We start from the raw sequence: 144,179 nt of genomic DNA on the forward strand, positions 1-144,179 counted from the left end.
TTAGTCAGAGTGCTCCCTGGATTGTTGGAAAGCTCGTTGTATTGCAAATCTCATTGGGCAAGATGTATTTAGTTAAGTTGTTTGTCATTTCGCCTATGAGTAAATCTTTGGTTTGTCATGTCGTGGCTGGTGCTCAAACATTTCCTTTTTTTTTGCATCATATTAAACCTCATAAAAATATTGTACGCTGCCTGTTTGATCAGGTAATTCAGGCAATTCTTCTTCTTCTTCTTATTATTATTATTATTATTATTACTCAAAGTGAAACAAAACCATATTTCAAGAATTCAAACTGACATCCATGATCAGTCGGTCACTTCTCCACCTGTCAAACTGTAGTAGAACCTCTCATTTTGGACTCATGAATGTAATTGGTAAGGTTTTAAAAACGATTGCAACACTCCTAGTGGTCATAAAAGTCTAAAAACAAGATCAATGTACAGTAAAAACAATAAAACCGTTTTGACTTTAGTGACATATGACAAAGGCGTTGGGCCTGTTTTTGGAATCAGCGCCGTAAATCAGAATCAGAATCAGAATCATCTATATTTGCCAAGTATCTTGACGCCTCATGTGACATCATCCACAACAGTGGTCCAAACTCTGAAGTTTTGTGCAACTTGAGAGTCATACTTTTCTGCATTGTACTGTTCTGCCGTTATGTCTTTTCGCCGCACCTTCTCAGAGCAGGCAAAGACGGCTTGTCATAACCAGACAAAAAAAATGTCTGCACATCTATTCCCTGTGTTGCACTTGGCATCTTTACATTGCTTTCTCAGACAGACTCAATGTTTTGGCAGCAATGGTAGATGAGAAAGGAAATGAGGTGATCGGTTAGATCAATCTTACAGTAAAACCACTCAACCATTGCAGGGAAGCCATGTAGATTACATCTCCCACAGCCTCTCTGATCCTCCACACAGAGGATGTTTAATGGGCTGTTTGTCTTAGCTGGGGCTGTGGTCTCGCCCAAGCCGAGGTTACACTGAGGAGTATCATTAGCATCATATTTTCAATCAGGTGAACATCTTACGGAATCGAGATAGAGAAACAATTGACAAGCTCGCCTTCCCTTTTGATCACCTAACTGCTTAGTCGTTGCAGGGCTCGTTTGATTTAATTTGTATCAAACTGCAAATGCAGTTATTCATCAAACGTGAACTCCCCTGCATGCTTGTTTCCCCCCATTATGCCTATGCATTTACCTCTAACTATGATTTATCAGGATTGTCTGCTTGTTTGTTGCCATCAACAAGTGAGACAGCATGTACCGATCAGAGGGTCATCACCAGTCTTGATCTTTGACAGCATAACGAACAACAACACCATCGCAACAGTGAAAAAAAAAAAAAAAAAAAAACACGTCTTGAACAATCTGGACATCCATATTTCATGACACTGAAAAGACATTACAGGGTATGCCTGTATGTGTGCTGTTGACTTAAATAAATGTGCTCAATTAGTTCAGTTAGAAGTCAGTTAAGCCACTGCAAATAAACAGAATGCATCTCAACCAAAGCTGCAGTACATGCAGTATAAACATAGAGATCCTGGCATGTTTATGCTGATTGACATTCATAGTCACGAGGTATTCTTGCTAGGATCAACTATGTCAACTAATCCCATGTCCTGTGACCAATGTAATGCATTCTACAGAATAAGAAACCGCATAATGTGGTGCTATAGGAAAAGTCGGGGTCAATGAATTAAATGACAATCATCGACTCAGAGATATTTCTGTCTCCATTAAATCATTTATGAATGACTTTAGCTGGTGTTGCATTATATAGCTGAGAAATAGAAAACTTAGGATAGAAAAGTCAGGGAGCTGACAAGGCTATTACGATCAGGCCAAGAGGGCTTTCTGGCCATCCATCACCAAATTTCTTGGGAATAGTTGCAAAAGTTGACAAACCACCAACCTTTTGCCAATTACCATGAATGCATGCAAAGATGCATGGAATTCCATCCAGCCACAGACTGAATTATCATCAAGCAGCCAATTTCCATGCTGACTTTGCAAAGTCATGAATGTCATTATCACAAAGTGCTGTAACAGGAAATGGTCATGATCAGGTCGATTTAAAAAAAATCCAATTTACAACAGAAAACATTCTTTTATCCAGTCTCAATACTACTCATCCTGTTCAGGGTGGCGGGCCATTGGAACCTATCCCAGCTGACTTCGGGCAAAAGGCGGACTCCACCCTGAAGTGGTCGCCAGTCAGTGGCAGGGCACATATAGACACAGACAACCATTCACACCATCACTGAGTGAAAACTAACCCCATGCTACCAAAGTCAGGCGAATGTACCACTAAACCATTAGTGACTCTAATAAAAACATATATTATTAAACTAAAGATCATTAAAAACTAGCGAGAGCCACTCGCACACAATACAAAATATTTGTCACTTTTTCTTTTTTTTTTTTAAGCCCAGGGCTGTGTGCCTGCAGACACATGCAAGTGAATTGACGCTGTTTCGTGTCCTGTAATTGCTGTGCCTGCACCGCGGTGGCCGAGGACCCCACCCAATCAATCGAGAGGCGGGATCGGGCCCAGGAGTCCACCCGAGCGGCCCGGCGGACGGGACACGTCCCACACCGAGGGACCCATGGCGGTTTTTCACTTTATCAGTGGAATGATTAGTCCAGTGTGGAGTCACAGTAAACATCAATTTCGGAAAGCATTTCAACTCTGTGAAATATGTTTATTTTTATAATAGGAGATGGGCAGCACAGTAAGTTCAATATATTGTGGCACTGTTGCGTCTGTGTCAAAAAACAGGCACCGCAGACGTGATTATCTTACATTTGACTTGCCTGCAGTGTTGTGTGCAAGCAGTCAGGGAGCATATGTCTTGTGAGAATGATTGTGACCGGAGAGAACTTGATACTGGAAACATATTCAGTAACTTATGAAAGCAATGCATGATTAACTGAGATCCAAAGGCATAAGAGCCAATTATGTGTTGAGGGCGGGGTCACACATTTTGTTTACATAAGGTAAATTTTGCACGCTGGTCATCATTACTGCCTCTGCAGACCACGCTAGTGTCAATCGCAAATTTTGTGGTTAAGAACTAAATATGTGACAAAAACAACTTTTGTGATCAAGCGATTTACTAAAACATTTATAAAACATTGTTCACCCTTTGGCGGCATGGTGGGCGACTGGTTAGCACATCTGCTACAGTTCTGAGGACTGGGGTTCAATCCCTGGCCCTGCCTGTGTGGCGTTTGCATGTTCTCCCCGTGCCTGCGTGGCTTTTCTCCGGGTACTCCGGTTTCCTCCCACATCCCAAAAACATGTGTGGTAGGTTGATTGGCGTTTCAAAATTGCCCGAAGGTGTGAATGTGAGTGCGAATGGTTTGTCTATACGAAACTGTCCATTGGCGGGCGACCAGGCAAGGGTGTACCCTGCTTATCGCCCAAAGTCAGCTGAGAGAGGCCCCAGCTCACCTGTGATCCTGATGAGGACAAGCAGTATAGAAAATAGACGGATTATTTCACATTTACGGCCACTGCACTGCCCTGTGGCTGACAAAGATCCAATGAGCCGAAAGGTCACCATGAATATACAGTATTTATAAGAATTGTGAACATTGGCTGAAATAATTGGTATTCTTTGGACCGTATCACCACATCGAGACACGTGCACATATAGCCACCGAATGGTGCTCCAGCACCAGCCCTTTGGCCCTGGATGAAAAAAAGTGCCTTTTCCATTGTAGCCCATTTTTTCTTCATTCATCAGTTTGAAAACAATAACAATTACCTTCTCGGTCTCTGTTAATTGTGTTTTTTATATCTGACAAGCATTTAGTTGATTCCTTCTAAAAATTGTGCCCCCACTTATATGCAGTACACACATTCTGCCATTCACCTCTTTTGTTAAGTTTTGTTATTGACTGTGTTAACGGAAACAGAAATAAATGCATTAGTTAAATGTATGCTACTGTTTTTTTCTTAACTGTATGAATCCATCCATCCATTTTCTAGCCGCTTCTCCTCACTAGGGTCGCGGGCATGCTGGAGCCTATCCCAGCTGTCATAGGGCAGGAGGCGGGGTACACCCTGAACTGGTTGCCAGGCAATCGCAGGGCACATAGAAACAAACACCCATTTGCACTCACAGTCATGCCTACGGGCAATTTACAGTCTCCAATGAATGCATGTTTTTGGGATGTGCGAGGAAAGCAGAGTGCCCGGAGAAAACCCACGCAGGCACGGGGAGAACATGCAAACTCCACACAGGCGGGGCCGGGGATTGAACCCGGGTCCTCAGAACTGTGAGGACCTGGGCTCTAACCAGTTGGCCACCGTGCCGCCTAACTGTAGGACTATTTTTATTTATTTTATTTTTTTGCTTGAGTAAGTGGCCCCAAAAATGTTTGCGCATCTGCCTGACCACATCACATAGGGTTGTCTCAATCAGTCTGAGTCACAAAAGGAAATAATCTCCATTTGAATGTGTAGAAATTTTTGAAAAGTCATCAGGTGAGTTCAAAGTCAGATGCAAGCAGACTGCAAACACTCAAAAGATGACCCATCTCCCCAACTCAAATGTAAATGTGAGTCAAGCACATGATGCCATTAACACAGTTGCATTGCTATCCATTTTATTACTATTTTCTATAACGTTTACTCTTCATTTAACATAGCATGCATGCTTTTTGAATACGGAATGAAACTGGACTATCAAGGAAGACCCACACAAACACAGGAAGAGCACACAAACTCCACACCTTCGGTCTAACTCAGAACCTTTTGACTGTGAACCAGAAGTGGCAACCACATGTTTTACCGTGCTGCCGATGATAGTAGCCATTTTAAACCAATTTTCACATTAGCTAGATACTGCAGTCTTTTAAAAAAAAAATAATAATTTAACTAACTAAACCCAACCTGAAGATGGCAGCATTACACAATGTAATGTCTCAAACCAGTGTATTATACTTCCTGCTTTGTGAGCATGTCAGTCTGTTTCTCTGCAAACAGGCGGTGTGATTACACGTTTTCTGATGCCGCTTCACAAATATATTTCACAAAAAAATCCCAAAAATTAATTCGAGCCACTCACCCAGGCCTCTCAAATTGGTTGCCTACGTGAAATGGATTGGTTTGCCGTCAATTGAAATGCAAGCACACACAACTTTTCCTGAGAGAGCCTCTCTTGCCAGTGTGGTATTGTGCAACATCTGGCTCCTGCTGTGTATTGATCCTGGCTGAGGTCAGGACAAGGGGCGAGTGGAGGGGGTTGCAGTGTGAGTTAAGTGCACGTCTTTTTATAAGGACCTCCCGTTTGTCCCAGTGAGCAGTTACCGTCAAGTGGTGCTCTATTGCACAAGGAGAGTGAGTGTCCCTGAGGAGATCATCCAGCCAACACTGAATAATTCATTCAGTGCTTTGCCTCCTCAGAGCTGCAGGAGTCTGGGATGCTGAGGGCTTTTAAATCGCATGTGTACCTCCAAAGATCTTCATTTCCAATCTTTACTTCTTCTCAAATAACCTCTCTCATCGTTACTTGCGTCTTGGTATAGAAAATAATTAGTTTCCACCAATCATTTCCTTTGTTTCAAGAAATTGCCACTGACACACTGATCATACCCCGGATTTGATTTCTTAACACAGTAATATCCTGCTAACCTCTGTCAAGAATGGGGCTCTTAGCGGGAAACAGTTGTATCTGTTCACATCTCCTGTTTCTGAGCGGCATATCGTGTACCGGTGGAAGATGGTGCATTCGGATCATCATAACCTTCAAATATGCTTTTTCTTCCTTCACCATCCCATCATTGCCCCTTCCCACCCTTTCTGGATCTCTAATCTCCATTTTGCTCATGTTTCCTCTCTCCAAGATCCACCTTGCAAAGATGTAGTGGGAAATTAGATTGGAAATGTGACGAGGAGGACATTCAAACCATGCATGTAAAAACATCTATTTGAGCTAAAAACATCCAAGTAGCCAATAGATCTGTCAACAGGGTGAGAACAGCATGGATGCCTCTGGAGGGAATGATGATGAAGCTTTCCCTGTTCGGTTCATTGATAATGTATATAATATACAGTGGGAGGGAAAAGTAGGTGAACCTTTTGGAATTTCTTAAATTTCTCCACAAATTGGTCATAAAATGTCGCTTGATTTTCATCCAAAACACAAGAATGAACATACAGTCTGCTTAAACTAATATCACAATAACAATTATATGTTGTTCAAATTTTTCTTGAAAATAACATATCAGTCAATCTATATTTAAATAGCGTGTTTCATCCATGCAATGCAACCCAAAGTGATTTAGATTAATTCAAATGAATCTCCACAACCACTTGTCCACAGGGACAACGACACACACACACATACAGGTGAAAAGAACTTGTAATGATATGAAACATGCACGCTCAAACACATTGTAGTAAAAACATACCAAAATGACCTAAGAAACCTGAGGCAGGGCACGAAGCATCCAGTTGAGGAAACATCATCTCAAATAGCCGTCTGTACCAAGGCACTACCATAGGCCACGCACTACCAGCATGGAGCCCCCATTAGCTCTCTTGACACTTGCCACAGCATCTCAATCGGGTTGAGGTCAGGACCTTAACTGGGTTACTTCAAAACAGTATTTTCTGGATCATCCACCAAAACCCATCCTCTTTTGAGCTTCAACTGTTGGACAGATGGCCTCAAGTTCTTCCGCAAAATATCTTGATAAACCTTTGAATTCCTTTTTCAATTGATGATAGCAAGCTGTCCCGAGGTAGCTGAGGTAACAAGGCACACTCAAAGCATGATGTTCGCATCCACCCTGTTTCACAGTTAGGATAAAGTTTTGATATTTTTGTGCTGTGCTATTTTTCTTCCACACGTGGTGTTGTGTGTTCCTCTCAAACAATTCAACTTTGGTTTCATCTGTCTACAGAATATTGCTGATGGAAAATGTCACACCTCCAATTACCTTTTTCATGATTTAAATTCGGGTAGGTGGGTTTTGGATGCCCACCCAACCCCATTTGGATGCTTTTGGGGTGTCTCAGTCTACTTAACTTCAAAATCTATGTCAGATACCTTACAAGTAGCCAGACTCTAGCCAGACTCAAAGGCAGGAGAACAACTCTGGAAAATTAAAATTTTACTTTGACACTTTTACATGCTCTTGATATGTGAATTAATAACTCAAATAGATTATGCCATTAACACTAATCCTCCCAACCGACTCCCGGTGGCAACTCAAAACAAACAAAAAAGTCAAGGGACAATGTTACAGACATTCACTCAAGTTGAATGATTGCATTTCCAATGATCGTTCCCTGCCCCTTCTGTAATTAAAAGAAAAACGTCTCCTATAGACAGTATACTGATGACGTTATTCACTAATGTATCGATCGCTTGTTTAAAAAGCCAGGCCAACATCTAATTCAGCAAACTAATCTTGCTTTGCATTTTATCAAGTGAGTCAACAATGCACTTACTTGGCCAGTGTGGATGAAGAACCTTAATTCAGTGGCTCAACATGCTGCTGATACATGACATCACCCCTTGTGTGATCTATTTACATTTCAGACAGCATACGTAACTAAACCTTTTATGATGATGTCATCTAAATACAGGGCTAGTGCTCAGAAATTGTTTGGTTGCTCCCGTACACGGCCGGCCGGGCAGACCATCCCCCATCACTATAACTCTAATAAATGGGCTGGATATGGCAAGCAAATATGGGAAATTGAGGAGACTGGCAGGTGTTTGATTTTCTCTGAAGGGGACACACATACACCAGCCATTTTGTCCTCTAACCCTCTGAAAGACATGCCATAGTTTAAACTATAGATGATGAGACTTAGACAATGAGTCATTTTCAAGAGACATGCATATGGGCGACGACCTCTAATCCATCTGTTTAAGAGATTAATGACCTATCAGTCTCTTGATTGACACATGCAAAATGAGTCCCCTCTCGTTATGCCAATGGTCTCTCTGTCACCCTCTTGTTATTCCTCTGTAAGATGCCTCATTCTCTGTTGTGCCAGCCAAGGTCAGTGAGGAGATTCAGAAAAGAGATGGACAAGAGGTCTAAACAAATGCCTGTCCTTCCAGGACGATCTACTGGCAAGGTTTGTCTTGGGTAGGATGAGATGGAGAGGCGGAGCTCAAAGGTGGGAAGGTTGGTGTACTGAGTTGTAGGTAGCGGTGGGGGCGGCGGCCGAAAGGGAATGACGTGATTGCCTTCATCCCAGCCAATAAAACAGAGTGGCCGGTGAGATCTGAATCCGTACGTGCTGTCAAATTCAATAAGGTACAGCTTTAATGTTTTCTTTTAATCAACCAAATTGCATTACACACTGCCTTCTCTGTGAAGCAACCGTACTACAGAGCAGGGGGAGTGACAGGGATGCTTTGTGCTCGGGACGACAGTAGCGCCACTGTGGGTATTCCCAATATCAGGAGAAATTTCATAAATATCACATGCATGTTGGAGGTTACTCATTCCTTGGTTTCACATTTAAGTAAAAGAAAGCAGGCCAAGTGTAATTTCCGAGTCGGACCTGCAGGGATGAACGAGGTGTACAGGCAGACCACGTCCCCATGCTAATGAATGCTTGGAGAGCATTGTCTGCGATAGGCACTCTCAATTTCCATTCCTCCTTCCCTCCCTCCAGTAACTTTATCATCCTCATCATTCTGTCCTCCTCACCCTCTGATCTCACTCATGCCTGTTCCTCCTCCAAAGCCCAACATGACTCACACTTTCGTGAAGGTGCTCTTCTTAACACTTCCTCATCAAAAGCCCATTTTCTCCTCCAGGGCTGGAGAAAAGCACAGCACCCAGCCTAACGAAGGGAGCTTGAATAGCAACCTCATGTACTGTAGTAATCATCATCCTCATGTTCAGGAGCTTGCTGCCCCTGTCCACTGGACGGGGATTTTAATTCTGATTAGGGTTTTACTGTTGGATGTTTCATTCCACCTTGGATCAGGAACTGGTGTTGTGGCCCAGAGGATTACAGCCTGCTGTTGCTGCTGCCCGTTCATCCGTAGACATATGAAACTTCACAGAGAGTTGTAATCCACTGAAGAAGGGTGGCTTTACTGCTCAGCTGCCTCAGCCACAATTTTAAAGCCAGCTGACATTTAACATAATGATCAGTCAGAGTGGCCGAGTGTTTGCACACAGGAAAGTTTTCTCAGACACAATTAGACCACAGTCCTTCCATGGACTAAAAAGAAATCACAATACACAATGGCATTGTGACGTTTCTATCCATTAAATGGTAAACCGAGCAGAGTGACTGGAAGAAAAGCCTCAGTCCCAGCTGTGATATCATGGAGGTTTATCCACAAGGCTTGAAAAGGCGACCACAGTTCGTCAAGGATACAGGCTGCATTTCGGTTTTGGGTATCCGTCCTGGGATGAGTCATTTGTGGTATGCTATTAGACAGAGGGGTTGAGCAGGTTTTCCACTGCTAAAACGGCACTGCATTAACAGCAGCATCATTTCATCAAATATACTTTTTTGTTATGTTCCATTTCAGTTCCTCAAACAATGATCACCTGATCCAATTATACAGACAATATGCATATAACACTTTTCTTTTTCTAAAATACTGTGAGTCACTGGCCATGGTTTTGGTCAGTGTTATTCTAATGAGAGAGTGCCGACCGAGGCTGGCATTAGATGGTTATATGTTTGCACAGTGACTCATAAAATGTTAAAAAGCTGTGATCTGGAAAGATTGATGAAGCTCGACCCATTATATATGGGTTTCAATCACTTAGACTTTCGTTGACATGACAAATCTATGTTATTTGGGTTGTCACGTTGTCTCGCTTCCACGTTCGAAATTGGATTCTTTTAATGCTGTAATTACAAGATGAATGTTAACACGAAAGCTGAGAAGCTCAAATATGACTGGCAGATGTTAAAGGTTTCCCTTGTAATTCTGAAAAAAAAAAGTTTGTAATATTTTTAGGCTGGCACATCACCAGTAAGTAATACATATTTCTGCCAACATATCTTAACAACATTGCCTCAGCCATACAATGACATTTTCCATGCCCGCATGCTACTCTGGATTATAGACCCCACAGAAGCATGCAAACTAAATCTAAAACAACAAGTTCCATGGTTTGTTTTGAACTAGCCCCCGTGGTCCCTGATGGGCGTATGACTTCATCCACAAAGTCACTTTGACTCAGTGAATCAGGAGTTAGGTAACGGGATCAGGCTTCATTAGGTGACTTCAGCTGAGCTGGCAGGCGGCCAGGTGAGCTGGGTGCACAAATGGACATTGATTTTCCAATAAGGGCCCGAAGCTGTGAGCCAACAGGCTATGGTGATATCTTCTCTCACAGGGAAGGCCTTGGCTCCAATGATGGCACCCAACCACAGGCCACCACAATGGCCTTCACATCGTATCAAGCACAGCTAATCATGCCTTGCACCATGCTCCCCAAATGGTGATAATGAGTAGCCCTAGAGTGCAGTCAAAGCTTTAAAAGGTCAAAATCGTCCTTACTGCAGCCGTATTCCGTGAGTCTTGTGCTACACTGAGTTTACAAAATGGGTGAACGCCTCAGTGAGGTTACTGAGGCTGTATTCATACTTGCCTGTCAGGTAGGAGGTCATCCATATTTATCTGGCAAATTTCTTTGTTGTCCCTAACTGACCCAGGCCTGAAGGGGCCCTACATCGATAATGGTTTCCATCCATCAGGCCTCGCTGTGGCCTGCCCTATCAGTATTTCTGCAACGGCTAGCATCACTGGTAGCCTTCCTTCTGAGCCCCACAAGGGTATAAGGGTATCCTGCAGTGAAGGATGTTCAGCGCTAACCTGGACCTGACCTATTAGGTGAACCTCCAAAGAACACATTTTGTCAAACAGCCTTGATGAAACGAGGACAGCAGGAATAAAACTTGAGAAGCAAATTACATTAGACACCGTCCGCATAAAAACTAGCAATAAAAGGGAGGTTTTTATGAAACCGCCAAACCTCCTCTGCTAGGGAAAACTGTCTTAAAAGTCAGAGTTTGTAAAAAAAAAAAAAACAATATAGTGAGATGATATATTTTTTCTGAGGTCAAGTCATCCAACCATTTTATTTTTGTGAATTTGCCATTCATGCATTGATTAGAACAAATAATAAGAAGAATTTACTCACAAGTTATTCAGCGCTTTTTTTCTTCCACAAGTTATTATTTGGAGGACTATTTTTTACTTTTACTCGAGTCATATTAGTCTAAATTCACAGTTGTTACTTGAGTAAAATTTTTCTACCTACCACTGTTTTCTAGTAATTCACACTTTATTTATTGTATTTTCACAAGTTAGTTTTTAAATAAATTTTTAATGATTTGTTCTAACCCAGACACGAAGTGCACTGAAGCTGTTGAAGAAGTTGCTGTTTTTGTTTATTTTTATTAATTTTTGTATTTCCTAACAATACTTTTTTTGTACAACAAAATTGTTTGAAATTGTATATACACTAACATTTGTTGTGAAGTGATGATTCTGTATACTTCGTACAAAAAAAATTCCAGAACAGAAATACAACGAAGAGAAAAAATTGTGTAAATTCTGTACTTATGTTAAGGTCCTTCCGATTTACAAAATTATATTCTGATTTTAACAAATTAATAATGCAAAAGAAAAAAAACATAAAAACACAAAGTTCATGAAAATTCATTATGATTTAAACATTTGATGATGTATCCACCTGCGACTGACTGGCGACCAGTTCAGGGTGTAGTCCGCCTTTCGCCCGAAGTCAGCTGGGATAGGCTCCAGCGCCCCGCGACCCTAACCAGGATAAGCGGTATTGACAATGGATGGATGGATTGTTCAAAAGTATAGGTATTGGTATTGGTATCGACGATACTGGTCCTGTATTGACTTGGTATCGGATCAATACCAAATCTGGCAATATCACATATAATTATCACAAACTGGTGATACAGCATCAAACGAAAGTGGGAACTTTCGTTTGATGCTGGGGCTGCAGAGAACCTCGGGATCAACCTTCATACTTTGGTTTTAAGGGACGCCCACTCTATCACACAGAGCCAAACCACCCCCAGTGGACAACTTCAGACTGAACATGAGCATCATGCAAGATTAATTATACTATTCCTTTTAAATAGGAGGTGGATATAATCCATCAGAAATTTAAATGCTAAACCAGAGCGTTTTCCACATGAGTAGCACTTTAGAAGTTTTGGCGCCTGTATCCACAATTGTCTACTAATAAAACAGTTTGAATTCGATATCACCTGCAGGCTTTTGGAACCACTCATCAATCAAATCACTCACATTAATGCTCACACTGTCCAGATTCTAGCTTTATTGGAAACTGATTTGCTAAAATAAAGCTGAAGCCATTAATCTTGCTCTCCCCACCTGTCCCTTCCAATAAACTCACTCAAATAAGTAGTATCCCCTTTGCTTTGTAGAAGTGCATGATTGTGCAGACATTTATGGTAGTTTTGTGCTTTATTTAAATATTTTCTGTCAAAAAGGAAAAGTGAATGAAACTGCTGCCAACATTTGAAATGCAGACTAAAACCGCAGCGATAATCCATTTTACAACTTTCAATGGTAGCCTGAAGCTATGGGCTCAAAGAGCTTTTTTTGAGTATTGTTAGAAATGACTATACCATTTGAATAAAACTGCCTGGATCAGCTCACTAATATACAGAAGGAGATATATTTTTTAGTATTAGGGCCACACTCAGAAGAATATGTACTGTATATACACCCGCACGCACCCACACCCACATACACACATGCACGGACGCACGCATATACAGATGCGTCTGAAAGATTTTCTTTACTTCTCCCACATTTTCTTATGTTATAGCCTTATTCCAAATATATATATATATATATATATATATATATATATATATATATATATATATATATATATATATATATATATTTTAACTCATAATTCACGGTCGTCCTGGGAATGTCTTGGGCTCAGGATCCCCCTGAAAGAGCTGCAGGAAGTGGGTGGTCGGAGGGAAGTCTGGGCTTCTCTGCTTAGGTTGCTGCCCCCGCGACCCGAACCCTGATCCATAATTACATTTTTTTTCATTTTGAAAATGTATTCAAAATAAAGAAATCAGGCGGCACGGTGGGCGACTGGTTAGGACATCTGCCTCACAGTTCTGAGGACCGGGGTTCAAATCCCGGCCTCCCCTGTGTGGAGTTTGCATGTTCTCTCCGTGCCTGCGTGGATTTTCTCCGGGCACTCCGGTTTCCTCCCACATCCCAAAAACATGCATGGTAGGTTAATTGAAGACTCTAAATTGCCCGTAGGTGTGAATGTGAGTGCCAATGGTTGTTTGTCTCTATGAGCCCTGCGTTTGGCTGGCGACCAGTTCAGGGTGTACCCCGCCTCCTGCCCGCAGTTAGCTGGGATATGCTCCAGCCTGCCCGAGACCCTAGTGAGGATAAGCGGTACAGAAAATGGATGGATTGATAAAAAAATCACATGTGCATAAGTGTAATATTCACAGCATTTGCTCAATGGACCTTATGCACAGCAATGCATTAAAGTTTTTAGATGGAAGGGTCAGATGGCAAAACAGTTTCCACTGTTCAAATGTTACAAGCTACTGGGACGAGTTCTGACTGAAAAATAACCTCTGCAGTTAAATGTGTCCGAACCTCGGGTTCTGTAATAAGGCACAGTATATTCAACAGTTCAGTGCTGATCCTTTTCAAGGTTGAAATGGCATCAAAGCAGTGCAGTGCATAATCAACATTGTGTATAGTGGGGATGGGCACTGCTGACTTCAACTTGGGACGTTGTGAATCGATGGGCCAAATGCTTTGAAGACCTCCTCAATTCCACCAACATATCCTCCTATGAGGAAGCGGAGTCTGGGGACTCTGAGGTAGGCTCTCCTACCTGTCTTCAGACAATTTCTTTGACTTGATGTTTGGTTTGTGCTCTGACATGCGTTGCCAACTGTGGGACCTAAAAGACAGGTTTTTGCCTATCCAAAACATTTCCAATCCACTGACTTTACCACTAGTGGATTCAAATCTGGTTGTAAAAAAAACAAAAACAAAAATAAATCTCAAGAATGATCAGTGGAAACAGGATGTACCTGACCTTCATGGCAAAGGTTGTGAATACTTATGTAGATGAGATGTCGTAGTTTTTGATTTCTAATAGATTTGAAAAAAAAAAAGAAAATTCACATGGTCCTTATGAAAAAACTCATTTTCACTCCGGTTTCCTACCACATCCCAAAAACATGCACGGTAGGTTGATTGAAGACTCTAAATTGCCCATAGGTGTGCATATGTGCGCAAATGGTTGTTTGTTTATATGTGCCCTGCGATTGGCTGGCGACCAGTTCAGGGTGTACCCCGCTTCCCGCCCGAAGATAGCTGGGATAGGCTCCAGCAGAAAACCGGTACAGAAAATGGATGGATGGATGGATGGATAACTAAAAGGAACAATTCCAAACATACAGTATATCAGATGCCAGAAATTTTGCCAAATTTAGTTTCCAGAAAAATAATGAAATTCCATCTATTGGGACCTGGTATTTTTAAGGCTTTTTCTGTTTTGAGGGCAACATTAACCTTAAATTCGTATCTTTTGTAATCTTTCGAAATTGTAACTTAATGCTTGAAACAATTCCAATGTTTTTATCCTATATTATGAGTTTGTCCTCATACCATAGCTTTATTTCATCATGATTTTCTTTTCTTTTTTCAGATTTGTTCTTCCAAAATGTGTTTAGGTTTTAAAAGTTCAAATTAGAAAAAAAACATATTTCCACATATAGTTATCAGACTTTGATGAGGTCATCTTTTTTCAGTTGTTTCACTTTGCAACTTGGATGTGTAGAGTAGACCTCTCTTGCATCAGTCATTGTCAATTACTCAGCATTTACGTAACCAGGACCATTCACATCTATGTGACAAAGTACACATATCACATGCATTCAGCTCACATATTGTAAATGGATGGGCGGGAAATCACAACCTGCTAGATCCCACTGCAACTTTTCGCTTGGTATCTGTGTTAATATATTCTGATTGATTGGCTGGCGACCAGTTCAGGGTGTAGTCCGCCTTTCGCCCGAAGTCAGCTGGGATAGGCTCCAGCACGCCTGCGACCCTAGTGTGGATAAGCAGTACAGAAAATGGATGGATGGATGACAAAACAAATTTACTACGACTGTCTATAGTCTTGCAACAATTAAAGTATTGCCTTGGTTTTGTTCTCAGTTCTGGGCCAGAAGCACAACCATATTTGTCAGGTTGTCTTAGTGTTCATGGACCAAAGCTGACACAACCAATTGAAGGAAAGCAAAAGTGATCTCCAAAACAGAAGGAATAGAGGATTACAACAAGGGTTTGGGATAGTGGAGTATGGAGAATCATACTGTTGCCATTGTCGCTGAACTCATGATTTATTTTGTCAGCAGCAGTGGCCCTTTCATTCCGCAACCCAAAGAGTTATCCTGCTATGGCAGAAGCCTCATAAAAGAGACATGGAGAGGCTGTAGTTAAAAAAAGAAGCATTTGTGTGGTTTGAGGGCTGCTGACGTATTACACTCAACTGAAATATAACCTTCGAGGGTGAACGAGTGACGTGAAGGGGAGGAGAGATTTGACGTATGCTGAGGATGATCTATTAAAATGGTGAGTCACTCCAACATACTGCAGTTATTTTACATCAAAGCACAGTAGAGCATTGTATTGAGATGTTAGTGACCCAGAATACTGCCTGTTTTATTTTGCAAAGTATATCACTATTTAAAATTTTGCTGGACAATTAAACTTTAAACAAGTAGTAGTGGCTTCTGTTTGATTTATACCACAATGCTTATGTTAATGCCATCTTCATATACAAACAGTAACGGTCTGAAGTGCAGGTTTAAGTAGATTGCTGAGTAGTTTGGTGTTTTCTGTAAAATTACATTAATATACATACACTGAATGCCGTCAAATTCACAGAGTGACAGATCACACAAAGAGTTGGAATATACAACTCGCTAGCCAGACTAAGAATGTATCATTTCATTATCTTTAAGGACTTGCTTTCTTTAGAGTCGGTGGGCCACGGTTCGAATCCCGCTGCTGGCAAATATAAAAATGCTTCCTGGCTAGTGTGGAGGTGCCCTTGACCAAGGCACTGTCCCCACTCAGCTCAAGAAGTGCAACAGTGTTTGCACCCCTTTCAATCTGACATCTCTCCTTGCATGCCCGCATCTGTGTGATCTCATTCTCAGTGTGTTGTGCAATATATATATGCAGCAGATTGTAATTTGAATTTCTCCTTGAGAGAATACAATGTGTACAGAATAATAATGAAAGAAATACAATACAGTAACTCACTATGGGACATATTCATCAAAACTGCTTAAGCACATGCATGTAGGATTAAAAGACAAGTCTTAGAGTTTTTCAAAAGAAACAAAATACTTCAAGATGAGACCATCTCATTGAAGAGAAACAAGGGCAGGGCTCCCACTAATATAAAAAAAAAAAAGAAAAAAAGAAAAAAAAAAACATTCTATATAACGGTCAGTATCCCAGTCCGTCAAATGTGAAACCGGTCCACCGTGCAGCAACGGTTGGGGACCGCTGGTGTCGGGGCTTTTCATATTTAAAGTGTCCTTTTCAATGACATTTACACGCCTTCAAATGATTTCCAGACATCCTCTGTTGTCAATAAATCACACCTCTTTGGTGTATGAGGGGCCGTTAGGGACATTATTCAGGATTAGCTCTCACACTTACTATTCAAATGCTTTCACACACACACAAACTACTGAAAGGCTCTCATAATTCAAACACTGTCATACGCAGGAATCTTGCGCTCATAAGGACTACTCAAACACTCTCATTAACACTACTCAAACACTCTCATATGCACGAGTCTTGCGCTCATAAGGACTACTCAAACACTCTCATTAACACTACTCAAACACTCTCATTAACACTACTCAAATGCGTTCACGTGAGCACGTCCATCACATTCTCGCACACATCACTGGCATTCACGAGTTCATGTCAATCATGCTCACGCACATGTCGATTATGCTCACACGTGAATAGTGTAAATCTTTTATTAGCTAGTTAAATTCAAAAAGTGAAACTATTGAGATGAACTGCACACTCGCACTCAGAGTAAAGTATTTCATACTTAAAATATGTATTATTTTGATGATTATAGCACATAGCAAATAAAAAAAAATCCCCATATTGAGAAACTAAAATATAACGTAAAGCAAATTAATTCAAGCAATAAAGTGATTTTTAATGAAGAAATTAGGCGGGAATTTGCCCTCTGTAACGTACTTCATTGTTTAATCACTTTGAGTACTGAAGAAGGCGGCACGTTGGCCGACTGGTTAGAGCGTCTGCCTCACAGTTCTGAGGACTGGGGTTCAATCCCTGGCCCCGCCTGTGTGGAGTTTGCATGTTCTCCCCGTGCCTGCGTGGGTTTTCTCCGGGCACTCCGGTTTCCTGCCACATCCCCAAAACATGCATTCTAGGTTAATTGACAACTCTAAATTGCCCGTAGGTGTGAATGTGAGTGCGGATGGTTGTTTGTTTGTATGTGCCCTGCGATTGGCTGGCAACCAGTTCAGGGTGTACCCCGCCTCCTGCCCAAAGATAGCTGGGATAGGCTCCAGCACTCCCGCGACCCTTGTGAGGATAAGCAGCTCAGAAAATGGATGAATGGATGTGTGTAGTTTTGACTGCATATCTATGACACGAGTTTCACTGCGACAATTAAATTCCTTCATTCTCTTTGGCCACTTCATTAGGTATACCAGCGCAGGGGAGCTTAAATGCGACTATCCGGCCATCCTGCCTGCAATGAACCGTATACATTTCAGATTGTAACGCATTGAAACTTTGTCTTAAGTCCAGTAGTAAACACACGTCCACTGCGCTTTAGCCCGAAAGGTACATTTCAGCAGCATCCGCGTCTGATTAATGGCGTCTCACTCTTGATAGACGAGCCAGACAAGCCCTACGTCGTACACGAGACGGCTTCTGATTGGCCGACCAATCGTCATATCCTACAGCACTTACACATTAAAAGCAGTAATTTTAAATCAATGAGGAAAAGCGTTATTGTAACACAATAATCAACAAGTATACTACATATATACATTAATAATATATATGTATGTACTATACAGTATAATGCTATGTAACGCTACTGCTTAGGTTAGGGTTATTATTATACTTTATGGCTGTTGGTCAATGCCATATTTTCTTTTGAAACCACTTCCTTTTCAACTCATATAAATACACGGTCACATACACGTCAAACGTCTGCACACATACAGCTCAAATAAGCTCGGATAAACATGTCAAATCTAGTCACATACTATCCTCAAATCCATTCATAAAATATACTCAGATCCTTTCACATTTCCATCTCAAATGTTAGCATATTTATATAGTACAATTTAAACAAACACAAGGTTCCCAAAGTGCTGTACAATACAATACAAACACAGCAAAAAAATTCTAAAGGATAAAAACAATAAAATGAAATCAAATAAAATGAGATAAAAGATACATATAATGAAGTAGGTAAAATCAACATAAAATAAAATGCACTGCCAACACAACACATACACATCACATCAGACACACTAACTGTTAAAAGTTAAAAGCCAGGGTAAAAAGATGAGGCTTGTCTGATGTGGAGTGGCAAAACATTCCATAGTTTTGGAGCTGCATCAGCAAACGCTGGTTCACCTCTTAAGTTTAAGCCTGGCTCTGACCTCTGTCAGGAGCAGCTGGTCAGCTGACCTGAGAGAGCGGCGGGGAATGTAGGGGTGCAGCAGCTCAGAGCGGTACGATGGGGCAAGGCCATTCAAGGCTTTAAAAGCAAATGAAAGAATGGGGTGAGGCTAAAATGGGTGATATATTTATTGTCATTTGCACAGTAAAGACACAATGGTAGCACTACAAAGCAATGAAATTCTTACTTTGCTAGTCTCCCTCCACTTATACAAAGAATATAAAAGATAATAAAGAAACATTTTAATAATGAAAGCAAAGAAAAACATTAAAGGTGAAATACGTCATATTCAAAATGCTGGCAAGATTTGAACGTAGCCTCAATCCCCTCCCTCCGAGTCTCTGGCCGAAGCCACGCCCCTCATCGGCGTGTATGCAAGTCACCAGCTGGCTTTCCTGTGGTCACCTCATAGCAAGTTTGCCATTTTCAGCATGTCTCTTTTACCAGTAAGTAAAAAGTTGTGGCTTTGTAGTTAAAAACGTTCGTTTGATTGATAACCCGCTTATTAAGCAACAACTAGCTTTTATAAAAGGTATAAATAATACTCGACATTGGAGTAGAGGAAACGTCAGGTAAATTTATTATATCCTTTGTTGTAGAGAGTTCCCAAGAGGAGAGCACGGCTACTGGTGACCCCGGCCGACGACAACCCCTGGCCGAGTACATCTCTGAGTAGCAGATGAGGAGGTACGCTATGCACACTGTATAACAATCAAATGATTTCTACACACGCGTTTACACACAAATATGTTTTTAGAAACTGTAAATCACAGGTGAAAGGAAACTGTCTACTTCCATGATTCTTGCTAAAAATTGTCCCAAAGCTTCCAAATTCTCATATGTTAAAACCACACTAACTGAGCTGTCACAAAAGCATTTTTTGTTACCAAACCCATTTTTACAGTAACTTGATGACTAGTTAACAGAATAGTGACATCTGCTTTCAAAACGAGTTATCCATCAATTTGTTGTGTATGTACAGGTAATATGCGTCAAATAAATACTTATTTCCAGGCATAACCGCCATCTGAGGGAAATTGTAACTACAATGTGGCCTGTGAAAAAAAATTGTTTAACACCCCTGCGTGTAAGTGTACAACAATGAAAACATAAAAAAAAAATGCTACCGTAGTATATTTATTAATTTTTTATTGATGGGATGGGTAAGAGAGAAATACTTGTTTAAACGGCTTTTATATGTGGACATCAGAAAGAAGAGATGAAATATTTGTAACAATGGAAAGCCAATTTCACAAATACAAAATATAATCAGCATAATGTCTTGCTTTACAGGAGAGAGCTGACAGACTCAGTTTAGAGTAATCACATATTTTGATGAATAAATTTCAGTGAGGTGACCCCAGCTTCATGTATTGACATCTGGGAAAGCTCCTCCGACTCTTCAACGACCCTGTTTAACGGACTGGTGTCTGCCATAACTGCAGACACATTACAAACCTCATGGACACCATCTTGAAAGAGGGAGTTTTACGCAGAGCCAGACAAATGTGGAATGACATCCGGACAGCTGATGACCTTCGTGACTTCGAAGAGAACAACAGACAATTCCACCAAGGCCGCTTATTGCCAATATGTAATGTGGAAAATCTACAAGGACATTATATAGGATTCAGACAAAGCAGATAACAAGGAACCACATTTCATATTTTCAAAGCATTGCTGCAGTAGAAATTTGCAAGTTATATTACTTTATAATTATTTGCTGATCCATTTGAAACATCTTTGTTTTTAAATTACTTCCAGGAATGTCTGAGCCGGCACGGTAGACGATTGGTTAGCACATCTGCCTCACACTTCTGGGGACCAGGGTTCAAATCCCGGCTCCGCCTGTGTGGAGTTTGCATGTTCTCCCCGTTCCTCCGTGGGTTTTCTCCAGGCACTCCGATTTCCTCCCACATCCCAAAAACATGCGTGGTAGGTTGATTGAAGACTCTAAATTGCCCATAGATGTGAATGTGAGTGTGAATGGTTGTTTGTTTCTATGTGACCTGCGATTGGCTGGCGACCGGTTCAGAGTATACCTCGCCTCCCGCCCGAAGATTGCTAGGATAGGCTCCAGCAGTCCGCGACCCCATTGAGGATAAGCGGTAAAGAAAATGGGTGGATGGATGGAATGTCTGCCCATTTACCTCTGCTATTTTGAAATTGTACAATTGTTATAAATAAAGACCTGAAAATGAATGGTTCCCTCTTCACAATTGCCACTCAGAAATCAAAGTGTTACATTGTGTATCTCCTTCCAGTTCATAAATATCAGTGCCCTGTATAACGCTTGTTTTTATGGCATTGGCTCGTGTCATTGTAACCTTGATCGGGCAGTGTCCTTCAGAAAGAATCTCACATGTAAATAACTATTAAATGCATTTCACACACAACCCTAACTACTCATAACATTCTTTTTTTTTTTTTTTTTTTTTTACAGATTTTGACATATGTGTACAAGAAATCAAAATGACTACAAATAGACCTGAATCATTTAGAAATAGAAAACAATATATTTACTCAGTAATGTCCTGACTGAAGCATGGATGATTAGAATTACATTATATAAATTTGCACGTTATTATTTCTTGAGACACCCATAAGATTGATGGAAAACTCACCTTGGCCTCTGCTGAGCTGAGTTTGCAACACCTGAGTGAGAGAAAGGACAACGGTGTAGCAAGACTACTTAAAAATGTCAGTTCACATGCAGGACAAATTTATATTAATACTCACCATTGACCAGTCAGGGAGACTCTCTCCTGTAACAATTGTTGAAACAGCGTGACGCGGTGGTCTCAGGTAACGTTTTTTCAAAGGTGAGCTTGTTGAACCCTTTCATAACTACAAAACACACATGAAAACAATATAATCACTGAAGGGGAAGAAAATCTCTATTTTTTTTATATGTATTGAACATATACAGAAAAAAAAAATCAACACAAGATACTTGTGACCAATGGAAAAATTAAACAAAGCAACAACAATATATATATAAAATAATGATCAAAGGAATGTACAATGTATATGTTAAAAAGAGTAGGAAGAAGTAAAAAAAAAAAAAAACTATCAGGTCCTACCCCTAATTCTGCGAACATACCAGACTACTATAATAGTAATGATTTAGGAAGCTGATTGTATATATTACAGCTCTTTTTTATATTTGTTCTTGTTCTAGATTTCTTAAATATTCCTTTTTCTCTCAACATCCATCCATTTTCCTTACAGCTGATCCTCAGGCGTGCTGGAGCCTATCCCAAGTATTTTTGGGCGAGAGGAGGGGTACACCCTGAACTGGTCACCAGCCAATCACAGGGCACATATAAACAAATTTCCCCAGCAGTCTGTGTTTCTAATGCTATTGTTCACGGGATATGTGTCCTTTCCTTGCTTTCTAGTCTGAACATCATATGTAAATTTACATTACGATGGCGTTGAATCCTCATTTTAATAGACTGCCAGAGGACACTGAAACCCACTCATATTATCCGTTGTAGGGCACGGAGATGGATGATGACTCCCCTGGCAGCATAGCTCTTGAGTCATGTGAGATGATGCTGAGGCACAAATTGTGAGTAATTTGGGACTGATGAAATTGAATTCCTCCAACAGCATAGTGTGCTGCGTTAAGGGAACAGAGTAGCCATCAACTTCACGCCTCAAGGGCAATATAAAAAACATCTGTTTCAACATCTCTCACTTCCCATAGTTATGTTCTTGGGTGGACTCTGGCATTGTGACCTTCACAGTCTTTGTTCTTACGCAGCGATCAGTCTACGATCAACCCTCTGTTGCTTCTGGGGGGGAATTCATTTTTGGGGGTTTGCTGTTGTTCTGCGAGGGCTGTTGATACTTTTCCCTTTGAATGACAGATAGTTATACATTAAACAAGTATACAGTATGTTACTGTAACTCTTGGTCGGGTTTTCTTGTTTCTGTTTTCAGATAAGCAGAATGTGTTTCTTCTTTTCGCACATTGTTCTTCTCTCAACACCCTCTGTTGTTGCTGGTCTCTCTTTTTGACGAAGTGTTGCACAAAAGCCACAAGTCATTGTAGCTCAAAAACAGTGGTCTTAATCAAAGATCATATCTAACAGAGAGACAGTAGCAAAAATTCAAGTCTTGCAACCAAAGGCGGGCTGTAAAAGTCATGAAGCAGTGTCAGACATTTTGAGAAACAAGCTCACGGTCCGTCTTATCCCTGCTGCTTTGATGGCGGACAGTAAACCAACCAATAGGAAGACATTAAATTACATGAATTATCACAGCGCGTAGGTGTGGGTATACTTATTGTCCCTCCACTCGGCACCTGTACATTGGGGTTCACCCCGGTGGACGAGAGGCTAGCCTCCTTCTGCCTTCGGGTGGGGGGATGGGTCCTGACTGTTATTTGTGCCTATGCACCAAACAGCAGTTCAGAGTACCCACCCTTTTTAGAGTCCTTAGAGGGGGTGCTGGAAAGCGCTCCCGCTGGGGACTCCATCGTTCTGCTGGGGGACTTCAATGCTCATGTGGGCAATGACAGAGAGAGCTGGAAGGGCGTGATTGGGAGGAGCGGCCCGCTCGATCAGAACCCGAGTGGTGTTCTGTTATTAGACTTCTGTGCTTATCATGGATTGTCCATAAAGAACACCATGTTCAAGCATAAGGGTGTCCACATGTGCACTTAGCACCAGGACACCCTAGGTCGCCGTTCGATGATCGACTTTGTGGTCGTTTCATCGGACTTGCGGCCGCATGTCTTGGACACTCGAGTGAAGAGAGTGGCGTAGCTCTCGACTGATCACAACCTGGTGGTGAGTTGGCTCCGATGGTGGGGGAAGATGCTGGTCTGACCTGGCAGGCCCAAACATATTGTGAGGGTCTGCTGGGAACGTCTGACAGAATCCCCTGTCAGAAGAAGTTTCAAGGCACAACTTCACCCACGTCTCGGGGGTGGCGGGGTACATTGAGTCCAAGTGGACCATGTTCCACGCCTCTATTGCCGATATGGCCAACCAGAGATGTCGCCATAAGGTGCCTGTCGTGGCGGCAATCCCCGAACCTGTTGGTGGACACTAGTGGTGAGGGATGCCGTCAAGCTGAAGAAGGAGCAGCTGATGGGTACCGGCTGGCCAAGCGGAATACAGCTTTGATGGTCGCTGAGGAGTTTGGTTAGGCCGTGAAGAACAACTTCCGGACGGCTTTTAAGAAATTCTGGTTCACCATCCGGCGTCTCAGGAGCGGGAAGTAGTGCACCATCAACACTGTCTATAGTGGGGATGGGGTGCTGCTGACCTTGACTCGGGACGTTGTGAGTCGGTGGGGAGAATACTTCGAAGACCTCCTCAATTCCACCGACATGCCTTACCTTGAGGAAGCAGAGTCTGCAGTCTCTGAGGCGGGCGCTCCTATCTCTGGGGTTTAGGTCACCGAGGTGGTTAAAAAGCTCCTCGGTGGCAAGGCCCCAGGTGTGGATAAGATTCGCCCGGAGTTCCTAAAGGCTCTGGATGTTGTAGAGCTGTCCTGGTTGACCCGCCTCTGCAACATCGCGTGCACTTCTGGGACAGTGCCTCTTGATTGGCAGACTTGGGGGGTTGTCCTCCTCTTTAAGAAGGGGTACTGGAGGGTGTGTTCCAACTACAGGGGGCTCACACTCCTCAGCCTCCCTGGTAAGGTCTATTCAGGGGTGCTGGAGAGGAGGGTCCATTGGGAAGTCGAATCTCAGATTCAGGAGGAGCAGTGTGGTTTTTCGTTCTGGCTGATGAACAGTGGACCAGCACTTCACCCTCGTCAGGGTGCTTGGGAGTTTGCACAACCAGGCTACATGTGTTTTGTGGACTTGGAGAAGGCGTTTGACCGTGTCTCTCGTGGAGTCCTGTGGAGGGTGTTGCGGGAATATGGGATACCGAACCCCTGATACAGGCTGTTCAGTCCCTGTACGACCAGTTTGGTGCGCGTAGCCGGCAGTAAGTCGAACTTTCCAGTGAGGGTTGGACTCCGCCAAGGCTGCCCTTTGTCACAGATTCTGTTCATAATTTTTATGGACAGAATTTCTAGGCACAGCCGAGGCGTAGAGGGTGTCCAGTTTGGTGGCCTCAGTATTGCATCTTTGCTTTTGCAGATGGTGTGGTTCTGTTGGCTTCATCAGGCCGTGCTCTCCAACTCTCATTGGAGCAGTTTGCAACCGAGTGTGAAGCGGCTGGGGTGAGAATCCGCCCCTCTAAATCTGAGATCATGCTTCTGACCATATATCTGTTTCTATTGTGTTATCCGACAGAACATTATTTATTTATCCCCAGTGACATAAAGTGGCTCTAGGAACGTGGAATCTCACCTTTTTGGGAGGGAAAGAGCCTGAGTTGGTGTACGAGGATGAGAAGTCCAGACTAGCTACAGTCAGGTTCACCTCCATACACATCTTGGGCTCTGGTACCCGGGTCCATATGTGCACTTAGCACCAGGACACCCTAGAGCCTAGCCATAGATCGATGATCGACTTTTTGGTCATGTCATCAGCTGCATGTCTTGGACACTTGAGTGAAGAGAGGGGTGAAGCTGTCAACCTATCACCACCTGTTTGGTGTTGGGAAAGATGACAGTCCGATCAGGCAGACCCAAATGTATTGTGAGGGTCTGCTGGGCATGTCTGGGAGAGTCCCCCATCAGGAGGAAGCAGTTTTCAACTCATACCTCCAGAATAACTTTGACCACATCCCATGTGAAGGGGGTGGACATTGAGTATGACTGGGCAATGTTCCATGACTTCATTGTTGAGGCGGCCGACCGGAGCTATAGCCAGAAGGTGCTTGGTGCCTTTCGTGATGGCAATCCCTAAAGTCAGTAGTGGATACCAGCAGTGAGGGATGTCGTCAAGCTGAAGAAGGGGTTCTATCGGGCCTTTTTTGCCTGTGGGAATCTGGAGACAACTGATGGTTACCGGCAGGCCAAGCGTAATGCAGCTTTAGTTGTTGCTGATGCAAAAACTTGGGCATGAGAGGAGTTCGGGGAAACCAGCATGCCCGCGACCCTAGTGAGGATAAGCGATCCAGAAAATGGAATGATGGATAATGCAAAAGTTACTCCAACCAAATTATAATGTTTTAATTTTTCTTTGAATGCAACCCCTTGTTCAATATTCAATTGATAAAAGTCATAGGGTTAGTCAAGATGTCTGTCGATATTTATATTCATTTTGCACCAAAGATTTTACCACAGACAAACAGAAAAGTAAAGACCACATGAAATGCCAAAAAATATCTGACCTAATTTAATCCTTGGTTAGAACGTGAGATGCTGTGTTCAAGGCAAGAGTTCAAAGGGCCTGAACCAATAAAAGGCAATGGGCCATGTCCATATTTGCTGGATTGTTGTGGAATAAAAAGTGCTTGGCAGAGATTGCGGTCCCATATGAGCAAAGGTTTGCGCTGGAGGCCTGTCTTCTGAGTTTTAACTGGAAGCCATGGGAGCAGGCTACGACAGAAAAACAGGTCAATGCTGACTGCTAATGCCACAATTGGATGGTTTGTGGTTTGACCATTTGGAAGACTGAACAGAATAACATTTTACTGGGGTTCATAAACCTCTCATGGATGTTTAAATGGCTCCTCCATAAATCTGAATGTGTTGAAAGCAGGATATTAAAGTCAAAGCTACAGGAATAACAAAATGTAACTGAGTTTTAGATGAGTCTCCAGCACACGCCTGAGAGTTACACTATATCTCTGGTATTTTAAAGACAATATTACAAGCCAATAATAATTGATGATTATTAACTGACCACTTATATGAGACATGGTTTGAAAATGAAACATAGACGATGGTAGAACAATTGTTACTCGTCAGTTATTTTAGAACTATTAAATTGTTATGAAAAGCTATGATGAAGATGAAAGAAATTACCTAAGGAACTGCACAGAAATGACTGAAATGAAGATCACGCATCAGGTAGACCAGATTACATGCAAATAATGCACATGTATGCGTGTGTATATATGTACAGGGTGTCCTCGCGTGCTACACAAGAAAGCATGGCCAATTCCTGCCATATACTTTCTGTTTTTCATTTGATTGTCTTATATTTATGGCTTAAAGGTGTTTTTCATATTAATATTTGCTGTAATTATGACATTACCACTGTGTTCGCGTAGGTTAGTGATAGACTACAACGCGTTCCGACTTATGTAAAAATTGGGGTTTCATCGCCACCATAAAACGGAATTCCAGCGTAAACCAAGGACCCCCAATATATATTGTACATACGACATCAGACCAATATGACGATGCTTAGTAAGAGTAATGAGGCACAAAATAACACAAAAGCACACAATTAAAATAGGTTTATAAAATTGGCAGAGAAAAAAATATACTTATTAAAAAACAAGTTGGCAGCACGGTGACCGTCTGGTTAGAGCGTCTGCCTCACAGTTCTGAGGACCTGGGTTCAATCCCTGGCCCCGCCTGTGCGGAGTTTGCATGTTCTCCCCGTGCCTGCGTGGGTTTTCTCCGGGCACTCCAGTTTCCTCCCGCATCCCGAAAACATGCATGGTAGGTTAATTGAAGACTCTAAATGGCCCGTTGTTGTGAATGTGAGTGCGGATGGTTGTTTGTTTATGTGTGCCCTGCGATTGGCTGGCAACCAGTTCAGGGTGTACCCCGCCTCCTGCCCAAAGATAGCTGGGATAGGCTCCAGCACGCCCGTGACCCTTGTCAGGAGAAGTGGCTCAGAAAATGGATGGATGGATAAAAAACAAGTTCAATTAAACGATGTTTTTGTGTGACTAGCCTCCCACAAAATTATTGCTTCTTTACTGTGTTGTGATGTGCCTTATTGAGCAAACAAAGTGTTTCGGCACCAGGTCCTCGGAAAGGTGGACTCCAAGGTACTTGTAGCTGGAGACCACTTTCACTGCTGCTCCTTCGATGTGCAGTGGGGGTGTTGGGTGTCCTTCCTGAAGTCCACGAACATCTCCTTGGTCTTCTTCAAATTGATGCAAGATTGTTATGTTTGCACCAGTCCACCACATGTTCTATCTTGTCTCTATACTTATACTCTATACCACCACCCTCTTGTTAAATTATGAGTTTACTGTGATCACTCACTTTTAAAAATCGTAGTTTAATTTCACTGGTCACACCTAGGCCCGATTACTGCCAAATTATTAAAAAAAGAAATCACTGGTGCTCGTCAGAAAGAAAAAAAAAAAGTGAAGTAGGCTACATGATCTAAAAGAGAAATATACATGCAAAGAAATTCAAGAGCAAGTGAGAAAGTGATTGAAATCCTTAGGGATTCCAGTGAACCATGGTCAGAGCCATTATCCACAAATGGAGAAAACTGGGAACTCCCCACGAGTGGTCAGCCAACCAAAATTACAGCAAAAGTCTCATCCAGGAGGTCACAAAAGGACCCAGAATGATATCAAGTCCAGCCTCAGTTCAGGTGAGAGTTCATGATTCAACCATAAGAAAGACACTGAAAATAGCACTCTTTCAACCCTTTTCCAGAAATATTCTGTGGGATGACAAAACAAAAGTTAATCTGTTATATTTGGTGTAAAAAAAAACACAGCGGTTGATAAAAAGAACAACATTCCAACAGTCAAACAAGATGGAGGCAGTGTGATGTGTCTGGGGCTGGATTCAGGACCTGGATGAGATGCTTTGATTAATGAAACAATGATTTTACTGTCTACCAAAAAGTCTTGCAGGCAAACGTCCGGCCAACATTTTGTGCCATCAAAGTCAAGTACGTTTGGTTATACAGCAGGACAATAACCAGAAACATACAGAACCATCATTGATAGTTGATTGTTTAAACCATTGTTGATAGTTTAAATGTGTGGAGAAGTTAATATTCTTTAAAAAAATAACAGCTGTGGTGAAAAACTTAATGTTCTCTTACAATGAAAGAAACCATAAACAAAGAATAATTTGAAAGCAGTCACATTTATTTGGTCCGTTGTAAAATATAAAAGTCAAAGCTTTACAAGACCCAGGATTTGGCTAATTATTGAAGCATTACAACTCATCAAAAAGCACACATTTTCAGTTTTATCTTGTACCTGCAGGAAAACAGAACTAGTGTTAAAGCTTTAAGAATGATTTTCACATGATATGCACCAGCTCAAGCCTGAACAACATATTGCAACGTATTCCAGGTCATTCCATTTATTTTACCCTGGCCCTAACCATAGACCAGTCCCTTGGCGTGGAGGAATATCATCCTTATTTTTTTACACTAGACTTGACCCCCTGCTTTAAAAGTTACACAAACAAACATGCACATGTGGAATTTAGTCTCATGGCGGTTGGGAAGATGATTCTCAACAAATGTGGTTAGCTCCAGAATGAGAGCCCTGCTGTTACCAATAACCCAGAATCATCTGCCAAAACTCATCAGATATTATGACCATCTCCATTGTACTTTATAGGTCCATTAGTTGGACCCCAGCAAGACAACAGCTTAAAAGGCACCCCCAACCCCCTTCGTACCGATTGTCATCAGATGTTCATTTCCCTTTAGGACAGAAAGAAAGATGATCAAGGGCGGACCCCTTTAAAGAAAAAATTATGTATTTTATTATATGCAATGGGACAAATGAATGATTCAAGTTCCCACAAAGCAGTCACAACCCATAAAAAAAGGGAATTTTTGCATAAACAAATACAGACAACAAGGACAGAAAAAACACATACAAACATACACACAGATACAGGAATGATTTTTCAAAGATGCATTTGGTGACTCTGAATATCAATAGGAACTATCTTTGTATTTTATACAAATATGATTTGTTTGATTGATTACTAAGGACCGATTTTAAATGACGCAACATCATAGTCCTCGGTAATCATTTCCATGTCACTAAGCTTTATTAGCACACCTTCTAATGCGATGTAACATTTGAAAACCTGAAGAAGAGAAGAGTTTTGGGATGTTGTTTTTTTAACTACGAAAAATAAGACTTTAGGACACAAAATAGAAGACTGCAAACAAGAGAGATTGACAAAATTTTTAATCTCAAATTAGTGCACCTGACAAACCAAAGGTACATATTCTTTGCTTTTGTTTATGCAATTTAATGTAATGTTTATCACGCTATTTTTTGGTTGGGATACTTGAGCGTAAGATGCGTAAAGAAATAGAGTTGAAGTGTTATCTTAGATTAGTGCTCAAGGTAATTTGTATTAATGTCGTAAGGATTCTTTGAGTTTATTAAACTTTAACTGATCTGAATACTTTCCGTACCCACTGTAATTAAACAATAATAAACAAAAAATAATTTAAGATGCAATCTAAGATGATTCAGCGGTAAAATATACGCATTTATCATTGATTCAGGATGATTCCTCATAATGGAGATGATCATAATATATTCAGGAGAAAGGGCAGTGAAAATATTATTTTTTTTAAAAAAAGTGATGTCGTGTGCACTTTATCCCGGGTTTGAGTAAATCCAGACAGACCAGGAAAATCAAGCGGGGAAGACCCACTTACCCACTTACTTTTTCCACTTTAAAACTGCTTTGTTCATCAACATGTATGATGGAAGTTTTTCTACCAGAAATAATTACTCTAGTTTTGATACAACAGTTGAATAAATTGCAAGCAAAAAAACTTACTTTTACATAGAAAAAAAAAAGAAATTTTATGAAGAAAACATTCTTACCACAGCACAATCAGATCCTCTTCTTCATGGCTCAGATGAAATGGGAGAGGCTTGAAAAGATTGTGATCACAGGACCACAAATGTGTTCTGTTGGCTAGATACAGTGGGTGTCTCACATTACCCGATGTCTCACATAGCCCCGTTCTGCCAATTCGCTCTCCCGTTTAATCGGCCTTCTCCCCATCGATTTAAATGATGTTAACCTCCACATAACTCCAGTTATATTTTTGTAGACATTATTTTCCTTATTCAATAATCGACACACCTGTGATGTATCATATTTAAGAGCATATTTAATGGTCTATGCTTTTTGCTGTTAAGATATAGTGTACAATGGGTGTAAAGGTCCCGTATTTTGCCAAACCAACGTTTTTCTAGTATTCGGGATGTTATATTGTCTCTATGGTGCCTCAGTACACATGTGAAATATGAATTAAAATCGTCCAAGCATTCCTTAGTCATACATGTTTTTCTGCCGAGAGGCCTAAAATCAAGTCATTCGAATTTCTCAGGCTTAACTACGTCACTAGCGAAGATCTCCGCCTACCCTTTCGGCTCCCAAGCAAGCATGCTCTCACAAGTGGGTCGTCTACACGGAGGCAACCAATCAGAGGGAAGGGGGCGGTCTTAGACAAATATGGTTGAAGCAGATACAAAATTAGGTCAAACAGCGCCTTCATCATCAAAACTATCCACAAAACCATGGAGATTCCCAACACCTTGGGCAGGCTTCTGTTTGAGCCTTCTCCTCTGCATTTAACAGGCTTTGGTCAAATGACCAACTCCTACATCTAGGAAGCAGTTGCAGAGGTTCTTGGGGTTCGCCAACTTCTATCGACGATTCATAGCAACCTCTAAAGAGCATGACTGAAGCACTGTCACCATTTCCCATGACAGCAATGAAAGTTCAGAAAAGTCTGTATGGTCAATCAAATGTTTTGTTCATTCATATCAAATAATGATTATATCGACATTACAATAAAATATCTAGATGCTCTCCCCCATACTCTTAAACACATTCCAGATGAACCCAAATAATAAATGAAACGCCATGAGCCACTGAAACACACACCAAGACTATGAGCCAATGAAAAGCTTCAAAACATTTTGAAGGAACGAAGCGCGAAGCAAAACAGCTCATCATCGGTCATGTGACACTGGTGTTTTGAAACAAACTCCGACACAGCGTTTCGAATCACTCCGCTTCAGGAAGAGTGACACAAGCTCCAAAGCCTCGGTATCATTTCCCCATCACTAGGTTTCCTTAAGTACTTCTGTGATTTTGTGTGTCCGTTTTGTAACGTATATTCAGTTTAGCAGAAGTACTTAAATTTAGTGTTTAAGTACATCTCTGATTTTTGAGTTTGGGGTTTTTGGTCAAATAAAACTTGTTAACTGTTTCAAACTTTACCTGATGCATGGTGGTCCGTTTACTGGCCTAAGGCCAATCATGACAATCCAGCCTCACACCCACCACACCCCACACCCGTCACTGGCAGCGCACATTTGTAGTGATTTGTAGGCTAAATATATAGAGCATTGCTTATGTTTTACATGAAATGGTTAAACAGTGTAGAATCATCAGAAATTTTTTTTCCCCCTGTGGCCAAATGCATTTGACAAAATTACACCCTTATTATTAAACTTTGACTGCGTAGTAACCATGAGCCAGCTAGTGTAATTAAATAAATACTGCCCAAACTAAAACAGACTCGACAAAATCTGTAAATTTTAACTAAATCGACGAAGGAATGACAAAAACAAGTCATGCTCTGTTTAGCCTATTTTTATACATCACCCTTGAGGTGCTAAAAGACTTCTGCAAAGGAAACATCAGTGGTTCTTCAATTTAACTAGTCTGTGGAACCTCTCTGATGCTCGATCCACAATTGACGGGTCGTAAAATTATATATTTGGATGACTACTTTGTACTTTCATTTGAGTCATACTTTTCTAAAGCAACACTACTCTAACATGAACACAACTTTTGGCTACTCTACCCATCTCTGACTCTTCTAGAAAGGCTAATTTGTCTGGCTGAAAGAGGAGAAAAATGGACTTTGTCGTACCAAAGCAAAACCAATGATTAAATCACACTAACTGCAACACTGATTTTTCAGGGCGTTCAAAGTGAAGTTGCGAGCGGCATGGGAGCGATGGATGACAGATGACGAACACAGCTTTACTAAAACTTGGAGGCAGCACTGGGCGAGTTACACCACAATTTGTGAATGGATTGTGGATTGATCAAAAAATAACGTGAGTACATTGTTAAATACTTCAATAAAGTACAACCGAACTCAGTTTTGGTCCCGCTTTTTAAAAACATAGTTTTAGCGTGCATGCATGCTACCGTATGTTTTAAGCTAGCGTATGTTTTACCATGCCTGCGCCCAGACATACGGTGCGTGTAAATACAGAAATAGACCCCGTAACTGAGACTGCGCCTTTTAATACGGTGCGCCTTATGGTCGGGAAAATACGGTACACTAAAATTTGTGTGTATGTGGTAGCATGATAGAAAATTAACATCTTTAATTGAATGTTGTTTTTTAAGTTGTCTGTGTCATTGAAAAAAAACATTGCAAGTGTTTGTATTTGATTACATATGATTTATTGTGATTAATAGCAAAGTGTCTAATAAGATTTTTTTTTTTAAATTGAGTCCTGGCACAAAATTTTTTAGTCAAAGTTAAATGACTCAGAATAAACACAATTGCCTGCATTAAAATTCTAATCCAAACTCAAGACACACCCATTCTTGACATCCTATTATCTCTAACTTTTTTTCCCATATCATTTGCCATGTTAATTGATGTTTTATGTTTTGTTATTTCGACTGTATTTATTTTAACTGTTTGTGCGGTGCGTTGAAAGGCACCTGTCAGTAAATGTATCATTATTATTATTATTATTATTATACTTAGGTCTGATTTGTGTTAAGAGTAGATTTGTCCCAATTATAGGGTCCGAAACCAGTCGGGGCCGACAATCTTTCATTTTCTCTTACGTTTTGTTACTTTTACTGTATTTCTTTTAACTGTTTGTACTTTGAGTGGCTTAAAAGGCGGATATAGATACAAATTAAATATTATTATTATTAAAATGATGATTTGGTTCACTGTTAATTCCACTCAGATTTTCACTTAGTAATTTTTTTAATTGGTTCACATCCCTAGTTAGTATTTTAGATGGACGGACGGAGGAAAAACAAAACCAAGGCTCAATACAAAAAGCAGTGAGTCAGGTGAGTCGCATGAGATTTTGCAGGGCCTAATTGTGCAATCTTATACTTACCATAAGTGTGTACTGCAAGTACTGATAAACAACAAGGTTGCACCACAATTAATAATTAAAAAACTGACTTGTTTGCCTTCTTCCATTGTTTATTCTTTTTTTCCTGCACTAATTGAATCATTGGGGATGAGATTTTCTTTTGTTTGTTACTCTCTCTAGCACACTAAAGTTCAGCACTGTGCATGTGCTAACGAATTATTAATCATTTAAATGTTCCAAATAAAACCGCGTGACCTTGACACTGTTTTAACAAATCCGTCCATCCTCAAGTTGACTGCTGACTTAGATAATAACTGCAGGAGATGGCTTCAATCTGAACCTGGAAATCATAATACATTTAAATTTTATTTTGAAATAAATTTTGCCTCAGTGTTCAGCCAAGATCAATGGTCATGAGTTCACGTAAGTGAAAACAATGATGAAATGTTTTTTGTACTGATATTCAATAGCAGCTAAGGTATTTTTAGAACAGTCCAAATCAATGTAAAACCAATGGTGAATCAACATTGTCATCACTGTCATCATTATGGCTAAATCACTCAGTCAATCCAACCGTTTAGTGACATATAACAAGCTGTTATAGATAGAATTAGCCAAACATATACAAAGCTTGTGTGAAAAAACCTTTGTTCCAGCATTAAAATAACAACTGCATATGATACAGAGAAGAACTAATGATTACTGTATGTTGGTTATAGATGTAAGATTGCTGATGAGAGATAGGGTAGTTTACTGTTTTCTAGGGTTTTTAAATGTCACAAATCCAATAATTTTATTTTTAGACACTATCAGTTCCCTACTTTATTTTAACCTACAGACATTCGTTCACTACGCATCCTAAAACCTTTGCCCACCCTCAGTAGACCACAACTTCCTAACATAGGACCCCTGGTGCTTAACAGGCCCCTCAGACCAGAACGCTTCAGGAGAGTTCTGTTTGGTGAGTCAGAATGTGTTTAGATGAGGCAGGCACTAAAAGAGGTCAAACATCTGAAGCACTTCTTGCCACTTCACTTCTTATTCACCTAGTACGTGATGTCATAAAGTTCTTTTCAGATGCAATGTGTCCTCAAAGTGCCTTAGTTATATATTCTGGACACTTTTCAAGAACTGTGGTTTGTCAGATCACATCAAAGGTGTGTTTTGAATCTTCTCCTGTCAACTTGAGAGAAGACAACAAAGACCTTGAAAGTGTTTTACTAATCAAATGGTGTTGCTCAGTGTTATCGGTCCATCCATGATCATCCATCCAATTTTCTATACCGCTTTTCCTCAGTGTCGTGGGTGAACTGGACCCCATCTCAGCTGACGTTGGACAAAAGGTGGGGTAAACCCAGGACTGGTCGCCACCTGCCACTCACACGCGTGTCCAGACCTATGGACTATTAGGAATCTTCAATTAACAGCACAAATAAATGGACTCAAATACATAACACAAGTCACAGCAGATCCAAATCAAAGTCCTCACAAAGGGTAAATAAGATGCTGAAAGCTTGCACAGTATGATGACATCACACGAGACGATCAACTCCCAAAGATACAACGTTTGGGGCCTTTGAAGTTCAAAGTAGCACTGATTAAATTTTTTGGGGGACTGCAGTTGGACATGTAAATTTCAGGTTATGTTCACGGACCCTACCTGAATGGCAACATGTCTCTTTATTCAACTTAGGTCTTCAAACATTGACTGGTGAAATAACAATCACCTCATAGCTGCAGCATGATCATAGTGTTCTAAAACATTTGCAAATTGACTGTCAAGCCTCAAGTGTTGAAAGGTACTCCTTTCAAGATCATTTGAGGTCAACGGTGTACTTTCGTTTTTTTGTCAGTCAGTCAAGCACTTAGGAGATAAAACACACTGGTCTCACAGTTGGAACCCATGACTGAATCTGTTACATATCAAATTCCATTCTGAGGAAGTAACAATACAATATATTGTCCCCAGGGAGGCTTGGCGTTGTAGATACAAACAAATCAGCATTTCAAATCCTAACAATTCCTGTCTTGAGCGAAAGGATTTAGACAAGGAAAGGACATCTTTGAGTTGCTCATGCAACACAAAAATTGTTGCAAGCAGTTCACTGTGTCCCAACTCCCAGAAATTTGCTGTACTTCTCAACCATGTGGATTAACTTTGCGTTTGCTTCCCCCACATTATAGTAGAGGTGCAATTTAAAAAATAAATTTAAAAAAATCAGCATGACATTATTTTCTGCATTCCTAACAAATCTACAGTTGAGAGATTGCATGGCTTTGCACACAATGCAAAAACATTGCCACTGCTGATGGAGGCTGACTGTGACGCAGTTAGGATGAAAGATAACATGATCTCAAACTGTTCTGCAACGGAGGTGCATAAATACCTTTCGATACACCACTAATATTTTGAAATTCCTGACATCATAGGGCCTAAAGACGACACCATGGGCTGTTCATCAGTCAGAGCTAGATATTAAAGTTAGGTTGGTGAACCATGACACTGCTTATTGCCTTTACTTTCGAGTCATTCATCCATCCATCCATTTTCTGAGCCGCTTATCCTCACAAGGGTCACGGGAGTGCTGCTCGCAGCTACTTTCGGGCAGGAGGCAGGGTACACCCTGAACTGGTTGCCAGCCAATCGCAGGGCACATATACAACCCCAATTCCAATGAAGTTGGGACGTTGTGTTAAAGATAAAAAAAAACAATACAATGATTTGCAAATAATGTTCAAACTATATTTAATTGGCGGCACGGTGGGCGACTGGTTAGAGCGTCAGCCTCACAGTTCTGAGGTGCGGGGTTCAATCTCCGTCCCCGCCTGTGTGGAGTTTGCATGTTCTCCCCGTGCCTGCGTGGGTTTTCTCCGGGCACTCCGGTTTCCTCCCACATCCCAAAAACATGCATTAATTGGAGACTCTAAATTGCCCATAGGCATGACTGTGAGTGCGAATGGTTGTTTGTTCCTATGTGCCCTGCGATTGGCTGGCAACCAGTTCAGGGTGTACCCCGCCTCCTGCCCGATGACAGCTGGGATAGGCTCCAGCACTCCCGCGACCCTAGTGAGGAGAAGCGGCTCAGAAAATGGATGGATGGATGGATATATTTAATTGAATACACTACAAAGACAAGATATTTAATGTTCAAACTGATAAACTTGATTGTTTTCAGCAAATAATCATTAACTTAGAATTTTATGGCTGCAACACGTTCCAAAAAAGTTGGGACAGGGTCATGTTTACCATTGTGTTACATCACCTTTTCTTAACAACATTCAATAAACGTTTGGGAACTGAGGACACTAATTGTTGAAGCTTTGTAGGTGGAATTCTTTCCCATTCTTGCTTGATGTACAGCTTCAGCGGTTCAAGAGTCCAGGGTCTCCGTTGTCGTATTTTACGATTCATAATGCGCCACACATTTTCAATGGGAGACAGGTCTGGAATGCAGGCAGGCCAGTCTAGTACCCGCACTCTTTTACTACGAAGCCATGCTGTTGTAACACGTGCAGAATGTGGTTTGGCATTGTCTTACTGAAAAAGTAGGGGCGTCCTTGAAAAAGACGTTGCTTGGATGGCAGCGTATGTTTCTCCAAAACCTGTATGTACCTTTCAGCATTAATGGTGCCTTCACAGATGTGTAAGTTACCCATGCCATTGGCACCAACACAGCCCCATACCATCACAGATGCTGGCTTTTGAACTTTGCATCCATAACAGTCCAGATGGTTCTTTTCTTCTTTGGCTCGGAGGACACGACGTCCACAATTTCCAAAAACAATTTGAAATGTGGACACGTCAGACCACAGAACACTTTTCCACTTTGCATCAGTCCATCTTAGATTAGCTCGGGCCCAGAGAAGCCGGTGGCGTTTCTGGGTGTTGTTGATAAATGGTTTTGCTTTGCATAGTAGAGTTTCAAGTTGCACTTATGGATGTAGCGCCGAACTGTATTTACTGATATTTGTTTTATGAAGTGTTCCTGAGCCCATGTGGTGATATCTTTTACACATTGATGTCGTTTTTTGATGCAGTGCCACCTGAGGGATTGAAGGTCATGGGCATTCTGTGTCGTTTTTCGGCCTTGCCGCTTACATGCAGTGATTTCTCCAGATTCTCTGAACCTTTTGATGATATTATGGACCGTAGATGATGAAATCCCTAAATTCCTTGCAATTGTACATTGAGGAACATTGTCTTTTAAACTGTTCGACTAAGTTCTCACACATTTGTTCACAAAGAGGTGAACCTCGCCCCATCTTTGCTTGTGAATGACTGAGCAATTCAGGGAAGCTCCTTTTATGCCCAATCATGGCACCCACCTGTTCCCAATTATCCTGTTCACCTGCGCAATGTTCCAAACAGGTGTTTGATGAGGATTCCTCAACTTTCTCAGTCTTTTTTGCCACCTGTCCCAGCTTTTTTGGAACGTGTTGCAGCCATAACATTCTCAGTGAATGATTATTTGCTAAAAACAATCAAGTCTATCAGTTTGAACATTAAATATCTTGTCTTTGTAGTGTATTCAATTAAATATTGGTTGAACATTTTATTGATGTTTAACACAACGTCCCAACTTGATTGGAATTGGGGTTGTAAATATTGGACTGAATTTATGTCTCTTCCTGTCCAGAGGATCCTTTCCTAAAATGACGTCACTGGTGGTAAAGTAAAACTGTGCATGTAATGAAATTGAGTGTGTCATCAAGGGGTGTTATTTATTCGAACGACACAGAACTAAAGTGCCATTGATATATCTGACAGTTTGAATGATGGTGGTGTCTGTGGGATTGCGTCTGCTGGACGGAGCTGAGCTCATTAATCTCGGCTCACTCATGAGAGGAAAAAGGCAAGAAAATATCAGTCAGCTCATTTGACTCTGTACCAGTCAGTCCAACCCATTGCCCTCTCTTTCAGGGGTTTTGGCAATGAAGTGTATCAAACTCAGCTGTTTTAATGTCTGTCTGTCAAAGCCAATTTACAGAGCAATGCTCCACCAGATGGCACTTTCTTTGTCTCTTTTTTCTTTTTCTCTCTTTTTTTCAAATATATATTTTATATTCGCTACAAAGCAGCAATTTAGTTTAGACAAGTCATTTGTATAGCCCTTAATATCAAGAGAGTCTCAAAGGGCTTCACAGGCCCACAGTTAACAAAGATCGGCGATATCCCCTAATAAACCTACAACAGGGCAATGAAAAACTCAAAACCCCATTTGGGGGAAAAAGAAACCTTGCAAAAGGACCACAGATGGAGGGATCCCCTTTCCAGGAAAACTAGGCTGCAATGGATGCTGAGTAGACAACATTCATCACATAGTATACAATGTGAATGTACAATGTTAAAACAGCATAAGAGTCCATTTAATGAGCTGAAGCGTCACAGGTAAACCCCTCGGGGAAAATGGTCCTTCCTCAGAATTCTCCATAGCAATGCCTCCGGGGAAGTAGTCTACCTCAGATATTGCCCCGGTTGGTTGGTGCAGAATTCCATCGAGCAACAGCCTCAAATTCGATCATCGCCACCTAGCCCACTCTCCAAACAGGAGAGGGGAGAAGTGAGGAGGAGTGAGGAGAAGCTGCAGTAAAACAGGCCAAAATCCAGATGTGAGGGGGTAAGGCAAAGCAAGAGGCAATCTGCATACTAAGTGTGGTTTAACTAAATGTAAGAGTGTAAAAATAAATATTAAGTCGAGATTTAAACTTTTCTAAAGAGGTAGCGGCTCTAATTTCCACGGGAAGGGAATTTCAGAGCATTGGAGCCTGAATAGACAATGCTCTAGAACAGGGGTGTCAAACTCAAATTCACGGTGGGCCAAAACAGAAAAATTGGGACGTCGCTGGGCCAAACTCAATATTTAATAAAAAATCACTGCGATGTGCATGTTTCCCTTTTCTGCAGAAATGTAGCGTTAAAGTTTATCATATGACAACAAACTTACATTTTTCTTAAACACTGAATCTAGAATAAACAAACTTTAATATTATAAACACGAGAAATCAAATGTGTGACAAAAGACATCAGTGGTATTTGTTTTTTGTATTTAAATAGATAACATGAATTCTTCTCTCTATCTTCGATTTATCTATCTCCAACGACCTTACTTTTTTATGTAAATCCTTTTTCAAAGGCCAACAACAAAACAACCCAACAAAATAAGAATGTTCTTCAATACAAATCCAAACCTCAAACAATTAACAGTCCCTGCCTAGGAGTTGATAAAGGGCATTAAAAAAAACAATTCAATTATGTTATATTCTTTGCTACAGCCACGTTGCTCCTAACACGAAAAACAGGTCAGTCTTTTACTTTAGTGAACAGATAATCTGCCTCCCACCTGTCTTGGAAGTTAACTGTTTTCCATCTTTCATTTGGCCATTTTTTAGAAGGGGAAGTGTAAATTTGCTCGAGGAGACTGGTAGTATAGTTGCTAACCACTGCAACAGAAAGGGAAGGTGTTTTTGCCAGTCTAGACTGATGGGCCAACACACTAGCAAAACATTTTGCGATTTTTAATATTAGTGGTGCATGTGCTGTATATAGTGGCGGGCCAGCTCTAATACACATTTTATATGTTCTTGCGGGCCAAATAGAATTACATCGTGGGCCAAATTTAGCCCCCAGGCCTGAGTTTTTACATATATGCTCGAGAACCTGCGGACTTCTTTTTAACTCATGGAGTCACCAAAAGACGAGGATGTTGCAAGATGGTCAGTATGGGGCTAATATGATTAAATTTTCTCATCTTTGTCAAAAGTCTTGTTGGAGCATTTTGTACGAACTGCAGGCTTTTTCATACAGGACATGGGAAGACCAGAGAGCAGCACGTCACAATTGTCAAGGCGAGATGTAACAAATGCATGGTCTCTGTGCACTAGCAGATAGAATGGGCAGTATTTGATATTTGTAGCGATATTGTGGGGATGACAAAATGCAGTTCGAGTAACATTCTTGAGTGGAGTCAAATACAATACTTTTTGCTGAGTAACTTGGTAATGGTACGTTTATCTAAACTCAGAGTGGTGTCCTTGAACAAGCCTGTGTCTGGGAGGGCCAATAATCAACAGGGGGTTAAGAATCAAGAGTTAAGAAGGAAAAAGTTACAGAACATCCATTGTTTATTCTCAACGAGGCACGCTTCCAGATTGCAGGAATCACGGTTCTCAAGGTATTTATAGTTGGGTATTGCCGGCATAACAGTGAAAGCTAATGTCACATTTGTGAATGCTATCAGCATACTATCGAGAAGTCGAATCTCAGATTCAGGAGGACCAGTGTGGTTTTTGTCGTGGCAATGGAACAGTGGACCAGCTCTCCATCCTCGGGAGGGTCAAAGCCCCTGTACAACTACTGTCAGAGTTTGGTTCACATTGCCGGCAGTAAGTCGGATTTGACTCAAACAAGGCTGCCCTTTGTTCCCGATTCTGTTTATAACTTTTATGCACAGAATTTCTAGGTGCAGCCGAGGCCTATAGGGGGTCCGGTTTGGTGGCCTCAGTATTGTATCTCTGGTTTTTGGAGATGATGTGGTTCGGTTAGGAGCTGGAGCAGTTCGCAAGTGTGAAGCAGTTGGGCTGAAAATCCGCAACTCCAAATGTGAGACCACGGTCCTCAGTCAGAGAAGGGTGGAGTGCCCTCTCCAGGTCGGGGATGAGATCTTGCCCAAGTAGAAGAGTTCAAGTATCTTGGGGTCTTGTTCACGAGTGAGAGAAGAATGGAACGGGAGCTCGACAGGTGGACCGGTGCAGCATCTGCAGTGATGCAGACTTTGTATCGGTCCGTTGTGGTGAAGAAGGAGCTTAACCGAAAGGCGAAGCTCTCAATTTACTGGTCAATCTATGTTCCTACCCTCACCTACGGTTACTAGCTGTGGGTCGTGACCGAAAGAACAAGATCCCGGATACAAGCGGCCGATATGAGTTTCCTCCGAAAGATGTCCGGGCTCTCCGTTAGAGATAGGGTGAGAAGCTCAGAGTAGAGCCACTGCTCCTCCACATATGCCAGATGTGGTGGCTCGGGCATCTGATTATGATGCCTCCTGGACGCCTCCCTGTTGAGGTGTTCCAGGCAGGTCCCACCAGGAGGAGACCCCAGGGACGACCCAGGATACGCTGGAGAGATTCTGTCTCCCGGCTGGCCTCATTCAGAACCTGTATAATAAGAGCGAGTGAGATTGAGAGCAAATAAACTTTGACAAAAAAGGAACGTGGGGTGAAAGAAACAGTGTGGTTCACTGAATGAACATTGTGCAAGTTTCGCTTTATGGTTCATGTAGGGGCAAGGCAGGCATCTCAATTGGTTAACTGTACTGTATAGTTTTATACGGGGAAATGTAATTTACATGAGAACAAATGCATAGCTGATGAAACCAAAATGCTGAGTATTTGCTCATTTACATCCTGACTGAACATACACTGTGTTATGTATGGTTCTAATAACATTTGGATTTCAAGCGTACTCAGGAATGCATGATTGAAATTGCTTACCCAGGATTTTCACTGGAAGACTGGTTTCAATACTTTAATCAGAGACTCTATGTGGTTTACACAAAATACTTATAAGTTAAAAATGTAAGCTTTCAAACTCCAAGCAATATTTGAATGTAGCCTTATTTTAGTCCCCGGCCCCACCACCTCACATCTCTCCAGGAAGGCACAGGTTCGTTGCGCTTGCCTATCCGCCTCAGAACACACCTCGGTTGGCTGTGTGAGCACCTTGACGGGGTCGCTAGAATTGCCATGGAGAGGGACCGCTGCGTCTCACTTACCTGGGTCGGCCGGGAGTGTGCAATGTTACACGAAATGTTACCGGTTTGATGTATTCTTTGGAATGTACATTCATTCATTCATTTTCCGTACCGCTTATCCTCACTAAGGACACGGGCATGCTGGAGCCTATCCCAGCTATCTTCCGGCGAGAGGTGGGGTACATGCTTAACTGGTCGCCAGCCAATCACAGGGTACATACAAACAAACAACCATTCACACTCACAGTCAGACCTATGGGCAATTTAGAGTCTTCAATGAACCTTCCATGCATGTTTTTGGGATGTGGGAGGAAACCGGAGTACCCGGAGAAAACCCACGCAGGCACAGGGAGAACTCCACACAGGTAAGGCCGGATTTGAACCCGGGTCCTCAGAACTGTGAGGCAGATGTGCTAACCAGTCGCCCACCGTTCCCCTGGAATGTACAGTCAATTAAAAGTATAAATATATAAACTTACCTGACAACTCTGTGAGAATGGTAAAGTGACATTCGCAGTGGTTTTCCAAACTCAGCCATGCAGTTATCTCCACGTGCAGGACACACACAACTGTTATATATATCTATAACATATATATTTACCCTTGATTTGAAGTCGAGAGCTTTCCAATTCCTTCTTTTTACCTTTTGTTGATAAACAGGGTTAAACAAACCAGCCAAGGAACTACAACTCATTTTGCGTGGAGCTGCTGTGTCCCCCTGCAATGATCGTGAGCATGAGGTGCGCGTGAGCAAAAGATTGACAGACTATTTGGTCACGCCTCGTCACGACACTCTTTGACTGGCTATTCTTATACTACTGTGTCCAGTTGTAAAATAATAATTAAAATTAAATTAGAGGCATTAGATGGGGTCAGAGATGGGAGATTTTCATTTTAATAATATTCTACTGTCAGTTATTACAGACACTTTAAGTGTACAGTATGACAATATTTTTTTTTTTTTTTTTTAAACAAACATTTTTTAAAAATCTGCCAACTGACTCATTTATCAGTTTATATACTGTATGAGTTACTGTATGTTCCCATCACTTGTGAGGGGATGTTTAAAAATTGTTGCTAATCTTTCTTAACAGGGGAATAGTGAATGTTTTAATCACTTCAGATAATTTCAGAGAAGTATGGGTCATGGCTAGATGAAGGTGAAGACAATATTGAAAAGCTAGAAAACCAGTTTGCTGCTCACGACTCTGCGTCAGTCTAGCAGGGATTACACTCGCTAACCAATTACAAGTGACCATTCCCCTCAACCAGAAGACAATAAAGGACTGGCTGAGGACTTGAACACCGACTGCAGATTTGTATAGGACACTTTCACAGTGTTTTTATGTCCTAAAAGTATATTTTGTCACAATGACTGTCTGTTGTCGTACTAGAGTGGCTCCAACTACCGGAGACAAATTACTTGTGTGTTTTTGACATACTTGTCAAATAAAGATGATTCTGATTGTCCATGTCTTGCAGAAAGGTTTAATTCCTCCTCATCTATGTTATCATGTTAAATTACTCGTTATCATTGGTTACTTTAATATTCTCACCTGTAGTATTAAAGCTGGAGGGCAGAAGTGTTGGCAAGTAGCTAAAATGTCAGGGAGAAAGAGGCAATGAAACATAGCGTAACGTGAGACACACCCTGTATTTAGCCAACGGAACACATTTGCAGTCATGTGACCACAATCTTTTCAAGCCCCTCCCATTTCACCTTAGTCCTGAAGATGTTTTCTTCACAAAAATGTTTTTGGGATGCATTTTCTTGTTTTCAAATTAATGAACTGCTGTATCAACGCTAATTTATTGTGGTAGAAAGACTTTCATCACACATGTTGATGAATGATTAAGTTTTAAAGTGGATAAAGTAAGTGGGTCAGTTTAACTCAGGCTGGTTACATTACCCACTTGATTTCCCTGGCCTGTCTAGATTTACCTGCAACTTGGGGAAAAGTGAGACACAAGTTCACTTTTATAAAAAATAAATAAATAAATGAATAAATCTGAGATTTTCATTACCCTTTGTCCTGAATACATTCTGATCATTTCCATTATGAGGAAACATCCTGAATTAATGAGAAATGTGTACATTTTACTGCTTCCTCATCTTAGCTTGCTTATGATGGAGCATACAGTGGCTGAAATAAGTATTTAACACGCCACCATTTTTCTCACTAAATATACTTCCAAAGGTGCCATTGACCTGACAATTTCGTCAGATGTTGGCAACAACCCAAGTAATCCATACATACAAAGAAAGTAGAACAAATAAGATCACAGATTACACTGTGTGTAATAATGTAAAATGACACAGTGAAAAAGTATTGAACACGTCACCTGGTATTTATTTAATACTTTGTACAAAAGCCTTTGTTTGGAATGACAGCTTCAAGACGCCCCCTGTATGGAGAAACTAGTCGCATGCATGTGCTCTGGCACATTTGCCCATTCATCCTTCCTTCAATAACATGAAGTTTACCAGTACCATTTGTTGTAAGCAACCCCACACCATCTTGTTCCCACCTCCGAACTTCACTGTTTGTATGGTGTTTTTGGGGTGATGTGCAGTGCCGTTTCTCCTCCAAACGTGATGTGCATTATAGCATCCAAACAGTTCAATATTGCTCTCATCCAACCAGACTATATTCTCCCAGTATTTAACGGTCCAAATATTGTTCAGCAAACTTTAAACAAGCTTTGAGATGCTTTTTTTTTCCCAGTAATGGGGTCTTGTGTGGTGAACATGCATACAGGCCATGGCAGTGCAGTACATTACTCACTGTTTTCCTTGTGACAACAGTACCTGCTAATTCCAGGTCTTTTTTAAGCTCTCCACAGGTGGTCCTTGGCTCTTGGACAACTCTTCTGATTATCCTTTGCACTCCTCTGTCAGAAATCTTGTGAGGAGCACCTGCTTGAGGCAAATTTATGGTGGTATGATTGGCTTTCCGCTTATGTATTATGGCCCCAACCGTGCTCATTGGAACGTTCAGAAGCTTAGATATGAGCCTGTAACCAATTCCATTATTCTGTTTAGCAACAATTAGTTTGCAATGGTCTTGAGACAGCTCCCTGCTCTTATCCACCATGAGATGTGTCACACCTTGGCAATGAGACCCTTTTGTAGGCCATCAATTCGGACTGAACCAGCTGATATTCAGCTCGATTGCTGTGTGATTATTGATAGATTTTAGGGGTAGTCTTGGCTTTCCATGCCTTTATGCACCTCCCTTTCTTCATGTGTGCAATACTTTTTCCCCTGTGTCATTTCACATTTTTACACAACTTAATTTATGAGCTCATTTGTTCGACTTTCTTTGTATGTATGGATTACTTGGGTTGTTCCCAACATCTGGTGAAATGTTCATGTCAATGGCACCTTTGGAAGTATATTTAGTGAGAAAAATTATGATGTGTTAAATACTTATTTCAGCCGCTGAATGTAAAAATGTCTCACTTTACCCCAGTCTCCCCTACATTTGAGCAGAGGTTGCAGCAGTGGCACTTGAGTCAAACAGCTACAAGAAAGTCTGAATGTCATCGGGTCAAGGTTGACAAGGATGCTACAAGCCCTGAAGCAGGTCTGATGAGGACTTTCAGTTAACTTACACAGGCAGGGAAATGATAAAAGTTGGGACACCTTAATTATGCGCTCTACAGAATAGGATCGTTGCAACATGGTTTCTGAAGAGAGTAAACAAAGGAAACAGGGGGCTTGCAGAGGAAGACCATAGAGGTCAAGGGGGCTTGCTACATTGTGGGTGCTGTTTCAGTGTCATGGGTGAGCAAATGACAGAATGAAAATGACCATGGCAGAGTGTGCAACAATGAACTGAGGAGCAGATAAGTACTTCAAATTCCACTTACACACAGTACTTGGATGAATGGTCTTGGCTGCAGTCTACGTCTGATAGTGTGGTGTGTGGTTAATCAAAATCCTGAGAAGGAAGTGTTCACACACCAGTGAATATGCAATGTAAAAGAATCTTATTGCATTGTTTCCAGTTGCAATAAGATGATTGCATGGAAGTATGAAGGCGTAAATATATCAGTATATGAGATGTCGCCAAGAAAACCCCAAACCTTCTCTACGTCCTCATGGTCCCATAGTCAGTTGAATCCCTCTCAAGGTATAAAATATCCCTCTGTGGTTGCGATTAACATTCACCCAGGAAGCTCAATCAGTAGTCAATTCTAGTTTTTCCCTCCTTTTATAATTAGGGTCCAGGCAGTGTGGGATAAGGCCGAGCATTTTGGCTGAGAAGACCCTCGGAGATGGGAATTTGTGGTTTGCAAAGTCTTGGCTGCAGGGAAGAGCTGTATTTCAAAGCCAGCAACTTGCCTTTCTCAGATGTGAATCATGTCCTACACAGTGACAAAGTTCTCAGACAAGATGAGAACTCTGAGGAGCTCACATATGCATTACCAAGGATTCTGTCAGAAAGCCATGAGTTGAGAAGGCAGCGCAACAACTACAAAAGGGCTCACATTTCCACTTGCTAGCTTCTAGAAAAAGACCGCAGCCTTCTGGAGGCTCCTGGACAGCAGGCCAAGTAGTACAAGCTCCGCCTGAAGTCAGTTGCTTTAATTCCATAGTCTTTACATTGTTGAAACAGTCAAGCACCGAATGGCATGCACCCCCACCAAGCTCAAGCTGACACAAAGGCATGCCTGCATATTCTTTACACCCTCATAATAAACCTATAATCCCTACACGTAGTGGTTTGGTTACTCTTGATTTCAGTGAAAATGTGTTTCTTAATGTCAAATGGTTTGCATTCATATTCATTCAAAGATAGGTTAAATAATAAATAAGGTAACCAAACGAAACACCTTATATGAAATTTGATACTGTAGCACAATTTCAACCCTCACTCTAAATGCAATGCACAATAATGGCCATATTGTTGATCCTAATTATTTCTGTATTTTTATTATGCTTGTACTGGGTTACATTCAATGCAGTTTTATGTTCTCCCCATGTTCATGTGCGTTTCCTCCGGGTATCCCATTTGCTCCTACTTTTCAAAAACATGCATGATAGGTTATTTGAAGACTCTGAATTGTTCTTAGGTGTGAATGTGAGTGTGAACGGTTGTTTATTAACCGTTGTGTCCTGTGATTGACTGGTGACCAATCTAGGACCTGAAGTCAGCTAGGATAGGCTCCAGCACCCCCGCTACACAAATGAGTAAAAGCGGTATAGAAAATGAAAAGATTAATGCAGTTGCAAAATAGTCTTAATTACAATGTTCATACTGACCATAGTGTAACATGTACGTGCATTATTTGTCTCATGGTTTCCCAAACTCTTTCCCCTCAGACCCAAATATGCAAAATATATGAATATAATGATTCATAAGTAACACAACAAGCATGAATAAGCTATTGGCCATGAAAATGTGCACCTGCTTTACATTCAACATGGGCGTTTCCAGCCATATTTTGGGGGCCCTGAAGCACCCCTAAAAAGAAACCCAGCACCCCTAAAATTTGAGAGATGCCCCCCAATGTTTTTTTTTTTTTTTTTTGACTGTTCTTTTTAAATAACCTAGAAAAGTGTAACACCACATTAGCCTATTTGGTTGCAACCTAATAGTATAACAACAAAAGCAGACCCCCACCCACTGTCCTCCATTTCCATTGCCTCAAAAATCGTTTATGCCACCAATAGTACCTGGTTTAAACCAGCATATGTTGCACATTTATTAACTTCAATCACTTAATACCAACACATCATTACCAATCCTCCTCTTTTTTGTAGTTGTTTTTGCTGCATTTAATCGTAGGTCACTGTTTGTGGTGTTAAGTGGAAGTTAGCAGACTTTTTTTTCTATCTAGGAGATCATTCACATGGTCAGACAGTACCACTGTCCTGATTGAATTGGATTGAGAGAAGTTAGATGTGGTATCATGTACATGTGATATGAAAGCCACTAATGAGTAGCTCACCGACAGGCAAAGGCGTTTCGTGCCCATTTTTGGAGGTGCTGAAGCATCTCTAGAATGAATCCCAGCACCCCTGACATTCAGTAAAAGATCTTACAACATTTTACGTGGTGACCCAATCAAAAAATGACTCGTTTTGGATACTGACCCCAAGATTTGGAAATGCTGCTCTAATGAATTAATGATGGCACGATATGAAAACTCGAACTACTTAAGGTTTCACAAGCTATCCTTACAGTATGATAAATGAGAGTATCAAAATCCAAAGTGATTTATCCAGTAGTTACAGATGCGTTTTAAAACTAAATATTGTTTTTATGGACAAAGTTACCACTAAGCCTCTGAGATGAATCTTCTGCAAAATATAAACCTCTATACCATGATACACCAGTAGACAAATTCAGCAGGTTTATGGTACATCAGCAGATCACGTTTTTAAAGTATTAAACCACGTGACAATCTGGCGTTTGTAAGAGTGGATGCACAAGATAATCTTTATGTCACATGTATTAATCATGCTCATAAAAGCATGACCCTGACCATGCATCTTGTATATTGCCTTTACAAGATGGAGAGGGAAGAAGAATCTATCCCGGTTGATGCAGGCTCCAACTTAACTACTTGCCTGTCAGTCAAAGAGCGGCACTATTATTTCAAGCATAATACTGCGCTCTCTCAGCAACCAGGACTTGAAGTTTGTTTTTTTCCCTTCTGTTTGCAAGATTATTGTCAAGTAACATTGTGTGCACCTTTAGGTCACCATCGTCACCTTTGGTACTGTTAAAAGGACAGCTATTGAAAGTGTGCGCTTATTATCCTAGAGCTCATCAGGTAACCTGGTCAGCAAAGAGTGGCAGAGTACAAGCTTACCGTCTGCGGGGACAAATCTCTTTGGGAATCCAGGATTATAAGGAGCACTAACACTGAATCCCTTTCATACAATAAGATGAGCCATTGGTTTATGGTGCTTAACACATTCACTGCCATTGACAGCTTTAGAAGTCAAATATCCATGTTAACTGGGAAGGCTGGCAGTGAATGAGTTAAAAAGCTCGTTCTCCTTGACCTCCTCTAACCTTCGGTGGAGACAATAAAAGGATGCATTGGTTTATTCACACTCTACAATCTCCCACAGCAGGGGCAAACCTGATTTTCTTTACTCAAACAGAAAATTGTTTGGACAGAACACAGTAAAGCAAAAGAATGATGGCCCAGAGTTTATTGATAAATGATGAGGAACCCACTATTTTTGTTCAGAGCAGAAGACAAGCTGGCCGACGCAATCCATGGACTCCAAGGTTTAAAGCAAGACAGCAACAGCCCACTTCCAGGTGAAATCTGTACTATCACTAAATTCTCTCTTAAGTTTCACCTGCAATCATTAGTTCTCCATTCAGACTACAGATGGCACTATTGCCTCAGTATGTTTTTCGTGTCTCACTCATTGTGACCCAATCTGCAAATTCTCTGTGAAATAATATTTGACTAGGTCAGCACAGTGGACAATTGGTCAGCAAATTTGCTTCACATAACTTAGGTTCTGAGTTTAAATTAGGCTTCAGTCTGTGCGGAATTTCCATCTTCTCCCTGTGCTTGAGTGAGTTTTCTCTGGATAGTTCGGCTTCCTCCCACATTCCAGAAACATACACGCATTGTTTGTTGAAGAATCTAAATTGTTCTTCAGTTTGAATGTGAATGGTTGTCTTTATGTGCCCTGCAATTGTCTGGTGAACAGTCTAGGCTGTACCCGGCCTCTCGCCCTGAGTCAGCTGGGTCAGGCTCCAATCAGGTGCCATCAGTGATAATAAACTGTATAGAAAATGGATGGCTTAAAATAGTATATGTTCAAACATGCCAAAGACCTAATAGCAATGAAGCCTGACAAAATGTATAGATCCGCATTACACCAGAACTTGTATTGGTAAAGCAAAGCAAAGCAAAGCAAAGCAAATTTATTTACCGTATTTTCACGACCATAGGGCTCACTTAAAAGTCTTACATTTTCTCCAAAATGGACGGGGCGGGGCGCCTTATAATGCAGCGCGCCTTATGTCTGCACCGAGTTCGCAACAATTTATTTTTTATTTTATTTTTTTTAGGATTTCTTGCCGACATGCTGCTTACGTAAAGGAAAAGCGGACGTGGCTGAGGACAGGGGAACGACACTAAAGCCACGCCCCCAGTAGGAATATAGCACTGTTTTTTTTTTTTTTTTTTTTTACCGCTTTAATGACTCAGAGCATTTCCGGGGTGTGCATTGTGCAAAACAACATCGGTTTGGCTAAGGACCCCCGAGCAGCCGCGAGAGAATTCAAGATCAACGAATCCATGGTTCGCAAGTGGAGGAAGCAGGAAAACGAGCTTCGCCAAGTCAAGAAGACGAAGCTGAGTTTTCGCAGAAAAAAAAAGAAAACGCGGAAACAAGGCGAGGTGGCCCGAGTTGGAAGACCAACTGGAGCAATGGATTAATGAGCAAAGAATAACTCTGGGCTTGCCATCATTCCGGGAGGCTTGACGAACCGCTGGACATCGGTGTAAACAGGGCGTTCAAAGTGAAGTTGCGAGCAGCGTGGAAGCGATGGATGACATATGGCGAACACAGCGTTACTAAGACTAGCAGGCAGCGCCGGGCGAGTTACACCACAATTTGTGAATGGATTGTGGATGCTGGGCTAACGTGTCTGCTTGCACTGTTGTTCGAGACTCGAACCTGCCGTGTTTGATGGAGAACTTGCCCAGCTGTGCATTTCGGGTACAGAACATGAGGACTTTGATGGATTTGTGGATGAGGATTGATCAGCAAATAATGTGAGTACATTGTTAAATACTTCAATAAAGTACAACCAAACTCAGTTTTGCTCCCACTGCCTTTTTAAAAACTTTGTTTTAGCATGCATGCATGCTACCGTATGTTTTAAGCTAGCGTATGTTTTACCATGCCTGCGCCCAATAATACGGTACGCCTTATGTATGTGTTAAATACAGAAATAGACCCCATAGCTGAGAATGCGCCTTTTAATACGGTGCGCCCTCTGGTCGTGAAAATACGGTATATAGCGCATTTCATACAAAAGGTAACTCAATGTGCTTTACATGATTAAAAGCATTTAAAAACAAAGGAAAAAAAGCAGCTTATAAACATTTAAAACAAAGAGGGGAACAAAATAAAATAAAGTAAAAATACAATTAAAACAGTGTAAGAAACATCATTTTAAAGTGGAAATGCTCTCGAAAGCATGGGGGGGGGGGAAGAAGAGTTTTTAACCTGGACTTAAAAACATGCACACTTGGGGCTGACGTCACTTCTGTTGGAAACTTATTCCATTTGTGTGCAGCATAATAGCTAAAGGCTGCTTCACCATGTTTGCGTTGGACTCTGAGCTCCACTATTTGACCTGAGTCTGCCGATCTCAGAGCCCTACTGGGTTTATATTCCATTAGCATTTCATTCATCTATTCAGGGCCGAAAACAGTTTAGTGATTTATAGACCAGTAGCAGAACTTTAAAATATATTCTAAAGCTGACTGTCATTATGTCATGATTTATTACCCAGTGACCTGATATTGAAAAGAGGTAGTCTCGCGGAGATAACTGGAGACAATGGTTTGATAGATTCATATTTTATCCTCACTAAGTTTGTAGTTCTACTTTTTTTGTGCCATATTTCCTTGACCAACTTTCTGTCCCTTTTAATTACAGGGATCAAAAATGCCTGATCTCCATAGGGGTCTGACTTACTCTGGAAAAGACCCCACAGATAGTCAGATTCGCAGATAAGGTTCTTCATGGGTGGAGGAGGGTCCCTTTGCATCTTAGTGGACGGTGGTTTCAGGAGAGGGGGGATGGGAGGAAGATCTTGGCGTGGTGTGCCTTGGATTCCAATATTGACAATAGTCTTCATCCTGTCCGTCACACCTAGGAGAGAATTTAGGCTAGTAGAGAGTGAGATTTGCGTTGGGCTTTGCTCCAATGTGGCAGGGAGGGGTGTGGGCGATTCAACGTCCTGGCTCATCTCATTTGTCATTCACTCCTCCGATTGTTTAGATGACCCTGATGAATCAGTCTGCGCCTCGTGTCGCCTTATCTCATGTTCCTCCGATTGTTTGGGAAAAACTGCATCTTTTTGTCCACCAGCCTTGTCACCAAGGCCAGCGTTTTCTTTTTGGGCCGCTGAATGACGTACACAGTAAAATATGTTGGCAGCCAATAACTTAACCCCATGTCTATTTAGACAGAAACTGTCTGCCTTGTAAAGACGTCTGCGCTCCCCAAAAAATGTCAATGAAACTCACGGTTAAGTGCTGTACACACTTCTTTGAGCCACCTATTTAATTGACTGAGCCTAGAGGAACATCTCCAAATCATACAAATGGGAGAGGCCCACTAATAAAAACCTCAGCATCCAAACATTGCACTTTTGTTAGGAGATCAATGAAATGCTTCAGTACCTCTGATTACTGAAGATCCAGGGCCCCTGTGTGTATGATGACAGATTTCACAGTCGGGTGCTGATTAGTGCTCTCCAGGACTTTTTTTAAGAGATCTCAGACACAATGTCATTGGCAAAACACAGTACTTTGGTGTTCTTCTCACTGCAAAAACGTTCACATCCTTGACAGCTCCATCACCAACTATTGTTTGGGGAGCCATTTTTTTCTTGTATGATTTAGTTTCATACCTTTCAGGGGTGGTGGGGATGAGCATTCGTGGCCAGGGTCTTGTAAAAGTGGCTCAAATCTATTTGTAAGTCTGTTGTCAATGTTTTGCATTGACTCACGTCTTTTTCTTGCCCTTCGCTGGAGCGACCCTCCACGGCCGCTCACTCGCGTTGAAGCAACCCGCAATGCAGGCCAGCCGGATTCCTCAGTAATCTGCTGGTGTTGTGTCCTCCCCTTTTAGATGCTGTCCCATATCTTTGGGCTTTGCTCCCAGTATATTCCATGGAGAATTGCTGGATGGTCCACAGTCCACATCAGTCTTCTTTGTTGAGATAAGTGGCTGTCTGTCAGCAGACTTCTGCTCACCATTTTGAGACGTCGGTAGAGAGGTTTCATTCCCCGATTACCCATTTACATCCACATACACTACAAAATGGTGGAATTTCGTTTCCAGGATTGAAATCCTCTGCAGCAGTCCGTGATAGTCCTCAGTGGAAAAGGAGGCATCTTGATTGCTGGTCTTGTTGCTAATAGCAGGCTTGTGCTAATTACCAGGCCATGCTCAAGTAATGGTGAGAGGGTATCGGAAAATATTGGAATATAGCAACAACTGACTATTTGCAAAAAAAAGACAGTCCCACAGGTTTGAAAATATCCAGGAGTCGCTGCTTGTAATTTTTTTTTTTTATCGAAGAAAAACAAGCTTATCAGCCAGAAAAAATTTAAACAGAAGCGAAGCAAGCAGAGCGAACAAAAAAAGCGTCTGCACTGTACGAGAGAGAGTAAAAGTGACAAGAATTAAGATCTTATAGTTCCATTTTTATAGACGACTGTGTGTAAAATGCTGCACCTAAAAACATTGTGAATGTTCCCAGAATGTTTTTGTTCTGCTTTCCAATTCACTGCAGACTGTTCTCTGCAGTATTCCAAATAAAATGACAGAGACATTATTCAGTGTGTTGAAGTTGATGCAGCTGCTGCTTCGGACAATTGAAAGGAATAATTTTGGAATAATCTAATCACACAATGTTCCCAATCCCGCTCCAGGATAGGTTAAATTAGGTATTAGGTATAATATTATATTAGGTATAATTAGGTATCAATAACCCTCACCCTTGTAAAATATTTTAATAAAATGAATTGTACCAAAACCCACAATAACTAAAACATCCAAAGAAAATTTTATCAGTTTTAACTTTTATTGAGACATTTTGCTTGATTTCGCGAAAAGGCAAATTTTCTTAGATATCAATCAGTGCAGACAGGTCTTTACACTGTCTCGATTAATAGCATCTACTGTACATCTTACCCCCTTTCTTGTGTACATTGTTGCAGCCTTTTAGCTAAGGACAACTGAATGTTAACTATATTAAAGCAAGTTAGACGACTTGGAAATGGTGCCACAGTATACCAGATGGGAGGACAAATGAAAGGATTCATTTCAATTCAGGATTCAAAGGTTCATTTGAAAGGAAGCAACACTCTGCCATTGTCCATATCAATGTCAGCCAATTACCAGACTCAAATTTGAAAGGGCACAAAACAAAACAAACCTATGTTAGATTAAGTTTCACTTCACGCCATAGGGCTATTTGAGCTGCCATATGGCTCCAAGAGTGTGTGGTCATCAACAGGAAGAAGGTCTTGGCGGAGGATGTCTACGACATGGTTATCTGCATCGATTCCAACATCTCTTCCACTGCCTTTACAGAGCACTTGTTCTCCTTGGACCCACGACCAGCCATCTGCATATGTCAGAAGAAGGAGAAAAGCAGAGAAAGAGGATATCCGTTCAAGTCTCTCTAGAAGTGAAAAGAACCAAGGGCCTACACCTGATTATGACCATGAGCACAACCACGGATGCACGCACAAATATCTTAACACAACAGATACATCCCTGTTTTACTTTTAACGATATGTCCCCATTTTACTTTTTACATTTTGAAACGCAATCATGTAAAATGATACAAATACTCTGATCAGAAACTGTTGCATAAATGTCACTTTATTTTTGTTCTGCGTGTGAGCTCCCAGGCAGGATGAGTCCTCTTCCGAGGCCTCCAGTATTAGAACACAATTTATTTCTGCGCTCACTGCGAAGGGCTTTACAGGAAATGCTGCGGATTATAATCCAAAACACATACATAATCACTCATCCATAGACATACTGTACATGAGCACACTTTTTTCAACCCAATTAAACTTGTCCTGTTGACTGGGGCATATCCTCAAAGAATCGCAAACGATTCAGTCAACATTCTTAACCTTAGGCCATCCGTAACCCAGGGACAGAGCAAAAGGGTCAGGCCAATTAAATGAAGTTTCCTCACCATTTGAAGGTTGCAATGCGATGAATGTTCCATTTGATGCATTTTTTGCTCATTTTCTATCCTTTGGGACCCAAAAAGCAATTAATGACATTATCAGCTCACATGCTAAATTAACATTGTTAACTTTCAAACTAGTGTTTTGGCATAGCCATTACTTTTCAACCACAGGCACATGCTTATGTATATACAGTCCTCTCCAAAAGTATTGGAATGTCAAGGTTAATTCTTGACCTTCAGAACTGTGAGATGTGCTAACCAGTCGGCAACCATTCGACGACTGTGTGTCTGTATATATACACTCACGCACACACAAAATATAAAATTATACTGTGCATTATTTGTTTATATATTTAATTCAAGGACAGGCCCCTTGGGATGCGGCATCTTATTTTCAAGGGGGTCCTTTAAAAGATACATATAACTAATATACAACATATTAATGAAAGGTCAATCAAAATCCCTCAAGATGGCGGCGCGTGCAGCGTCTCTACTTCCTGCACGAGCTGAGAAGAACCAGAGCCCCGACCCCCATCATGTGCTCGTCATACAGAGGGACCATAGAGAGCATCCTGACCAACTGCATCACTGTGTGGTACGGAGACTGCACCGCATCCTGCCGCAAGACTCTCCACCGCATAGTGAGGGGTACTGAGAAGATCATCGGAACCCCTCCCTGCAGGACATTTACAGAACCCGCCTCACCCGCAAAGCCCTCCGCATAGCGGGGGATGCCACCAATCCATCATACAGTCTCTTCAGTCTGCTGCCATCAGGGAGGAGACTGCGGAGTCTGCAGGCCAGGACTAGCCGACTCAAAGACAGTTTTATTTATCAGGCTGTCAGGAATCTGAACTCTCTGCCCGCTCCGCCCCCTCTACCTCTTCTGTCCTCTGCCCACCAGAACTCTGAACTCTTGACGCCCCACAAACACACACATCAATACACACAGACACACACACACACCAGACTCAGGGTCGCACCAGCCACTTTCGCAGCATTGCGGTTTTGTCATCGAATTTATGTCTTACTTGCCTTGGTTCGATGACCTCGACTATGTTGCATACGTCACCTGATCTTTGATATTTGCACATTCAATAAATAATTATTATACTGTATACAGGAAGTCCTCGATTTACGAACGAGTTCCGTCCCTACGCTGGCGACGTAACACGATTTTCCGCATAAGTCGCATATTGAAGAATTGACAATAAAAGCACCTTAAAAATCCTAATACAAATACTAATTCACACACACACACACGAACACACACACGCTACGCCCTGAAGCTGAGCCTCCCACCAACCAGCCAATATTTAATAATATGCATGTACATATACTCTACATATATATAGTATATGTATATGTATTAACAAATAATATACATTATTATGTATATATAATATACATAGCAGTCACAACATCAAGGGCCAATATTTTAATAAATTTGTAACTGTTTTATTCTGTTTTATTCTTGGAAGCGTTATTGCAATGCCTTGATTTTAGTGAGGTTAGTACATTGTCACAGCCAAAAATAAGAATCATCTTTATTTGCCAAGTATGTCCAAAAAACACACAAGGAATTTGTCTCCGGTGGTATCATGAATGTACGGAGTCAGTACAGGTTCCGACCGGGTCACCACAACTTGGCTCATGGTGGCCCCATCAGTTGTGTACCTAAAAAGGCTTAATGTTGGACCCTGTCTGAGATGGGATGACGCAAACTTAACGTGTGTGTTGGTCTGACGTGTCCACATTTCAAATTGTTTTGGGAAATCATGGACGACATGTCCTCCCGGCCAGAGAAGGACCACACAGATTGTTATCAGCACAAAGTTCAAAAGCCAGCAATAGTAATGGTATGGGGATATGTTAGTAGGCATGGGTAACTTGGACATCTGAAGGCACCATCAATGCTTAATGGTACATACATATTTTGGAGCAACATATGCTGCCATCCAAGCAATGTCTATTTCAGGCACATCCCCGCTGATTTCGGCAAGACAATGCCAAGCCACTGGCATGTGTTACAACACCGTGTGTCGTAGTAAAACTGTGTGAGTACTACACTTGCCTGCCAGCAGTTCGGACCGGTCTGTCATTTGAAATGTGTGGCGCATTATGAAGCGCAAAATCCAACAAGACACCGGACTGTTGAGCAATGAAGTTGTATATTAAGCAAAAATGGGAAAGAATATGACTTACAAAGCTTCAATACTTAGTGTCCTCAGTTCCCGAATGGTTATTGAGTGTTGTTATAAGGAAAGGTAATGCAACACAGTGGTAAACATGCCCCCGGTCCCAGCTTTTTTGGAATATGTTGCAGGTATCAAATTCATGAGTGAATATTTGCAAAAAAACAACGTTTATTAGTTTGAACATTAAAATATTGTCTTTGAAATGTATTCAGTTGAACATAGGTTGAAAAGGATTTGCTAAATATTCAGGTTTTATTTATATTTTATACAACGTCCAACTTCACTGGAATTGGTGTTTTTATTTTGAGAGAGAAAAACGTTGTTCTCTTTATGCAGAAAACAAGGACCAAAAATGTACTGAACTGTGGCCCAAAAAACGAGGTACGGACGGTACCATGGTTTACCTGTACCTTAGCACATCTATTGGTTACCATTCATGTTATCTATCTCTTCAATTTGTTATCCATTTTCCTCTTGCTGCCGCATCCAGGGACGTTAGCTACAGATCCCTGGCCCTTTAACTTCTGAATAATATGCATCCTGTCATCACAGGAACATACACTGCTTGGAGATATTCTTAAAGCCTTTACCTGGAACAAGTTAGCCTATAGTTTTCTTTCTAATCTCCCGAGACAACTCTCTCCTTCACTTTCAATGGTCCATATCAGTGTAGTACACGCCATGTCACCAAACAGCCCAGTGACTACTTGTCACCCTTTGAATAGGTAGACTGACTGATGAAGTTTAAATATGCTAATTAAACGACACCTTAATTTAACATGATCCTCAGGTGAAAATATTTTCAATCTTGTCCAGGGTTACGAATCTTTTTTTTCCATTTCTGTTACACTGGCTTGATCTTTTTAAAATGTTTCTGTTGAGCCACAATTCAAAAGCAATGTCTGATTTTAACTGGTAATTTTCAGTAAATTTTCATTTATTGTTAGTGTACTTTTGTCAGTCAAGTTATTTTAGTGACCTTTGTGGGGGTTTATTTCATTCACAGGGGGGTACCAACAATTTTGTCCACGTGTGAAAATACATATACTACCAGTCAAAGGTTTGAACACACTTTCTAGTGATACTACAATGAGAAACTGTGTCCAAATCTTTGACTGTTAGTGTATATTAGAAAATATGAATAATTAGTCATTCAAATTTATTATGACAAATTATACAATACAATACAATTATGCATTTCCATTAAAAGCACAATGCTCCCTTTCATTATTTAATTTCATCACTGTCTGTGATCTTTAAAGGGAACACATTAAGAAAACTGACCTTATAACTGCTTGTATACAAATAGTTGGCTCTCTGGAGTGCCTGCCAAACCACACAGTGTGAAATTACACAAGTAAATCTTTTGTTTTCCTAAAATGTCTGTGAGCGAGCTGTTCTGAATTTTGTCACATTCTGACATGTGGCTAATTTACATAATACCACCCCCACAGTCTTTCTTAAATTGTGAAAAAATACGTCTCCTTTAAGCAGCTTCCTCAAATGACTGGACACCTGTAAGTACCCAGTTTTGTTTTTTTTTGCCACACCATTCAGAAAATAGGGCTCATATGTGACCAAATTAGTCAGAGTCCTGTCGTCAAAAAAAAATTTTTTTAAAAAATACAAGAAAATTCATATGCTAGATTTCCAGCACCACGACTGAGTACTAAGCCATAGCTCTGCGCAGATTGATCATACTTTATGCGTCCCTGCTAAATTTTTGTGCGTCTCAGACGCGCCGGTAAAGTCAGACGCTGGAATTTTTTTCCGAATATCCGGCACAATCAGCATTACGGCCATGACGAGTCAACCTTCAGCGATATCCGTAACAAAATACGGAGGTTCTGTAACATTTGACAGCTCTGCATCCACCTATTCGTGGGCCACACTAAGTGAAGGTAGGGGCCGCATGCCTCGAGCTTCCCACACTTGGCCTACATGGTTTTCATTTATTTAAGCCCTCACTTGTGCTCCAGCATTAGAAAACAGGAACTGTTACCGAATTAACAATTTCCATGTCCTAAGGTTTTTTTCCCCTCTCTCTTTTGCAAAACTTCATCATAAACAGAAAAATTGGCTAAGGTGTACATGTGGCTCCAATATTTCCAAGTGTGACTCATTCAGCTAGATTTAGGGTGAACTATAATGATCACTGCATTTCATCGCCTTGCTGCGTATCCGCCATTACTCCGGATCTGAGTCAATTATCTCCTCAGCCTAAGGTGTGGCCACTATTATCAAACAGGCAAAATAGACAAGACAGCCCTGCCTTCAGAAACATTTAGAGCTTCTTATTATAGAATCATGACGCAGTAGGAGTTCATGGTCCGTGACAGAGGACCTAATAAGAGAATTTTGAATTTTGGAGCAGTAGAGCAAGAAGACAGGCCATATGGGGCTACTTTTAATGGCCCTGCACCTACAGCCCACGTGTCTCCAGGTCTTTAACATGTCAACTGACCCCATCGCGATGACTTTTTTCTTTTTTTTCTTTTGCTTTTAATTAACAGGCCACAGCCAACTTGACCTCTTGGTGACATCTGCTCCCACTCGCACTCACCTGCCCACCGTTTTCTCACACTGAGGTATGACAATCACCAGGTACCGAGGCCTAATACATATGGATGACTGACACGAGAAACACTTTAAAGGACCCATAAATCAGCAAGCACAAACCCACAGCAGCCTGCACCTATCTAAAAGAGGCCCACACAGTAACTACCATTAAAGAGCTCTACAGTCCATTTACGGGAGGTGAGGAGGAAAAAAATAAAAATAAAGGCAACCCTTACACCTTGTCAATTAACTTGTTTCAAACAGCCATGAAATGACACATCCTAAACTAAAACTACACAGAGCATATTGAGTGTACATAATGTACATACACATAATCACAGCTGCACTGATACTGTACAAGTCCAAATATTACAGAGCAAAAGTTAAAAAAAAAGAAATAAATAATAAAATTTAAAAAAAAAAAAAACATTTCCCACAAGGACAGAAGTACAGCAGCAAAACAACTTCTAATCATGTTCCTTCAAGAACCCAAAAAGCAAGTTTTAACAAAGAGACCACCACCTTTAAGAGGAGCTCAATTATTTTTACCTGTTATCAGAAGAACTCAAGTATAAGGGAGAATGAGTGAATACAATTGTAAACTCCTAAAAAGACACTATTACAGTCTATCGTTTCCTGAAATTTATTGCATCATTATGGCCCTATTCTGTTTTAAATCATTTTGGATGGGTGCAAAACTGCAGGCAACCAAGCAGATTTGGCGAACCAAATAAACTATTCTAATTGTGTTCATCTGCAATCAATTATCCAGAAGGAAATCTCTCTCCACTTGCTAACTATTCAATAGAAAATTACATAGCAGTCAGCCAGCAAAAACGAGGAAGAGGATGAAGTCAAATGTGCATACTTTGCAGAATATAACCCAACGATGGTAGATACTAGATGAGGACAGAGTTGATGTTTTACAAGTTGAGATTCATCGGCCGTCCCAAAGCCTTTGTCTACATACTTGTGACTGATGAAACGGTAATGGTGATATAAATTTGGAATGTAAATACTACGATTTTGAAATGTAATCATCTTTACTACAGCGATTACCGTCAATGCATCAATCGACTTTCTGTTAAAACAGGTCATGCTGGAACTACACAAGGTTTAAAAGACTTTGATAACTAAGCTCCTCTATCAATTTGGATGTGAGAAAAAGCCTTAGCAAGTATTGAGGTTTTTAAATGTTACCATGTTTACAACAAATGAGGCCTGAAAAAACAAAATACACAAAGGTCAATCATAGCGTCCCAAATCATGGGCCTCTTCTGAGAATGTTCATAATTTAGTAGCAACGTAACCAGGGGCCGCTATCTTTGTGGAATTTTCTTAAAAAAGGAATGAGCACTTCAAACGCCTAGTATCTAGTATGACCAATGCTACTGTCCAGACTGCTCTACTCACATATAATGTTCCATTTGTGCTATTTAAGTCAAGTTATTTGAGCATGTAACGCCATTTGAAACGTCACGGTAATTTTGACGCGTTGACTTGAAAAACCCCTCTGAATTTTGGCTCATAGTGTGTTATTGGTGGATATTTTTCACTGAAATTTGTCAGCCATTCAGAGAAGCGGTTCCCCTAGTAACAGAAAAAATTAAACAGTCGAGCAAATATGTTGAGAAGAAATGAAGTTATACTGTACTGTTTCTTGACCAGATTTTCAATGAACGAAATCACACAAAAACATTAACCAAAAAGTTTTTTTTTTTCCTGACACAAAAAAAAAAACTAAATTTCTCAGGAATCTGTCATCCCATTTTTTTAAATTTTGGTGCAAGGTACTCCGATTGAAGTGGCCATTTCAACCATACTCAGCATTTTGACAGGCTGTCATTTTTGGGAAATCTCCTATGTTGCTAAACTCAGGCACCAGATGGTGGTGAGATAAATTTGTAAATGCTGGTGCATTGTGTGAAAATAGCTTGTGAAATCAAATAAACAACTCAAAACATATGATTAGTGGTGATCCTGTAACAAGTAAAATAACGCTTTCATGACCAGAGAGCAGAACAGAAAATATCTCAAAAGGACAAGAGTTTTGAATAATAATGCAAGTACTGCAAATAATCTTGATGTCACTGACCTTATAAGCTCTATTTATTTGATTGGCAGCCCAGGCAGCATACTTTATGTTGTCCTTTTTCATCTTGGCACTAACCTTCGGGCTAGCAGCTATGTGACTTGCAGACTAGATAGAAGAAAAAGCACAGGTGAGAACAAGGGGTGTGGTATGAAAACTTGGCCAAAGGTAAAGCAAATGGCAAGGCAATACAATGGTGAGCGTTAAAACGCTTCAGATGTACAATATCAATTCATAGGGGTTTCATTTCTCCAGCACCAGTTCTTAAAAGAAATTAAATTCTATGCAAAATATCTTGCCACACAATATATTAAGCAACATGTGACTCAGTCTCTGCATGAGCTGATGGGTCCCTTTCAAACCAAAAGTGCCATGTCTTTTCCATGTTCCTGCCATCACTTCCACACAGCACACCAAGAGTGCTTACCCAGTCTGCAGTTGAAAGCCTTCCCAACCAGAATGCTAAAATCTTAACGACACACCAATCTACTTGGCCTTTTTTTTTTCATGAAATGGTTTGGCTTCAGTACTTCTTTATTCCTCTTTTTTTTTAACTCAGAAACCTCAATTTCGATTATCTCAACCCAGACAGGCTATCCCTGTATGACAAAGTGCACTATTATGGTGGGGATTCCCCCACACATGTTGTAAATAACTGAGTTGCAGCCCAACTGTGGTCAGTTCTACCAGTTTGTCTGTGGGATTGTCAAAGTTGGTGCAAGCTGGTGAAAATTCCCTGCACTTTCGCTGACCCTTTTGCACCTGTCAAGATGTGGACCAGCAAAACTAGATGACAAAACACACTGAAACCAAGCTGCAGATAATAAAGTATAAAATCTCACCTAAAGTACTCAGTTAAGACTAAGTGTTGCCGGATGACTTGTCAGGAAATCATAGAAGGTCTGCTTTGTCTCCAAGCAAATATAAATATTAAAAGGAAGAAAATGTCTCCATTCAGCCCAACTCTGTTCCTCATACTTGTTACCGAGCCTTCTGAGGAGTTTCAGAAGTATGCTGTTTTAAATTGTTTGGATTATATGAAGAATGCCAGTGCTGCACAAGGAAAACAGAAGGGCTTTCTGTGTTAGACCTGTTTCCCCAATGCACCTTTAATTCCAAGAACTCCTTCGTTTGTGTTCTTATGTCAGGTCTCACTTTCAGATGATACATTGGCTAGCGCAAACAACATCCGGTTTAAACTAATGAAATTACGAGTGGGCTGTTCGGCAAAAACTACAATCAAAGTGGCACCTGGTTGGATCGGTTATTCAGGGATTTCTGCTCTCTCTTTAAGTCCATGACAACTTTATTTATTTAAGTCATCATCATAAAAAGTTCCAGACAAGGGGATATTATTACTTAAAGCGCTCCAGTGGGGAAGACTTTCCAATTGCTTTCGTTCACCATCTGAGTCAGCAATGAGCTGACCCAGTCTGAGAGTTCCTACTCCCCCCTAAAAAGCTAACCACATACACTGGACACATTAACTTGCATGGTACTTAGCACACCTAGTGGCCAGCCTCAACATTGACAAACCACAAGGCTCCAAAAGTGTCTTATTTTTTCTCTTTCTTTCTTGTTTCTGATCCCAATTTCTCCACATGCAAAGCCTTACTCACCATATACAGACCAAACAATGCTCTCATGTTTCTGTTGTTCAGCCTCAAAGCTTGGGCAAAATACTTTCTGGACAGCTCCAGGTTTTCCAGGCCTCCCTGCGTGTACTTCACCTAGGAGGAATCGTAGGTCGCAATTATAAGAAATGGGAGTATGACACCATGTAAAGCCAATATTCTCTGATGTGACGTTAAAAGTGTTTGTTTCCTTGGTATTGGTAAGGAGTTTTTATTCAAAGAGGGTTAATGTTTAATTCCACAGTTCACCTCTATGCTTGATGACAGATGTCAAGACTGTTACCTACCTCAGCGTACTGCTCACAATACAAGTGATTGTGAGGATTGGTCATCATCAGCTCCTCAAGACAAAATGCAGCTTTTCCATAGCTGTGAAAGAGAAGGAAAACAGACAATTGATACAGCTGCAGATGTGGCATTTCTAAGGTTTCTGAATCATGAAGGAACAATATATTAACAAGTACAACTGAAATAAAAACTATGACCAAGGTAATCTTTACACACAAAGGATTTATGCGAATGTTACAGTCATGTACTTACAAGAAACAAATTTACAAGATTACATAAATTCACCACAAATGTGATGATAGTCCTGGAAGAACACAGAGGCTTAAATCCTGTCAATTTGTTTTGTCTGTAATGTGTCGTTAACTACTTTACTGAGGTGACTACAGTACCAGCTGGCACACACAGCCAATACTCAAGATGGTATCACTTCTCACCAGCAGACTGCAGTGTTAACCTTGCAACAATGCTACTCCCTACTTTTAAAATGCATGTTGTTGTTTTTTTTTTTCATATGTATAGACATACATATATACATATGTATATATATACACATTTGTATATATATATACGTATATATATACATACACATATACATATGTGTGTGTATATATATATATATATATATATATATATATACACACACATATGTATACATATGTATACATGTGTATATACACATACGTGTATATATATATATATATATACATATACATGTGTATATACATATACATGTGTATATACATATATATATACATATGTATATGTGTATACATATGTATACATATATATACATATGTATACATATATATACATATGTATACATATATATACATATGTATACATATATATACGTGTATATATATATATATATATATATATATATACATATGTATATGTGTATACATATACATATGTATACATATATATACATATGTATATGTGTATACATATACATATGTATATGTGTATACATATGTATACATATATATACATACATATACATGTGTATATACATATATATATATATATATATATATATACATATATATATACATATATATACACATATATATATACACATATATATATATACATATATATACATATATATATATATACATATATATACACACTACATGTGGATAGATAATATATATACACACTACATGTGGATAGATAATGGCTGAAGATGATGATATATAAACACACACACACACACAGGCCAAGTACTGCAATTTCTCGTGTATAATGCGCACCCATGCATAATACACACCCCCAAAGTTGACCTCAAAATTCTGGAAAAGCCTTCTGCCCATGTATAATACATTTTTCTAATGCATTATTTTGTTTCGACCTATATGATCAAAACATTAAGTATTATCTGTATTTTGTTAGGGTTTTTTTCAAAGAATTATTCTTAAGTTAAGCTCTTTATTTGAACATGTAATACTTTCCTTTTATTTACTTGCTCTTATTTTGGAATTCACAGCCCTACTTTTATTTAGTAAATGAGAACACACACAGTTCCATTTCCCAGGCAAAATTTATAAGATGGGTACAATTCTTTAAAGAAAACATGAAGGGCCAAGCGAAACATTTCATTATATTTTAATGGGATTCAAATGAAACTGTCAAGCATTTCAGACAAGCATTATCATTTAACAAAACATTATAACCATAAAGAAATTAACGATGGTTGTTGTTCACTCATCAGTCACATTTAAAAGAAAAAAAACAAAGTTACACAAATTCTGCCATTGTTTGCAAATTTATGAGCACAACTGTACACATATGCAGTCATACGTACCCCTGTCATATTGGAATGAAAGTGTATGCTACACCTTTTTTATAACCTCTAGGTGTCGGTGTCATATTACAATGAAAGCGTACACCTCTCTCATAACCTCTAGGTGGCAATGGCATATTGGAATGAAAGTGTACAGCTTTTTCATAACCTCTAGATGGTAGCATACATTTATAAAAAAAAAAAAATCCCATTTTCCCCTGTATCTATGTATAATGCGCAATATTTACTTTTGACAATTTCTGGAGAAACAAAATGTGAATTACACACGAGAAATTACGGTATGTTACAAGGAATTTGCATCCGCTTGATGGAACCACTCTAGTATGACAACGACACTCAAAATGAAAGCCTCTGGTGTAAAAAGAATGTGATAAGAGACATCCCTAATAATAAATTATCATTACTGCAAAATATCCTATTATGCTAATGCTTTACATTATAGTGTAAAATAAATTATAGATTATACCACCTACCTTCAACTGCCACAACAGCTATTTAAAGCCTGCCATAGTAACTGGCTGAAAGATAAACAGCATAGGAGGCAAAGGAAGGTGGGGACAGAGAATGAAAGAAATAAACAGTGGGAGGGGGTTGCACAAAAAGGGAGATCAGAGGGCTCAGAAAGTTGGGGCTGCTTACAATTACCACTTCCTCTCCATAAAGTCTTTCAGATGTGCTTGTGCAGTTGCCCTGGATTGCAACAGAGTCTGGTCCAATAGACCCAAAAAGAGTCTTGTAAATGGGCCAGACTCTTACCTCTTTGTTTCTCTCTAAGCCATCCAACATCACCACACTACTCTCCATGGCTGCTCTGAAGCTCACACAATACCAGTTTTTGAGCAAGTCAGTAGCTACAATATGAGCGATACAGTACAATTATTGTTTTGGGGAGTTATAACAACTGCATGTTTTAACATTTTCATTCTTAGATTGTGCAGTATGTGTTTGGGGTAAAAAAACAAACAAACAAACAAACAACTGTTTCATAATGCTCTTTGTAATACTAACACAAACTATAAAACTGTGTAAACGTTGTTGATTCCATTAAATATATTTGAAGGACAGTGTTGATGAAGTTAAAATTCACCTGCTTTGCTGTTCTCAACTGAGTATACACCTTATAAGATTTGTTAGAAAACCTTAGGGTTCCTTTCATACCATATATTTTCATACTATAAAATACTCCAGAAATACTAACAATTTCATTTAATTTTGCAAAGTTTGAAAAATTTGTACACAATAATATCTCTGTCTAGCAAAGCTAAAATGTATTTGAGAATCATTATTTAAAAGTGAAAAGTGTTCAATAAATGGATAAAAAACATTGTTTTCAAATTGGATGTCATCACTTATGTTGAGCCCTTCAACATTGAAAATGGCACAGAACAAAAAACTGCTTTGGTTATTTGTTGCGGTAGGAAAGTTTTTCTCCTCATTACATCGCCATTAGACTTAGAATTACACTTCTTCTGGCTCGGGAAAATGAAAGTGCCACCATCTTTTCCTGAGAATTTCAAAGCAAGTGCTCGCTCTTTCTGTCCTTCTGGAAAAAAGTGATGATAATGCCATGCTGTCCGGAAGAGGAGGAGGGGAAATAGGTTGTTTTCAAATTCACAATAAAGAAAATTAAAAAGAAATTAACACGCCTGGAGATAGGGGTGGGAGTGAAATTAGAAGTGTTTGGATAAACTGGGAGATAATCCGCTCAGCCATGGATTTCCTCTGGCTACTACAGCAATAAAGCCTCACCTACCAAAGCATGAAATATCCAATAAGTAGGCATCCTACCATGCTGTGCATTCCTTCTGCCACTACCTTCATACCAGAGCAACCAAGCTACCATTAAACCAGCGCATACACACAAACACAGTCAAACCACAGATTAAACATCAAGGCGACACAAAAATAGCTCTTGTGCTCTCTAGCGCCACCCTAGTGGGTCCTTGAAGCTTTTTAAAAAATGTATGACAATGGAAAGAGATGGGGGAGAAAAATATATTTTTTGTTTTAATATGGTTTCTGTAGGACAAACATGACACAAACATTAACGTTTTCTAATGCTGTAACAATGTGTGAAATATTAAATTTCAACATTTCTGTCAACGAAGGTGTTTGTCACAGCCTGCGACGCGCGCTTCTTTAAGCCCGGCGTGGCAGGTGGCTATCGCAAACAAACCGGCGGGTGTGTGATGGGCCATGGATCGCAAAGGGAAAAAGAGAATGATAGCTGAGGATAGCCAGAAAGCCCAGCTTGCCCAAAGCCACAGATGGAGCGAAATTGAAAGCCTCGCAACACCTGAGAAACTTGTGTTTGAAACACGGAATGCTCTTCCTGACAGTTATAGGAACATGAAGAAATTAGCATTTGGAGTATTATCCATCTTTGGATCAACATACCTGCACGAGCAGATATTCTCAAACACAAACTACATTAAATCCAAATACTGCAACCGCCTCACAGATGAGAGCTTGCAGTCATGTGTCAAGATTGAAGTTACATCTTACATGCCCAATGTTGAGAAGGTGTCCAGTGATGTCCGAAAACAGAAGTCACATAAAACAGGTAAGAACACAAGTCTGTCATAGGCACATATTTAGCAAATAAGTGTCTGTTTTTATAAAGTGGTTTCTGATTTTTGTCAGTATATATTTGGAATGACGCATAGGAATATTATCGTGTTTTGTTTCTCAGGTCCGAGGATGGGTGCGTTTGTGCGTGCTTTTTACCATGCACTGACTTACTTAGCATTTGTAGAAAATAGATTTTACACCGATTTTATCGGCCTGATCCATATCGGCCGATAATTAGCATTTCATGCTGATCGGCTTTAATGTCATAATTCTCAAGATCCGATCAATGCTCCGCAAAAGACATCTGCTCCGCGTCGCCATCGTGCACAGTATATTTGAATCCAAAAGGTAGTTTATTTTTAGCCCTGTCGCGTGTTTTTTGAAGTAGTACTGTAAATATCTGACGGCCAATGAAGTTATTTATTTAAAAAAAAAAACTGTCAGCGGTGTGGGACAGACAACACATAATCCCCGGATCAGACTATAAGACAAATTTGCTCTTTCGCGATTGCACTATGTCAGACTACTGTAATAAAATTGTGTATTCAGACACCACTGCATCCCGTTTTTACGATCACTGGGCTTTATCTTGTCAACTCAAATGCGACCGGATACACTCGTTACCGTAGCGACAACAAGTCAACAACTTTTAATACGATACGGCTCGCCAAGCAGGCAACCTAACGTTATGTAGCTTGGCAAGCTTTTGGTAGCACGAACGGTTGTGCGTAAACATGCCGCCGTTCTGTCGAATCATGCTCTAAAGTTTTGGTGTGGGTGAAGTCATTTAATTAAAATAAAGTCATTTAATTACAGTAAGTTAGCACCCATTATTTCTGTCATCTTGTAATGTTGGTTTGACCTGACTGATTAGAATACATGGTCTGTGAGCAGTGTTTTCCAACCTTTATGGAGCCAAGGAACATATTTGACAATTTAAAAATTTCACGGCACACCAACAAACAAAAATGTCACGAAATGTGGATACATTAATTACTGTATTTACTTCCTGCCATCTAATAGAAGACCATTTATTTGTGTCTGTCACTATGTCTCACTGGCATAAATAGAGGAACAAAGATACATTATTTATTGTAAATATAATTTTCTGAGCAATGAAGTACACAAGTATATACAGTAAATGAACAGGTCATTTAAATAGACACATTCCTCCATATTGTGATCGAATCGGTGAACGGTTATCGTTTTTTTAAACTCGCTGATCTGTGATTGGCCCCAAAAATCCTGATTGTGTAAAGCCTAGTAGAAAACTAAAGAGAAGAGGATAATGCATAGAAATTGAACTTAAACTGTATTATTTTAATTTTATATACTTTACCTTTTCAAAAGGCTGCTGTTTTATTATCTAAGCAGGCTGCGTTTTAATTGCAAGCTGTGATTTATCACTTGTGCAATTGTAGCCTATTCATTTATGTCTGTTGCCGCCATTAGGGGGGAAAGAGAAGAGAATTGTGCATTATTTTATTTTCCAGTGGTACGGTGGACGACTGCTTAGAGCGTCCGCCTCAGTTCTGAGGACCTATATATTACATATATATTATAATTGCATCAATGCAATGAAACATAACATCAATAATGGAAGTTAAACTTAAAACACCATTGTACAGCAGAGTAGTTACATGGTGCGTCATTCTCTCCAGGATGCACTCCAGGAAAAATAAACATTTAATCATGAATGCTCATTATGTTATTTGGATAGTTGGCTAATATAGACACAGTATGTGTTGCCTTCATTATAAGGCTTTTAATTTTTTGCGGCTCCAGCCAGATTTGTTTTTTTGGTCCAATATGGCTCAACATTTTGGGTTACCGACCCCTGGTCTAGCAACTCACCTTGGTAACAAAGATGTCAGTAAGGAGGAAGAAAGTATTTCTGCTCATGTGTAGGTGGTGACTTAAAAGTGAAATCCTACTAAATGTATAGGCGATAAACATGGACAGAGCTGCATTCACACCTCTGGCTGAGAAAGCCTCACAACCTTCCAATGTGTTCATCCAAGTGCCCTCCGAGGTTCAAGATCAGGCATCCATATTGTGAGTTCAAATTGAAGTGAAATGTATTCCATAGTGTGTCTCAACTACTGGTATTTCCTCTTTTATCCCTAAGGTGCTATACAATAATGTGCAAGTCTTACTCCACCACAAGCTTTGTTGTTTTAATAAAAACCCGTTTGAATTGACTTTTTCACAGCAATAATTTCTCCAGAGTAACATAGTCAGTAGTAGTACAGCGATGCTGGTTTTTGAAGGCCATTTACACACAGTCCAGAGCCGAATAATGAGTTTAAGAATTCGGACAAAATGAATCTGTGTGCATCAGACTTGGTTGTTTATTGTAGAGCATTAGCTCAAAACATTATCACCGTTATCCAGGGTTGTATGTAATCAGTGACGGCTAATCAATAGCGAGGGTACCACCCCACCACGCAGGGTGGTCACCACATTACTTTCCTTAAAGACAAAAAATAAAACAAAAATATTTCTAAAAATATTACTACTTCTAAGTGAATGATAGAGAGAGTATGATGAGTAAAGTTGTTTGAGTTATCTCTGCTCTTCTGATTTTGTGATGTACCTCCACTCTGTTGTGCACAAATCTTTACTTATTGTTAAAAGATAGACATGCGGGAGGTGGTCAGGCGTACCCTTCCTCGATGTACCGGCACAGCAACTCCGTACACCAGTTGACTAATATGCATGTGATACGATGTTCATTCAATAATAAGTTCCATAGACACGCTATAGCCTTCAATTGCTTGTGCTGGGACCACTAATAACAACACAGGTTGTATTAAGATATCAACTCACAGGTTCTTAGACAGGTGTTTAGACACTATAAAAGCATCCCACCGTACCATTCATAAGTAGTGCTGCCTTGCTCATTTCCCAAATCCTGTCCTGCCCTTTTCTGTCATCTCTAATCTTGTCCTATTGGTTAGTTGTTGCATGTCCTCACCAGGTGTCTGTCCTCCCCCCACACCATCCAAAAAAAACCACAATTTGACTTTGTAACATTACTTGTAGTCAAATATCTAGACTGTCAAAATATTGTTCTGCTGTGGTTCACACCCCGATTCCCCTTGTCCGTTCTGCCTGATGTTTATCGAAAATGCAGCCGGACAGAGGGGGGACACAGGAGAGCAGATACTTTTAATACTAGTGTTCTGCTGTATCGATATTGCCAGTGGTTTGAAAAATAGTGCAAATAGCATGGGGTGAGAGTAGGCCTCCTTGTCTAGTTCCTCTTTGTAAAGTGAAACTTTGTGATGTGACCCCATTTGTGGTGACAAATCAATGTTCGCATTGATCAATATGTGCGCATCAATATTCACTCTTTCTGTTGGAATTGTTTTACGTTTTACGTCTCATCGTACCTCTAGAATTTTGAAGGTGGGTTTGCTAACATTGGTTGCGAGCTTGCTAGCATGGTGACCTGGTGTTGTCCGTTACTGCCGATTGTCCATTACATTAAAGCACTTTTGCTTTGTGGCCATATGCAACCATAGTATTGTCTTCTTCTTTTCCTTTCAGCTTGTCCCATTAGGGGGTCGCCACAGCATGTCATCCTTTTCCATGTAAGCCTATCTCCTGCATCCTCCTCTCTCACACCAACTGTACAGTACAAAATTATTGTTTTGTACTTTTTTCGTGGCCTAAAACGGCCACTACAGTACAAAGTTATTGTAAATAAATATAAAAACGCTTGAAAATGTCAGAACATTTGAAAATGTTATCCAAACTCACCATGCTGGTGTGCTTGATTGTGATATTGTTGACATACTCATAGGCGAGTCAAGGTGTCTCGCTTTCATGAGCTGCGAGGAATTAGTGTGCTTATCATGGCTGCCAAGTCAATGCATGGCCTGGAATGGTTGCCACATTAAACATGGCCTCCAGATGTCAATGTAATGCCTTTGATGGAATGTCGGCAGATTCAACAAGGCCAACACGTAGGCACAAGAGACAAGTTTGTTGGTTGGATCCAGTCATACTGTATAGGCCTCTTTATACTCCTGCACCATCACGTGACTGACACATTGGGCAGCGCGGCCCGGCCCGGCCCCTATGCGACACTTGACACGCACACGGCACAAATTGTCGACGTGCGCAGAATACTGGAGATCATCCATCGTGATTGGTCCGTTTTAGTCACATGCCGTGTTTGACGTACTCTGCTACTCAGCTGCACATACCACCTCCGCTGCCACTTTCTTGATCGATTTTGCAATATAATTGAACACATCATCTGGTCATCTAGTTCCATTTGTTCTAGCAGGCACTGTTCCAAGGTCACCATTGTTGTTGCTTCGTTCCCTGTTCCGGAAAGTAAAAATGGCTACTGGAATTGGCCATAAAATGCAGAGGAAACTCCAGCCTGTGGTGTCCTAGCCAATACCAGCCGTAGCAACACCCCCAACTTGGAGGAGAACTGCAGCAAATTTTGAAAACAGCGCATGTGGGTTGCGCTCGAGTATAAAGCCAAACTGCGGAAGCATTGCCGCAGTGACATCAGCACGGTCGCCACCCACGCAAGTATAAAGAAGTCTTATATCTGTGACCCGTGAAATACGCGTGTCCCAGTCTATGCCTATATTGCACCACAGCGCCAGTATACAACAGTGGCCAATTCTGGAACTAAGACTTTGTCAACAAAGTGACAACTGGAAACTATTTTAGGACACGTACTGTCCAGACTTCCAATAGCTGTTAAAATTGTGTGTGTGTGTGTGTCCCGATCATCGAGCATATAGGGCTGTGGTGAAAAAGCTTGTTTTCGCTTTCCAATTGAACCACGAATATTCGTGCACACACAAAAACAATAAATAGCACTGTGCTCTACACTACCGTTTAAACTGGTCACTCTGGTGCGACGAACTTTTTCAGTTGGTCGCACCAGCACATGTTTTGGTCGCACCCTTCTTTGGGGAGTCACAGCATGACCATGCATTACATATAAAACAAACATATTGGAGAAATTCTATTTGAGATCATGCCTAAATAAGTTTTATTTGAATGTGTGTATGAACTGTAGTTTAAACAATAACAACAACAACAACATTTACATAAAAATAATTATGTTAACTGTATATGTAATTCACATTTATTAAATATTATTAGGATTTCCCTACGGTGCATACAACACAAACATTTTTATATATGACAAAACGCTGCAATTGGTTTTTGTTTCTTATTTTTTTATGAACAATAGAACAGGCACCGCGCGGCAACCTGATCTTCGAACCCTAGCCACTGGCCGGATGCTGTAAAAAAATAGGTGCTGGCTCAAAGTTTAAAAAGAAAAGATTTAACTATTTCCATGGATATTTAGAATTTATTTTAATTCAGCTAATGTTGAGTATAAGACCTATCTAGCTATGTTGAGATAAATATACAAATAGTGTAAATTGCTACTTAATTTTAAGTTTTTTAAGCAAACATGTTTTACAGTGTGGTGAGACTCATGACGCGGTGCGGTGACGGTGTGTACAATTTCAACTGGGCTCGTAAGGCCTGAATTGTGTGCTCCCAGCGCTTGTCAGCCTTACAAACGTAACAACATACCATGTAGCTTATACAGGTAGTGTTTTACAAGAGAAGCAGATAGCGTGATTTTAATGTTGGCTTGTCAGCTTCGTCACCATTGCCGAGTTGGAGATCCAACTTCAGCGAGAGGGGGGGGGGGGATTACAAAGTGGAGGGGATGGATCGATGTCATTATGAGCGGGTACCAGTGCTATCTGCGCCCTTGTCAGCGGCACATCCTCGCTCGACGATGGAGGGGACCCTCCGCAAGCACGTATTTTCTCCAGCTCGCGACCACTTCGCCACGCAAGGCTTGCTCTCGTCATAGTGAGGGGGACGGGCGCACGCACATGGCATTCATAATAAAGGAGACGCCGCTCTATCTATCTTTAGAAAGGAGAGCGTGCAGGTGGAGGAGACTGACTAAAGCAGTGAACAAGACGGCGACTTTCAACCACCATGTCTTTATATAGCGAGACTGTGTTAAGAGAGCATTAAAACATCCATCCATCCATCCATTTTCTGAGCCGCTTCTCCTCACTAAGGTCACGGGCGTGCTGGAGCCTATCCATGCACTCAAGAAAGTGAAATCAAATGAAATCTTTACTCACACTCACTGAAAATAGGGTGACCCTACTTTAGTGGCATAATGCTAATGTACTTACTCATGTTCATTTATGTAGAGTTCTGACAACTCATGCCATGCTTCTTGGTCACCAACAAATCTGTGAACACAAACTGACCACTGAAAAAAATGATGAATAAGACATGCAAATTAATCTAGCCAAAACTAGCTATGTTTATATGGACGGATATACAGAAATATTAAGCAAAGTAAGGCAATCTTCAATAAGACACATTACTTTCCTTCTAATCAGGATAGCATCAGATTATTGAAACGTGCATAGGTATTAAACATGTATAAATCTTCCATCCATCCATCCATTTTCTGAGCCGCTTCTCCTCACTAGGGTCGCGGGCGTGCTGGAGCCTATCCCAGCTGTCATCGGGCAGGAGGCGGGGTACACCCTGAACTGGTTGCCAGCCAATCGCAGGGCACATAGAAACAAACAACCATTCGCACTCACAGTCATGCCTATGGGCAATTTAGAGTCTCCAATTAATGCATGTTTTTGGGAAGTGGGAGGAAACCGGAGTGCCCGGAGAAAACCCACGCAGGCACGGGGAGAACATGCAAACTCCACACAGGTGGGGCCGGGGATTGAACCCGGGTCCTCAGAACTGTGAGGCTGACGCTCTAACCAGTCGGCCACCGTGCCGCCTGTATAAATTTTCCCCACTACATAATATATCCATTTACCTTTAATATCCACCCAACTACCCATGTTTTTTTCTTGCAACAGGGACTGTATTTGTAAAATTGATATTTTTTTTCTTTTTAATAGACAAGATATATATAGCACATACACTAAAGATGCATATTAGAAATGGCAGTCTTTCAATTGTCGAATGAGGTGAGAGGGACTTACTGCTCTAAATATTCATTGAGCTCCCGGATGGCTTCAGGGCTCTTTCCCTGGGCCTTCAATATCGAGATCTTGCGTTTTCTTGCAGCCTGAAGAGTAGAAAGTAAACACGATTTGAAAAATGGACTCAAGAGTGTTTGTCTGAGGGAATGTGACTGAGTGACTGATTGTATGAGTATGAGAACTTATTTGCCTAAACACGAGCAATTTGGTATATTATAACAACATAGCCATGAAGATAAATGGGAGAAGCCATAAACAATAGATTAGCATTGTAAAGTGTATTTATTGCAATAATGGAGGCTTTAAATGAAGAAGGCAACGAAGACATTAAGGGAGATAGTGCCAATGTCCAATAAATGAGCTCACAGGCTAAGATAAAAGCGGTGAGTCATCATAGAACCATTAGAGGAAAATGGCGCACTGCCCTGAACCTGGAAAGCTGGACTTCCTGCGGGCGCAGCATCCATCTTGGACTCTACTTGTTCCATTTACATGATCTGAAAAATGTTTTCCGCATTGTTTTGATGCTGAATTGACCTAGAGGTGGATTACATTATCAATCTGAATTATGAATTATTACTTCCACTGCTTTGACTTTTCCACCGTTTACCCGCTTTACCCTCCTGCTCATGGTAGTGAGTGAAAAACTTAACAATATGCTGCTGTTCCATTGAAAGTGCACTGCCCTGCCACAGCTTACTTTATATTGGCACTTGATTGAGTGGGGCTTCTTCTCCTTCACTCATTATCAAAGCCATTGGGAGCAATGTAAGAGTTATGTCAAATGGGCTATAAATTTGAGCCTTCTTCTAACATACCATCAAAAATAATCCACTTATTAAGTCACGTTAGTTGGTAATGCAATGGAGACTTTTGTAATTAATGCAACTCCACTGGACACAGTAGCAATGGTGTAAGTATACAGTTTGTTCCATTACCACTGTGATATTCTCACACAAATTCTTCATGAACATTTAATGTCCATGTACAAGTGCTGTTCAGTGTTAAGATGGCAATGGCTTTTAAAATCTTCAATTTTGTGACATGTTTTGACATCATAGATCGGCTCCGCAAAAGACATTTACTCTGCGTCGCCATCGTGTACAGTATATTTGAATTCAGAAGCTAGTTTATTTTTAGCTTTGTTGCCTGTCTTTTGATGTAGTACTGTAAATACCTTACAACCAATAAAGTTATTTAAAAAAAAAAAAAAAAAAAATGTCGGCGGTGTAAAGACAACATGTAATGCCTGGATCAGACTACAAGACAAATTTGGTCTTTCACGATTACACTATGTCAGACTACTGCAATAAAATCTTGTATTCCGATACCACCGCATCCTGTCTTTTACAATCACTGGGCTTTATCTTGCAAACTCAAACGCGACTGGATATACTCGTTACCATGGCGACGATATTGCGACGTATGTATTATTAAAAAAAAAACAAAAAAAACGTATTGCTCCCCGGCTCGGCGCCTGTACGTTGGGGTTCACCCCGATGGACGAGAGGGTAGCCCCTCTCCGCCTTCTGACTGTTGTTTGTGCCTATGCACCAAACAGCAGTTCAGAGTACCCACCCTTTTTGGAGTCCTTGGATGGGGTGCTGGAGAGCGCACTGGCTGGGGACTCCATCGTTCTGCTGGGGGACTTCAATGCTCACGTGGGCAATGACAGTGAGACCTGGAAGGACGTGATTGGGAGGAACGGCACACCCGATCAGAACCCGAGCGGTGTTCTGTTATTGGACTGTGCTCATCACGGCTTGTCCATAACGAACACCATGTTCAAGCATAAGGGTGTCCACACGTGCACTTGGCACCAGGACACCCTAGGTCGCAGTTCGATGATCGACTTTGTGGTCATGTCATCGGACTTGCGGCCGCATGTCTTGGACACTCGGGTGAAGAGAGGGGGGGAGCTGTCAACTGATCACCACCTGGTGGTGAGTTGGCTCCGATGGTGGGGGACCTGATGGGTACCGGCTGGCCAAGCGGAATGCAGCTTTGGTGGTCGCTGAAGCAAAAACTCGGGCATGGCCGGAGTTCGGTGAGGCCATGGAGAAAGACTTTAGGACGGCTTCGAGGAAATTCTGGTCCACCATCCGGGGTCTCAGGAGGGGGAAACAGTGCACCATCTACACTGTGTATAGTGGGGATAGGGGGCTGCTGACCTCGACTCGGGACGTTGTGAGCCGGTGGGGAGAATACTTCGAAGACCTCCTCAATTTCACCGATATGCCTTCCTATGAGGGAGCAGTGTCTGGGTTCTCTGAGGCGGGCTCTCCTATCTCTGGGGTTGAGGTCACCGAGGTGGTTAAAAAGCTCCTCGGTGGCAGGGCCTCGGGGGTGGATGAGATTCACCCGGAGTTCCTCAAGGCTCTGGATGTTGTAAGGCTGTCCTGGTTAACACGCCTCTGCAACATCGCGTGGACATCGGGCACAGTGCCTCTGACTAGGGTGGTGGTCCCCATTTTTAAGAAGGGGTACCGGAGGGTGTGTTCCAACTACAGGGGGATCACACTCCTCAGCCTCCCTGGTAAGGTCTATTCAGGGGTGCTGGAGAGGAGGGTCCGTCGGGAAGTTGAATCTCAGATTCAGGAGGAGCAGTGTGGTTTTCGTCCTGGCTGTGGAACAGTGGACCAGCTCTACACTCTTGGATGGGTCCTCGAGGTGCATAGGAGTTTGCCCAACCAGTCTGCATGTGTTTTGTGTACTTGGAGAAGGCGTTCGACCGTGTCCCTCGGGGGGTCCTATGGGGGGTGCTTCGGGAGTATGGGGTACCGAACCCCCTGATACGGGCTGTTTGGTCCCTGTACGACGGGAGTAAGAGTTTCGTCCGGATATCCGGCAGTAGGTCGGACTCGTTTCCGGTGATGGTTGGACTCCGCCAAGGCTGCCCTTTGTCACCAATTCTGTTCATAACTTTTATGGACAGAATTTGTAAGCGCAGCCGAGGCGTAGAGGGGGTCTGGTTTGGTGGCCTCAGTATTGCATCTCTGCTTTTTGCAGATGATGTGGTTCTGTTGGCTTCATCAAACCGTGACCTCCAACTCTCACTGGAGCAGTTCGCAGCTGAGTGTGAAGCGGCTGGGATGAGAATCAGCACCTCCAAATTTGAGACTATGGTCCTCAGTCGGAAAAGGGTGGCGTGCCCTCTCCAGCTCGGGGATGAGATCCTGCCCCAAGTGGAGGAGTTCAAGTATCTAGGGGTCTTGTTCACAAGTGAGGGAAGAATGGAACGGGAGATGGACAGGCGGATCGGTGCAGCATCTGCAGTGATGCAGACTTTGTAATCGATCCATTTTGGTAAAGAAAGAGTTAAGCCGGAGGGCGAAGCGCTCGATTTACGGGTCGATCTATGTTCCTACCCTCACCTATGGTCACGAGCTGTGGGTCGTGACAGAAAGAACAAGATCCCGGATACAAGCGGCCGAAATGAGTTTCCTCCGCAAGGTGTCCGGGTCTCCCTTAGAGATAGGCCGAGAAGCTCGGTCATCCGGGAGGATCTCAGAGTAGAGCCGCTGCTCCTCCACATCGAGAGGAGCCAGATGAGGTGGGTGGGGCATCTGATTCGGATGCCTCCCGGACACCTCCCTGGTGAGGTGTTCCAGGCACGTTTCACCGGGAGGAGACTCCAGGGACGACCCAGGACACGCTGGAGAGACGACGTCCTTCGGCTGGCCTGGGAACGCATCGGGATCCCCCTGGAAGAGCTGGATGAAGTGACTGGGGAGAGGGAAGTCTGGGCGTCCCTGCTGAGGTTGCTGCCCCCGCGACCCAACCTCGGATAAGCGGTAGAAAATGGATGGATGGATGGATAATACGCTTGAGTATGACGCGCACCCCCAAAACTAAAAATAAATAAATAAATCAGGAAAACTATTCTTCCTATGTATAATGCGCACCCATGACCTCCCATCTATTTATATATTTATGTGCAATAAATGTTAGTGGCGATCCTCTCCTAATTTGTTTTTCTAATCAATTCTGATCAGTAATATTATTCACACTGAGGTTTACCTGTTCTAAAATAATGTAGTTAATATTGTGGTACACCCTAGTGTTTAGTTTTAATACTGCGGCTTTTTGGAAGTATTTTCTCCATCCCACGTGACCATTGGCACGTCAGCCGTATTGCACAAAACTAGAGATGCCTGGATAACACATTTTCTCCCGGTTCAAGACAATAAAAATCACTAAACAAAAGCTGCATAGGGGGAATAAATACACGTGAGCTCGATTAACATTCACATTTCAACAACTATTTATGGGATTAGGGGACTAACTGACTTAAAACAGTATTTTAACAACTATATGGCTCAGGTGCCAATGGCCACATGGGAGGTGGAAAATACCTCCATAAAGCCGCAGTGTTAAAACTAAAACAGAGTGTATCAGAGCATAAATACTTAAAACACAATATAGGAGAAGATGAGTTATAGCATTTTAAATATGTGCCTAAATATAATGAAAACTTATAAATCACAAGATTTAAAACAGATTTATGGCTGTACTGTAACACATCTATTCATGGATATCGTTTTACTGTGAAGAAATTTTCAAACTTTTACTATATTCCAGATTACACACTATTGATTTTTATATACACATATACACACATATATATATACATATCTAGATTTTTTTCCCGTGACAAAAATCTTCAAAAGTCAATAGTGCGTAATGCGCCTTATACACGAAACACGACAACAGTTATACAGTAAACAGTCCAGTTCAGTCAAACTGAAAAACACTGTAAATTAAAACCACAAATTGTCGAATTAATACCGGTACCTCTCTGATAGCATGATTCTAAAGGAGGGCCCATAGGGGTCGGGTGCAGTGTGAGCTGGGCGGTGGCCGAAGGCAGGGACCTTGGCGATCTGATCCCCGGCTGGAGAAGTTGGCTCAAGGGATGTGGAATGTCACCTCTCTGGCAGGGAAGGAGCCCGAGCTGGTGTGTGAAGTCGAGAAGTTCCGACTAGATAGTTGGGCTCGCCTCCACACACGGCTTGAGCTCTGGTACCAGTCCTCTTGAGAGGGGTTGGACTCTTTTCCACTCTGGAGTTGCCCATGGTGAGAGGCATCGCGCAGGTGTGGCTATACTTACTGCCCGGCTCCGCACCTGTACTTTGGTGTTAACCCCGGTGGACGAGAGGGTAGCCTCCCTATGCCTTCGGGTGGGAGGACAGGTCCTGACTGTTATTTGTGCCTATGCACCAAACAGCAGTTCAGAGTATCCACCCTTTTTGGAGTCCTTAGAGGGGGTGCTGGAGAGCGCTCCCGCTGGAGACTCCATCGTTCTGCTGGGGGACTTCAATGCTCACGTGGGCAATGATAGCGAGACCTGGAAGGGCGTGATTTGGAGGAACCACCACCCCGATCAGAACCAGAGTGGTGTTCTATTATTGGACTTCTGTACTCACCACGGACTGTCCATAACAAACACCATGTTCAAGCATAAGGGTGTTCACTTGCTGTATTTTTCAATATCATTTTTGACATTCCTGTGCTGGATCACTTGGTGGCGCGCTAAAATTACATAGCCGAAATGATGTATCTTACCTATGAATGGGCAGGCCCATATCTGGACAGTGCGCAGGTCGACTGAGCCATTGAGAAAGGAGAAAGCATGCAGGTTTGTAAAGAGGAGGTGGCCAGACAAGCATTTTGCCTCAGTCATATTGAAGTGAGGAAGGCTTTGTTGCAATGCTGAATTCAAGCGTTAGGGGGCGCCAGAAGTCGCAGACTATGACTTTAAGCTTAAATTGATTTATTTTGGAATAATATCGTATACCGTTTCAAATTATATTTATTTCCAAATTTTAGTCTGTTCAATAAATGTTTATCCTCGTCGGCCCCTAACCTAAGGTGTGGTTTGAGGGTTTTGAGCCCTGTCGATTGAGTTTGACACCCCTGATTTAGAGTCTTTGTTTTAGAAATATGGGAAGAAGCCAGAGTACCCATAGAAAATCCATACAAGCACAGCTGGAAAAAGCAAACTTTACACAGAAAGGATGAAGTATGGGTCAGACGTGCTAAAAACTCAGCCGCTGTGTTGCAGTTGACTTTACTATTCAAAGAAAATGATATAGACAAAATGTTACATAAACCTTATAACTGGTATATCGTTACAACTTGTTTTGTTATATGCAAATCTTAAATTTACAGGAAACCAGCCGGGTCCACGACCCCATCCTGCATGCTTTCCTCCTGTCCAGTCCTGTACTAGATTGTCCAGTCTTTCCCTCACAGGGTGTAGCACTACTGACCCAAACAACACTCGAATCCAATGTGTCATTGTACTAGGTATACAATGCTTTACTTTCCTCATCTTGTTTCCAGCTAGTGCTTTGTCTTTTGTTGACTTCTTTTCCGATATTATTTAGTTACATTTTACCTCTCTCCTTTTTTTTTTGTCACTCCCCTTAAAAAAAACTTTGTTCTGATCTACTGAATGACTGTAATTCTCAATAAATATCAATCAGATTTCAAAGAAATCACAGTGCCATCTTAAACAGTCCACTGTGACACTGTACAGATCCTCCTTTCTGCTTGACCTAACAGCCGAAGAGGAAAAACAAAAAACAACCAAAAAAATTCAGGAAGAAGGGCAATTCCTTTTAAGAAGTGTATTTACCTTTGCATACAAGAGTTTTGCCAGATTGTTGCTATGGGCAATGGAAGATAAAAAGCAATGGAATGTATCAGATTTTTTTTTTTTTTTTTTTTTTTAATTTGGATACCGTCATGGTAAAAAGAAAGAAAAACCTTGAGCAATTTTTGTTGATTCAACAATTTTGGCTAATGGGTACCACATCTACTCCACAGCCTATAATTACAACAGCTCACTTTCCAATCTCTGCTTTGCATGCTGGCATGCTTAGCAAGTCTTCCTTGTGGTCACCAATTTTCCGTCATTTCTCAGACTCATCCCCAGCTGACTCCTGAACCTGCAGGAGAAATTGCTTGGCCCAAGATAGTTGACTAAATGATGAAGCTAATCTCTGCAACACACTCCATCACTACACCACTAACAAAGGGAAAGGAAAGGGAAAGGTCTATGATTAACACCCCACGAACAGAGGACCAATGGTCTGTTTTGTTCCATCACAACCCCAGTACTCATTAGAGTGGTACTAGCGTCGAACAAAATAGATGACCATTTCCTTTAGCAAACGTGCCGAGAAGCCCCCAAATTTCTTGTCACTCTCCTTCCCAGCATAACCAGTACATAATGTAAATACAACTGTTGTTGAGGTTTGTCCCTGTACTTTTTGGCAAAGAGCAGCCTGGCCTTCCTCTTCTTCTTGCTAATGAGTGGTTTGCATCTTCCAGTGAAGTCTAAGGGATTGTCTGCAGACCTCCGAGACCTGATTGTGTCAAGGCAGAAATCTGGGGAAGGATACAAAAGAATTTCAGCAGCACTGAAGGTCCCCAAAAGCACTGTGGCACTCAAAAAGCAGTCGATTGTTCGCAAAAGGAAGACGTTTGGAACCACCAGGACCCTTCCTAGATCTGACCGTCCGACCAAGCTGAGTAACTGAGGAAGAAGGGCCTTGGTCAGAGAGGTGAACAAGAACCCGATGGTCACTAAAGCGGAGCTCCAGTGTTCCTTTGCAGAGATAGGAGAACCACCCAGAAGGTCAACCATTGCTAACCCATTCCACCAGTCTGGCCTTTATGGTTGAGTGGCCAGACGGAAGCCACTTCTCACCTTAAGAATTCTCAGACCTGCAGAAACAAAATTCGCTGGTTTGATGAAAGCAAAATAGAACATTTCGGCCTGAATTGTAAGCGTCATATCTGGAGAAGAAGAGGCACTGCTCATCACCTGGCTAACAACATCCCTACTGTGAAGCATGTTGGTGGCAGCATCATGCTGTGGAGCTGTTTTTCTGCTGCAGGAACTGGGCAAGTAGCCCGCATAGCGGGTAAGATGACAACTGCCAAATATAGAGAAATTCTTCAAGAGAACTTGCTCCAGAGTGCTCTGGAACTTTGACTAGGGCGTTGATTCACCTTCCAACACGACAATCAGAATCAGAATCATCTTTATTTGCGAAGTATGTCCAGAAAACACACAAGGGATTTGTCTCCGGTAGTTGGAGCCGCTCTAGTACGACAACAGACAGTCAATTGACAGAACACTTTTGAGACATAAAGACATTGACACAAAAACAAAAAAACAAAAAAAAAAGTCACTGAGCAGTAAAGGGTTGCTAGTTATCTGGTAATGGCGGTACATTTTTTTTTGACAATTGTGCAAAAAGATGCAGCGTCCTCTAGCACTTAGAGCAGTTCGAATGACTAATATTGCAATAGTCCGGTGCAATGACCATTGTGCAAAGGGCGCCGAGACTTCAAGGAGTGTATGCGGTTTAAAGTGACGAGTAGTGCGATATATATATATATATATATATATATATATATATATATACGTATATACACATATATATATATATATATATATACATATATACACATATATATATACATATACACACATATATATATACATATACACACATATATATACATATATATATATATATATATATACATACATGTATGTGTGTATATACATATACACATATATATGTATATGTGTATATACATATATATATATATATATATATATATAATATATATACACATACATATACACATATATACATATATATATATATATATATATATATATATACATACATACATATACATATATATTTATATATGTACATACATACATACACACACACACAGAAATATATATATATATATATATATATATATATATATATATATATATATAAAAAATATATAAAACTTCCAAATATAAATACATTTAAAATAAAAAAATTAAAAAAAGACAGCGTTGACCATTAAAGTAATTGTTAACCATTTCATCACCTTAATCCTGACTAGTTGATTAACCTTGGCTGCCCTGTTGTGCAGATGTGCAATGTGATGTCCTGTTTTGTGTGCATGCATGTGACGTCATAGACTTGTTCAGTCCACAGTAGAAGTTGCATTGGTTTTTGTAACATGAACGACTACATACAATGATTTGATTTAACAAAAAAACCAAATTGGGCATTATGCCCTGCAGCGTGAATGTAGCCTTAGTCCACCAGTGATTGGTTTTGTCTTCAGGGCATTCCAAATGGTTGTGCTGGCTATGGTCAATGTTTGTACAATGGCTGACTGGTTTTCCATCTTCTATTACCTTCAAGATTGATTTTCCCCCCACCATAGACAACTCTCTGATTTTCACGTTGGTTACACCTCGAAGTGGTATCAATGTAAACCCACTTCTAAAACTGAGCAAAGACATGCAGCAGTATTTATTGTTTGGATATCCAATGTAATTGGACACACACTGGCAACTAAAGACACCCATCAGTCACATGTTCAAATGAGAAAATGGGTGGGCTCAAACAATGGGTGCTTTCTTCTAAGTTGTGTATCAGATATCAATGAAATGCCTCTAAATAAAAGCTGAAATGTAGAACTCATCTCATTCATGCTTTTATGTCAAACTACTGTCAAACTATGACTACTGAAATAATGATGATCTCATCCCAATTTACTTAAATTTACTTCCTCAGTGTGAAATCTGGGCCGGTTTAATTGAACACAAAGGTATTGTACATGCAGGAAGCCAGGACTTGTTCTGTTACAGAAATGGCAACAGGTTGAAACACAGGTTTATTGTACCTTCTGCCATCTAATTCAATAGCATTTAATTGTTCTGCCTGTCACTATATGTTGCTGGCATAGATAGATGCGGAAAAGTATATTTAAAATGAATAAACTATAATTTTCTGACAAATTAAGTGAAATTGGATTCATTTTCTGCAGCACCGCTGATGATCTCTCGTAGAATACTAGGTTGCCATGGCACCCTGGTTGGCAATCAATGTCTTACCGTATTTGTGGGGTCATCTTGAAGAATAGCATCATAGTGCTTGTTGGCCTCATCGTACCTTCAGAAAAAGAGAAAAAAAAAATCTCAGTTTTCACACAATCCACTTTCAATCTTATAAAATTAGATGGTGTGGGAATCAAACAGTTTGGGAGAATCAAGTTTCTGTATACAGCATGCATGTTTCTATGATTACAGTAAGGTTATACAGTAATCAGTGGTGATCTTAAGGATGAAATAAACACTCATTTAAGTGTAGGTTGCTGGTTACACAGTCAACCTTGTGAGAGTCTAGTATCACTTCACAATGAGTCAAGAAATCCATGCAAAGAAAGCCCTCTGTTTTGAAAATTCTATTTGTTTAATTGTACCCAGGTTGATTCACCTTTAAACAAGATCATATTGCTCCATGAAAAATGTGCTTAGATTTGCAGCCAAGTTGTTGATTTGGCTGTCTGTGTCTTGACCAATAACAAGACACTACATGTGAACTTGGTCACCCAAAACTGATGGTTTAAGCGAACATGATTATGTAAGAGCCAAGTTTTTAAATGCCAAATTATACAGTAGAGAAATACAGTAAATAAACTAACATAAGATGGCATGTGCACTATACCTGTCATATTCCATCAGGTACATAACAATCTTGTCAATTTGTATTTTTTTTTTTGTATTCAAAACTGAAACACTAATATTTTAGGTGTCAAAGGCAGTGAGTGTCCAGTCACAGTGTCCCAGTGCACACACTGCAACACTTAAGAATATTTCAGATGGGTCAGTGACGCAAGCCACTCATTTGGTGGTGGTGGTTGGATGGTGGGGTGGGGGGACATATGGGTTGGAATTACTGTTTGAACCTTAAGTGTACCCTTTTTTTCTACCAATTAACTAGTGTGTTTAGGTTACTTAATCTGACAAAAGACTAAAGTAAAAAAAATTTTTTTTTCGTAAATTTTTTTGATTTGTAAATAAAATAAACCACTGAATGAAGGGAAAACACGTGAAGTGACGTAAGTACTTACAGGGCCAAGACACACTGATTTGTACCAGGACCAAAACCGGACAGGAAAGACAAAAACAGAGATTGAGGGACCCCGAGAATAACAGTGGGATCTGACCACTTCCTTCCCGGGAATCCCGAACTCCGACTCAAGGGCTATACAGGGCTACCCAGCGAAAAAGCTTTCTGCACGTTACCCAATTCAGTAAATGAATGCTGGGTGATCCAACATAAATACACCCAACCCTCAAGCCTTTCGGTGCATATACACACACACACACACACACACTCAGACTATTGCTTTGCAATTTTTAAATGGGTTCTGATTTCAAGCCTCCCTAAGTACAATTCACAAAAGCGATGTTTTTGCCCCCTCTTCCGCTCTTCCATGCTTACCTTTCCAAAGCTTCCAGTCTCATGCCCGATAATCGCTTCACTCTGTGGCTATCTGGAAACTGCTTCCTCAGTTCCTGTAGACAGGTCTGCAAGGATGTGGGCAGATGAGAGACACCAATTATAGTTGGCTGCATCTACTAAACTATTTTATGCTCCATTCGCATGCACAAAAGAAAAAATTGCAATTTTGATATTTTGGCCTACTTTGCTTTCACAAGACACTGTCCAACCCAAACTACCCCAAATATATAATTGGGTTTATGTTTTACCCTGGTTGCCCACATGGGTGAGCTTGTTGTCCCTGGTAACTGCTTAATCTGTAAAAAATCTTAACAGGGTTTGTGCAGGAAGACTTTTGAAGATCTTTTTAAGATCATTCTGAATGAAATTTAAGCGCTACATTAGAACATTAAAACTAAAACGCAGTCAGGAAATTACATACAAAGTACATTTATTCTAACTGTATGCAGTATTCAATTAGGTTATGCATACCTTGAACTACTGAAGAAGAAGACATCTTGCTGTGAGGTTGCAAAAGTAAGACAAGCTTGTCCTAAATGAGTCATCGACCATTTACGGTTTGTTCGCTGGGAATAATTTGGTTCTGTCACCGTTATTTGTTGCTGTGATTCATTATTGTGTTTTTTCATTTGCTGTTGTGATTACCGTAGTTATTTGTTGTTGTGTTTCTTCCTTTGCTGTGATTAGTTATTTGCTTTTGTGTTTTTTGATTTGCTGTGTTTAGTTATTTGTTATTAGTTGTTGTGTTTTTTTTTTATTTGCTGTTGTGATTATTAGTTATTTGTCGTGATTAGTCATTTGCTGTTGTGTTTTTTTATCGCTGTTGTGTTTTTTCATTTGCTGTTGTGATTACCGTAGTTATTTGTTGTTGTGTTTCTTCATTTGCTGTGATTAGTTATTTGCTGTTGTGCTTTTTGATTTGCTGCTGTGTTTAGTTATTTGTTGCTGTGATTAGTTATTTGCTTTTGTGTTTTTTGATTTGCTGTGTTTAGTTATTTGTTATTAGTTATTTGTTGTTGTGTTTTTTTTATTTGCTGTTGTGTTTATTTGTCGTGATTAGTTATTTGCTGTTGTGTTTTTTGATTCGCTGTTGTGTTTAGTTTTTTGTCCTGATTTGTTATTTGCTGTGCTTTTTATTTGCTGTTGTGTTTAGTTATTTGTCATAGAGATTAGTTATTTGTTGTTGTGTTTTTTTAATTTGCTCTAGTGTTTAGTTATTTCTCGTTGTGATTAGTTATTTGCTGTTGTGTTTTGCACTTCTGGGCCACCGTAGAAAACTAATTCTGCTAACAGAGTTCCGCCTTTTCTAAAAGATGAGTCTTTTGTTGGCTGGGACGGAAAAATAAAACATAAAAACGCAATGTCGGAAGGACGAGAATCTGTAGTGGTGTGCATATTGTTTTCGATCTATCATTGACCATAGACATTTTTGTAGACATTTCAAAGCTTCTACGATCCTGTCTGATCATTGAACTCACGGACTTCCTCCTCCCACAACCGTGGCGTTTGCCGGCGGACGAGGTTGCCTCCATGCTAGCTGTCCGCAGTCTAGTATACCAACGTGTTGCTAGCCTGCGTGCTGATAATAGTCCCATACATTGCTGCTATGATACTGAAATGCCTGCCGATCATTGTGATGATCGTGATGACGTGCTAAAGAAGACAAATAAGACCACCTTCGAGATGACATATGCAGAGTTGGCACTGGGTCATTGAAACCTCTTAGCAAATGTGGCTAAACGATATAAAAATCTCCTCGCCACACTTGTGTGTAGTTAGCCACAACATAGCATGTTTATGTGGCTAAACCTTTAGCCACAATTACCCAGTCCTTGTCACTGGGAGGGAAACAGATAAGCCTTAACGATGTGGGCAAAATTAAAACTACCTAGTCATCAATCAAGCATATGGCTGAACGGTATGGGCAAAAAAAAATCTTAACTGCGAGTTTTTTGCTTTGTTTCTTTTAAATTTTTAGCATGTGATCTTTCAGGAGGAAGTTTGTTATCTTATCTTAGCATTATTCACTAAACAATAAATGATTCTATAGTAGGACCAACACAACACTGGATATAGCCAACAAATAACTCTTTCCTGTAGGCCAGGCCTAAATGTTATGATGAATTGAGAAGAGGAACAAATCTTTATTTTACTATTGAATTTAAAAAAGAAAAATGTTCCATCACAGTAGAATATTGACTTATTGATCTAACTGTAAAAATTTATTATTGTATAATAATGCTCGTCAGTAGCACTGCTGTCAGTGTCAGCCGAGTATAGAGATAAAGTGGAGAGAGATGAGTGATGCTTTTCATCAGCAAGATGTGCGTTTTAAAGCGGCTCAAATAGTAAACTATATTAAATGTTAATGATCTCCATCCATACATTTTCTGAGCCGCTTCTCCTCACTAGGGTCGCGGGCTTGCTGGAGCCTATCCCAGCTGTCATCGGCAGGAGGCGGGGTACACCCTGAATTGGTTGCCAGCCAATTGCAGGGCACATAGAAACAAACAACCATTCGCACTCACAGTCATGCCTACGGGCAATTTAAAGTCTCCAATTAATGCATGTTTTTGGGATGTGGGAGGAAACCGGCGTGCCTGGAGAAAACCCACGCAGTCGCGGGGAGAACATGCAAACTCCACATAGGCGGGGCCAAGAATTGAACCCGGGTCCTCAGAACTGTGAGGCTGACGCTCTAACCAGTCGTCCACCGTGCCACCATGTTCATGTTCTTTTCAATTAAAGTAAAAAAGTGTTGAGATGATTCACCTATTTGATAATCATCAAGAACAATCTTAAGGACGTCATATAGAATTTACTCAAATTACTTCAACCTTTTAGTTGAAGATAATTTTCTAAATCTTTGGTGGTAAATATTATTAGGCTAACTTTACCTGTCAGAGAATTGCAGCAAATTGCAAAAGCAGGACAAAGTGGTCTAAATTACATAAAGGGGGGCTGACTTTGTTTGTCTTTGGCCCCCAAATGACTACATACGGCCCTGGTTCGAGCCGGCGCCACTGCTCGACATGACAACCAAAGTGGGATTAGCAGCTCGTGCATTGATGAAGAAGGCAGCTAGTGAGTCGCGAGAGCTAATGTGAATTGCAGGACACACTGAACATCGACACTTCAACTTTACATTGCGGTAATAAAGAAAAACTCAACCATAAAGCCATTCACACACGGCAGGATGAGTGCGCTCACTTCTTTATCGGGAAGGGCTTTTGAGTTTTGACGCCAGCGTGGCGAACATGGGCACTATTTGCTTCCCAATATCCGTTTCAATTAGCCATTGGCGAGGTGGCGAACCCTGCATATGCTGTCAGAGGAGCTCTGGGGAAAGGAGTCCATGATTGCCAGCTTGACCACTCGCCTCTCTCAACTCTCCGCCGTAATCTTGGCAGAGCAGCCTAGTGGACCAGCGACAAGGAGGGCTGCATCTTTCTTGGCAGATACACTGAGGTTGGATCCGGTTACCTGCCTGGAGCTGTCCTGCTCAACCTACGCTGCATGAGACCACCTGGGTCGAGGTGGTTTCCCGTGGCAAAAAGAGCAGCAAATCTGCTCCCCCACAGCTGGCAGATTTTCTGCCCTGTTGGATGACACCGCTGCTCTCACGTCCTTGTCTGCACAGCCTGAGATGACTCCTGGCTATGGCGTTCTGGCCCCTGGTCCAGCATCTTGGGCCCCGCCAGTGAAGGGGGTGTCGTCTTCTGCCGATAATGGCGAACTGGGTGGTTCCTCTCACGGCTTGGTTTCACATTGGCACCAAAGTCTGCTCAAGGATCCGGTGTCCCGGCATGGTGGTGGTCCACCTCGTTGGCGTCATTCCCCTGCACCATCCTCGTCCAGCCACCCCAATATCGCTCAGCCGCACCAGCAATGTCATTTGCCAGTGCCATCCTTGACCAGCCACCCCACTGCCGTTCGGTCTCACACGCGATGTCGACGACATGCGCGGCAGGGCAACGGTGCGGACGATGCGTCTCCTGCTTCTTTTGATGGTCTTTCTCCACATCCTCTGTCCGCCGCCCCCACCCTCTCATAGTGGGAAGCAGGATTGTTAGGCATATTCGTTATTTTAATGCCATCACACGGTGCTATCCTGGAGCCATGGTTATGGGCATAGTTGATGTTCTTCCTGACCTGTTGGACTCCCTTCCTCCATCCGTGTCTCAGATCATCATCCATGTGGGAAGTAAAAAGACAACACGTCAACCATTGGAGCAAACAAAAAGGGACTAACACTCTCTTTGCTCTGTTGAAAACATATGGGCTCTCAACTTGGATCAGCAGCCCTTTGCCTGTGCAGTCTCATTGCCTGGAGCGTTTCAGCAGACTATTAGGTTTAAATACCTGGCTGCCACACGCTTTGCGGTCAACTCAACCTTTTTCTTTTTTTTTTTTTAAATTGACGATTTTAATCTTTTCTGGAATTTCTTTTTTTTTGGGCCAGATGGAGTCCACCCAAATTCTCTGGGGCACCTCGGTTTTAGCACATAATCCATAATGTGCAACTCTCTCTCTTCTCAGCTGACCCATCTACGATTCACACGTTATATGTCACTGCTTCTCTATCTACACTTATCTGCCGTAAAAATAGATTACACCAATCACTGGCAATCATCCGCATTACTTCCTGACCACTTCAACCAGGTCCATATGAGTGCACCTGTTGTATTCGCCAATCGAGAGCAGCACAAAAAACAACAATCCAAGAATTTTAGCAAACGTAACACCCTCCGGTCCCTACCACAACATCAAAAAACCACATTATTGGGGGGAAAAAAGAGCCATGAAAGCATCAACCACCTTCTATATGGTGCTTTTAAATGAACGCTCTCTTTTAAATACCGTATAAATGAAGGTCTATAAAGTCTATAAATGAAGGTCACTCACTTATGTGCTATACCATCTTATTCCAACCCACAACTAATACTTTTTTTTCCGAATGACAAAGTAATACCGTTTGGCCAAATAAAAACGGTATTTACACATTTGGCAAAGATGATGCTGCAAGTGGGAATGGCTGTGAGACCAAGAATGATTGCTTTTGAAGCTCTTGCGTGTGTAAGGAAGTGTCATAAAATCTTACCAGAGCCAAGTCATCCCGACTGCAGTCCAACGCCGCAATCATCACCTGCTCATAAATAATCCATACTGTGCAGAGAAGAGACAAAAGAGGCTGTGTTAACACCCTGCTTCGTACAACAGGGCAACATTTTGTGACTTGTAATATTTACATAAAAACATAAGACTGCTGAATGCGAAACATCTTAACCTCTGCACACTTCCATGATGCAAATAAGAAGATTACAAGCATTTATGAAAAACGAGTTTTTTTTCCACACATTTGACAGTTAGGTGCAGAAGTATTGGATGATAAAACGATACAAATTTGCCTTTATACACTACCACAATGAATTTGAATTAAAACAATCATTTTAAATTAATAGTAGACTTCCCGCTTTAAATTAAAGGGTTTCATTAAAACTTGACATTTTATATTCAGGAATAACACCCATATTAATCCATTAAAAAAATTATATATATATATATATATATATATATATATATATATATATATATATTGCATAATTGTTTACACATAAGCCGTACTGTACTAGGTTACATGCCGCATGTAGTACACAAACTATTATTATTATTACTTTTTTTTTATTGTTTTATTTTTAATTTTAATTTTTTTTTTTTACCTTACTTTCTGATGTACAGCATCCTTGTCTGCTTTGAAAGGTGCCTTTAAATACAATACAACCTAGAACTTCGGCAATTCTAATTGTTACACAGAGCAGAATGTATATGCCTTTTAGTACAGCTGTAAATTCTATTTGTATGCGTTACTACAATGTTTGTTGAAGAAATTATGATTCTAATCAATTTTACCCCATATATGGCATTTCCCATTGTATGTTAGGATTAAGCTAGAGGACTTATGTTATGCTAATGACAAAGGCAGTGATGCTGTGTTACATGTAGTTTGATTGAACATTTAAGGTGAGAAAAACAGTTTAAAGGAAGAACACTTTGCGTCTCATTGGGAAAATTGTTAGCTCTCTGCAAAACTCCACTGCACAGTCAGGGATGGCAGAATAGAGAAATATAAATTAATGACTCGGCCACTCCAACCAAAGTCTTCATTTTGTCTTTCTTCCGCCATTCAGAGGTAGACTTGCTGGTGTGTTTTAGATAATTGTCCTGCTGCAGAACCCAAGTTTGTTTCAGCTTGAGGTCACGAACACATGGCCGGACATTTTCCTTCAGGATTTTTTGGAGAACAGGTGTGCCAGTATCAGGCCTCAGTGGGGCTAGAGAAACTGAATTTGGGTATGATAAACCACAGTTATGCTTTAACGGGGTGTTGGGGGGCAATCACTTTTTCACACAGGGCCATGTGTGTTTGGATATTTTTTCTCCTTAATAATAAAAAAAACATTTAAAACTGAATTTTGTATTTACTTGTGTTGGCTTTGACTAATATTTAATTTTGTTTGCTGACAGGAAACATTTAAGTGTGACAAACATGCAAAAAAATAAGAAATCAGGAAGGGGGTAAACATTCACACCACTGTATATTGCAATTAGGCTTTACACGTTCTGGATTTTTGGGGCCGTTCAGCGAGTTTAAAAAAACGATCACCGATCCGATCACATGATGGAGGAATGTGTCTATTTAAATGACCTGTTCATTTACTGTATATGCTTGTGTACTTAATTGCTCAATAAATTATATTTACAATAAATAATGCATCTTTGTTCCTCTATTTATCCCAGTGAGGCATAGTGACAGACAGAACAAATGAATGGTCTTCTATTAGATGGCAGGAAGTAAATACAGTAATTAATGTATCCACATTTTGTGACATTTTTGTTTGTTGGTGTGCCGTGAGATTTTTCAATTGTAAAATATGTTCCTTGGGTCCATAAAGGTTGGAAATCACTGCTCTCGTCAGAGCGTGTATTCTAATCAGTCACGTCAAACCAACATTACAACATGACAGAAATAATGGGTGATAAAATTAATTCAATTACTTTATTTTTAATTAAATTATTTCACCCACACCGAAACTTTAGAGCATGATTCAACAGAACAGCGGCATGTTTACGTACAACCGTTCGTGCTACCACTAGCTTGCTTGGTGCCTGCTTGCGAGACGTATCATATCAAAGGTATGTGAGCATACGTCAAGCAAGCCTTAAACGAACGTCCTCGCCTGAGCACCTGTAACGACCAACACACGTTTTCCCCCATTTTGTTCTTACAAACACGGCACAAACCATTATTGTTGTCGTCGCGATGGTAACGAGTGTATCCGGTCGCGTTTGCGTTGACATGATGAAGCCCAGTGATAAGAAAAAACGGAATGCGTTGGTATCGGAATACAAGATTTTGTTGCAGTAGTCTGACATAGTGCAATCGTGAAAGAGCAAATTTGTCTTGTGGTCTGATTACGGCATTATGTGTTGTCTGTCTTAGATGTGTTGTCTGTTCCACACCGCCGACATATATATTTTTTAATAACTTTATTGGCCGTCAGATATTTACAGGACTACGCCAAAAGACACGCAACAAGGCTAAAAATAAACTAGCTTTTGGATTCAAATATACTGTGCACGATGGCCGATATGATAAGGCCAATACGATAAGGCCAATAAAATCGGTGTAAAGCCTAATTGCAATATGAAAAAATACAGGGTAACATACTAATTATCTGAGTCATATCACTTTATCAAGTCTTTTCTAACATTCCGTACTACAAAATAAGTATGTATGAATATTGCTGATATCGGATTGGACCGATATTGGTATCGGATCAGAAGTGAAAAGGTTGGATCAGGACATCCCTAAGTGTGACAAAATCCACAACCAGTGACTTGGCCCTACAAAGGCAAAATGAAGTCTTTTTTGGGATATCTTCCATGTAGTGTGACAATATGAAGGACAACCCAAATCTGACATATCACCTTAAGTCGACCAATAGGACTGCTTCTCGAAACTGTGCATCGTCCCCTTTGCTCATCGTTGTCAGCATTTATTCACACACGCAACCCAATGTTTACCGACACTTTAGCAGAGCTGCCAACCTATAAAAATTCACTTCCAGAACAATTTGTCCACATTTGTCTGAAATGCCATATTTTGAAAAATGTGTCAAGAACTTTACAGTCTGAGTCATAATCATTATCATAATGATAATTATAGTATATAATTATGGCTTCAATATTCACCATTTTAATGTTCTTAATACATCAACAAAGTTGCAGCCTGAATCAAAGTACCTGCATATGAGATTTTAACGTACCATCATAAAAAACATCTGGCCAAAATTAAAAATTGGGACAACGTCGCGGGCCAAATCACTGCGATGTGCACGTTTCCCTTTTCTGCAGAAATGTAGCGTTAAAGGTTATCATATGACAACAAACTTAAATTTTGCTTAATCACTGAATCTGGAATATATAAAATAAATTTTGCGATAAAAGACATCAGTGGTATTTGTTTGTTGTTTTGTATTTAAATAGATAACATCAATTATTCTCTCTATCATCTATTTATCTTCTCTCTATCTTCAATTTATCTACCTCCAACTACCTTTCTTTCTTAAGTAAATCTAATTTCAAAGGCCAACAACAACAAAAAACAAAAAAATAAGAATGTCCTTCAATAACAATCCAAACCTCAAACTACTAACAGTCCCTGCCTAGGAGTTGATAAAGGGCATTAAAAATATATATAAATAAATTAAAGTATGTTATATTCTTTCCTACAGCCACGTTGCTCCGCACATGACAAACAGTCTTTTACTTCAGTGAACATTCCCAATTTTGGGAAGGTGAAGTGCCAGCTTCACCGACGACTGCAACAGAAAGGGAATGGGTGCTCGCCGTCAAGAAGTGATGGGCCAACACACTAACAAAGCATTCTAGGATTTGTAATATTAGTGGCGCATATATATGTATATATATATATATATATATATATGATATATATATATATATACACACACACACGTTGTGAGTCGGTGAATACTTCGAATACCTCATCAATGCCAACGACACGCCTTCCCATGAGGAAGCAGAGTCTGGAGTCTCTGAGGCGGGCTCTCCTATCTCTGGAGTAGGGGTCACCGAGGTGGTTAAAAAGCTCTTCGGTGGCAAGGCCCCAGGGGTGGATGAGATTCGCTTGGCGTTCCTAAAGGCTCTGGATGTTGTGGGGTTATCCTGGTTGCCACGCCTCTGCAACATCGCGTGGACATCGTCAGGGTCCTCGAGGGTGCATGGGAGTTTGCACAACCAGTCTACATGTGTTTTGTGGACACGGAGAAGGCGTTCGACCATGTTCCTCGGGGAGTCCTGTGTACTTCGGGAGTATGAGGTACGATGAGAATCAGCACCTCCAAATCTGAGACCATGGTCCTCAGTCGGAAAAGGGTGGCGTGCCCTCTCCAGGTCGGGGATGAGATCCTGCCCCAAGTGGAGGAGTTCAAGTATTTTGTAGTATTAGTAGTATTTTGGGGTCTTGTCCACAAGTTTGGGAGTAATGGAACAAGAGATCGACAGGGGGATTGGTGCAGCTTCTGTAGTGATGCGGACTTGTATCGGTCCTTTGCGGTAAAGAAGGATCTAAGCCGAAAGGCGAAGCTCTCAATTCACCGGTCAATCTACGTTCCTACCCTCACCTAGTGTCACAAGCTGTGGGTCGTGACCGAAAGAACAAGATCCAGGATACAAGCAGCCGAAATGAGTTTCCTCCACAGGGTGTCCGGGCTCTCCCTTAAGAGATAGGGTGAGAAGCTCAGTCATCCGGAAGGATCTCTGCGTAAAGCCGCTGCTCCTCCACATTAAGAGGAGCCAGATGAGGTGGCTGGGGCATCTGATTCGGCTGCCTCCCGGACGCCTCCCTGGTGAGGTGTTCCGGGCACGTCCCACCAGGAGGAGACCCCCGGGACGACCCAGGAAACGCTCGAGAGACTATGTCTCTCGGCTGGCCTGTGAAACCCCGGCAACGGAAGAGCTGGATGAAGTGCCTGGGGAGAGGGAAGTCTGGGCATCCCTCCTAAAGCTACTGTCCCCGCGACCCGACCTTGGATAAGCGGTAGAAAATGGATGGATGTGCTATATATAGTGGCAAGCCAGCTCTAATACACATTTAATATGGTCTTGCGGGCCAAATATAATTACATCGTGGGCCAAATCTGGCCCCCAGGCCCAAGTTTGACATTTATGGCCTATGGTTTATTTTGACTTCACCAATTCTTTTTTAACCCTGGGAACAAAAAACAACCAAGTCTATTAAATCAGATTAATCATATCTCAAACGTCAAAATTAAAACTCACCACTATTTTCCAAACAAACAAATAACATTGCTGATAGATTGAATTGGATAGTGTATGTATGGACAGCGGCACAGTGGACGACTGGTTAGCACATCCGCCTAACAGTTCCGTGGACCCGGTTTAAAATCTGGCCTTGTCTGTGTTGAGTTTGCATGTTCTCCCCATGCCTGCATGGGTTTTCTCCGGGTACTCCGGTTTCCTCCCACATCCCAAAAACATGCATGGTAGGTTAATTGAGGACTCTAAACTTGCCCGTAGGTGTGAATGTGAGTGCGAACGGTTGTGTGTTCATATATGCCCTGCGATTGGCTGGCGACCAGTTCAGGGCACACACACCTCTCGCCCGAAGGTAGCTGGGATAGGCTCCAGCACGCCCGCGACCCTAGTGAGGATAACCAGCACGGAAAATGAATTAATTAATTAATATATGTACAATAATTTTGGTTTCTATTTTGTGCAATGTACTTCTTGTACATCTTTTCTTTCTTGCTCAGGGTCCCGACATATTTGAGATTTCAAAATTCCATACTTTTTCCAGACCCTTATTTCCAGACTTCTCAGTCATAAATTCAAATATTTGTGACATTTGAGTAAATAGATGTGTATCATTCTGATTCTTTATATGCCTTTACATCCGATTTACTAGTACTTACCCTTATCAATGTCTACTATACAATTTACAATAAGTGACATTTGTAAATGCCTTTTCATACTGCACTTGCTCAATGTGAAAGGATGTTGACGACAACAGTAATGGGGTGCGGCCATCCCATATTTGAAAGTGATGACGCAACAGCCGAGAAGGAAGTCAGGAGGTTTCCCGCTGAGTTGACCTCAAATGGGCAATATGTATTTGTCATTGCCCTAATTTTGCTTATTTTAAGGTAGAGGTGTTAATTAATTAAATTAAAATAAATAAATAAAATAAATTACATTAAAATAAATAAATAAATAAAGTAAATAAAAATGGGATGTGGGACGAAACCGGAGTACCCGGAGAAAACCCACGCAGGCACGGGGACAACATGCAAACTCCACACAGGCAGGGCCAGGATTTGAACCCCAGGCCTTAGAACTGTGAGGCAGATGTGCTAACCACATGTTCACCGTGCCGCCTGTCACATGATCTTTCACAGCAAAATTATGTGGGTACCAAGCGATTGCCTTGCAATTGGCTGGCGACCAGCTCATGGAATCCAGGATCCAGCTCACCTGTTACCCTACTGAGGATAAGAAAATGGATGGACAGATGGTACCAAGCCATCCCAGCAAGCTGTCAAGCCATACACACACACACACATAGTGGTACCTTGATTTACAAGTTACCTGCCTTAGCAGTTTTTTTAGACACAAGCCAAGACTTTCGACAAAAATGTATGATACGAGCACAGGGCGATGGCAGAAAACTCAACTCAACTCACATTTAAATAGGTTTAATATCAAACTAAACATAAAATAAAAGATAATTGTTTTGCATCTAAAACAACCACTTAAGTTTTCCTTGGGAAAGCTCACGAGCTTGCTAACACATAATGCAAAACAATGTAGACAGGCTAACTTTTACCATCAATGTCACAGTGTTATGACCTTATGAGCAACGGCTATTTGAATACAAACAGTAACTGGTGGAGAGACAATAAAACAAATACAGGCATATATTTTTTATCGTCTGCAAAAAATGACTACTATTACTGCAGCTAACTGAACAGTTGTGAGCGTTGTCCCGATATACATCTCTATGTATTGTACTGGCCTCTGGTGGCCAGGATGCACACATCAGAAGGAGCGCAATGTGGTAATTCAACACATTCATGGCAATTCTATTCATTTCAATGGGGAAAGATGATTTGAGATACGACTAATTGGAGTTACAAGGGGGAAGTCACTGATGGTGTAGTGGTACACTCGCCTGACTTTGGTGTGGGCAGCGTGGGATCAGTTCCCACTCAGTGACGGTGTGAATGTGATTGCGAATGGTTGTCCGTGTCTATATGTGCCCTGTGACTGACTGGCGACCAGTTCAGAGTAGTCCGCCTTTCGCCCGAAGTCAGCTGGGATAGGCTCCAGCGCCCCGCAACCCTAACCAGGATAAGCGGTGTTGACGATGGATGGATGGATGGAGTTACAAGGGTGGTCACGGAAAAAAAATTACCTTGCATGTCAATGCACCAACGCGTGTGTGTGTGTTGGAAATTGTATCAAATGAATATCCTGCCTGCAGCATTGATGAGCCAAAAGTCTTTGCTTTACACTGCCTCACACTTGTAGTTTCAAAGCGTGTGTCCGATTAGTGTTAAAATAGTTTAGATTGGTACATATCTGGCCACGTTGACTTACTGGAGCAGAAGTCAGGTTTTGAGGAAATACTGTATGGCAGTTATCATGTCTGAATGTCCGTATAGGAGTTGTTACTTAACACACTTTAATACAGTTTGCATCTCTCCTTCAGTGTTCATATTAAATTACAAAAGAAATGTAATTGATGGACTAACTGCTATAGTCAACTTCCAATGAGCAATTAGTTATCAACGATGCACTTACTGTCATCCCCCAGTTTAGATGAATGTTCACCGATGAGCTCTTCACCAACGTCCACTATTTGTTCACTGTTTCTGCAGTTATCCTCTCTCCATTTGCGCAGCTTGTCTCGCATCTCTGCAGACACAGTACATAAAATGAATCAGACCACTCGAATTTGCTGCGTCTATTAGTCAACAAACTTTCTTCAGATGTGAATGGATTTGGAACAGCAGGTGATATGCACAATTGCAATAAAACAAAATATACATACGCGAGCAAACAAATTTTCACCGATAATAGTTTACGTAACCATCCGGCTTTGTACGTTTTACCTGGGGAATTTCGAAAAACAGTATCACCACACTACAATTATCATTATATTACTAAATTACTAGCACGACATTTGCATTAATGTCTGACATTCACAACACTGCAGCTATGGCTAAATATAGCAATACCAGTCGCTTATTAAAGATAAGGGTGACGTGCGCGCAACGGAAACCGTTTAATTATTTGCAACATGAATTTGTAATGCAATAATCAACTAAAAATCAACAATATTTAAGTAAAAGTGACGGCTATTTACCTTGAGTAAATCGTGAGGATTACGACGCGAAAGCTAACATTGTTATTACTAGCGGCGAACTACTTCCCACATTGGTATGTTGTCTCTTCAGACCATAAAATAAACGAACGTCTCTCACGTAAAGAGCACCGCATTACCTCAAGACAATCACATACGGATTCTGTAACAATTATCATTCGTCTTACCTTCCCAGCCTACATCGTACAGCTCTGAAACCGACGCCATCTTTTCCTTGGGAAGAGCGGCCTGAGTCATGTGACTGTTAGTGGGCGTGGTCTCACGTCAGAACATGCTTTCGAGCCTCGAGACAGAACAGAATTTTTTACATGCAACAGTATTTTGTAGAAAATGAAATTATATTGTTGAATATATATATATATATATATATATATATATATATATATATATATATATATATATATATATATATATATATATATACACACATATATATATATATATCCATCCAACCAACCATTTTCTGAGCAGCTTCTCCTCACGAGGGTCGCGGGCGTGCTGGAGCGTATCCCAGCTATCATCGGGCAGGAGGTGGGGTACACCCTGAACTGGTTGCCAGCCAATTGCAGGGTACATATAAACAAACAACCATTCGCACTCACATTCACACCTACGGGCAATTTAGAGTCTTCAATCAACCTACCATGCTTGTTTTTGCGATGTGGGAGGAAACCGGAGTGCCCGGAGAAAACCCACGCAGGCACGGGGAGAACATGCAAACTCCACACAGTCGGGGCCGGGAATTGAACCCCAGTCCGTTAACGTCCGTTATAACGCTCTAATATATGCGTATGTTATAACGCTCTAGTATATATATCTTCTATCTATCTTCTTTTCTCACAATATATATATATATATATATATATATATATATATATATATATAGGCGGCACGGTGGACGACTGGTTAGAGCGTCTGCCTTACAGATCTGTGGACCGGGGATCAATCCCCGGGCCCGCCTGTGTGGAGTTTGCATGTTCTCGCCTGTGTGGGTTTTCTCTGGGCACTCTGGTTTCCTCCCACATCCCAAAAACATGCATGGTAGGTTAATTGACAAGTTTAAATTGCCTGTAGGTGTGAATGTGAGTGCGGATGGTTGTTTGTTTGTATGTGCCCTGCGATTGGCTGGCAACCAGTTCAGGGTGTACCCCGCCTCCTGCCCGATGATAGCTGGGATAGGCTCCAACGCGCCCGCGACCCTAGTGAGGAGAAGCGGCTCAGAAAATGGATGGATATGGATGGATATCCATTTTCTGAGGATGGATGGATATATAGGATGGATGGATGGATATCCACCCCGGTCCTCAGAACTGTGAGGCAGACGCTCTAACCAGTCGTCCACCATGCCGCCTTACTACTAAACTAATTATATTAAAATATTCATACACTGACCTTTAAGCTGGAAGCTGCCAAGGTGCGATGAAGGGCAAGCCTTCAATAAATAATGATCTGTAAGAAGCAGACCTCATGTTCTGGGTTTGTGTGTGACATTAAGTGCTGTGTGAACAATCTGTCTATTACTTTAAGATGCAGCTGGGTGTGGTGAAGGCAGAATAGAAGGCCCATGACATAAGGCGCCTGTGTTGATTGGAGCTACAGAAATGCCACAGTATGGAAGATCAGTTGCAGCCCTCTGAAAACCAAAATTGTGCCACGTGAATGGTGCTTAAGTACGTTTCCACACCTATCACACTCAGGACAACGGTAGAGTGTGTGTATATAAAGTATATTTTGCTATGCAGTCCGTGTATATGAAAAATCTTTCCAGTAGAATCACTTCGTCGACATTATATTTTGATTTCTGACAGAAGCAATCAGAGTTGGCAATCTCTAAAATGAACAGTTATAGACTAAAAAATGAGGGAAGACTGAGGTGCTCGCTGTGGTTTTGAAATAGTTCCTGTTCCATCTAGATTTCATTTTCATTGGTGTCGTACAGTGAGTTGCGGAAAATGAAGACAGATGCAATTAGCAACCATGTTTGGACAAAGTCCTCTGGAGCCAACGCCATGATGTTTACATTGGAATCTGATTGGTCCCCTGTCTGACCAAGTTGCTTTCACCTCACCGCGAATAACTCTGTACAGATGACTTAAGCATGCTTACAGACTCCCTCTAGTGCACCTTTGACCTCTCCCATATCCCAAGTGAGAGGCCCTGAGCAAGAATTAATGGAACAACACTGTTGGACTTCCTCACTGTCTTGCTCTTCTCTCTGCTACTTTGGTGCCAAGAACAATATTCAGATCAATGTCATAGTAGCGCCACATCAGTCATTATTGCATGATTGCTTTGGTGGAGTACTACCACATTTTGCTGCATTGGCTTGAATTATCACTTCCATCGTCATCACAAAAATTAATGACTATTGGGAATACCAAAGGTTTTTGACACAACCATAAATGATCTGCTATTATCAATCCATGGCTTGACTTCACTGTCTGAAACATGTCAAAGGCAAAAGGTAAGGGGAGCTGAATTTAGTGTTGTTTGATGCTTTTCAAGACCGAGGGTTCTGCTCAACATACAGCTCATAGTTGCGTCCCTAGTTGTCATGGTACTCACCATTGGCTCAGCACTATAAGGGGCTCAACCCCTCACAAAATAGAGAAATATAAAAAATATACTCACTCCCCTTTAAAAGCCATGCTTTTGTGATATATAAAAAAATGAGACCAAGATAAATCCATCCATCCATCCATTTTCTGAGCCGCTTATCCTCAATAGGGTCGCGGGAGTGCTGGAGCCCTATCATTGGGCAGGAGGCGGGGTACACCCTGAACTGGTCGCCAGCCAATCACAGGGCACACATAAACAAACAACCATGCACACTCACATTCACACCTCGGGGAAATTTAGAGACTTCAATTAACCTACCATGCGTGAGTACCCGGAGAAAACCCACGCAGACACGGGAAGAACATTCAAACTCCACACCGGCGGGGCCGGTCCTCAGAACTGTGAGGCAGACGCTCTAACCTGTTGTCCACCGTGCCGCCCCAAAGATAAATGATTAAAAACCAATCTTTAATGCGACCTATCAGAATCAGAATAATCTTTATTTGCCAAGTATGTCCAAAAAACACACAAGGAATTTGTATAACAGATATAACACAATTGGGGGGGGGGAATATGTTTTAGAGGGAAAGTAAAGTTTAAAACAAAAACAAAATAAGGTAACAACTGAGACAAGTTTGCACACCCTGTTATAACAAGGATGTGGCTATGTTCGGAATTAACTAATAACATTCAAAACCATGTTAAGTTGGGGTCAACACTCAACACACAACTGCCACCATTTAAAGTGCCTCTGATTAAACGCCCAAAAGTTCAGCTTTTCTCGTAGGCTTTTCCTGACATTTGTTTTGTTTTATAGCAGAAGCCTGAAGGTTTTGTGCTAATGCTGACTGGTAGTTGGAACTGTTCATAAACCCCGCCACCTTGAAAGAAAAAGAGCCCCAAAGTTTGATGCAACCACCACCATGCTTCACTGTAGTTATGGTTTTCTTTTGGTGATGAGCAGTGTTGTGTTTGCGCCAAACATCCTTTTTGGATTTATGAACAAAATGTTTAACCTTGGATTCATTGGACCATTCCACAGCCAGTACTTGTCAGAAACAAGGTGTGTGTTACATTGATAATTCAAACAATAAGTACGGCAGCATTGAACGTCTATGCTCAGTTTCAGATTTCTGTTTTATACTAGTTACAGGACTAACCAACAAGAAACCAGAGAGCTTTCTATGGGGAAAAACAAGCAATTATGAAACTGGGTCAAGACAGAATCAATCACAGCCATTGCATGAACATTAGCCATATCTAATATATCTACAACCCCAATTCCAATGAAGTTGGGACGTTGTGTTAAACATAAATAAAAACAGAATACAATGATTTGCAAATTATGTTCGACCTATATTTAGTTGAATACCCTACAAAGACCAGATATTTAATGTTCAAACTGATAAACTTTATTGTTTTTGGAAATAATCATTAACTTAGAATTTTATGGCTGCAACACGTTCCAAAAAAGCTGGGACAGGGTCATGTTTATCACTGTGTTACATCACCTTTTCTTTTAACAACATTCAATAAACGTTTGGGAACTGAGGACACTAATTGTTGAAGCTTTGTAGGTGGAATTCTTTTTTTTTTTTTTTCTTGCTTGATGTACAGCTTCAGTGGTTCAACAGTCCGGGGTCTCCGTTGTCGTATTTTACGCTTCATAATGCGCCACACATTTTCAATGGGAATCACGTTGTTGTAACATGTGCAGAATGTGGTTTTGCCTCACGCTTTTGGATACTGTTGCCTTTTTTGGATTGCCCGCCTGTGTACCGACCTCTGCCTGTATATTGAACCTCTCTTTTGAAACTGTCCATTTGTTTTGGAGTCGTACATTTTTGGGTCCTATCTTCTGCTGTTCCGTTCATGACAGAAAGTTGAGGAATGCTCATCAAACACCTGTTTGGAACATCCCACAGGTGAACAGGCTAATTGGGAACAGGTGGGTGCCATGATTCCATATAAAAGGAACTTCCCTGAATTGCTGAGTCATTCATAAGCAAAGATGGGGCGAGGTTCACCTCTTGGTGAACAAGAGCGTGAGAAAATAGTCGAACAGTTTCAGGACAATATTCGTCAACGTACAATTGCAAGGACTTTAGAGACTTCATCATATACGGTACATAATATCAGCAAAAGGTTCAGAGAATCTGGAGAAATCACTGCATGTAAGCGGCAAGGCAAAAATACAAACATTGAATGACCGTGACCTTCGATCCCTCAGGCGGCACTGCATCAAAAACTGACATCAGTGTGTAAAGGATATCACCATATGGGCTCAGAAACACTTCAGAAAACCAATGTCAGTAAATACAGTTCGGCGTTACATCCGTAAGTGCAACTTGAAACTCTACTATGCAAAGCAAAAGCCATTTATTAACAACACCCAGAAACACCGCTGGCTTCTCTGGGCCCGAGCTCACCTAAGATGGACTGATGCAAAGTGGAAAAGTGTTCTGTGGTCTGACGAATCCACATTTGAAATTGTTTTTGGAAATTGTGGACGTCGTGTCCTCTGGGCCAAAAACCATCCAGACTGTTATGGACACAAAGTTCAAAAGCCAGCATCTGAGATGGTATGGGGTTGTGTTAGTGCCAATGGCATGGGTAACTTACACATCTGTGAAGGCACCATTAATGCTGAAAGGTTTTGGAGAAACATATGCTGCCATCCAAGCAATGTCTTTTTCATGGACGCCCCTGCTTATTTCAGCAAGACAATGGCAAACCACATTCTGCACGTGTTACAACAGCGTGATTCCCATTGAAAATGTGTGGCGCATTATGAAGCATAAAATACAACAACGGAGACCCCGGACTGTTGAACAGCTGAAGCTGTACATCAAGCAAGAATGGGAAAGAATTCCACCTACAAAGCTTCAACAATTAGTGTCCTCAGTTCCCAAACGTTTATTGAATGTTGTTAAAAGAAAAGGTGATGTAACACAGTGGTAAAGATGACCCTGTCCCATCTTTTTTGGAACGTGTTGCAGCCATAAAATTCTAAGTGAATGATTATTTGCTAAAAACAATAAAGTTTATCAGTTTGAACATTAAATATCTTGTCTTTGTAGTGTATTCAATTAAATATAGGTCGAACATGATTTGCAAATCATTGTATTCTGTTTTTATTTATGTTTAACACAGTGTCCCAACTACATTGGAATTGGGGTTGTAATACAACCGCATAGAATGTTCTAAAAACACCGGAGTCCAAAGTACACCATGTGTTTGAATAATCAATGTAAAAGGATACACCAAAACAAAACAAAAACAAAAAACCTATCAGTAAGATTTTTTAAAACTTTTCTCTCACATGAAAAATTGGTGTTCAAACTAAAGGTGCTCTCTTATAAGTTGTATATATCAGATCCAGATGCAAATACTTGGAAATAAAAGCTGAAATGTTGTTCTGTTAGTCATATTTCACATCTTTTGATATCAAACCCAAATGTTTTCAGTCAACCGCTAAACTAATGGAATTTGCCTCACTGTTGTAATACGTTTGTCGGGGAGTGCAGTTGTATTTGAGTGGACTGGATATGTTTGATTACACACTTTTTGCCAATGGGTATACACTGGATGTTTGTCTGATATTGAGTGGGTCAGTGATGAACTCAACATGGGATCTAAACCAGGAGTATGGGTCCCCCATTTTGATGCAACACACACCAGTTGTGAGTTTGAGAAAAAAAATTGAGAAATGAAAACTCCCACAAATTACTTTGAGGTTCCTATTGTCAAATTAAAAAAAGAAATGCATTGCTTTGCAAAATGCAAAACAGAGGTAATTGTCTTCAGATCTTGTCTTATAGCTTGACATGTCTTTGAATAAAGCTAGTAGCGGGTGCTTTTAGCTGTGTCATCACCTCTTGCTCTCTTGGATGCATTTGTTAACCAGGAAAGCTTTCAGGGAACTGGAGAAGGGAGGCTTTTGCATGATATCCGAGGTTGAGGTTTTGTTTCATGGAATATTTTCACGGCGCCCTCTATATGTACAATGTTTATCATATTAAGTACTGGTGGTAAACAATCAAACAGTCAGTTAAATTTCATGACTCAGATCACTCAGAGTCCTCTGATGTAAAAATAGCACTCGATTAAATAAAGATGTAAAGAGTTTGAATTAAAATATAGACTAACAATTAAATACAACTAGCTAAATTAATAACACAATGGAAAAAAACTAAAATATATAACTATATAGACCGATGTTCGAAGTCAAAGAAGAAGAAGAGCTGGAAAGTGGGTTCTTTGGCAGAAAGAGAAGAGTACAGCACAGAGCCTAGAACTGAATGTGGGGACTTTGAATGTTGGGACTATGACAGGAAAATCTCGGGAGTTGGTTCACATAATGATTAGGAGAAAGGTTGATATATTGTGTGTCCAGGAGACCAGGTGGAAAGGCAGTAAGGCTAGAAGTTTAGGGGCAGGGTTTAAATTATTTTACCATGGTGTAGATGGGAAGAGGGGTTATTTTAAAAGAAGAGTTGGCTAAGAATGTCTTGGTGGTGAAAAGAGTATCAGATCGAGTGATGAGGTTGAAACTTGAAATTGATGGTGTTATGTATAATGTGATAAGTGGCTATGCCCCACAGGTAGGATGTGACCTAGAGGTGAAAGCCAAATTCTGGAAGGAGCTAGACAAAGTAGTTCTGAGCATCCCAGACAGAGAGAGAGAGTCGTGATTGGTGGAGATTGTAATGGACATGTTGGTGAAGGGAATAGGGGTGATGAAAAAGTGATGGGTAAGTACGGCATCCAGGAAAGGAACTTGGAGGGACAGATGATGGTAGACTTTGCAAAAAGGATGCAAATGGCTGTAGTGCAAAGTTTTTTCCAGAAGAGGCAGGAACATAGGGTGACCTACAAGAGCGGAGGTAGAAGCATGCAGGTGGATTACATTTTGTGCAGACGATGTAATCTGAAGGAGGTTACTGACTGTAAGGTAGTGGTAGAGGAGAGTGTGGCTAGACAGCATAGGATGGTGGTGTGTAAGATGTCTCTGGCGGTGGGGAGGAAGTTAGGAAGACAAAGGCAGAGCAGAGAACCATGTGGTGGAAGCTGAGACAGGACGAGTGTTGTGCAGCTTTTTGGGAAGAGGTGAGACAGGCTTTCTGTGGCCAGGAGGAGCTTCCAGAAGACTGGACCACTGCAGCCAAGGTGATCAGAGAGGCAGGCAGGAGAGTACTTGGTGTATCTTCTGGCAGGAAATGAGAGAAGGAGACTTGGTGGTGGGACCTCACAGTACAGGAAATAATACAAGGAAAAAGGTTAGCTAAGAAGAAGTGGGACACTGAGAGGACCGAGGAGAGGCGAAAGGAATACATTGAGATGCGACATAGGGCAAAGTTAGTGGTGGCAAAGGCCAAACAAGAGGCATATGATGACATGTATGCCAGGTTGGACACTAAAGAAGGAGAAAATGATCTATACAGGTTGGCCAGACAGAGGGATAGAGATGGGAAGGATGTGCAGCAGGTTAGGGGGATTAAGGATAGAGATGGAAATATGTTGACTAGTGCCAGTAGTGTGCTAGATAGATGGAAAGAATACTTTGAGGAGTTGATGAATGAGGAAAATGAGAGAGAAGGGAGAGTAGAAGAGGCAAGTGTGGTGGACGAGGAAGTGGCAATGATTAGTTTGGGGGAAGTTAGAAAGGCATTAAAGAGGATGAAAAATGAAAAGGCAGTTGGTCCTTATGATATTCCTGTGGAGGTATGGAAGCATCTAGGAGAGTTTTTGAGCAGCTTGTTCAATAGAATTGTAGCACGTGAGAAGATGCATGAGGAATGGAGGAAAAGTGTGCTGGTGCCCATTTTTAAGAGCAAGGGTGATGTGCAGAGCTGTGGGAACTATAGAGGAATAAAGTTCATGAGCCACACAATGAAGTTATGGGAAAGAGTAGTGGAGGCTAGACTCAGGACAGAAGTGAATATTTGCGAGCAACAGTATGGTTTCATGCCTAGAAAGAGTACCACAGATGCATTATTTGCCTTGAGGATGTTGATGGAAAAGTACAGAGAAGGTCAGAAGGAGCTACATTGTGTCTTTGTAGATCTTGAGAAAGCCTATGACAGAGTACTCAAAGAGGAACTGTCGTACTACATGTGTAAGTCTGGAGTGGCAGAGAAGTATGTTAGAATAATACAGGACATGGACGAGGGCAGCAGAACAGTGGTGAGGTGTGCTGTAGGTGTGACAGACGAATTTAAGGTGGAGGTGGGACTGCATCAGGGATCAGCCCTGAGCCCCTTCCTGTTTGCAGTGGGGATGGATAGGCTCACAGATGAGGTTAGACTGGAATCCCCGTGGAACATGATGTTTGCAAATGACATTGTGATCTGCAGTGAAAGCAGGGAGAAGGTGGAGGAACAGTTAGAAAGCTGGAGGCATGCACTGGAAAGCAGAGGAATGAAGATTAGCTAAAGTAAGACAGAATATATGTGCATGAATGAGAGGGGTGGTGGGGGAAGAGTGAGGCTACAGGGAGAAGAGATAGCAAGCTTGGAGGACTTTAAATAGTTGGGGTCAACCGTCCAGAAGTGGAGTTCAGGAAGTGAAGAAACGGGTCCAAGCAGGTTGGAACGGGTGGAGGAAGGTGTCAGGTGTGTTATGTGACAGTCTCTGCTAGGATGAAGGGCAAAGTTTATAAAACAGTGGTGAGGCCAGCCATGATGTACGGATTAGAGACGGTGGCACTGAAGAGACAACAGGAAGCAGAGCTGGAGGTGGCGGAAATAAAGATGTTGAGGTTCGCTCTCGGAGTGACCAGGTTGGATAAAATTTGAAATGAGCTCATCAGAGGGACAGCCAATGTTCGATGTTTTGGGGACAAAGTTAGAGAGAGCAGACTTCAATGGTTTGGACACATCCGGAGGAGAAATAGTGAGTATATTGGTCGAAGGATGAGGATGAACCTGCCAGGCAAGAGAGCTAGAGGAAGACCAAAGAAACGGTTGATGGATGTCGTGAGGGAAGACATGAGGGTAGTTGGTGTTCGAGAGGAGGATGCAGGAGACGCTGTGGCAACCCCTAAAGGGACAAGCCGAAAGGAAAAGAAGATAGACCGAAGGCACCGTATAAATATTTTTTTGTCTGTTGTCAAGCAATTATAATAATAATATAACACTACAGTGGAACCCCGCTATTCGCGGGGATACGGACAGTGCCGGATTGTGAATAGCGACAATTAGCAAATAATTGAGACCCATTATTATTGCATTGAAATTTTTTTTTTTTTTTTAAACCCCCCACATTCTTGAATAAGCAGGGATGTCTCAACAATAAGCATTTTTGAGGTTGCCCCTCCCTAAAAAAAACAAAAGAAAAAAAAAAAAAAAAAAAAAAAAACTATTACAAATATTTGCGAATAGGTGAATCTGCGGATGCCTAACCGCGAGTATGCGGGCGTCCGCTGTATTTTGTTCTTGATCTGCTTACAGTAAAATATGCTACTACTATTACTACTACTAATAATAAAAATGATATCAATATACATAAAATATCTATTATTATTATTTTATGGAAGCATTGTTGATGAGTGTTTCACAGCTTTGTCTCACAGTTCTGAGGTTTGTGGTCTGACTCTCAGCTCTGGCCTTCCAGTGTGGAGTTTGCATGTTCTCTGTGGGCTGTGGGCCATCTGTGAAATAATTCAAAAACCTGTTACAGAGGTGGTGTTCCACACCTGTGTCCTCCAGCTTGTCCCTGACAAGTCCAGGCTGGATGTTATCTCAAAAACTGAATCAAAGAACATGATCCTCACAGTGCACCAGCTTCTCCAAGTGGGAAAGAACTTGTTGGAAGATGATGACAGCATCCTCTACTCTGATGCACTGAAAAAGATGTATGCTGTAGAAAATATCACCAGCGGCCTGTGGCCTGGGTGGGTAAGTAATGGAGAAGTTGGACTTTGTCAAAAACGAGGCCCAGCTGACCTGACGGGAGTTCAGACAGCGAGCGGACCGGCTGTAGGCCAGGTTCTTGTGGTCTGTGAAGACTTCAAAAGGTTCTGGTGTCCCCTCCAGCCAGTGCCTCCATTCCTGAAATGCACAGACGATGGCCAGCAGTTCTCTGTTACCAATTTAGCCAGACTGCGGTTATGCAAGAAGAATGCGCAGTGGTGGATCTTCTTGTCGATAGAAGATAGACAGAACAGCCCCCACTCCTGAATCTGAAGTGTCCCCCTCTACAATGAAAGGTTAAGGTTTGTCGGAAGAGTAAGAATAAGTGGAATGGAGACATTTTTAAATTCACAAATGCCTTTTTGGCTTCTGGGGTTGAGTCAAACGATTTGTTGACAGATGTAAGCTTTGTCAGAGGTTTGGCTGTACTGTTTAAATAGTAGATAATTTGCCTGTAGAAATAGGGAAATCCGAAGAACCTCTGCTACTGCTTCATTGATGTCAGCCAATCGACCACAGCATGGATTTTGGCTGGATCAGCTCGAAGTTGACCAACTCTACTATGCAGCCAAGGAATTGAACAGACGTGGAATGAAACTCCAACTTCTTTGCTTTTACAAAGAATCTGACTGTTGTGTGTAGATGAAAAGTAATAGACTGAATTTGTCATTAAACAATGAATTATCCGGATTTAAATGTGCAATTTAAATCAGTTACTTTGATGATATTGTTAGGTGTTTGGATACATGTCGCTTTGCTTTGCTATCGTACAACCTTAGAGGATTCATAAACATTCTTGACATTCTATATTTCTTTTGTTCTCTTTAATCTGTCTGAGAATACTTAGAGGCTCTGCCTCTGTCAGTGAATAGTTTTCCTATTACATTATAATTTAATACTGAGGAATAATATCTGTTATTGCATTCACATAAATGCAAGCACGTAACTCAAGATACATTGAAAATGGACAATAGGGCATATGTTTTTCATGGAGGAATTACTGAGCAATGATCCTCATGCACAAGTGAAAGGTTGAAAGGATACTAGTTGTATGCAAAGAAACAGTTGTAGGGACAATTCATCTCAATACTTAATGGACATTATATATAATGTAATAGTAATTGCCTGACTAATAGTGACTGTACTACAACTAGCTAGTGCAAGTAATAAAAACAGCACCAACATTATTTGCAGGAATAAAAAGTATGATCATGTTGAAACACATAAGAGAAACGATGATGCTTGTCCATTCATTTTCTATAGCGCTTATCTTCACCTGGGTAGCAGGTGGTGCCTATCCCATCTAACCTTTTGGGCGAGAGGCAAGGTACACTCCAGACTGCTCACAGCTTCCCACTCATTCAGTACATTTCAGAGACGAGATGGCTGTGTCAGAAGCCCTCAGTAAAAGGGTGACTGTTGATGATGAGTTTATGACTCCTTTCTACTACTACTAAGACACTGAATCTTAAATTTCCCCCAGTGGGCCTGGCAGCCGCTGGGGAAAAACAAAACAAAACAAAACAGTTTTTGTATTGTTTTTACCGCAAGGCCAGCATACTACTGTTGCCCTGCTGGTCACCAGCAGGACCAGCACGAAAACAACAATAACAGCATATACTGGTTATGCTGGTGAGCACCTTGCTGGTCTATGCTGTTTTTTGTTTGTTTGTTTTTAGCAGGGTGTTCATTAAATTTGCATATTGGGCTATACTTTAACAAAGAGCTAATGATAAAACGAGAAGTGGCGGTTCTGGAAGGAGGCTGATGCATATAGACAGACAGCCATACATATACACCAATGCCAGATATAAAGTCCAGCATAATGTTTATGTACTATAGAAGGAAACTGTGGGAAGAACCTATATACAACAGGTGAACGCCACAGAAAGTTCAGATCTGGCATTCAGATCTCAAAAACAAAATTTTCTTGCTGTGAGACAATAGTGCTAACCACCATGCTGATGCTCTTAACACATCAATCCACATTATGATGAGTCCATACCTCAATAACATAGTTGAGGTGAAGACAGTAAGTTATCACATCACAATGACTTCCCACAGTCTGTGGAGAAAAATGTAAAGAATTCAGACAGCCTCATAGAAGAGAAGACATGGTGGGAAAAAGTGATAAAAATCCATCCACTAATTGATTAAGTTAAAATACACCAGACCAGGGTGATAAATGTGAGAGAGTTCAAGATCCCCTCTTAAGCAAACCTTTTATTGAATAAATTGCATATTGTACATACTAATAATACCGCTATCATAATATCAATCCATCCATTTTCCATACCGCTTCTCCTCATTAGGGTCAAGTGCGTCCTGGAGCCTATCCCAGCTATCTTCGGCCGAGAGGCGGGGTACACCCAGAACTGGTCGCCATCAAATCGCAGGCCACATATAAAGAAACAACCATTCGCACTCACATTCACACCTACGGGCAATTTAGAGTATTCAATCAATCTACCACGCATGTACCCGGAGAAAACCCACGCAGGCACGGGGAGAACATGCAAACTCCACACAGGCGGGGGCGGGATTTGAACCCCAGTCCTCATAACTGTGAGGCAGATGTGCTAACCAGTCAGCCAGCGATCATAACATATTTTTCAAATACCTAATAACGTCTGGCATGTATTAAGCAAAACCGAGCAAAATGTGTGGTGTACTCGAGATTGCAAACACAGCAACAATTGGTGAATTGGTGAATCAGTCTCTTAATTACAACCCTCCTAGCTCCTCGCTCCTTGACGCTTTGACAGCGACCCGGAAACACCACCATTTTATTGAGAAGCTCAGTTAACATAAATGCACATCAAGGAGCGAGGAGCTATATCAAGGAACTGGTCTTTTCCTTTGTGGAAGTCTTTTAGCTCTTCAACAATGAGGTATAAAAATGGACCAACACCAGCTGGATAATAAACAGAGTGGGATTTAAACTGAAAAAAAAAAAAATCATATAATTTAGTCATTCCTTAAATATTTTAGTTTGAGTACGTCTACTTTGCTCAGTCTCTGTTTTAATTATAGCAGTATTTAATTCTGAAATGACTTAATTGTGCTGGTTCTTGGTTACTATGCAATGAAAATCTGTAATAATTAGGATGTACCGGTAATTTTGTCTAAAGCATTTGTCTACATTAATAAAAAATGTGTTGATGATTTTATACTGTTTTAGCATGCCAGGTAATGAGATTTTAAACAGTTGTTTAATTATGATGTGTTAGTCCTCATATTGCCATAATGTGTTACTGTCATGTTCTGTGTTTTTGTTGACTTGGTTCCGATTATTTAGTTTGTTTCATGCTTTCGTCAAGTTTTCCTGTGTCACATGTTCATGTCTTTGTCTGCTCATTTGGTTATTGTCTCTACCTGTTTTTGTGTCAACCTATCAGAAAAAACTCAGACAGTTATTAAGCTATTGTTTACAATTTGTCAGTTTGAAATACTGTAAAGTATTTCACTTTATTAATTGCATTATTCACAGCAACACAAGAACACTGTACAGTATACATACAATATTTGCAGGTCACTTCAAATGTGGGGCGTTGTTTGAGGGGCTCAGAGTATTGAACTTTTGACATTTACGGTTCGATTTTTAGCCCCAATTGAATGGGGAGGGAAAATTACTCTTAAAACACTCCACAAGACAGAATAATCTTTAAAGACAACTGATAATGAGGGTCTTTTCTAACTGTGATTAGACGGGGGGAATCAGATTGAAAATTGGCCAGATTATCAGTATATCTGTGAGGCGCTTTAGATGTAGTGGGTTTTTCCACAGTTGTCGGGTGGTGAGCTTTCACATTTTACAGTTCTCCAAGTTATGCCCGTGGGGAATATCACAGTTGATGAATCACTCACGGCCAGGGCAGTCAGACATGCAACCATTGGAAACGTGTCTGCAGTCAAGAAATTTGAATTTGTGGTTGGAAAGTGTCGTGAATAAACTGTAAATGGAAAAACAACACCCAAAACAAACAAAAAAAAAATAATTACAATGAGCTGTCTTGTACTTTTGTGGCCAACTTCAAACTGTGCATGTCAAGTTCAGTGTTTCAGTCACTTTCAGTTGTGGGTCGTTGATGACTGACTCCTGCCATCAATGACAGACATTATGTTAGGCCTAATGTCACAGTCTTGGAAAATAGTCAGCATGGCATTCCGACTGGTTTTGAAGAAAATATTGCTTGAATTTGTATTTGTTTTTGAAAGTCTCAGTGGCTTTGAATGACGATACCCTAAAATAATAATGTGAAAAAATAATTAATCAACGCTTTAGAGAATTTTAATTATATCATAATAAAAAACTACAAAGGATCTTGTTTTTAAAAGGAAGCATATTATGGAGGATTGACCTTTTACTGTTTGCATACAAATAGTTGGTTCTCTGTAGCGCCTGCCCAACTCATCAAGTGTAAAATTAAATAACCAAGTAAATATTTTGTTATCTGCCCATGTCTGTCTCTTTGAATGAGCTGGTTTGTTCCGCCACATCTGTCCCAAAACATTGGGGCTAAGTAACATAACCACCCCCACACCACACAGTTTCTCAGCCAATGACATGATCAGCTTGGCTAGACGAAGTTCCACAGCAAGAGTTGCTAAGCGGCAGCCAAAGCACTATCAAGTCAAAGCCAAAACGTAAGCAGAGGTGAAGCGATAGCAAAGCTATGTCACTACCATTAATGTCGTAATCCGGTGATAAAATGCTGCCCTGACTAGTGATAATGAAATTGAATCACAATTGGTGCTTGCTTTGAGTGTGTGTGTGTGTGTGTGTCTGTGTCTGTGTGCGCGTGTGTGTATCTGTGTGTGTGTGTGTGTGTGTGTGTGTGTGTGTGTGTGTGTGTGTGTGTGTGTGTGGAGAAAGAAAGGATTTGCTTATGATCCAAAACACACAACCTCATCTGTGAAGCATGGTGGAGGTAATGTCATGGCTTGCATGGCTGCTTCTGGAAGGGGCTCACTAGTCTTTATTGGTGTACCTCATGATGGTAGCAGCAGAATTAATTCTGAAGTCTACAAAACCATTTTGTCTGGCAATTTACAGAAAAATGCATGCAAACTGGGAGAAGTTTCATCATGCAACAAGACAATGACCCAAAACACATTGCCAACACAAAAAAATGACATTATCAGGGGGCTAAAGTGGAAGTCTTAAACTGGCCAAGTCAATCACCAGACGTTAACCCAGAAGAACATGCATTTTACCTCCTGAAGAGGAGACTGAAGGTAGAACCCCATAGAAACAAACAAGAACTGAAAGAGGCTGCTGGAAAGGCCTGGAAAAGAATTTCAAATGAAGAATGCTACATTCTGAAGTCAGTGGGTCACAGGTTTGAGGTAGTTATTGCAAGCAAATATTAAATCTAATCTGTTCCAATATTTTGCTCACTTGAAAAGTGAATGGGTTCAAACAAAAGGTGCTCTGTCCTGAGTTGTTTAAGACATCTACTGTAGATAAATACTATGAAATAAAAGCTAAAATTCTGACCTTTTGTCACATTCATCTTTTGATTTGAAACCTAAATGTCTTCAGTATACAACAAAAACAAAAGAATTTAACTTGCCATTCCAATACTTTTAATTACCACACTTCCCTCTTTCACACATTGAGGGGGAGGGGGGTTTGGGGGGTGTGGTATGGGGGGATTAGTCTTCGGTCTCAAGAACATGCTGACACTAATAAGAAGAATTGACAAGCAGTGCCACACTGATCGATCGCAAAGATGGTGTGCGTTAATCACATGGCATGAAAAAAAAAATAGATGAGATCGTGCCCCAAGTGGAGGAGTTCAAGTTCAGCCAATCACCCATACTCACTATGACGTTTGTCAATTGATTGACATACAAGGCAGCAAGTCTGACATTTTACACATGGGTCACCATGCATTCGCAACACGTACATGTGGGCCAAGTGCTGCAAAACCTTTCCAAGCCTAGTAAGCCTCGAATTTATTTCTAGAAATGAGTGGGGGAATTGTACAAAGTAAGTCCCAAAATTCAAGTCATGTCAGAAACACAGGAACACTCTTAAAGGCAATGCAGGTCTAGAAACCTCCATCCATCCATCCATCCATTTTCTTCTGCTTAGCCGAGGTCAGGTTGCGGGGGCAGCAGCTTTAGCAGGGAAGCCCAGACTTCCCGCTCCCCAGCCACTTCCTCCAACTCTTCTAAGGGGATCCCAAGGCGTTCCGAGGCCAGCTGAGAGACATAGTCTCTCAAGCGTGTCCTGGGTCATCCCCGGGGTCTCCTCCCGGTGGGACGTGCCCGGAACACCTCACCAGGGAGGCGTGCAGGAGGCATCCTAAAAAGATGCCCGCTCCTTCTTCACCACAACGGACCGATACAAAGTCCGCATCACTGCAGACGCTGCACCGATCCGTCTGTCGATCTCCTGTTCCATTCTTCCCTCACTTGTGAACAAGACCCCAACATACTTGAACTCCTCCACTTGGGGCACGATCTCATCCCGACCCAGAGAGGGCACTACACCCTTTTCCGACTGAGGACGATGGTCTCAGATTTGGAGGTGCTGATTCTCATCCCAGCCGCTTCACACTGAGCTGCGAACTGCTCCAGTAAGAGTTGGAGGTCACGGCTTGATGAAGCCAACAGAACCACATCATCAGAAAAAAGCAGAGATGTAATATTGAGGCCACCAAACCGGACCCCCTCTATGCCTCGGCTGCACCAAGAAATTCTGTCCATAAAAGTTATGAACAGAATTGGTAACAAAGGGCAGCCTTGGCGGAGTCCATCCCTCACCGGAAACGAGTCTGTCTTACTGCCGGTAAAGCAGACCAAACTCTGACACTGTTTCCACCAACGGGTTCGGGGATTGCCATCACGACAGACACCAACTACCTTACGGCCACATCTCTGGTCAGCCGCCTCAGCAATGGAGGCACGGAACATGGTCCACTCAGACTCAATGTCCCTGCCTCCCCCAAGACATGGGTGAAGTTCTGCCAGGGGTGGGAGTTGCAACTCCTTCTGCCAGGGGACTCTGCCAGACGTTCCCAGTAGACCCTCACAATACGTTTGGGCCTGCCAGGTCAGACCGGCATCTTCCCCCACCATCGGAGCCAACTCACCACCAGGTGGTGATCAGTTGACAGCTCCGCCCCTCTGTTCACCTGAGTGTCCAAGACATGCGGCCGCAAGTCCAATGACATGACCACAAAGTTGATCATCAAACTGCGAACTAGGGTGTCCTTGTGCCAAGTACACGTGTGGACACCTTTATGCTTGAAATTGGTGTTCGTTATGGACAATCTGTGGTGAGCACAGAAGCCCAAGAACAGAACACCTCTCGGGTTCTGATCGGGGTGGCCGTTCCTCCAAATCACGCCCTTCCAGGTCTCACTGTCATTGCCCACATGCGCAATGAAGTCCCCCAACAGAATGATGGAGTCCCCAGCGGGAGCACTCTTCAGCACCCCCTCCAAGGACTCCAAAAAGGGTGGGTACTCTGAACTGCTGTTTGGTGCATAGCCACAAACAACAGTCAGGACCCGTGTCCCAACCCAAAGGCGGGGGGACGCTACCCTCTCGTCCACCGGGGTGAACCCCATGCCGTGGGGGCCAATAAGTATACCCACACCTGGTCTGCGCCTCTCACCGTGGGCAACTCCAAAGTGGAAGAGAGTTCAACCCCTCTCAAGACGACTGGTAACACAGCCCAAGCAGTGTGTGGAGGCGAGGCCAACTATATCTAGTCGGAATATCTCGACCTCACACACAAGCTCGGGGTCCTTCCCTGCCAGAGAGATGACATTCCAAGTCCCTAGAGCCAGTTTCTGTAGCCGGGGATCAGGTTGCCAGGGTCTCCGCTTCCGGCAAATGCCCATCTCACACTGCACCCGACCCCTATGGCCCCTCTCATAGGTGGTAAGCCCATGGGAAGAGGGACCCATGTTACCCTTTCGGGCTGTGCCCGGGCCGGGCCCCATGGGTGCAGGCCCGTCCACCAGGCATTCGCCTTCGAGTCCCAGCTCCAGGCTTGGCTCCAGAGGGGGACCCCGGTGACCCGCGTCTGGGCAAGGGAGACCTATATCGATTTATTTTCTTCATCATAAGGGTTTTTGGAGCCATGGTTTGACTGGTCCCTCACCTAGGACCTGTTTGCCATGGGTGACCCTACCAGGGGTGTGAACCCCAGACAACTTAGCTCAGAGGATCATTGGGACACACAAACCCCTCCACCACGATAAGGTGACGCCTCAAGGAGGGGATATATTTAAAAAAAAAAAAAATATATATATATATATATATATATATATATATATATATATATATTGGACTGCTTCGTTTTAACTAGCTGTGTGTGCTTTTTTCCGTTGACGTGATCGACCAAGTTCTCCCTCCGGATCCATACTTCACATCCTGATGACACAAGATGGAGTATGCTTTCCCAGGTTCTTTAATCTTTCTAATATTTTCGTGAAGGTATTCATTTCCGACTTTGAATTCCAGCCAGCGCCAATTCCACGGATTCTTGATTCAGTTATCCTTATCAAGCTTGTTTACAATGTCGGTCTTGCTGTCCTCCCTCTGTACTATGTCCCTCCGTGACACCGACATACCGCATACTTATTAATGTAAAAACTTGATAGCATACAATGAATTTAAATCTGTAGAAATATCGCACCGACAAAATATAAATGGTGGAAGATTTGCACCGTGCCTGCCTTAATATGGTTTTCAATGCTGTAAACGGTCACGATTACAGATCGTCAATGTCAATGTCGACAGAGTACTACCTTAACCCCCCCACCCACATAATTTATTTTTGCAAATTTATACGATTTACATAAATGATTTCTCGACGAGGAAAATCAGTGGAATTCCAGACTTTTCACAGTCCTGTAAACTACAAAACTAGAACCCCGCAGAACTCTGTCCCTTGCGTCAATAAGGCACTGTTGTGGCATTTGAAAAATAAAAACAAATATGTACATTAGATACAAGTAGATACATTATGTATGGAGAAAATAGAGACATTCAATAAAGGGTAAAAAAAGCAAACAAACAAATAACCAGGATATAGGTGTGAATAAGATCAAATAAGAACTTTACATTCGTCATTGCTCATTCACGCATGTGCAAATAAAAGGGAAAGTAAGGAGTAAATTTACAAAAATTGTAACAAAAAAAATAAGTAATGAGGAGTACTATAGCTACTACCAGCCTCAAAACATTGAGAACAAACCAGACTTAACAGGTCTCCTTTGTAGTGAGAACACATAAGTAAACGTTCATCCATTCATTTTCAACACCGCTTATCCTGGTTAGGGTCGCGGGACGCTGGAGCCTATACCAGCTGACTTCGGGCGAAAGGCGGACTACAGCCTGAACTGGTCGCCAGTCAGTCGCAGGGCACATATAGACAATGACAACCATTCGCACTCACATTCACACAGTGGGAACTGAACCCACGCAGCCTGCACCAAAGTCAGGCGAGTGTACCACAACACCATCAGTGACCACATAAGTAAACGTTACTTACTAATTGGAGATCCCACTCAGACAGCCAGTGTAACAATTATGAATACTAATATGGCCCAGTGCAACTAGCTCTGCATTTACTGGCTGGAAGTAGACCCACGTGCAGCAAGGTTTTCATTTATGTAAGTCTGAGCTTCCTCAGGCAATGTGAAGATTCTTTCACGGTTGTCATGTGAGATGCGGAGGCGGTCCGGGTATATGATTCTGAAACAGACCCCCTCCAATCCCCGGAGCTATTGTCTCACCCTATTGTATTCTGCTCTGGCTCTTGCCACTCGTGCTGTATTGTCTGGGTAGACGGAAATAGTAATCACGTCCACTTTGATCCATTGTTTCTCCTTGGCGGAGCAAAGAATGATGAAGTAATACATGCGAGCCACAATCACGCAAGGTCGTTCTCCGTATTTGGGTGCAGGCTGAAGTGAGCAGTGAGATCTGTCCAGCACCGGTGCTTCACCCAGGCAAAACCCCTTCTGAAGCAGGGCCGCTGTGGCAACCATGGAGCTTGACTTGTACGCAGGAACAATGTAAAATGTAAAAAATAAAATAAAACAGTGGGGTTTGTCGAAAAGTCCCACTTTTGAGCTAAGGGGGACACGCCTACTCCATTGTCTGCTCACTAGCCCCCTGTGTTTTTATATTTGTACCCATTTGAATTACAAAAAAAACACAATTTCCCTCAGTGATACTATTATTATTATTATTATAGATTGTAAGACTAATAAAACCAGTCATTTGAAACATTAGACAGCATAACTACATAACTGTGGGGTTTTGTAACTGAATAATGGTGGGTAAAACTGCACTTTGAATGAAATGTAATTTGTCTTTGGCTTTTAAAGAACAAAAGGCACGAGCGACAAGCAAGAAGAAACAGAAATAGCTGTGGTTAACTTTGTCAAGACAATTGTGCTATCTGTGGTGATTAGTTTGCTTCCAGTATATTCTTTCTTCACTACTTTTTCTGCAAACATATATTTTAGTCTTTGTATCCTAATCAAAAACACTTTTCACCTCAATCACAATTCAAATGACTGGATTCTATGCATTTATTGATGGACCTGTTTACATTTTAAATCTAAAGACATCAAGACGACCTGTCAATGCGCGACTCAGTGCCTTGCTTGTTTCAGACTTCTCACTTCTCCAAACCCGATAAATCAGTTTTTTTGTTATGTACAGATTCTGATGTCACTCACTCGGCCACGCCCCATTATAGGCACACATCCTACATACTAATACTGTACAAGAGTACGTACAGTAATTATACTCAATAAAACCAGATTATTTCTGTACATTCTTGGATGTGATGTATTATTGTGTTTTTATACAAAACAGTACTATTTTTCTTTATTACCGTAAACACACATAACGAAACATGACATTTCATCCATTCATTTTCTGAGCCGCTTCTCCTCACTAGGGTCGCAGGCGTGCTGGAGCCTATCCCAGCTGTCATCGGGCAGGAGGCGGGGTACACCCTGAACTGGTTGCCAGCCAATCGCAGGGCACATAGAAACAAACAACCATTCGCACTCACAGTCATGCCTATGGGCAATTTAGAGTCTCCAATTAATGCATGTTTTTGGGATGTGGGAGGAAACCGGAGTGCCCGGAGAAAACACACGCAGGCACGGGGAGAACATGCAAACTCCACACAGGAGGGGCCGGTGATTGAACCCGGGACATGGCATTTCAATTAAAAAAAAAGGATTTAATATATGAGTAGTTTGAGTTATGAGTAAATTGATTAACAAACTTGGTCACATTACGAATTAAACTCTTAAGTCAAGGTAGACCTGTAGTTGACTGTTGTAACCACAAGTCACAGTAAGTGTTGAAATCCATTTTGGGTGCTATTTTTAAAGGAAAGTGTGTATTGATCCAATTACTGTATATCATGGATGGAGCTAAGAAATTGGTATTCCCTTTGTCATTAAACCTGATGAGAACACAAATGTAATAAACGACCCATCAAACGATAAATGGAGTTTATATGCCGCCCTCCGTTTAACATAAACGTAAAAATATATCACCATTATCTTGCCTGACACCAACTGATTACATTATGATGCCTCTACAATTGCAACAATTGTCTTGCTTTTTTTCCAGACTCAAAAAGATGCTATTTGAGTATCGGTCAGATAAGCACAATGTAAATTCCCATGGCTCTTGTTTGACCCCCGTGGTTGTTTTATGGCCACACACAGAAATGTCGGAATTAATCCCAAAACCTTCAACCCATATTCAAGATTTGTATGTCTTGCACAAATTCTGTGGACATTTACATTCTGTGGTGAATTGTTAAGAATAACCACGCATTTGAGGACCCGTAGACAGACCCGCAAGAATTCTATATGTATCTTGATATTTGACTTCTTCTCCCCCAATGGTCTGCTCTCATTCCAATATCCTGAAGACCTGTACACTATTCTCAGTCTACCTCCACACAGGGTTATGGTGGGAAAAACAATTTCATCCATTGTCAACACCACTTATCCTGGTTAGGGTCACGGGGCGCTGGATCCTATTCCAGCTGACTTCAGGCGAAAGGCGGACTACACCCTGAACTGGTCGCCAGTCAGTCACAGGGCACATATAGACACAGACAACCATTCGCGCTCACATTCACACCGTAACTGAGTGGGAACTGATCCCACGCTGCGCGCACCAAAGTCAGGTGGTCCTCAGAACTGGGAGTCAGATGCTCTAACCAGTCGTCCACCGTGCCGTCATGATCTGACTAGAGCAGTGATTTCTAACCCTTATGGAGCCAAGGCACACTTACACTTACAATTGAAAAATCTCACGGCACACCAACAAACAAAAATGTCACAAAAAGTGGATACATTAATTATTGTATGTACTTCCTGCTGTCTAATAGAAGACCATTCATTTGTTCTGTCTGTCACTGTGCCTCACTGGCATAAATAGATGAACAAAGATATATTATTTATTGTAAATATAATTTTTGGAGCAATTAAGTACACAAGTATATACAGTAAATGAACAAGTCATTTAAATAGACACATTGCTCCATCTTGTGATCGGATTGGTGATTTTTTTAAACTCGCTGATTGGTGATCGGCCCCAAAAATCCTGATCGTGTAAAGACTACTTATTACATTATAAATCTTTGAAGATAATTACTGAAATTGTGCAAAGACTGAGAACTATGTAGTACTGAATTGTGGCGATATAGCGTTAAACTCTTTTTCACCATTTCAGATTTCGTGTTTTTTTTTTTTTTTTTTTTTTTTAATAGGCGCAACTCAAGTGGTGTCCAGTGACACACTTAGGTGTCTGGCCTGAATCGCCCTTCCCCCTCTATATAAGAACTTGAACTTCCCAGTGAACGGTATGCGCCCCTCATCCACGATATAATTTCTACCACGATAGCGTGCAGTTAGCTCGCTAGCTATGTTGTCTTCAACCCGAATATCATCTTTCCTGGACGCAAAAATTTGCAATACAGCTCAGGGTTATTATTTTAATTCCCCCAAAATGTTAAGAAGAAAAGCTGGATTGATTTCGTCAAGCGCTGTGGTGATGGAGATCTGAAAGTCCACATCTGCCTCTGTAGTGACCAATTTATGAAGGAATAGTTTTGTGAACTTTCACAGGGCTTCATGAATGAATTGTTACTGGAGAATGGGGTAGAGCCATCTTTCTCCCACCCTGGGTTTCATCCTCCAGTTCTGCTGTCATCAGGTGCCATTTTCAGCAGTCACATTATGTCCCTACCAATGAGTATAATTTGGCTTGTGTGCTTGTTTTATGATTATAGTCTACAATAACAATTCAATTTTGAAGGTGAGTCTCAACCCAGAGCGTTTTTTTTAACCATTTTGAAGTGTCGTTTTATTTATAATTGGCAAAAATGTGTTATCTTTCAAATTCCTCTAAACAACTACTACGTCAATATCCATAAATAATTTGGCTGATGAATCATTTAATGGATTGTGGTCGTGGTCCAGACTGATTGTGGCAGCTAACAAGCTAATGTATCTTTATTGAGGCTCGTTTCAGGTAAACATGAACAATTCAATATTGAAATCAAATTCAGTTCTGTGACCCAGTTTTTCCATTCTTCTCTTACTGGTTAGTTGTTGCATCTCCTCACCAGGTGCCCCCCCCCCCCCCCATCCACAAATAAGAACAGAATTTGACTTTGTGACGTTACTTGTAGTCAAATATCTAGATTGTCTAACTATTGTTTTGCTGTGGTTCGCACTCTTATTCCCCTTGTCCGTTCTGTCCCTCGGTCTATACCCTAAAACCCTTTTTTGTCCGGCTGCATTTTCAATAAACATCAGAATGATTAAAAAAAAATAACAAATAAATAAGCAGCGGAAGTATTTCAAACACCCCTGTTGCACAGCCGCACTGTTCCAAATAAAAGGCATACAGATCCACCATTCTGCATGACCAGGCAGCAGTACAGCACAGGTTAAAATAAATAAATAATGAACAATCTGGTATTTTTGTGTTCGATTAAAAACAAATAACAAAACAATCTGTCACTTTTTGTTATTTTTGCCAATCGAAAATTGAAAGGAACAAATAATACACGGATTGGTGCACAATCTTTCCACACGTAGTTTGGATCAGTCACATGAGCTAAAGCTTGTGAATCAAATTGTTTTGTCATGCACTAATACCTTTGTCTTAAGTTCAACATTTTGTTTTGGGAAACACTAGGGAGTACTACCCACAGTCAGTTTTGAATTAATGGAGAAGCACTAGAGCAGCATTTCATCTATTGACTACATTTAAAAAAAAAAAAAAAAAAAAAAAACATCATATTTTGCATCTTTTCATACATTGGATACTTAATTGGTCTTTTGGTATGTGCTCTTCTACACATTCACTAGGATGAGGTTACCCCTCTCAATCTCAAAGCAATGTCTCTAATATGTCCTCAACCCAGACAGTTCTTTGACCAAAAGAGGTTGCATACTATATTTGATGGATTTGCTCTGTTCTGTTTAAGTTAAAATGGGTACAGACTTGTCCGACATGATTAGAGCTAATTTTTTGGATGTCAACGTTTCCCCTGAGACTCTGAATTAATGAAACAATAAAACAGACCCCAATGTTCCATCAACTAAAATTCATGAGTTTGAAACACAGTCTGAATAAACCAATGTTGCTGTAATTGTGGTGTATTTTCCAGATTTGTTTTCATTTGCCCCTGAAAAATTTGTGAACCTACGATTTGAAGTTGGAGCCAGATCAGGCTCTGTAACAAGATATTTGTTGCTTACCTTTGACAGTGCAAGATACTTTTAAAAGGGGGAGTGGAAATGTTGGAAAAGGATTTCATTAGTGAGAGTCTGTACACCTCACTTTGGTGGACCTCCCATCCTCACAGGCCTCTTGTCTGTGTCACCCTCCCGCATGTGAGAGGTTAGGCTCCATGAAGTCATTTGACGTGGGAAACCCAGTCAATTAAACGAAGGGAGAAAAATCCATGCCTGAGGTCTTGTTACAGTGTGGCCAAGGACGAAAAGTGCTACTTATTTATATCATCACCTAATGCAGGGATTGAATGTTAAGAATAAAGATTGAGTATCCAAACGGATCACTAGCACAGTAAATTTATTGTTGTTGGTCAGTCAGCGAAAATGTGCCCATTTCACAAACCAACGGAGACTTAAGGTAACTGCTGGAAAAGCCATGGTATTGAAACTTTTCTAGCGTGGCCACCAATGAAAGCCACACTGTGTATGTGTAGAAAGCTGTCGTAATGACCTGGGGGTCACCCAAATGCAGCATGCAGGCTTGAAACAAGGGGAAAATAACACACTTTAATGGATAAATATATCTGAAATATGAAGTTGCTTATAGTTTTTTCCTCTATTTCTTCCCAACATTTTGCCAATTTGTGTGGTTTGTGTGGAAAGCTTTTTTGTGTGTGTTTCCTCCACTTGCACATCTGCCGTGTCTCACAGTCAACAGTGGATGGCTCATGGTCTATGGCAGTGTGTAGTTAGCATCTAATGATCTTTGGTGGCTCAGCAGACACACACTCTTACTTTCTGCTAGACTCATGTCACTGCGCCTGGAATTTGGTGTTATCGTGGTAGGTTTCCCATGGGATCTTTGAGTGTAGTTCAATGTTCACTATAGTGATTGCCCTGCTGAACTTCAGAGGCTTTCTCAACCTGTGTTTCATTACCTGAGTTTGTTTTGTCTGTTGCAGAAATAAGAAACAGTAGCCATCTAGAATGATTATCCTCACTAGCTTGCAACTTGTTAGTGGCATATCAAATTTCAAGCTAATTACACTTGGATTACAACAGATGGGTGCATAGTTGTTTGAAGTAATAGGTGGAAATGAAGGCAATTATCACTCGAATGATAGCTTCTGACAAACTGTCATCCTTCAAAAAAATTTTAAACTTTACTTTTTGGAAGGACATTTTTAGGGACTCTCTAGCTGTCCTTATAGACAGGGTCATGGGGGAGTTTAAAGAGGCACTAAACGGGCCCAAAAAATGGAAAGAAGAGTAATGTTAAAAAGCCTACCAAATTTGAATGAATAAATAAAAATTAAAAAATCGCTAAATATATAAAATCAGATTTCCAAACTTGAATAATAAGGGTCACCTCTCAGCTCTCAGATGCTGTGAGCGTGTGGAATGGATGAATAGAAAATAAAATCAAAAATACTGAGGGGGTGATAGCTTACACGATGTAAAATCCCATGAGGAGGCTCAACTTCAAAATGGAATTGTTATTGTGGACTATTATCATAAAAATAAGCACACAAGTAAATTTACCCTCGTTGTTGGTGACATAATGTCACAACCGAACACGGCACCTGACGACAGCGGGATGGTAGGAGGAAGCCCAGATAGTTAGACAGTCGGCACTTCCCCATTCACTAGTGTCAAGTTACCCACGAAGCCATGTTGTCTCTGGTGAAAGTTCACCAAACTATCCGTTGTAAAATGAGGACTGCAGAGTCGGCTGGTAGTGTTGCTATTCAGCTCGCCAACTGTGCGTGTCTTCAAAAAGTCAATCCATCGCTTTTTTATTTCCACATTTTTTTGGGATCTTAAAAAAGTTCTGTTCTGTAAATTGAGGCATACAGCGAAAATGCATTTTCGGGATGTAGCCATCGTTTGCTTGCTGACTGCACGCTGGAGTGGTAAATGGGCCTTGCTATGGAAGCTAAGCACAGCTAACTTACAACTGAGCAGCATAGCCAAACAAAATGACAGTTACTTTGTCCTTATTTAGTGAGAGAGGGCACTCGTGCTAGAAAGTATATGTCCCCGCCCCGTGACGTCATGGGGCTGTGTTTTAGCCCCGCCCAGAAAATCAGGAAAATTACAAAAAAAGATGGTTAAGCTATATTTCAAAAACTCAGCACTATCTTGTTATGTCTTCGCATATGTTTTCAGCACTTCAAACATCCATCCATCCATTTTCTGTACCGCTTATCATCACTAGGGTCATGGGCGTGCTGGAGCCTATCCCAGCTTTCTTCGGGTAAGAGGCGGTGTACACCCTGAACTGGTCGCCAGCCAATCGCAGGGTACTTTTAAACAACCATTCGCACTCACATTCACATCTGTGTGAATAAACTGAGGTAGGCTTGTATGCTCTGCAGTTTCACTATCGAGAAACCTCATGTTTTCCTCACTGAGGCTTGGCTTGGTTTTTGTTTCTCATCTCTCGACCGATACTTCCTTTGGCTGCAGTCACTGACCAGCTCCAACTTTTGACCTCCCTTAACCAGGCTCTCAGCAAATGCTAGCAAAGGCATTGTTTGATTTACAGTGTATACATACTGAGATGGATTATTATTTTGGGTTCAGTGAGACTTTACGTTTGAAGCCGATACACATTAAACCTTTATTTCCTGTGATATTTGTAAATTATTTTCCCACAAATTTGTATATTTCTTAGCTACTCTAAATAACATTTTCATCCTGTGCCTGCATAAACGTAAGATCCCCTTTTATGGAAAACTGTAAATGTAAATGCCACACGGATATCGTACTGTGACTCATACAAGAGTACATGCAATTGGAGGTGAAAGCTTTGTGGTCTTACAAAGAAGTGAGGCCAGTAAAAAGAGTATGCATCTAAAACCAAGTTGGTTATGGTTTGGCAACCCATAGCCATTTTTTGTTTAAGCGTGACAAATCGCATAGGGATTGTTGTTGTTGTTGCCAGTGTGATTTTTCTGAACATACGTATGTTCTGCAAGAGTGAATACTTAGTAGCTGCAAGTTTGCAGATTATAAAGTAAGAATGCGTTTTTCTGATCTTGTAGATGTTGATTGAATGTCCAAGGAAATCAATGACAATGTTTTGTTTTTTTCTTGCAGAACGGTGTTTCCAGAATAGGTGTTTTTGAAAAGAGTGCATTACAACGTCTTGTCTCTTGTGTTTAGCTCTTAGCCAGTTGACCTATGTTTGAAAATCAGTCCCCGAATTATTAGGTTTCTGCCACTGGGCAGGTCCCTGCCTGCTGATCTATATCTTACCAGGTTTTCTTTTCCTCCAATAGTAACCTAAAAGTAGTTAAACTGTTATGTGCTATGAGGATCTATAAGTGTTGGCAAGTTTTGATAGGATTTGGTAAAGTTCAAGCAACAGGTCGCATCCTATACTTTTTTCTTTTTCCTCTGGCATTTTCAACATGAACAGTGTTTATTAGACTTTACTTTATGGCTGTATAGTCTTTTAAGGAGGCGAAACTGTCCAACACAGCTGTCTTGTCAGACATTCAATAGAACAAATAACAATGTTGGTAATAATTTTAATTAAAATTTAAAAAATGGAAAAAAAACTAACAGAAACAACTTTCTGTTTTCAAACATGACTTGAAAGACTTGTCTTTAATGTTATGCAAGAAATGTATTTCATTTGCTCTCTCAGTGGGTTCTATCAACAAAGCTGAGACAGAATTTAAGTCAGGATTGATTGAAGCAGAACTTCATACATTCTAAAGGATGGGTATTCTTTAATCAGTGCTTTTCTAGTTTGCGTAGCTAAGTTACACAACTACTTTGTGTAACTAACGGGTGATATGGGCAGCCACCCAGGGCAGCATTCTCTGGGGGTTGCGCATCATTCTCTGGGGGTTGCGCAATATCGGAGCGTTGCACAGAGCGCGCACACCTTGACGATCAGCCGGGGGATTGCGCAATTTTAGAAGCGAGCTTATCAATCATAAAACACCAACTGTGGCGAAAAGCTAAGACCTCATCAAGGGGGTAATTGTCTCCCAAAGTAACACCACTGTCCTCACTTTGGTGGAAAGATTTTCCAAAATGGCCAGATTCATTGCCCTGCCCAAACTGCCTTCAGCCAAGGAAACTACAGAGATTATGATCAACCACGTCTTCAAGATTCACGGCTTTCCCAGGGACATCGTCTCAGACCGGGGGCCTCAGTTTGTGTCGCGCTTCTGGAGGCAGTTTTGTCAGCTCATCGGAGCCAAGGCCAGTCTGACCTCAGGCTACCACCCAGAGGCCAGCGGCCAGACCGAACGCCTCAACCAGCAGCTGGAAACTGGCCTCTGGTGTCTTGTGTCCCAGAATCCCTCTATATGGAACAAATACCTGGTCTGGGTCGAGTATGTCCATAACTCCATGCCCACCTCAGCCACAGGTTTTTTACCATTTAAATGTTTACGGCTATGAATCCCCTATGTTCGCAGAGCAAGAGCCCGAAGTGTCAGTGCCCTCCGCCCACGCCTCGATCCGCCCGTGCCGACGCATCTGGGTTGCCGCACGGCAGGTGCTTGTTCGTCAAGGGGACCAGTTCAAGAAAGCTGTGGACCGCAAGAGGCGGCCTGTACCCGCCTACCAGCTGGGCCAGAGAGTGTGGCTCTCAGCTAAGAATCAAGATGGCGCCTACCAGTGTGGCCGCCTCGGTAACGCGCTCTCTAGTATTGTCTTTGTTTTTGTGTTTTTCGTCCGTCTTTGGAGACCTTACACGACTCACTTACACAAGGGGAGACCTGCTAACCATCAAGGAGGCTACTCCGGACTTTCTGTCACCAACTTTCGAAAATCCGCTCAGTTTTTTCCCCGAGTTACTCACCGGAGCGGCGTCCGCGGTTTTCGGCGCATGGATGCGGAAGCGGCGCAACAGAGGAAAACGAGCCGGAATTCAGGTGAAACTCCGCAAGAGAGGACACAGATTGGCGTTCCCGTCGATCCACCTCGCGAATGTACGCTCCCTACCCAACAAAATGGACGAGCTTCATCTTCTGTTAAAGACCAGTAAAGACTTCGGACGTTCCGCGGCCATGTGCTTCACGGAGACCTGGCTTTGCGACGCCGTACCCGATGGCGCCGTCACGCTTCCCGGCTTCAACATTCATCGAGCGGACCGCGACATGGAATCATCGGGAAAAACGAAGGGCGGCGGGATATGCCTCCATATAAACGAAAAATGGTGTACGGACGTCACGGTGCTCAGCACACACTGCAGCCCGCATTTGGAGTCGCTGTTTCTGAACTGTAAACCATTTTACGCGCCACGTGAGTTTGCATCGTTTATACTGGCTGGAGTCTATATCACACCGCAAGCTAACACGAGCGCCGCATTGCTAACGCTCGCCGAACAAGTCAACGAAATTGAAAAAAAACACCCTGACTCACCCCTCATTATTCTCGGGGACTTTAACAAAGCTAAACTCAACCACGAACTCCCTAAATACAAGCAGCACATCGACTGTCCTACCAGGGAAAATAATACTTTAGACCACTGCTACACTACGGTAAAAAACGCATACCGTGCTATACCTCGTGCAGCCCTGGGCTCGTCTGATCACTGCTTAATTCACTTAATACCGACGTACAAGCAAGTACTTAAATGTGCGAAGCCTACAGTGAAAACAGTCAAAAAGTGGACCAATGAAGCAAAGATGGAACTTCAAAGCTGTTTAGACTGCACAGACTGGAGTGTCTTTGAAAATTCAGCTGGCAGCCTGGATGAATATACGGACACTGTCACATCCTATATCAGTTTCTGTGAAGAGGTTTGTGTACCAACAAAATCATTTCGGACATTCAACAACAACAAGCCGTGGTTCACTGCTAAACTTAAGCAGCTTCGCCAAGCTAAGGAAGATGCATATCAGAGCGGGGACAGGGCCCTGTATAATCGAGCTAGAAACCAGCTTACTAAAGAAATTAACATTGCAAAGAGGATCTATGCAGCAAAGTTGGAAAAACAGTTTAGCGCGAACGACTCGAAATCAGTCTGGCGTGCATTCCAATCGCTGACTAATTACAAGCGACGATCCCCCCAAGCTGAGAACAATAGCACACTAGCCAACGACTTGAATACCTTCTATTGCAGATTTGAAAAGGACAGTTTCACTCCACACACCCACCCGGCCGCACCCGCGACCACAACCACACCTCTGACTTCTGCGTTAACCATCCATGAACAGGATGTGAGACGCATCTTCAAACAACAGAAGATTAACAAAGCAACAGGACCGGACCATGTGTCCCCATCCTGCCTCAAAGTCTGCGCGGACCAGCTCGCTCCAGTCTTCACTCAGATCTTTAACAGATCTTTGGAAATGTGCGAAGTTCCATCCTGCTTCAAACGCTCCACCATCATTCCAGTCCCCAAGAAACCTGCAATCTCTAGTCTGAATGACTACAGGCCTGTCGCTTTGACATCTGTGGTCATGAAGTCCTTTGAACGTCTCGTGCTGGACCACCTCAAGAGTGTCACAGGTCCCCTGCTGGACCCCCTGCAGTTTGCCTACCAAGCGAACAGGTCTGCGGATGATGCAGTCAACATGGGACTGCACTTCATCCTAGAACACCTCGACAGTGCAGGGACCTACGCGAGGATCCTGTTCGTGGACTTCAGCTCAGCGTTCAACACCATCATCCCTGAACTCCTTTCAACCAAGCTTCTCCAGCTCAGCGTCTCACCTGCCATCTGCCAGTGGATTTACAGCTTTCTGACGGGCAGGACACAGCAGGTCAGGCTGGGGGAGGCCACCTCATCCACACGCAGCATCAGCACTGGGGCGCCCCAAGGTTGTGTCCTCTCTCCGCTGCTCTTCTCTCTCTACACGAACGACTGCACCTCAGCGAACCCGACTGTCAAGCTCCTGAAGTTTGCAGATGACACCACTGTCATCGGCCTCATCAAGGACGGTGACGAGTCTGCATATCGACAGGAAGCGGAGCGGCTGGAGCTGTGGTGCGGGCGACACAACCTGGAGCTGAACACGCTCAAGACGGTAGAGATGATCGTGGACTTCAGGAGGCATCCTTCGCCACAGCTGCCCCTCACGTTGTCCAGCTGCCTTGTGTCAACCGTTGAGACCTTCAAGTTCCTGGGAATTACAATCTCTCAGGACCTGAAGTGGGCGAACAACATCAACTCCGTCCTCAAAAAGGCCCAGCAGAGGATGTACTTCCTGCGGCTTCTGAGAAAGCACGGCCTGCCACCGGAGCTGCTGAGACAGTTCTACACAGCGGTCATCGAATCGGTCCTGTGTTCTTCCATCACAGTCTGGTTTGGTGCTGCTACAAAAAAGGACAAACTCCGACTGCAACGGACAATCAAAACTGCTGAAAGGATTGTCGGTACCCCCCTACCCACCATTGAGGACTTGCACGCTGCCAGAACTAAGACAAGGGCGTGCAAAATCCTCTCGGACCGTCTGCACCCCGGTCACCAGCTCTTCCAGCTCCTTCCCTCAGGTAGGCGCTACCGATCAACGCAAACTAGAACTAGTAGACATTCCAACAGCTTCTTCCCTCTTGCGATCAACTTCTTAAACACCTAACCTATAATTCCATTACAACAAGATGGCAATTTTTTGACTTGAGTTCGTTGTCACATTTCTGTGGGGCCAATTATTTATTACTTGTGCACTCACTGTAGTTGTCTCGCCATGCTGCACTATTTGCATATACTGGCCACTCATGCCGGAGTAGCATCTGCTCCATTTGCACACTGATTGAGGAGTATCTGTAACATTTGCACAACCGACATTGTCCCAGATGATCGCACTACTCGTCACTTTAAACCGCATACACTCCTTGAAGTCTCAGCGCCCTTTGCACAATGGTCATTGCACCGGACTATTGCAATATTAGTCGTTCGAACTGCTCTAAGTGCTAGAGGACTCTGCATCTTTTTGCACAATTGTTTTTTGTCAATGTCTTTATGTCCCCAAAGTGTTCTGTAAATTGACTGTTTGTTGTACTAGAGCGGCTCCAACTACCGGAGACAAATTCCTTGTGTGTTTTGGACATACTTGGCAAATAAAGATGATTCTGATTCTGATTCTGATTCTGATTTTCACCTCCAAGTCTCCTCCAAGAAACTGGCACCGCGGTTTGTCAGTCCCTTAACCATTGATAAAGTCATCGGTCCTGCTGTTGTCAGACTCTGCCTGCCTCGCTCCCTCTGCATCCACCCCACCTTCCACGTCAGTCAGGTCAAGCCGGCCAGGGAGAGCCCTATGGTCCCTGCCCTCCTCCCCCTTCCGCCTCCTGAGGTGGTGGATGGGGGTCCCGTCTATAAGGTCAAACGCCTGTTGGCTATATGCAACAGAGGGCCGGGGGTTATCACAGTGAGTGAGTGGCCCCACACCAAGTGAATATGTCCCAGGGGTGTGTATCTGCAGACACATGGAAGTGAATGACACTGTCTCGCATGCACAATAACCTTCAGGAGTGGCCTGTAATTGTGCGCCTGCATCATGAGGGTTGCAGAAAGAGAGGCAGGTGAATGGGACACCACCCACACCGGCACCCAGGGTGGTCCACCAGGCCCACCGAGGCAAAGCCACCCCCTAGTCAACCACCCCACCCCTCCAGACTATGTGTCCCGTTACCACTCCCACCCCAGGAGCACGAGACGCTCCAGTCAGTGAGGGTGGAGGGTCATCTCTCAGACCCGTTATCATTTCTCAGCGGTGTCCCGCAGGGTTGTATACTTGGTCAAACATTTTTCAAAATTTACATAAAGAATACAACCCAGACTATCAATAACTCTGCCCATTTGTATGCTGACGCAATTATTTATACTTTTAACCTGGGAATTCGGCTTGAAAGTTCACTTACATTTGAAGCGTACACTGCTGTACACTTATATTGCGCAACACAGTTCTATCAAAAGTTAAAAGCAGATAAGGCTCTCTCTACTAAAATATATCCTCCTTATGATATTCTGCTAAATTGCTCCTCGTTTAAACAACTGGCCTCCCAATACTAGATTACCCTTTTATCAAATAAAAACAAATGTTATTTTTTAAGCACTTTTCATCCAGTAAAATGCAACTCAAAGTGCATTACATTTTGTTAAAATCAATCCCATGCCACCCGTCATCCACAAAGACATGCGTGCGCGCAGGAACAAACACACATGCACACTTTTTTTTTTTTTTTTTTTTAAACAGCGCATGTCCATAGGTAGTACAAATGTCCTTTAATTGACCTTATTCATATAATAAGGTGGACTAGCAAGGTGGGTGGTTCCAAAAAAAATTCAACAACACCTTTAATACATTACCTGGAATGGTCTTCAAACATTCTCCACAAATTGTACCGTTTCAAGCCAGAACATTTAGTTTCTTTTTAAGATTCTCACACAGGTTTGTAAAAACCTTGTGGTAACAGAGGTAAAGGGATGTTTCACAGACTATAGAGGGATTGATGTAAAGTGATACACCACTGGGACACTCTCATCTTAATGAACCCTTGAGAAGAGTGGCACCCATCAATTTACTGATTACTGTAATAGCAAAGTATGGGTATTGTTTTCAAGCCTGCTGTCTTCAGTTCACTGCATGGACCCTTCAAAATGGTTTAAGCCAAGTTCAGGATATATAAATTTTTATTTTCCCCCAAATCTAGAATTATTTTCAGATGTTAGAGAGTTGCATATATTTTCAAATATAGATCATATATACCTACAGTAGAAAAATGTTATGCTGCATGAAAGGTTTTTCAATCTACAGTCACAATCTGTATTTGGTCGTCTGAATGGCAGATGACTGTAATTAGGGTGGTCAACTGTTTATCAGTTTCAGTCCGATAAGCATTGTCATTGCTGAGATGTGCATTGCCTGATAGTGCCACGTAGATGGGATTTATTCAAGCAGAACGCTGGGTAATTTACATACTTAGGCAAACAGATCTGGTTATCTTCAAACTTTTGAAGGGTGGATCTCTGATCTGAGAGGGTGTTTACTGGAGAATAGGAATGGAGCAAGCACTGAGAATGGAAAGCATTTTATACAGAAATACCTCTGGGGCGATGGCTGGTTTCATGACCCAATAAAATAGTCAAATATACTACACTGTAAGTTTAAGTATGCAAAAGATCTGAAAATGGGCCAAAATAGTGGAGCGTTCTTCACTGATGATGATTTTTGTACTATTTTGTCAAACTTTAATGACCTGGAAAAAAAACAACAACATTCCAATAGCGTCACGCTACCAACGCAAACTATGCACGTTGGCCAGGTAATAAATATAGTGTCTTTTTCTTCTCTCCTAGAGCACTTTAGGTGTGTTGGCAAATACTAAGGGGGCTCTCAGGTGCCTTTTACTGAGGATTGCCACCAATTTGGTCATTAAACCATAAAGGTCTGGTTGGAGAAACTACTCAGTTTGGCTGAACAGCCTGCTGTAGAAAAGACCTTGATGGTTAAATTGATGGTAACCACTGTGCTCACTTAGATCTTCAATGCTGTTGAATCTTTTGTACTGTACCTTTCCCAGATGTATGCATTATAAGGTTGTATCTTGGGTCTACAATTGTTTTACTTCATTGTTTGGTTTGTGCGGCACGGTGGGCGACTGGTTGGAGCGTCTGCCTCTGAGGTCTGGGGTTCAATCCCCTGTGTGGAGTTTGCATGTTCTCCCCGTGCCTGCGTGCATTTTCTCCAGGCACTCCAGTTTCCTCCCACTTCCCAAAAACATGCATGTCCAGTTCAGGGTGTACCCGGCCTCCTGCCCGATGATAGCTGGGATTGGCTCCAGCATTCCCTTGACCCTTGTGAGGATAAGCGGCTCAGGAGATGGATGGATGGATGTTTGTTTTGTGCACTGTCAAATGTTGGATTTTATAGACTTTCCAAATCCTGTCCCATCTATTGAATTTACGATAGCAATACTCCAATCAAGTTATAGAAGCATCTCAAGAATGATTACTAGAAAGACAGCAACAGTATTTAGAGAACCTTTTTTTGTACAATCTTTTTCTAGAGCAGATATTTACTACACTTGCAAATAATATTTACTTTAGTTGTTTAGTTGAATGGCTGTCTGTCTCCATGTGTGCCCTGAGACTGACCGATGACCAGTTCACGGTTGTAGCGTATACGGGTTAAATAAAAATGTAATAAATTTAGGTGAAAAGAATGGGCTGGAAGCGACACCGCCGTTTCGTCCGCTTTAGCCTAATTTTAAATTACAGTGTTATAAATTAAGCTATTTTATCTAGTAAAAGGGGAACCACGTCACTTTTTATGTGGATAAGATTTAGGGAAATTGACGAGAAACCTTTTTATCAGTCTCCGAATCTGAAGGTTGCTACACTTTCTGAAATTTCCATAAGAGTTCTAAACGGCCAGAGGTTTATTTCCGCGAACCCAAACACACACAACAATGCAGGTAGTGAATTTTATGTAAATTCTAATAATCTAACATGGGGAATCTACAGGGAACCAATACAGAAAAACACAAAACAAACAAAGTCCAGACAAACATTGGCAAAGGAAACTGACTTGGGATGTGAGATTGGTAGAATGAGCGTGTAGTGACCATGCATATAGCTGGGGATTCCTGTTCTTGTTCATTTAAAACCCAAATATGCACGAATCTGTACTTTAAGTAGACTGCAAGTTTGACTTACGTGTTGACCAATTCAGGCAGGCGGGTCGACCTTCCGGGGGTTGGCAAGAGCGCTCACGAGGGATGGTTTGCATTTAAAGGAAGCAAAGAGAAAAATATGGTTGGCCGTTGCGCTGGCAGTGGCAATGGGTCGCGGGAGTGCTGGAGCCTATCCCGGCTATCAACAGGCAGGAAGTGGGGTACACCCTGAACTGGTTGCCAGCCAATCGCAGGGCACATAATAACAAACAACCATTCGCACTCACATTCACACCTACGGGCAATTTAGAGTCTTCAATTAACCTACCATGCATGTTTTTTCGGATGTGGGAGGAAACTGGAGTGCCCGGAGAAAACCCACGCAGGCACGAGGAGAACATGAAAACTCCACACAGGCGGGCCCAGGGATTGAACCCCGGTCCTCAGAACTTTGAGGCGCACACGCTCTATTTAAAAAACTTGTATTTATGTAAACTTCCTTGTGTGACAATAATTGTTAAAAATATGACTGTGACAGAGCTATTTTTGCCTCTCTCATGTCATTGAAGTGTTTTAGCTATTATTATTTTAACAGTTTTTCACATTTCTTGAAACCTCAAACGATTTTTCCAATACTTTAAATACCAATCTAAAAATTCAAACTACATTCACAAAATCCCACTCTTCCAACAAAACTACTGCCTCAAAACAGACACTGAGTAAATCAAAATGAAAAACATAACTGCACAGTCACAATACACAGCATTGAAAAAAAGAAAACACAACACAAAACACATTACACTTCAGGTAAGATGCATTTTTTCAATTTGTGGCATAATCGTGGGCATAATTTCATGGCCAATTGCCCTCTATACTGGTAAAAGTGGGTTTATGAACAAGGAAGTTGTAATTCCCCCGAATAGCCACTGTATGGAATACGGGCGCTTGCCACATCGTCGTCTCATTCTCGTGAGATCACGAGGATATCTTTTGGGGGGGGCTGTTCAAATGAAACATCTTCCCAATTGATGTACATCCATCAAAGCGGGCGGGAACTTTTTTGGCTGCTGAGTAAAGGCCCACATCCAAAATAACAAGTACCAGCCCTACAAGTATAATGTAAAGTTTATTTATTGAAAGACCTTTTTATGTATAGTACTGTATAAAGTACAGTAACATGAACGTAACGTAAAAAGCAATTCCCTGTTCACGTTTCTGAAACTTCCCTCATTGTCAGACTGTGAACAAGAACATGATCTATGAAAGTTGCCTGTATTTGATTTTAAATACATAATTGTCCTATATCTTATAACTCCTCTTTCTCCTCTGCCACCTCAAGCACCTCTTACTCTGCCCGTCTCTCTGATTGTCTCTATCCATCGTGAAACTTCAACAACCAGTGCTCACTGAATTGGCTATTAGCTTCTTCAGATCATTAGCCACACGTGTGACCAGTTTTGAGTTGTTCTGTTTATGTTGACACATTTGTGCTTTTGAGTTTCACTTTTGCTACCTGGGCTGACCATTATGCAACAAAAGTGCACCTGAATGCAAAATGTGTTTTAGTTGGTAAAATATGCTTGCAAGTTGTGTCTCATTAGGTGAAAGGTGCTTAGGGTTCTACCAAAAGAGTGACCAATAAGTGGGTTGAGGGCACTAAGGATTTGGTTCAGACAATAGGTTTTTGCGTTTTAGCAATTGAGAAATACTCTAATTTCACAGTTAACTTATTTTACATTGATGGCTGTTATGAATGTTCAAATGCACCACTTCAAAATGGCAAAAGATGGACTCTTTAAAGGATTCATTATTTTCCCATTATTTCCTAAGGTCAAATTTGCATCAGAGCAAAACAGACCAAATTGGAGGTCGACCAGCGTGGCTTTTGTTGGATCTTTTACGTTCCACTGTATTTGTTACACAATTGTCTGGGAGTTGGTGTTTCATGCTTATAAATTTGATGTGAAAGCACTAACACTATTGTATTGCAGTTGACATCGTCAGTATTGCTTGCACAGAAGTAATAAATTACTTCTCTTGACATGAACATGATTCATGCATTTACTGTTATGATCAAGGTTGAACTATGAAACATGATAAGGGACGTTCAAAATCTTTAGCTGCAGATTGTATGGAATTGATTAGGAGTCCTAGTTTTTGCTGGCACACTTACTGCAATTTGATCCATTTACTTGTTGAGGGCCTCAAATGTTAGTGGTCAACACTGGAAGAGGAAGTGAATCTACAATTTATTTTATTTTCACATCGTTTTAAATATATTTCCAATACTGTTTTTTTAGGTTTGCAAAACAAAAGAATATCAGAAATAGTTTCAGGGTTTATTGTGTGTTATTTTGGGTTTGAAATGCCTTACATACAGGAGAGAGAGAGAGAGAGAGAGAGAGAGAGCGAGAGCGAGAGCGAGAGAGAGAGAGAGAGAGAGAGAGAGAGAGAGAGAGAGAGAGAGAGAGAGAGAGAGAGAGAGAGAGAATGCTATTTTCAGGGCATCCACATCACCCTGCACCTGAGCGAACACCTCTGAATTTGATGATTGTTTTGATGTGGTAGGTATTTTTACAGCTGTTGACTATGATGTTTCAAAGATGTTTAGCAAGCCGATGGCCAACCGGCTTGAACTATTGTAGACCAGAAGTTGAAGTTATTTTGTCCAGTAAAATACTACATTCATAAATACCCTTTGTCTCTACTTTTCACTTACCAACATATGTTTCAAATTGGGCTTTGCACCTATGTTTGGATTTCTAACATTAATTACGTATATCATTGAAAAGATCTTACTGTGACCGCAAAGCACACTTGTTTCCCCTTCGAACATTTTGACCTTAAAGAAAATGTTTCAGCCTTAGTTATTATTTCTACAAAAAACAATCACAAGCAGTTTGAAAGATTGTGTTGTGTATTTGGATGTAACTCCGGAGATCTTTCCACCTGAGTCATTAAAAAAGACGGCATGATCATTTCAGTTCCCCCCAAAATCAATTGTAACCCAAGCTAAAAGTGGGGTTGCTCCAAATGGCTTGAAGTACTCTGAACAATATCATGTGTTAGTGTTTATCAGTGCATTAATTTCAGGCCAGGCATGCTGAGGGGGGGATTATTTTCAGATATGGATGCTCCAAGTACTTCTCTCTTTTAACAGAATTAGATCCCAATGTCTGACCCTTTTTTCTATGTGTGAGGTTGGCATTGAGACTCACTGGAGTCCCCGTGCCTGAAGTCAAAAGCTCGGGAGTATTTTAGTCTCCTCTCCCCAAAGGAAGAGGATCATGATTCTGTAAAATAAAACCAGTGATAGAGGCTGTCTGCTTGGTTTAAGGGCACAGAGATGTCAATAGTGTAGTTTCTTAACCATTCCCTGGTCCTTCTAACAAGTTACTCTTCTTCAGTCTTTAGTTTTTCCTCCTCTTGTCTTAGTTTTTGTTCTCTGAGGTCTAAGTGTAACAAGGGCTGTTACTATTGTCTGAGACAATGAGATAAAGTAACAGTGCTCTGATACACAAAGTTTTTCTGGGAGTAAAACATTGCCAGACTTCTTACAAATTAGATTACAGGAATATGTTTTTGTACAGGCCGAAGCCTAGGGCACTTTTGGCATTCGGTGTCTTACGCTTCAGAGCTCACATTTTGAGGGGTTAAGGGTGAGCATGGACTCCCCAGTGAGGAAACCAGATCGTGTTTGTTTTGATCATAATATTTGACCTGGACTTGACTGACATGTGCCCCCACTTTACTAAATTGCCAAACAAAACACCCAGTACCACTGCTCACCAATCACTTAATCACATGGCTTGAATCAGGGTCAATAATAAACATTATTCAGATTTAATCGTGTAATTTAGTTGACATTAAGTACAATAAAATAATAATAAATGAGTAGTCATTAAATGTCATTGATTCCGATCGGATTTTTAAAAGGATTTGTCATTGCAGGTGTAAAAAGTTTAGAATAACAGTTGACTGTAAGACAATCCAGTAAAGAACTACAATCAATATTAAATACATTAATAAATACCTAAAAAATGAAAACAAGAATATCAGAAATATGTCAGTATTTGTTATGCTACGCTGTGAGTGACAGGCACATCTCTGCACATTGGAGAGAGTTAAAGCACAATATGATTCAGTCCTCATGGCAGTTGGTATACTGTAGATCACAAAAGATTACAATCGAAAGTTAGTATCTTCCTGCTAACATTCAAAATGTGGTTAAACTGTGTCGTCTGTATATTGTGCATAGACCCCTTTTACAATGGTAGCATCTGAAACTGCAGAAAAATGTGACCTTGACATATAACAAAACATCTCCAGTCTGCTTGGTGTCAATAGTGTCATTTTGTAATAGACAAACATGTGCTACCCATCACAACCTAAATCTGGGTCATTTGACAAGCGGCACGTTTTCCGTTCTTGTTAAGTCCCATAATAATGATCTGTTGTCGCTATTTTGTTGTCATACATCATTTTCCACATGTTTTGATAACCTGACATAACCAGCTGTGGGGCAGCTGATGCTAGTCGTATTGCTCAGTCTTGCTGTAACCTTATTCTGTCTTTGGCCTTTGGGTTGCAAATGCTAATGCTGTGTTCCCGGCAGCCGTGGCTATCAGGATTTCGGCCACCCTCGACAAAATGGGGGGAACGGGATGGTTGCAGATGATTTCCGTGGATGCCTGGCCAAATTTTTAAACTGCAAAAAAATTTGCCACTGCAGTCACGGTTATGAATGAGAAACCTAGTTGGGTGTAGTAAAACACAACAAAGTACATAAATAGGGCATAACAAAGCTACCTGAGGCGATGCCTAGTTGGAGGTGAAGCTTATGTATTTATCCGGGATCCCTTTCAAGATTCGGCACTCTCTGTTACATTTTGTTGGTGCTGTCTTCTGTTTTGCCATGCTTTGTCATGGTTCTCACAGTATGCTATAGTGTATGGTAGCCATTTTGTCACGTTCAATCGTGCCATGTCCTGGCGTGTGCTGATTAACGGGCGTTCTTCTATGGCCCGGATGCACACAGTCTGGGACCCGGAAGAAAGCCTGGTTTGGCCGGGGAGCTTCAGTTGAGTCTGCCGCTGCCACAGACATGCTCCAAAGCTGCCCCGCATTTACATTTTATTCATAGAAAGCCTTGACAGTACTTGAAAAATATGTCACACCTTGATCAGAAAATAAGAAATGTTAGGGACACCATCAGAATGTGACGGGCTGGGAGGGAATGTACTTTTTTCCCCCAGAAAATGTATCAAAAGTCAATACAGTGCGCATTATACAACGATTCAGATTAATCTATAACCACAATGGCAATACAGCTTGACACAACAGTATGAAATAAGACTATAAACAAATGTCAAGGAAAATAATAATGTGACTTGTCACTGTTTTGGCGACTGCGACTTGACTTTCCCAAAACTTAAACATTTCATACTTAACTTGGACTTGGCAGTTAAATACTTGGGACTTGACTTGACTCGAGACATGTTGTCATTATCGTTGTTAATTTCATATGTTCAGTTTAAATATGAAATATAAATGAATTAGTTACAGTGAGTGCACGCTCGGAGAATTCACTTGTCAGTCAGCCAAACCCCTCCCTTGGGGCAATTAAATGGCCAGTTAAAAATTTTGTTCATGAAGGCAAAATGGTTTTAACTTGGGGGTACATGTTAAAAAAGTACAAAATGAAATAAACTTAAATTTAAAAAGTACATAGGAGCCGGCATGGTGTACGACTGGTTAGCAAATCTGCCTCACAGTTCTAGGGACCGGGGTTCAAATCCCGGCCCCACTTCTGTGGAGTTTGCATGTTCTCCCTGTACCTGCGTGGGTTTTCTCCGGGTACTCCTGTTTCATTCCACATCCCCAAAACATGTGTGGTAGGTTGATTAAAGACACAAAATTGCCCGTAGGTGTGAATGTGAGTGTGAATGGCTGTTTTTTTCTAAGTGCCCTGCGATTGGTTGGCGACTGGTTCAGGGTGTACCCTGCCTCCCACCCGGAGATAGCTGGGATAGGTTCCAGCAGCCCGCGACCCTGATTGTAAATGTCCTCCTACCAATTCTCCAGTCATACCACGATCTGCAACACATTCAACTGCTTCGAGACACCCCCTTTTCCTTTCACTCTGTACAAGTCTCTGATGTACTGTCTGAGCTGCTCAACTTGGACATTCATACATCTCCGAGCCTGGACGGGCTTGACCCATTCTTTTTGAAAACTGGAGATCACATCATTGCAGCCCCCATCTGCGATCTGTTCAAGCTTTTGCTGCAAACTGGAGTGTTTCCTAAGGATCGGAAATCTGCTGGAGTCTTCCCACTTTTTAAAAGAGGCGATTACACAGATTTGTTTCAGACCGCTCTCTATTCTGCGCTGCCTTTCCAACAATTTTTAACAAATAATCCACCACGAGTCGATAGAACATCTACAGACCCTTAATGCCTTTAACCCTCTGCCATTGGGTTTTAAATCAGGACACTGTACATCTCCCACGCTAAAAGTGGTAAATTGCATTGTCGGTGCCAGAGACACCAAAGAATATTGTGCTGCTGTTTTTTCCGTTCTGGCAAAGTAATTTGATTCTGTTAACAGCTACTGCTCTTGGTGCACGCAGTCAGTGAGGGTGGAGGGTCTCCTCTCAGAAACATTAAATCTTTTCAAAGGTGTCCTGCAGAGTTCTATACTTGGTCCAACATTTTTCAATATTTAAATCAACTATAATCCATGCTATTGGTAGCCTTCTTCCCATTTTGAAAATTATTTATGCTTGTAGCTCCTCCCTCCGGACTTCCCTATCTACGCTTCAGATGAGTTTTACAAACATTCAAAGTGCTCTTTACAATCTACAGTTATCACTGAACCTAAGCAAAACTAAATGTATGATCATGTATGAACAGAAACCTTCCAC

At 41.4% G+C, this 144,179-nt stretch overlaps 1 protein-coding gene and 1 long non-coding RNA gene across 3 annotated transcripts; one reads left to right on the top strand and one right to left on the bottom strand.

Moving 5' to 3' along the window:
• Nucleotides 1-19,164: 19,164 nt before the first annotated feature.
• On the top strand, nt 19,165-21,024 carry LOC133402083 (uncharacterized). 2 transcript variants are annotated; one of them, XR_009768492.1, is made up of 3 exons: nt 19,165-19,245; nt 19,399-19,486; nt 20,093-21,024. It is a non-coding gene; the product is annotated as an uncharacterized LOC133402083 (long non-coding RNA). The 2 variants fall into 2 exon arrangements; XR_009768493.1 differs by having other exon boundaries at nt 20,150-21,024.
• A 33,249-nt stretch (nt 21,025-54,273) lies between these two features.
• Nucleotides 54,274-100,678, bottom strand: emc2 (ER membrane protein complex subunit 2). The gene is made up of 11 exons (XM_061673848.1): nt 100,602-100,678; nt 99,852-99,965; nt 92,050-92,114; nt 86,928-87,013; nt 85,535-85,592; nt 75,604-75,689; nt 74,779-74,838; nt 64,191-64,272; nt 63,889-63,999; nt 62,273-62,377; nt 54,274-54,838 (listed from the first exon to the last, which is right to left on the bottom strand). The coding sequence occupies exons 1-11, from the start codon at nt 100,669-100,671 to the stop codon at nt 54,752-54,754; spliced, it is 924 nt and encodes a 307-aa protein (XP_061529832.1). The 5' UTR covers nt 100,672-100,678; the 3' UTR covers nt 54,274-54,751.
• Between the last annotated feature and the right edge of the window lie 43,501 nt (nt 100,679-144,179).

Source organism: Phycodurus eques, chromosome 4 (genome assembly GCF_024500275.1).
Source record: "Phycodurus eques isolate BA_2022a chromosome 4, UOR_Pequ_1.1, whole genome shotgun sequence".
Taxonomy (NCBI): domain Eukaryota; kingdom Metazoa; phylum Chordata; class Actinopteri; order Syngnathiformes; family Syngnathidae; genus Phycodurus; species Phycodurus eques.

What these genes read in the sequence shown, in the direction of transcription:
- emc2 (XM_061673848.1), bottom strand. Translation starts at nt 100,671, where the DNA reads ATGACTCAGGCCGCTCTTCCCAAGGAAAAGATGGCGTCGGTTTCAGAG. An exon ending in AAGATGACCCCACAAATACG is followed by an intron (nt 75,690 to 85,534) that starts GTAAGACATTGA and finishes TCTACTCTTCAG; the next exon opens with GCTGCAAGAAAACGCAAGAT. An exon ending in CTCTACATAAATGAACATGA is followed by an intron (nt 64,273 to 74,778) that starts GTAAGTACATTA and finishes TCTCTTTCACAG; the next exon opens with CTATGGAAAAGCTGCATTTT.